Consider the following 121,896-nt stretch of genomic DNA (forward strand, 5'->3'; position numbering starts at 1 on the left):
GAGTTGCAAAGTAGATATTTTATATTCTTTTTTTTCATACTGAAACTTTAAATTTTATACTTACGGTACATCTCAGTTCAGACTAGCCACATATGGCCATTGGCTAACATACTGGACAGAGAAGCTCTGTATCCTGCCTTTTCTAGATTCCACAGAAACGCTATGATCAGGATTCTAAGAAGTTGGAGCTCAGACCTCAGACATTTCCTATTGAAGTATAACATGCATGCAGAGAAGAGCATACATCATGAGTGTGCAACTTGAATTTTCACAAACACATCTGTGTAATCAGCACTACGATGAAGAAAATTACTCACAGCCCAGAAGAGTCCCTCATGTTCACTAGTGGTCACTTCTCAGGTCACTTCACGCACCGCCGCTGGGATAACCACCACTCTGAGTTCCAACACTATACATTTGTTTAGACTGTTTTTTTCAATTCATGTGTAATAGAAACTGAACATTGTTTTGTTTGTGGCTTTTTTGTGCTAAGCATTATGCTTGTTGTTGTATATGTTCTATTGCTGTGTCACATTTCATTGCATGACTCTACCTCCATGTTTTCACCCATTGTATAAAGAGCATTTGGGTTATTTCTGATACTGCCATGAACTTGTTAGATGTAACTTTTGGGGAAGAGAGGTCCTGGCTGCTTTCCTCTTACAAGAAGTGGAGCCTTACCTTCTCTTAGGGTTTAAAACTGCAATTAGTCTTTATTAAGGTAATGGCTGCAATACTTGTTTTTGTAGAAAGTGACTATATCTCTCATGTTGTATATATTTTCTTTTTTTAGGTGGTAAATTTTTTGGAATTTATTAATTTGTATTTAAAAAGAACTGCTGACGGAGTCAGAATAAATTTTAGTATATTTTTTAGGTAATTTTCAGAAAAATAAATAAAAGGAACTGCTGGAAGAGGTTCACAGTAATAATCTGAACAAGTAGGAAAATACAATTGACTCTACTGAAACACTACCAAAATAATTCCAGGGCATACATTTACTCCACAGAACAAAGCCTCTTAGATGCTGTCATTAATGTGAACACTTACTGCTTCTTACTTTTCTAAACACATAGTGATATAATTAACAGTATTTAATCAATTCTGTTCCTTCCTGAATACACATAAAAATATAACAAAAACTAGTGTATCTTCTCTTTAAATGTTTCTTACAGATATAGTTTTAATATTTTCATTCAATAGTAGTGTAGTTCAAGAGATTTTTTTAAATTCATGACTTAAATGTTGATCCAGCCAAAGGAAATGATGGACTCATAGTGCAAGTAAAGAGTTCAGGAATGAAGCAGTGGACATTTCTAAAATACAAAATAGATAAAATTCTCAGGTGGTACAACAAAAGCTTTACTAAGCAAAACTAGAATATTTCATCATTTTACTGGTGATATCAGTGGGGCTCCAGATGTTTTCAAACTGAGCTTGAATTCTCATTTTAGGCTTTGTATTCTGCTTTTTCAGTTTCATTAATGACACAAACATAATTCAAATCCCTGAAATACTCATTACAGTGATAACCTACAATTCACATTTAAAAGACTGCCACATTTACTGCTAGGGAAGGTCTTACGATTCATGGCTTCCATCCTGTCCCCATGTAAAAAAAAAATCTTATAATTTTCTCAAACTGTTGATGTACTGATTAATACATAACATACTGACATGGAAAAGGACACATTTCTTTTTTAAAAATTTATATATATTATATATATATATATATATTTATTCTACTTTAAGTACTGGGGTACATGTGAGGATTGTGCAGTATCATTACATAGGTATACACATGCCATGGTGGTTTGCTGCCTCCATCCCCCTGTTACCTACATTAGGTATTTCTCCCAATGTTATCCCTCCCCAATCTCCCCACCCCCTGCTATCCGTCCCATAGACACCCACCCCCCAACAGACCTCAGTGTGTGATGTTCCCCTCCCTCTGAAGGACACTTGTTTCTTTCTAAATCATGAAGCTTTACTGTGTGTAAACTTCATGATTCTATGTGCATGTCCTCCATTGCGCATAGAACATTTTAGCCTATATGTTGTCATCTGTAACCAATGAATGTAACCTCTGAATTCTACCTTCCAATGATAAAAGACAGCTCTGATATGAGGAGCTCCCATCCCTTCTCCTAAACTTTCTCATTAAAACATTCCAAGTTGTTGGGCTGGGAGCTGTGGTTCATGCCTGTAATCCCAGTACTTTGGGAGGCTGAGGTAGGTGGATTGCTTGAGGTCAGGAGTTCAAAAGCAGCCTGGCCAACATGGTGAAACCATGTCACTACTAAATACAAAAGTTGGCTGGGCATTAGCTAGGTGTGGTGGTGTGCACCTGCAATTCCAGCTACTCAGGAGGCTGAGGCATGAGAATCGCTTGAACCCAGAAGGTGGAGCTTGCAGTGAGCCAAGATTGTACCACTGCACTCCAGCCTGGGTGACAGAGCAAGACTCTGTTTAAAAAAAAAAAAAGCGAAGTCGTAACAGACTTCAGAGCATGCCTAACTTTGTTGGTGTGTCTTCCTGGGTTGATCTTCACATTTGGCTTCCAATAAACCTTAATCAAATTATTTCTGCCTTAAGCACCTTAATTTTCATCAACAAAATGGTGTCATGGGCAGGATTTTGGAATGACCTCCCTGAACTACCCAGCCAATTTTCAACCTTTGTACAGGTAACAGAAATGAACTAATTGCATTTCCAGACTTGAATTCCCTTGCTGGATGCTACAGATGAATTCTTCCCAAAATTAATGAACTTCTTGTCTTAGCCAAAGCTCTGGTTTATTGAAACTAGTTTCCTGTTTGGCTAGGAGGTACAATGACTCTCCTGGAATGAGAGTTACTGCTACGAATTCAACCTAAGTGTTTTTGTTAAATTCTAAATCAGACTAAAATAGTCTGTGAATTGTTTTCCTGGAGGCTTGGGGCAAGACAGCCTTTCCTTAGTGGTCACATGAGGACAACTTTTGCTCCACTATCTAGCTTGTCTCACTCAAAACAACCAAAATGGAAAATGAGTCCTCTAAGACTGAGGATGCACCAGCTGGGTTTACGTAAAATATTTTGGGTCCTTCTGCTTAAATAAGCGGACTCACCTAACCCAGGATGGTTATAAGCAGTCATAGCCAGAGTGGGGATCCTTTAGACATGCCTAAAACAACTTCTTTTCATACGAAATTGAAAAAAACTTGTTTTAGAATAACACAAATAAAATGTGAGAGTTACTTCCAATAGCACCTAAAAGCTTCTAAACTTCCACTGTTCCCCCTCCTTCTACCTATTATCTAAACTCATTCCTTTCTGCTTGTTCCCTTGGCTCTTATACATATCTTAGGGAGAAACTTTGAAATTTCACAATGCACACAATTTCTTCTCTGAAAATGGCAAAGCACATTTAAATTTAAAACAAAATGAACAAAGAGAAAAAAAATCTCATGTTGAATTGTAATCTCCAGCGTTGGAAAAGTGGCTGGTGGAAGATTATTGGATCATGGGGTGGGCTTCCTCTTTGCCAGTCTCATGACAATGAATGAGTTCTCACAAGATCTGGCTGTTTAAAAGTGTATAGCACCTCTTCCTTCTTTTTCTTCCCCCCTGCTCCAGCTACGTAAGATGTGCCTCCTTTCTTTTTTCCCTTTCGCCACGATTGTAAGTTTCCTGAGGCCTTCCCACCAAGCTTCCTGCGAAGACTGTGAAACTGTAAGTCAATTAAGCCTCTTTTCTTTATAAATTACCCAATCTCAGGTGGTTCTTTATAGCAATGCAAGAACGGACTAATACAACATGCATTATGTTATATGTCATGTCTACATGGTACCAGGTTGACTAGGTTCTTGCTATAATCCCAGCACTTTGGGAGGCCAAGATAGGAGAATCACTTGAGCCCAAGAGTTTGACCCCAGCCTAGGCAAGATGATGAGACTCTGTCTCTACAAAATATTTAAAAATTAGCTGGGGGTGGTAGCGTGCACCTGTAGTCTCAGCTACTTAGGAGGCTAAGGCAGGTAGGTCTCTTGAGTCCAGGAGTTCTAGACTGCAGTGAGCTATGATCACATTCCAGCCTGAGTACCAAAGCAAGATCCTGCCTCTAAAAACAATAATACTAATTAAATGAATGAATACATAAATAAATGATCATAAACTAGTAAGCCCAAATATTTTCCAAGTTCACATGACTTAAATCTTTACTAAATAAACTGGTTCTAAAACTTTTGGTAAAATAAAAATATCTTTAAAATTATTAACCTGTATGTTTGCCTGGATTTACTAGTCAGACAGTTTTATATTTGTCTCTGTTAGATATTTTAAGGTGTCAGGTTTGACATAAAAGTTACAAAAAAAAAAAAGTGTCAAAACCATAAACCCAGAAAAAAAAGAAAATAATCTTTCTGTAATTTTTTGGTAGGTAAGACTTATTTACTATTGTTGGTTTAATAAAAACAACTGTATTTTCTAAGTCATTGACAATATGCCTGCACACTTAAAGTTCTTACTTAAGTAAACGCCTGATATTTACAGGCTATAAAATTGGTTAACAGAAAAATAAAATAATGACTAACATTGTCTAATACCTCAGTTCTTATAAGTAATCTAGGTAAACTATTAAATGAATTAGGTAAATATAAATAGAGTAAATATTTATAAACTTTTAATGTAATTTTAAATCTTAGAGTTATGTTAAATAAGAAACTCATTAATTGTCTGGGTCATTTCCTATTAAAAATTATGTTATAAGGAAATATGTTTCTAAAAATTAGAAAATTGTTCTCATCTATAAATATCAGTATGTGATAGATAAGTCAAGATTTCTTGCTTCTCAGGTTTTCACTGAAAATTTAAATTCTAATTTATATATATTTTACATAAAGTGTACCAAAAATGTGGTGTGTTTTTAGTAAAAAAGTATGCAAAAGACATAGAAATGTATTTTTTATTAAAAATAATTGTATCTACTTCAGGAGTTATGTGGGTTATTTATAAAACCAGATAGAAATAAACCAGTCAGTAGGAGAGAGAGAGATGTAGAAAAGTTATGGATATATAGATGTATTTTTGATAAAAAATGTTTTAAAAAATAATATTGTGTGAAAAATATTATATCATAAATTTTTGTTCTAAAATAAAATCACTGTTTATTTTTTAAAGTATAGGACAAAATCAAAAGTCCAAAAATTTTGCAAATAGTCTGTGTAAGCCATGTTATGGTTTATAAAAGAGGAATTTATAAAAGAAATTTCGTACATAATTAAGTTGGCTATATAAAAGAAATTACTTAACAATCTTTCTAAAGACTGAACTTTGATATTAAAAATACACTAATACAAAACTGAAAATCTTAGTCTCCTATGTTAGAACAACAAGATTTTCTTAAAGTTTTCATTTACTCCTAGTAAAATTACAAGAGGTTTTGATTTTTTTTTTAAGACAGAGTCTCGCTCTGTTATCCAGTCTGGAGTGGAGTGGTGCGATCTCATCTCACTGCAACCTCCACTTCCTATGCCCAAGCTATCCTCCCAACTCAACCTCCTAAGTAGTTGAGACCACATGTGTGAGCCACTACACCAGGCTAATTTTTAAAATTTTTGTAGAGATGGAGTTTTACCACGTCACCAAGGCTGGTCTCAAGCTCCTGGCTCAAGTGATCTGCCCCCGTCAGTCTCCCAAAGTGCTGGGATTACAGGTGTGAGCCATCGTGCCTGGCCATTTACTTTTTAATTCTACATACATTATTGCCTTCTCTTTCTTTTTCCCTTAAAAAGGTATATCTTTTTCTTGGCTGAAATGATAACTCTCTTCTTCAAACTTTTTACAAACTCCTGTAATGTTTTTTTTCAGGTTCTAACTTAGTATCGTGGCCAGACACTAAATGTTTTATCTTAAAGCTCTAAAAATCAATGTTTTCCTCCAGTATACCTTGATTCTGTACTCTTGGCTCTCCTTGATATGTCTGAATAGTTCAATGCAATAAGGAAATCTCCTATGTTGTTACTGAGCCATGCGTTTTCCTGTTCAAGGTACCAGGTTTGTTATTTACATTCCTTTATAATGCAGTGTTCATGCATATCCCTAGACACTCTTTTTCTGTGTCTGATTAAATTCAAGTACCCCTTTCATCAGATTCGACTTCCAGATTATCTGAATGGACTTCTCAGAAGGAAAAACAATCACAGTACAGGAAGTTTTTCTTTACTTTATGGTAACTGGCCTAGAAAATAAAGATTTGATGTCTTCTCAAGATAATTCCTAGGTTGTTTTTTTAAAAAGATCTTTGAGTCCTTAAGAAAACTGAGTTTTAAAAGGATGAAAGTTTTTGCATACATGTAACTTTTTACATAGCTTTTAAAGTCTTCTGTTACTCTCATTAAATAAATAATAATTATTTTACAATGACCTGTGTTTCTGTTTTAAACAAATGGTTTAAACATTTGAACATCCTGACAGTTCTCCCCAGGATCCAAATCCTAAATTAAATTTTCTTGTCCTAAAATTAACTTTGCAATTTTCTAGTTCAGCCCCTGGAAAGTCTAAAAAATATGTCTCTCTCATCTTGTAAAAATATTAAATAGTTAGATTTGATTAAATTGTATGGGAGACATTGTCAAATGCTAAATGACACTAGATCTTTCAATTACATTTTTAGGTATAATATAAATGTTCCAAAAATTATATAAATTTATAAAAATATAACGTATCAGTCATAATTTAAATTGTTATGTTACTTTTTTCTAAAGTTATATTTATATGAATATGTTATTAATGTGAGTAGTTTAAAGATAACATAAAATTTATAAAAGTCTGATGATTCTGATGTGACAGTATCAGTAACAATTCTGGTTATTATCTTAAAATGCTGCATGTAATAAAAATAAATTTTCTTGTCAGTTGGAAACTTTTAGCACGTTTTATCATAACTCTTCCAAGTTTTTGTCATTTAGTTATTGTTATGAATTCTTCTCTGAAAATTTATAATTAGTTATAATCTAAAACTGCTTTCCATGGAAAAAAATCTAGTAAATACTCTTAAACACAGATTTCTAATAACTTTAAGGTAAATGGACTAAATAAAAACTTCCATAACACTAATAAAAACTGATACACAAAGATTACCAACACAGGCCAGGTGCAGTGTCTCGTGCTTGTAATCCTAGCACTTTGGGAGGCCGAGGCGGGTAGATCACTTAAGGTCAGGAGTTTGAGACCATCCTGGCCACCATGGGAAAACCATGTTTCTACTAAAAATACAAAAATTAGGTGGGTATGGTAGCACATGCCTGTAAAACTCCCAGCTACTTAGAAGGCTAAGGCATGAGAATTGCTTGAACCCGGAAGGCAGAGGTTGCAGAGAGCCGAGATCATGCCACTGAACTCCAGCCTGGGCAGCAGAGTGAGACTCTGCCAAAAAAAAAAAATATTAACAACACAGCATTAAACAGAGCAAAAATTACACGGGACTGTATTAATGGAGAACTAAAATGATTTTTATTATTTTTTGTTGAAAACATGCTAATTATTTTATATTCTGTTTTCAAAAGTAAAAAAATTCTTCTCCCTTTAACTATTTATAACTTACAACAATTGGGTGAAGTATGCATTTGTAAACAAAATTAATGTTTACTTTTCTCTTAACCTAACTGTAACAGAATTTTAAAACTTTTCTTCAATGGCTAAGGCCAAAATAATGGTCACGCAGCCAATTTTCCCATTGCTATAAAGATACCACCCAAGACTGGATAATTTATAAACAAAGGAGGTTTAATTGATTCATAGTTCTGCTTAGCTGGCAAGAACTCAGGAAACTTACAGTCATGGCAGAAAGGAAAGCAGGTCCATCTTACGTGGCAGCAGGTGCAAGAGAGCATGTGACCAAAGCAAAGTGGGAAGACCCCCTGATAAAAAACATCCAATCTTGTGGGAGCTCACTCAGTATCACAAGAACAGCATGGGGGAAACAACCCTCATGATTCAGTCACCTTCCATCAGGTCTCTTCCTTGACACCTAAGGACTGCAATTCAAGATGAGATTTGGGTGGGGACAGGAACCGACCCTTATCACCCAGTAACTGGAGATGATTCATTATTCAGAAAAACAACATGTTTTTCTCATATGATGACCTACCACATGTTGCTAACAATCTGGTCCACCTATAATAACAAGTTTTCTTCCCCCACTGACAGACATGGCTTCCTGGAAATGAGCCTTTTCAGCACCAAGGGATAAAGAATGTCTAATCTAAAGAGACTTCCATGTTTTCATGGAAAGATTTTTGATCAAAAGGGGGAAATGATAACTTACAGATCACAGGTTAACTGCCTGGGGAAGGTCTCATTCTTCATGGGTTACATCCTATCCCTAAGTAAGAAAGTCTTACTGTGAGTCGCTCAAATCTTATCATGAGTTCCTCAAACTGTGAACGTATTGATTAATATGTACGGGAGTGCTGACACTAAGAGGACATTTATTTGTTTCAAAATCATGAGGTTTTATTGGTTGACTTACATATAGAACATTTTTGCCTTTATGTTGTAGCATGTAGCCAATGATTGAAACCTCTGTATTGTATCCTCCAATAAAAAAGGACAATTGTAATATGAGGAGTCTCCCTCCCTTCTTCTAAACTTTCTTATAAAAGCATTCTAAATTGCAAACAGACTTTGGAATATGCCCAACTTTTTTGGTGTGTCTTCCTGGGTCGATTCTCAGATTTGGCTTCCAACAAACCTTAATCAAATGATTTCTGCCTCAACAGCCTTAATTTTGGTTGACAATAGTAAAGGGCACATTTTGCAACAAGTCTGTCTGGAATTCAAATCCAACAAAGTCTGGCCCATTTCCAACATTCTGCGGGTTCCTTTTTCACTAGCAAGCTTGCCAATCTTGGCCATTTTTAGATTATACTACTTGACCCAGAAGGCAAGGTCTTCATTGTTTGGCCAGTATCAAATTTATCTTCAAAAATCAAGGCATTCTTTCTGGTTAAAGTTGAGAGATCATCGCCACCACTTACCTTTACGTCCCCTGTTGACTGGTCATGACAGCAGCTCTTCAGTCTTTATTGGCTGTGTCATATGAATGGCTCTGTCACTGTTTCTGTTCAGGTACTTTGATGTAACCTAGTAGGTCAGCAAAGAATTTACAGCCCGCCTTGGGCAAACAGAAGGCTGCAATGAGAGGCCCCCATCTCCTTCATCACATCTCAAGCAAGCCATTTGGTCCTGTTCACAATGAATCCATGAAGAATAAACACCTTTTACAAATCCTCAGTATAATGATGAGGTTTACAATATAAATGTATGTCGTAACTTGGTTCATCATCACTAACCATGATGCTGGGTCTGTGGGTCACCATGATGGACTTTATTTCTTATTTTTGTCGAATGTCTATTGACAGTTTTTATAATGCTTCATTTAATAGGATTGCTAATAATAGGTTAGTTCAATTTAGTATATTATAAATCTTAAAAATGTTTTCTTCATTAAGAAACACTTCTCTATATATGTATCATTTATTTAACCTAAAACATTTTAGCAGCATTGCCTCAGGTTATGAGGTAAACCCTGGCTTCTTGGGCATCATTTAAAATAGATACAGATGGATAGAGCTTAGCTTAATATTTCTTGATAATTCTAATGACCTGCCTCTACTTACAATTTAGAAAGCAGAGCATTTTTACAACTTAGATCCTCATCTGATAATGAGTTCTTCTATCTATCTGAACAGGAGACATGACTACTGGAGCCAGGAGGACTAAATAGAGGTGAATATAGGGTGAGCGGGCATTATTTAATTAGTGTCTTTGTTAATTAAGGCAAAGTTAAAGCAGAAACCATGTTATCGTGAGTGCTGTCATGGCTAGCAATTCAGTAGGTTCTGTAACAGACTCTTGACCAATGACAAGGGACTGGTCACAGGAATCTGGGCAGGTTTTTGAGGTATGGTGACCTGGAATGTGGGCCCTTTTAAAGTGTGACTTGAGGTCCTTATATGTACAGCTTGGCCCCTGGGCACTTGACATGCATATATCCATATTCTTTTTTATTGTTTTGCTTTTTTTATGTTGTGGGGTACATGTGCAGAATATGTAGGTTTGTTGCATAGGTAGGTACACATGTGCCATGATGGTTTGTTGCATCCATCACCCTGTCACCTACAGTAGGTATTTATCCTAATGCTATACCTCTCCTATTCTCCTACTCCCTGATATCCTTCCCTTAGCCCCCAACTCTCAACAGGCCCCAGTGTGTGATATTCCCCTCCCTGTGTCCATGTGTTCTCATTACTCAACACCCACTTATGAGTGAGAACATGCAGTGTTTGGTTTCTAATCCTGAGTTTGCTGAGAATGATGGTTTCCAGCTTCATCAGTGTCCCTGCAAAGAACATGCACTCATCCTTTTTTTTAATGGCTGTATAGCATTCCATGGTGGATATGTGCCACATTTTCTTTATCCAATCTATCACTGATGGGCATTTGGGTTGGTCCCAGATCTTTGCTATTGTCAAGAGTGCCACAATAAACATACGTGTGCATGTGTCTTTATAACAGAATGATTTATAATCCTTTGGGTATATATCCAGTAATGGGATTTCTGGGTCAAGTGATATTTCTATTTCTAGATGCTTGAGGAATCGCCACACTGTCTTCCACAATGGTTGAACTAATTTACACTCCCACCAACAGTGTAAAAGCATTCCTATTTCTCCACATCCTCTCCAGCATCTGTTGTCTCCAGATTTTTTAATCATCACCATTGAGATGGTATCTCAATGTGGTTTTGATTTGCATTTCTCTAATGACCAGTGATAATGATTTTTTAAAATATGTTTGTTGGGTGCATAAAGGTCTTGAGAAGTGTCTGTTCATATCCTTCACCTACTTTTTGATGAGGTTTTTTTTTTTTTTCCTTGTAAATTTGTTTAAGTTCTTTGTAGATTCTGAATATTAGCCCTTTGTCAGATGGGTAGATTGCAAAGATTTGTTTCCATTCTGTTGGTTACCAGTTCACTCTAATGATAGTTTCTTTTGCTTTGCAGAAGCTCTTTAGTTTAATTAAATCCCATTTGTCTGTTTTGGCTTTTGTTGCCATTGCTTTTGGTGTTTTAGTTGTGAAGTCCTTGCCCATGCCTGTGTCCTGAATGGTATTGCCTACGTTTTCTTCTAGGGTTTTTATGGTGTTAGGTCTTATATTTAAATCTTTAATCCATCTGAGTAATTTTTTGTATAAGATATAAGGAAGGGATCCAGTTTCAGCTTTCTGTGTATGGCTAGCCAGTTTTCCCAACACCATTTATTAAATAGGGAATCCTTTACCCATTGCTTGTTTTTGTCAGGTTTGTGAAAGATCAGATGGTTGTAGATATGTGGCATTATTTCTGAGGCCTCTGTTCTGTTCCATTGGTCTATATCTCTGTTTTGGTACCAGTACCATGCTGTTTTGGTTACTGTAGCCTTGTAGTATAGTTTGAAGTCAGGTAGTGTGATACCTCCAGCTTTGTTTTTTTTTTTGTTTTTTGCTTAGGGCATATATACATATGCTTAACATTCTATTTTCTACAAAGAATGTTTTTGAAAGCAGAGATAATGCTACTGGCAATAGTTATTTCAACAGACTTTTGCCAATATTTAGTGAGCCCCTGCTATGTACCAGACACTGTGCAATGGGGTGAGAGTGAAAATATCACCACGATCTGGTCACTTTGTTCTCCAAGTTATTATTGTTCTATAGGGGCGAGTAGAGAAAGATAAGAAATTTGTTGAAGTAAAACATTTCTCCTAGTGGGCAATGGTTCTGGCTTAGCTCATATAATCCTTTCAACAACCTGATTAGATACAATATTATTCCAATTTTACAACTAAGGAAGCATGAAGGCACACTATGCCAGGGGTTGGAGGCTCAAATATATCCAGGTATCAGGCAGGTAACCAAATTGAGATAAGCAGGCCAAGTGTAAGATCATAGAAATTGGTGGGGATTGTAGAAAGCTGCAGCAGGCCTGTTTTACCCAAAGACATTTTCAAAGTCAAAGCACAGCAAAGTAAAAGCAGCTGTGTAGGACAACCAAAACAAGATTGTAAGCCAGATCAGGCAGCCAGCTTCTGCTGTCTACCCCATACCATCACAGCATTCCTAATACTTAGGATGGGAAGGAACATCAGGTTCCCTAATTCCTCCAGCTCTCAGTTCTTACTTCTTCACACTCAAAGGATGAAGTGGGAGAAATAAACATCGAAACTAAAACCATTTTAGATTAGTAGTAATGCCCCTCTCACTGAAACAGACTGTAAAGCATGATGCAAAGTAACTGTGGTCAAAAATCATATTAATTGGAATTTAAAAGATTTGTGAATGCACCAGAACAGAAATTATGGAAATTCCAAATTGTGTAAGAATTTTATAACATTCTAGAAACAGCATCACAATAGGGAAAAGAATCAGTATTCAATCAGCATTCAATCAGCATTTTGAAGAAATTGGATATCACTGGGGAAGAGAATAAACTTGGAGCTGTACGCTAGAATAGATTCATGATGAGTCAAGGAATAAACTATTTTAAAAAATCTCTCAAAAATAAGCTTGAAATACACAAATTAGCATAATTGAATACTACTGATGACCATCATATGGCAGCTTGAATGTCTGGGTCTCTGTAATGCATGACTCTAAGGGTACCATTCATGTACAGAAGTCAATGGGAGTAGAAAATGCTATAAGATACATAATAAAGAGAAAAGGTAAAGACTGGGGAAATTTATAGCTAAAGAAGTGTAAAGGCTTGATGAAAATCTATAATATTAATATTTGGGTTCCACTTTGAATGTAGTAAAAATGAATAGGCTCGTTGCTGATGGAAAAAAAAAGTACCTCATTACATGATAAAATGTCCATCCTTGCTACTAATTTAAAAAGGCAAATAAAAACTGCTCAGAAATACCATTATATCTCCGTTAAAGTAACCAAATAGTGATAATATCCAATGATGACAAATCTGGGAAGAAATGGGTTCATTAGAAATCATGTATCAGCCCAGTCTCTTTGGAGGTCAGTGTAATGGTCTCTTTCAAGGTGTTTATATGTTTTGACCAAACTATTCCTGCTGCTGTAAGGAAACATTTTATGTATGTATGTATGTATGTATGTATGTATGTATGTATGTATGTATGTATTTGAGAAAGAGTCTCACTCTGTAGCCCAGGCTGGAGTGCAGTGGTGTAATCTTGGGTCACTGCAACCTCCATCTCCCAGGTTCAAGCGATTCTCCTGCCTCTGCCTCCTGAATAGCTGGGACTACAGGCATGTGACACCATGCCCGGCTAATTTTTTGTATTTTTTAGTAGAGATGGGGTTTCACCATGTTGGCCAGGCTCATCTTTAAGTCCTGACCTCAAATGATCCACCCTCCTCAGCCTCCCAAAGGAAACATTTATTTATTAACACTAAATATGTTTACAATAAAATCAATTGTAAAAATATAAAGAAAAAATAAACATGTATATCACTGCTAAAAATAACAAGTATGGTTAATGTAAAGTAAACTTAAAATGTGGAATAGTGCTCACTGCTGAATACGATGATATAAATCTATGTATGTATGCTAATAGATAATAGAATTCTGAATGATGTAAAGCATTAGTTTAGTTTACAGAGCTCTTGCTAGTAACCAGGAGATCTAGAAGTTTCTTAGAAAAAGAAAAATGATATAGTCATATACTGTGATAAGAGCACAGGTATTTTCAATGTGGTAAGGGCTACCAAAATAAATATAAGAGCTAGAAATGTAGGGGGTGATTAACAGATAACAAAACACCATCATAAGCACTTTACAGATATCTTGTGTAATTATCCTGATAACCTTGTGTAGTTGAAACTATTATTATTCCATTTCACAGATGAAGAAACGAAGATGTGCAAGGTCAGGTTCTGTGCAGGGTCAAGTGGCTGTGATAGAGACAAGCCTAAGGTCCTGTGGGAGCTTTAAGGTGGAGCAGCTGACTCAAGATGGGAAGAACTGGAGGTGTTTCCAGAGACGGTGACACCTGCTCTGAGTCAGGCAGGACACAAAAGAGTTAGATGAGCCAAGAGCATTCCCGGCAGAGGAATCAGATGAATAAAGACAAAGAAATGAGAAACAGCATAATGCCATGATCCGAGAACTACTGGCAGATTATGTTACTGCAATGCCAAGTTTCACAGAGAGAGATGCAGATTTCAGATGTGGGCAGGATCAGATCTGCAGGGACTTACCTGCCACGCTGAAAGCTCTAGGCTTAGTCTTGTTTAATTTGGTTTTAATGGTAGAGGAGAGAAAGGACAGCATTTATCGTTCACTACCATGAGACACATTCTGATTTAGGTGCTTGACAGGGTTTATTTCAATATATTTTCTTCTTTCTGTAAAGTTTCCTCTATTAATAAAAAAAGGATCACAGTCTATTTTAATCAGGCAAAGACTCTATGGACAACCTATTCTATTTTATATTGACACTACAAAGAAGAAGTTACCAAAATTAATGTTATGAAGAAGTACTATTTTTAATGAGAAAGTGATGAGAATAATATTCATGCATTATTTATGCCAGATAAAAGCTTTATAAGTATTGTATTGTTAATCTTCAAATGAAAGAACCAATGAACCAAATATGAATTTATTAAAACCACTAATTATGTCAATCCTGCCCTATAATTTCATTTTTAGGAAAAATAAAAAGATAAGAAAACAGTTGATAGTAGAGATATAGTAGGAGAGAAATAACTTCAGGTCAAGAACTGAGCTTAGCAAACATTCATCCTAGTCCTCGTCTCTACCCTACAGTGCATACTAAACCATTGGTCCTTTGGGATGGCCACTATCGGTTAAGTTCATTATGGTAGACTCGTAAGGTGGGGGCATTTAACAGATACCACAGAATGATGTTTTTGTTCAAATAAGGGGTTCATTTATTTACTTAAAAAATATTTATTGTATGCTTAACTCTGTACCTGGCCTTTCTAGGAGCTGTGGTTTCCTTCAGAAGAAGAAAGTTTTTGTTCTGAGGCAAAATATGGAGTTTATCAGGTAGAGAAGTGGAAGGAAATACATTCCAGGCTGGGGGAACTTCAGCCCCCATGTTGAAAAGCCCCTAAGCCCCTTTGTGCGTGGTGGGTTTGGAAATGTGCAAAGAGCTCTTTGTGGTCGAGGATAAAGTAGGAGAGCTGTGAGGGTGGATAGTTCCTCAGGGGCTGGATTAGGAAGGGTCATTTATGCCACAAAGAAGGTTGAGACAGGTGGATCATGACCAGATTTGTGTAAGAGAATGATTGCTCAGGAACGGCATAGAGCCATGATGGAGAGGACTGGAAGGGCCATGAGACAAGGGAAGACGTGGGGGCCATTTCCACACATGAGATAATGGCTGTCTTGATCAGTGGCTGTTGCAGTGAAGAGGAAAGGAGCCAGAGCTGTCAAAGGAGCTGGCAACGGTGAATGTGGCAGAAACTAAGGGGAGGGCATGTAAGAGGAAGCTAGGTTTCCAGCCTAGGCTCCTGGCAGTGGTACCCGTCACTAAGATGGACACAGGAGGAGCAGATTTGGGGACTGAGATACTAATTTAGGTAACATGAGTCCCAGTGTCACTGTTTGATAACCCCAGAGCTAGAGTTACTCATGCCAGTCTTTGGTGGTGGAACAACTCAAGTCAGACCAGTCCTTGATGCAGTGTGAAGGAGTCACAGTGCCACATCTCAAGGCCCCACTTTCTGATTTTTTTCTAAGGAGCAAAAATGGTGCCCATTCACTTTTTTCTTTTTAATTACACAACTTATACATGACTATATGCTTGCTGGAAAAATTCAAGTAATATAATTTACCTTTGCTTAGTTTGTTAAATTAGCAATTCTTAAGCTTTTGAACTCAGGACCTCTTTATACTCTTAAAAATTACTGGAGACTCCAAAGAACTTTATATACAGCTATTGATACTTACCATATTAGAAGTTAAAATTGAGAAGTTTAAAAATACTCATTAATTCATTTTAAAAGAAGAATAATAAATGTTAACATAAAACCTGTTAAATGTTAACATAACTACCATTTTAAAATTAAAATATGTTTTCCAAAAAAATTTAGTGAAAAGACTGGTACTGCAATACAATGGTGCAAACCTGTCTTACGGCAAGCTTAATACTCTCAGATCCGCTTCTGTCTTCAGCTTCTTGTGATGTCACGTGTCATGTGCCTCTGGAAAACTTCAGTGTACATTTGTGAGAGAATGAGAGTAACAAAATAAGCAAACCATAGCTCTGTATTGTTATGAAACTTTTTCTGCAGGGGACAGGGTCTTGTTTTGTCAGCCAGGCTGGAATATGTTGGTGTGATCTTGACTCACTGCAGCCTCAACCTCCTGGGCTCAAGCAATCCTCCCATCTCAGCCTACCGAGTAGCTGGGACTGCAGGCCACCATGCTCGGCTAGTTTTTTTTTTTTTTTTTTTGTAGAAACTGTGTCTTGCTATGTTGCCCAGGCTGATCTTGAGCTCTTGAGCTCAAGTGATCCTCCTGCCTCAGGCTCGGAAAGTGTTGGGATTACAGGTGTGAGCCCCTCTGTTGGGTCATGAAACAGTTTTGACTTCACAGATCCCTTGAAAGGATCTTGGGGACCCCAGGGGCCCCTGGACTACACTTTCAGAATCATTAAACTGTTTCATTAGGAGAGTGCTGTGGTCAGTCTTTGGTAATTGGATTTCCATGAAATGCTGTGCAGCCTCCTGAGACAGTCAAGCCTGGCTACCTGGTTCCTCATGAAACGCAGTTCTGGCTTGGAGCAGCTTTGTGGTGAGCAAATCAGGCAGCTCTCTGGACCTCAGTTACATCACCTGGGAAATGAAGCAGTCAGACTAGAACATCTTCAAGCTCTCTTCCTACTCTAAAATTCTATGCATTTATGAGCCTGCCTGTAGTGTGTGTTTGGCACATATGTTTTGAATGAACATAAGAATAAATAACACATATTGTTGTCGAAAGGCTTTTGCATGAATGCAAAACTGGACTAGAATGCAGGGGTTAAAAACTCACATACATGCAGGCCTGTGCCCTGAACAAATGAAGCAGACTGACGTGAGGCAGTGTGGACTGCTGGGGTCTGTGATGAACTGGAGGGATCATAGCCTTACTAAGGACCTCCAATTCAGGTTTTTTATTAGATACTACTTTAGACCAGCGCAACAGGCTAGAGTTGGCCTGTGGGCTGTAAGTTGGAACTTATAAACTAAGTAGTTGCTTGGGTTCCGTTTGACTTGTAGCAGAGTCTTACAGGTACCTCCTGAAAAACCCAGTGCCTCATTCTCCCTCTGTTCCTCCTTCCAGTCTATATCTATTCATGGGAAAGCACCTAATCAACTCATCCATTGAAGGCGGCTGCAACTGGTGAGACCAATGCCATGAGATATTTGCATTTTTACAGGGTTAGTCTTAAGCCAAAATTAGGAAGTTCTGACAGTGGAATTCAGGCATCTGGTATCAGGCCAGAGCAAGAAGCCTTGGCCATTCTCCAAAATCCACACTACACGTGTATGTGCCCAAACCTGGGAGTTGAAGCCCTACCTATAAAGCTCTTCTCTGTGGCATGGATGCATGCTTTGATCTTCAGAAGCACTGATTCTGGGGATCCATGTCTCAGGAAAGTCTCAGCTAAAGCAGCTCCCACCTGGAGGCAGAGACCTCATTTCTAACAGGAATTCACCTCCTGCAGCTACCCACACTCAGAAAGTGGCTGCAGTTAATCAGCATCATTGATACAATTTTAAAAGGTTTCCCAAAGAGCTCTGCTCCTTAGGGTGGGATTTTTTAATAGTGCTGGGAAGCACCCTGGCACCTTCCCGGAAAACAGGTTTGGGAGTCTATAAACTCCTTCCTGGGTGCCCCGTCCAGCTCCTCTGCATTCTGCCAGCCTAGGTGACTGAGGTATACTAAGGACAGCCTTGTTGAGCCATTAGTAGAAGAACCATGGAAGGGTGGGAGAAAGAAGAGGGCTCTTTGATCTTCAAAGAAGGGGTGATCTAGAGTTTGGATTGACCTTTAACCGACCAAATCAGCGCCCTGACTTGCCGAATGCCTCCACACAGGCATCATGCTGAAACCTGGAGGCCTCAAACAAGAGAACTCACTTGTCATTAAGACTTTTTCTCTTGTCTTTTTCTCTTATCATCATTAGTGAATGATAAACGGAGATGGAGAAGTCTCCACGAGTAAAATGAATGTGATTACGACCAAGGTTACATACAAATACAAAACGAGCGTCAAGGGTCGGGGAAGACCTACCTGTTATAAGAAAGTATTGGATAAACATAAAGAATTCTAGGTTCAACAAAAGAATTCTGAGAGTTCTAACCCAGTGGAATTTGACTTATACTGGTCACCCACGTAGCTGTCAGCCCACTGCCATTGCCTTCTTTGTTTCTGAACTGTGAACACATAGGAAGTCTCGGAAGCATTTTTTTTTAAGAGAAAGGGGTCTCCAACTCCTGGCATCAAGTGATCCTCCTGGCTCAGCATCCCAAAGTGCTGGGATGCCACCACTCCTGGTCATCTTGAAAACTTTTGGTAACAGGATTTAGGAGAAGTTACGACCATAGTCATGTACCCAAGTAACAACACAGCTGGTTGTAAGGTTTGAGCGAGGAGGGTAGCAGGGCATGTTTAGGGTGTGAGGGGGATTGTGAAGGGGGTCCTTGTCCTATGGAGGAGTGAATGAATGCCTGACCCTTTAGTCAGGAAAGAGGCAGGTGCAGGTCTCCAGGATCTTTCCTGCCCTTTGCTCTGGTTTCTCTCTGAATGAGAAACACAGAGTATCACCCTAAAGGGTCCAGAGGTGTCACCCACCAGATGCTATAGGAAAACCCTATGTCTAGACCACAATGGCTAGATTGTGCCCACGTCTCTCATCTCTCCCCCGACAAAATCCCCAAACACTGGATCCGAGAGGAGAGCTAGATGCCTGCACCCAGTATTGTCCTTAGACCTGGGCAATAGGGTCCCTGTGCCAAGCCACAGCCCTCAGAGGTTCCTTTCTTTAAAGTGCTACCCTCAAAGATGGTTTCCCTCTGGGCTCTGGGACTGTGTGGGCCCCTCTGGGCAGGTTACCCTGAGCCCAGGCAGCAACTTTCCTAGGCCTTTGAAGGTCTCCAGTCCCATTTTCTCCCTTTGGGGTGTTCTCTATCCCTCTAGCTTGTGCATGGAGAGGTGGTCATCCAGATGTCCCGGGGCCTCCAGGACTTGTGTTATGGGGTTGTCCCAGGACCCTCTAGCCAGCTCCAGTTCCAGGAGGGTGGCCTTGTTGGTGGACTGTTCCTGCTGGCAGGCGTGATGTTTCTTTTGTGAGACTGGGCTACCAGAACTGTGCTCAGGTTGTTTATATTCACCACCCCCTTTCAGAGGTGGCCCTGCCAAGATCAAGATCCACAGATCAAAGAGCACTGGGGGCTTGAATCACCTCCTGGGCTGGGGAGGGAGGGGAAGACAGATGGGCTTGAGGGGAGAGTGGAGGGAAGCCAATTTCCTCTGTTTTTCTTTTCACTGTATCCACGATTGAAGGCTAGCTCTTTTGAGTCGCTGACACCAGATTTGCCTCAGGCTTGTGGGAGGTGAGGCATCATCAGGTACTTTCCCAGTGGAGTGCCTAAGAGTGGATGTTCCCACTGGGTAGGGACGTGGCTTCTTAATTTTCCTCAGAGAACTCAACCAAAGTATCTTTCAGGACCGCCCTGAGTTGTCCTGTGTTGCTGTTGACGATGGTGGGTGAGGTTTCTAGGAGTGGGACTTCTATACACTCTATTTCACCCTGAAGCACGCTGAAGAACAGGCTGCTGGGCCACCTCCCCAGACACCTCCTGGGTACGGTCTTGAGGTTCTCCCCACATCATTCACCTTGGGTTTAACTTGAACTTTGCTGTACTCATCACAATATTTAATTAATCTAGAAAACTTATTTGTGGTTTACAATTTATGTTCTTCGCTAGATTATAAACTCTTCAAGGACAGGGACTGTCTGTCTCATTCCCAGTTGACAAGAACTGTGTTTGGCACAAGGCCGATGCTTGGTAAATATTCTCAAGCAGTTGAATGGGTTATTTCATCACAGCACCCATTTGTTGGGGTGTTTGCCCATGTGTGGTCTCTGTGCTATGCCTTTAAAATTCTAAGGTCCTGGTTATGTTGGAGGAAACCTCTCATATGATGCTAATGTTTCCTTCCTTGAAAGGGTCTCCTGACCCAGCATTGGTTTTCAGGTTAGCCCAGTTCCACTAATACCCACCAAGTGTGGAGCTCTGGTGTGTAGGCTTTGGAGTCAGACCTGGGTTTGAATCCTGGCGTGGCCATTTTCTAGCTGTGTTATTTTAGGCAAGTTATTAACCTTCCTGAATCTTAGTTTCCTCATCTGTAAAACAAAGACAATAACATCTACCTCATAGGGCGTTCTGGTTGCACAGAGTAAAAGTGATATTATGTGTATAACAGCATACCGGCTGCCATACTGTAAATGGTACAGTTGTTAATACTATTTCCTCAGGGCCTCCTGAGCATTTGGTTCTATAATAACCGCTTCACAAAGAGGAACAAGATAATCTCCTAATCCAAATAAAAAATGGCTTCAGCACCAAATCTGGGCGTGAGGGTGAGGCAGCCTGGCCCTCAGACTCAAAGCTTGGAGCAGAGGTTCTTGGTAAGAGCAAGAGTTTAAAAACTGGGGATCCAGGCAGTGGAGGCTGGAGCTGTCCCTGAGTGGCAGATTCTTGTAATAAATTCTTGAGACCGATGTAGTGGGAGGGCGGAGTGGAGAGCTGGTCAGATGCTCTTCTCAAGGAGTTTAGAATCTTTTAAAGGAGATTAACATGTAAGCAAACAATAACATAAACAGGGATAGGCGTGTCGGCCGAGTACAGAGGAAGCACAGAGAAGGGGGTGATTAATTGCCAGGGCTGGAAGGAGAGTGTGATAGGTGTGGCAGGAACAGAGAAGGGCTTCAGAGAGGAAGAGCCCAGGATGATTTGGGAGAATGAGAAGGAATTTGGTGAGGGGGAAGACTGAGGGACAGGTGAGGTGGGGGTGGAGGGTCGGGACATAAAATGGAGGAATGGAACAGAAGGGTATGTTTGGGTATTTTTAAGGTTCTGGAATGATTAGGGTTTTATCTGGACTGTCTGGGTGGATGGGCTAAGCTGGAGGGGCATTTCAGGATCCTCCTCCTGTAGACTGGCCCTTCAACAGCTCTGGCCCATATTTCTTCAGAATATGGGTCCCACTCTGCAGCATGAAGCGGGCGACCGTGGTCTCTGTGCCCCCCACCATCCCCCATTCTCCTCATCTCGATGGGCTCTGTAGGGATGCTGGCTTTGGAGTCTTACAGACCTCCACTATTTACCAGTTGTGGGGCACTGAGAAAATAATCTGAATTTTGTAAATCTCAGCTTTTTCCTGATTTGTAAAATAGGAGTAAAACTTGTGCACACCTTGAAAGGGCTGTTGTAATGAGGAAATAAAATAATGCATATAAAAAACCTAGTGCAGAGACTGCTACATAACATGGAGTTAGTGTACATTTGCAAGCATCTCATACTCATTTGTTCATTCAGTCATTCATTTGCACATGCCTTGGTGTGTCATTTCTCCAGTGCCTGTGATGTGTCAGACCCTGCGGACACAGGAGTGAACGAGGCCCAGCGCCTGCCCGTGAGAAACCTGTGTTGAGTGTACAGGAGAGAGCAGATGGAGAGGTGGTCACTGTGCTGTGTGAAGGGCTATGGCATGTGCCATGACTATGGCTATGTGATGACTAAATGTTGAGGAGTGGCCCCAGTTCCCTGAAGTCAAATCATAACAGCTCTACAAGTCAAATCAACACCATCAGTCCTTACCCTAAAGGCCATGGAGAACCACTGAAAAATTCTCAAACAGTGGGGAGACCTGGTCCTGTATGCAATCAGTAAGGTCACTCTGGCACCAGTCAGAGCAGTAGAGAAGCCACAGGGCTCCAGGTAAGAAATAACAAGTTACCATCAAGGGACTAGGGGTCCTAATGAGGTTTGAGAGCCCTGACTTACTGTAGCAGGGCAGGGAGAGTGCTGGGCTGATGGAAGCTTGCAGTCACAGTTTGGGATATCAGAAGTCTTTTAAGGATAATTCAATGTATCTCTCAAAAAAGCAAAAAGTCTAAAGAGTAGGGCAACCAGTTTTGTCACTCCCGTCTTACTTATTTTTAAAAATGACACTACAGCTAAGGCTAGGTAGAATATTATTCGTCCGAATTGGTTTTTTCCAGATCTAGCTAAGACGAAGTTTTATTTAAGTAGCCAGCTCATAAATTGGGGGAAAGAACACACTATCCAATAAATAGTGCTGGGAAAACTGGTAAGCCACGTGGAGAAAATGAAACTGGATCTTCCTCACTCGCCTTATATGAAAATCAACTCAAAATGGATCAAAGACTTAAATCTAAGACCTGAAACCATAAAAATTCTAGAAGATAACACTGGAAAAACTCTTCTAAACATTGGCTTAGGCAAAGAGTTCATGAATAAGACCCCAAAAGCAAAAGCAAAAAAAACCAAAAACCAAAAAAATAAATAAATAAATGGAACTAATGAAACTAAAAAACTTCTGCACAGAAAAGAAATAAACAGACAACCCACAGAATGGGAGAAAATATTTGCAATCTATGCCTTTGACAAAGGACTAATGTCTAGAATCTATAAGGAACTCAGATCACCAAGGTAACGCTGAATAATCCTATCTAAAAGTGGGCGAAGGATATGAACAGATAATTCTCAAGAGAAGATATACAGACAGCCAACAAGCATATGAAAAAGTGCTCTACCTCATTATTATCAGGGAACTGCAAATTAAAACCACAATGAGATACCACCTTACTCCTGCAAGAATGGCCATAATTAAAAAGTTAAAAAAAAAAGATGTTGGTGTGAATGTGGTAAAAGGACATTTATACACTGCTGATGGGAATGTAAATTAGTACAGCCTCTATGGAAAACAGAAAAGAGGTTCCTTAAAGAATTAAAAGTAGAACTGCCATTTGATCCAGCAATCCCACTACTGAGTACCCAGAGAAAAAGAAATTATTATGTGAAAAAGACACAAGCATATGCATATTTATAGCAGTGCAATTCACAACTGCAAAGATATGAAGCCAACCTATGTGTGCATCAACTGAGTGGGTAAAGGAAGTGTGGTACGTATGCACCATGGAATACTACTCAGCCATAAAAAGGAATGAACTATTGTCTTTTGCAGCAACTTGGATGGAGCCGAAGGCCAATGTTCTAAGTGAAGTAACTTAGGAATGGAAAACCAAATACCGTATGTTCTCACTTACAAGTGGGAGCTCGGCTATGAGGATGCAAAAACATAAGAATGATATAATGGACTTTGGAAATTTGGGTAGGAAGGTTGGGAGGGAGGTGAGGAATAAAAGACTACATATTCAGTATGGTGTACACTGCTTGGGTGATGGGTGCACTGAAATCTCAGAAATCACCCCTAAAAACTTATCCATGTAACCAAAAAACACCTGTACCCCCAAAACTATTGAAATAAAAATAAAAGTTAGTTAAAAAATATAGGCCGGGAGCAGTGGCTCAGGCCTGTAATCCCAGCACTTTGGGAGGCTGAGGTGGGCGGATCACCTGAGGTCAGGAGTTCGAGACCAACCTGGCCACCATAGTGAAACCCTGCCTCTACTAAAAATACAAAAAAAAAAAAAAAAAAAAAAAAAAAAAAAAAAAAACTAGCTGGAGGTCGTGGCATCTGCCTGTAATTTCAGCTACTTGGGAGGCTAAGGCAGGAGAATCACTTGAACCCAGGAGGCAGAGGTTGCAGTGAGCCAAGATCACACCATTGCACTCCAGCCTGGGCAATAAGAGCGAAACTCCGTAAGAAAAAAATGTGTATCTATATAGCCCGTGCAGCCCCAACTCGTCCTATTGCCCTTCATATCATTGCGCTTCACAGATATTGTGCCTTTTGCAAATTGAAGGCTTTTGGCAGCCCTGCATTGAGCATGAGCTGACAGAAGCTTGCAGTCAGAATTGGGCATCTCCCAAAATGTGTTTCTCGGTCTGCTTGTGCCATATTTCCAACAGCAGGTGTTTACTTCATATCTCTGTGTCACATTTTGGTAATTCTCATAATATTTTAAACTTTTCATTATTATTATATCTGTTATGGTGATCTGTGATCAGTAATCTTTGGGGACACCATTGTAATTGTTTTGGGGCACCATGAAACATGCCCATATACGACGGCAAATTTAATTGATAAATGCGTATGTGATGACGGCTCCCCTGAGTGCCATTCTCCCATTGCTGCCTCTTGTCGGGCCTCTATGTTCGCTGAGACACAACAATGTCGAAATTTAATAACCCTACAAAGTCCTCTGTGTGTTCGATTGAAAGAGTCATACATCTCTCACTTTAATTCAAAAGCTAGAAATGATTAAGCTTAGTGAGAAAGTCATGGTGAAAGTTGAGACAGGCTGAAAGGGAGGCCTCTTGTGCCCAACAGTTAGCAAAGTTGCGAATGCAAGAAACATTCTTGAAGGAAATTAAAAGTGCGACTTCAGACTGGGGGCAGTGGCTCTGTAATCCCACCATTTCGGGAGGCCAAGGCGGGTGGATCACCTGAGGTCAGGATTTCGAGACCAGCTTGGTCAACGTGGCAAAACCCCATCTCTACTAAAAAAAAAAACCCACAAAAATCAGCTGGGTGTGGTGGTGCACGCCTGCAGTCCCAGCTACTTGGGAGACTGAGGTGGGAAAATCACTTGAATCCAGGAGGCGGAGGTTGCAGTGAGCCGAGATCACGCCATTGCACTCCAGCCTCGGTAATGAGGGCAAAACTCGGTCTCAAAAAAAAAAGAAAAAAAAAAAAAAGTGGTACTTCAGTGAACACATGAATGCTAAGAAAGTGAAACAGCCTTATTGATGATATTGATGATATGGAGAAAGTTTTAGCAATCTGGGTAGAAGACCAAATCAGCAACAATATTACCTGAAGCCAAAGCCCAGTTCAGAGTGAGGCCCTAACTCTTTTCAATTCTATGGAGACTGAGGGTGATGAAGAAGTGGCAGAAGAACAGTCTGAAGCGAGCAGAGCTGATTCATGAGGGTCAAGGAAAGACGCCGTCTTCATAACAGAGAGGTGAAGATGAAGCAGCGAGTGCTGATGGAGAGGCTGCTCCAGGTTTTCCAGAAGGTCCAGCTAAGACAACTGATGACGGTGGCTGTGCTAAACAATACATTTTTTCTTTCTTTTTCTTCTTTGTTGAGACAGGGTCTCACTCTGTCTTCTGGGCTGGGGTGCAGTGGTGGGATCTTGCCTTACTGCAGTCTTCAACTCCTGGGTCTAAGTGATTCTTCCAGCTCAGCCTCTCGAGTAGCTGAGATTATAGGCGTGTGTCACTACATTTGGCTAATTTTTGTATTTTTTGTTAGACATGGAATTTTACCATGTTGGCCAGGCTTGTCTCGACCTCCTGACCTCAAGCTATCTGCCTACCTCAGCCTCCCAAAATTCTGGGATTACAGGCATAAACCACCACACTAGGCCAATAAATTTTCAATGTAGACCAAACATCCTTATAGTGGAAGAAGATGTCATCTAGGACCTTCATAACTAAAGAGGAAAAGTTGATGCCCGGCTTTAAAACTTCAAAGGACAGGCTAACTCTTGTTTTCGTTTGTTTGTTTTTACAAGATGGAGTCTCACCATCTTGTCCAGGCTGGTCTCAAACTCCTGCACTCAAGTGATCCTCCCACCTCAGCCTCCCAAAGTGCTGGAATTACAGGGATAAGCCACCATGCCTGGCGCAAGGATAGGCGAACTCTTCTCGTTGGTGACAATGGAGCTGGTGACTCTAAGCTGAGGCCAGTGCTCATTTCCCATTCCAAGTGTCCCAGGAACCCGTAAGAATTAATACAAAGTCTACTCTATTTATACTCCCTAGGTGAAATAATAATGCCTGGACGAGAGTACATCTGTTTGCAGCATGGTTTACTGAATATGTTAAGTCCATGGTTGCGACTTACTGCTAAGAAAATAAATTTCTTTCAAATTATTACTGCTCATTAACAATGTACATAGTCACCCGAGAGCTCTGATGGAAACGTATAATGAGATGAATGTTGTTTTCATGTCTGCTAACACGACATCCATTCTGTATCCCATGGATCAAGGAGTAATTTTGAATTTCAAGTCTTATTATTTAAGAAATACCTTTCTTAAGCCGATAGCTGCCATAGATAGTGATTCCTCTGATGAATATGGACAAAGTAACTTGAAAACCTTCTGGAAAGAATTCAACATTCTAAATTTTATTAAGAATATTTGTGATTCATGAGAGAAGCTCAAAACATTAACATTAACAGGCATTTGGAAGAAGTTGATTCAAACCCTCATGGATGACTTTAAGAGGTTCAAGACTTCAGTGGAGGAAGTAACTGCAGATGTGGTGGAAATAGCAAGTGAACTACAATTAGAAGTGGAGCCTGAAGATGTTACTGAATTGCTGAAATCTCATAATAAAACTTGAGTGAATTAGGTGTTGCTTCTTATGGATGAGCAAAGCAAGTGGTTTCTTGAGATGGAATCTACTGGTGAAGATGCTGTGACCATTGTAGAAATGACAGCAAATGATTTAGCATATTACGTAAACTTAGTTGATAAAGCCAGCAGCAGGGTTGACAGAATTCATTCCAATTTTGAGAAAAGTTTTTTGTTGGCAAAATACTATTAAACAGCATCATGGGTTATAGAGAAATCTTTCATGAGAGGAAACCAATTGATGTGTCGAAGTTTATTGTTGTTATTTTAAGGAATTGCTGTAGCCACCTCAATGGTCACCTTCAGTGACCACCACTCTCATCAGTCAGCAGTCGTCCACGTTGAGGCAAGACCCTTCACAGCAAAAACACTGATTCACTGAAGACTCAGATGATTGTTGGCATTTTTTAACAATAGAGCATTTTAAAATTAAGATTTGTATATTTTTTAGACATAATGCTATTGCACATACACTAGACTATAGTATGGTGTAAACATAACTTTTTAATTTTTTTTAAGATAGGGTCTCACTCTGTCACTCAGGCTGGAGTGCAGTGGCGTGATATTGGCTTACTACATCTTTGACCTCCTGGGGTCAAGTGATCCTCCCACCTCAGCCTCCTGCGTAGCTGAGACCATAGGTGCACCCCACCACGCTTGGCTAATTTTTTTGTATTTTTTATAGCGACAAGGTTTTGCAGTGTTGCCCAGGCTGGTCTGAAACTTCTGGCCCCAAGTGATCCTCCCACCTTGGCATCCCCAAGTGCTGGGATTACAGGTGTATGCCACTGTGCATGACCTAAGCATAACTTTTATATGCACTAGAAAACCAAAAAATCCCCGTGATTCACTTTATTTTGATATTTGCTTTATCGTGGTAGTCTGGAACCACACCTGCGGCATCTCCGAGGTATGCCTGTACCATAATTTCAAATAAACATGGTTTAACCCAGGATTATCTTTCTCTGCTATTGATGCGTGATATCAAATTTACCATATCTGATACATGGTGAATGTTTTGAGGAATGGAGTGAATATCTAGAACTGACCATCTCACATAATAAATGCTTATTAAATGAATTTTTTGACTTAAAAAAAAAAAGTCTGAATAGTGTTCAATGGAGTTGAAAGTATTTGTTAACATTATTACTTACAGGTTTCTTAATCAAATTTTAGACATTGTCAAACATATCTTGTATGTAACTGTGGGTTTTCAGAAATGAATGTTGACATTATTATTCACAGGTTTTGCAACAAAACTTAGGCACTGTTGAACACATCGGGCATGGAAATGTGGGTTTTCCCAAATGAGTGTTGTAGGAACACTGCGTTGTCTCATACCAGTTTCTTTTCTTTAGCTCCTACGGAATTCAAATGCTCTTGGAGTAACACCTTTATTGTCCTCAGATAAGAAAGAATTTAAGAGAGCTTTCCAGAACCCTATTTCATTGTTTTTAGCAAACGCTTTCCATCTTTTGGCCCTCAGTAAGCAAGTTCTTTGCTACAGATTAAATGCATTGACTTCATCTGCTACAGTGACTCGGGTTTCTTGACCTGATCTATTCTGCAGATCTAGTTTTTGGATCAGGAGTTAGGTAATGCTGTCTCCTGGATTTTCATTATATGGATTCAGTATCTTGGATAGGAAGTTAACTCTTTTGTCTTTTTGATCTGTATCACTTACACCTGTTTTTCTCCTGTCCAAAAGGGGGGAATATGTTCTAATAAACGTTTTGATAGGCCCAAAATAGCCAGCTTCTCTGGGATGTAAGCAACAAGATATTTGGTTTGGGACATTTCCAAATTCTCCAAACTTTTTGTTTTATCTTTCTTTCTTTTGTGAGATGGAGTCTCACTCTGTCGTCCAGGCTGGAGTGCAGTGGTACGATCTCAGCTTACTGCAACCTCTGCCTCCGGGGTTCAAGAGATTCTCCTGCCTCAGCCTCCCAAGTAGCTGGGACTACAGGTGTGCACTACCATGCCCAGCTAATTTTTGTATTTTTAATACAGACAGGGTTTCACCATGTTGGCCAGGTTGGTCTTGAACTCCTGATCCACCCACCTCAGCCTTTTAAAGTGCTGGAATTACAGGTGTGAGCCACCGCACCCAGACAGATTCCCCAAACTTGTAACTCACTATTCTTCTGAGGCCAAGCTCAGGCCCACCAAAGGCCTCCTTTATAGTGGCTGTTGAAGTGCCAAACTTATACAAAGCCCCCAAACTCATGTTGAAGAGGAGATTTGAGTTAAATGGAAATGTGCTATGGCAATTATTCTACGAGTGTCCTTGATACAACGAACAAATCAGTAAGTCAAAGATGTTAAGAGCCTGGATATGAAACAGGATACTCAGTATGTATTTTATTATTTATTTATTTATTTTTGAGAAGGAATCTCACTTCTGTCACTTAGGCTGAAATGCAGTGGTGTGATCTCGGCTCACTGCAACCTCCACCTCCCAGGTTTAAGCGATTCTCCTGCCTCAGCCTCCCGAGTAACTGGGATTACAGGCCTGAGCCACTGTGTGTGGCCTATTATTAAGACACATGTTAATACAAACTGTGCTATGGGACATTTATAGGGCAGCTACAGTTTAAAGAAAAAGAATTCTCTTACTTGAGACTGGTGGAAGGCATGGTAGATAGGACTTTGGAAAAGAATAGCGGAAAGAAAGCAGAAGACTGCCAGGAAATGCAAGTCTGTGGATACACAGGTTGATACAGTCTCTCTCAGAGGGCATGAATGGGGAAGAAGGACTTTAACACTTACTGAATACTTACCCTATGCTGTGGCTGGGGTAGGCACTTTACAGACATCATCTTTTAAAAAGTTCCTCAAGAATCCCTCAATCCTTCTTCTATGGTCTCTAGCTCAATGAGGTTAAGTGATTCCTCCATAACACTAAATTAGAAAGTGGTGGGAACTCACATTCAAACCCAGGTCTGACCAACCTCGAAAGCCAGGAGGCTGTTTCCCTCATTCCGTGGCTACTCCCTCAAGAGTAACTCTGCATGGGGATGAGAGTAACTCTCTTCCAAAGTTGATCAAGATTTCTTTCAATACCGGTATTTCTGGGACACAGATTAGAAGACACAGAAGAGTGGCCCTGCCTTTTCCACCCAAAGACCTGTTACTGAATTTTGTCTCCATGTGTCTGAAGGGTACTCCCCCTCATCATTTTCATCCAGAAAAGAGAAAGGCAGCTCCCTGTGTGGAAACGGTGGCCTCTAACATTTTGACTAAACTGAGCAGTCAAGCTTCTCATTTTTGCTGGTGGGATTTGAGAGAATATGGGAAGATGGTACCTGACCCAATGGAGGATTAGTGGGGTGTCACGTTGTTGTGATGAACTTTACGATGTGAGTTTGTGGTTTCATGTAGCTTCATAAAAGAAGCTAGATGGTGATTATGTCACTTCCTCTGCCCTCCTGACAGAGATGAAGCCTTCTTTAGTGCCTGGAGTATTTCCTGATGCTTCACTCAGACCAGCTCACTTTTCAGATTTTAATGTGTTCCTGTAAGAGATATGGAGAAGAAAGGAAGAAGAAAGGGTGGAGGAAAGCCATCAGCCCCAGTTGTCACACCGTCATCCTGGCTGACAAATGACTATGTCAGAGCACGGTACCGAAACTGACAGAAACAGGCCTGTTGGCTTGGGAAGTAAATAAATAAGCCAGTTACACATTTCTTGGATGGCTGGCAAAAGTTTTGTTGTCAAAGCAACGCCCCTATCGAGCATGCTTTGCTTAAACAAGCCCTCAGCCTCTGCCCCAACCCCAAGCTACCTAAGGAGGAGGAGCTGAGTGAGAAGGAGGGACCAACAGGTTGTCCCCTGTGCAGGCTGCCTGCCTGCTCGAGTTACATCCACAAATGCCTCGGAAGCAGCCAACGGGCTGCATCTGTCTTCTCACGTTCCTGGGTCTGTCTGGGCTGGTTGGCGCAGTTACCAGAACATACTACATTGGGATTGTGGAAGAATACTGGAACTATGTACCCCAAGGGAAGAATGTTATTACTGGGACAAGTTTCACAGAAGACAAGTGAGTGAGCTTGGGGTCCTCGTTGACTCCCAGGTTTGGCTGCTTTTTGACTTTGTATAGGGAAGGTTGTATTTCTTGGGTACTTGTAATGGGGGTAAGTTGATCTAGACCAAGAGAAGGTGTTTTGTTTTTTGCTTGAAGAGCCCTAGTATGGATGGGTGTGTAATTTGGAAGAGATATTCATAGCTCCATTTATTTGTCGATCCACCTATTAACAGCCTTGCCTGTAAAGAGACATATACACAGCCAGGTATTTGACAGTTTTCACTGGGCACTACTAGTAACTTCTGGAGGATTCTGTCTGTTTTGTTTTTGATGGACAACACTTGGGATGAAGTTTTGATAAATTTCAAGAATTCCTTATTGTTAAAACACAGTGTTTTCTTAGTTTGTATTTTTGGAATGAAACATCATAATTGAAGGTAAGTACGCTAAGTCGTGTTTTTCAATGTTTAAAAGAGGGGGAAGTCACAGGAGATTTCTCTGCTATTTTCAGAGTTTCCTTGAGTCTACTTAGAAACAGCTCTCTCACTGGTGAGAAGTTTGTTCCAGCTCCAAGTCATTCATGCTGAGGGCAGTGTCTTATCCTAGAACCCATAGCGTAGCTAGGTGAGACGGTGCCACAGTGTTCTGTGTTCCTGATTTTTAATTTTGGGCAGAAAATAAACCTTGTTCCCTGCCCCATCCAGGTCCTAGTATCTTAACTATCTTGTTTCATGACTCTCCCTCTGAAGTCACCTCCTGAGTCCAGAAGCTGTCATGCCAGTTTCAACTTTGTGGTTATTAGAACATCTTTTGAGATGTTTTGGCGACCTCTGTTAGATATTTGAATGCTTGCTTCTTTTCTGATAGGCAGAACCCATTGCATTCAACATCCATGTTCCATTTCCTAAAGATGAGTTTAATTATTAATATTCAGGAACAGCACATGTCCTACCAACAAGTTTTTAAAAGCCAGGGCCCCTTGTCTTGGAGGAAAGACTAAAGATCCAGTTGGCTTGGAAATACAGCTTCCAAGTTTTCTAACAACACAAAGGTGGCATAGTCTGTTTTGTTTACCAAAGACGCTGCCCGTGCCAGAAAAGCTGCCAAGGAAGAGTTTTCCTTAAGTTTTGTAGCAGGAAATGTAATGTCTGTAGGGTTATTTCCAAAGGAAACCCTTGATTGCTTTCAATCCCACATCTGCCGACCATTGGTGTGTCTTCACTGTGATGAATAGCTATGGAGTGCTGTTCTCAGAGAAGGGTCAGTAGGAAATTGTCAATGTGAGCAGCTACTGGAGATAAGAATGTTGAAAGTGTGTACACTGAGTGTAATGAATATAGTGTTTAAGCTAAACGTGATGCTGGATTGCCTTTCTATAAGATTAACATGCACAGAGATTCTGTGTTTTTCCTAAAATGCCCACGTCATTATAGCTGTGTATGGGCATTATTCTGACTCAAACATTCTATGAGATATTTATCAATTCACGACTGCTTGCAGATATTATTATTCTCATTTTATGAACCAGGAACCAAGGTTCTGAGGTTAAATACTTGCCAGAATTTATAGAGTAAATGGTAGCACCAAACTCACATTGCTTTGGTTCCACAGCCCGTATTTCTTTTCGCCACACAACCTGTTTCTCAGTAACGGTGATCATTCCCCAGTGAATTAAAGCAACTTTGAGGGAAGCCAGGGTCACAGTAATAAACACTTTCTAGAAAGTCCTAATTTCTACCAAAGGCACGTTTAGTCTCTTTTGTCACTCTCCCAAGAAGCATGTTGAAAGGGATCACTGGTGCTCAGTGACCAAACAGGTTACCTGGGTTCATTCAAATCACCAAAGAATCTTAAATATTCAGTTACTACCATGCTGTTTTCACCAAGCTGGGTGCTGGAAGAAGCTGGGACCTCAGTGTTGATCATTTGAATCAGAAGATGATGCTTTGATAAAAGTACAATAAAACATATAAAAAAATGGCTGTGGTGAAAAAGAAAATAGACATGATGAAAACAGTTGGTTGGCATCAGATTTGAGTGAGATGATTTCAAAATGCGTGGCCCCATATGAGAGTCTGCTTGCTCCTTAGGAGCAGCTGGCATGCTGAGGTGTCATACCTGGAAGCCAAGGTCCCAAGCACTTCTTTTTGGCATGAAAAGGGACAGAGTTTGTGTCAGGCTGACTGCTAACTCTTGGAAGGGAAACTCAGGTGAACATGCAGTGGATATTGGCTTTTATCAGCAATCCTATCAGTGCTAGTGGTTGTGTTGGTGACTCAGGCAAGTTCCTAAGAAGGTAGGGCTGTTGTAGGTGGCTGACATGGCTTATAGACCACAAGATACACACCTTGGGTGCATGTGAAGGTGCTGTGAGTGGGACATAAGTGGAGTTCAGTATGTGTACTTTGTGTTATGCCATTTCCCAGGAGCAGGAAGGAGCTATCGTAGATGATGTAATCATGCCCCTCAGCCTCCTGGAGGGTGAATAGGCTGACTTTCTGAGGACAGTCTGCTGTTTTGGATATTCACACTTGGACAAATGTCTGATATTTAAAGGACCGGGAGAGCCAGGTGCTCAGAATTCCACCATGAGTGGAAAGAATCTGAAATAGAAATCCAGAGATCTGACTTCTAGCTCTTGCTCTGCCCCACTTGCTGTGTAATCTTGAACATGTCACATAATCTCTCTGAAAATCACTTTCCTTAATTTGTGTAACAAGGGAGTTGAAATGTAATCCGTACAGTCACTTGAGAAGTGTAATGCCAAAGCATTAGAAATAATTTTGAAACTGAATGAAAAATATCTTACCTCACTTGCCAGTTCTAGAAAGATTTTCGCTATGGTGAATGAAAGGAGAGAGATGATTTGCAGACGTTCAGTCCTAGAAATTAGAGTTGGAGAAAACCTGGGACTGGTTGTGGACCTATGTCACAATTTTTGAAGTAGTCCGTATTTTTCTTTATCCATATTTCCCCTGTCTGTAAGAACTATCTCCAATTCCTCACTTCACACATGAAACCTCCCCCCATGACCCTGGCTTGTTCTGATCTGTTTCCTTCCTAACCACCCATGGAGCTTGGAGTCTTTATCATGAACTTGGACACTGCATTTTCTTCCCTCTGCATTTCCCTCTAATTGCTTAATGTCCATCAGTCACGTCTGCAGCTGCAGTAAAAGCACCATGATGATAGATAAGAAGTTTTGGCATATGTGTGATAATCCCCCTTCCCTACACAGAGCTTTGTCACTGACAGTACCCCATGGAGGATCCACCACAGAGCAGGCATTCAAAATCATTGAAGTAAAAACAAATCACCTTATCAATTGAGCTGTTCTGGTTGCTTTATCTTTGAACAAGGGAAATGGGCAGAAATCTGGGGAACAAGAAGGTGGGTACCAAAGTTAGGCAGTGCCATGCGCCTAATAAGTCCTGATGCACAAGGATGAGATACGAAATGAATTGAAATCATTTCACGGAGATGCTATAGCTGTCAGACGGTGCAATTTAACTTTCTTACTTGGTACCTTTGCTTGATTATAGGGTTCAAAAGTATAATTGAGTCTATAATCACTAATGTTTCCTAGAAAGTTTAGGATTTTGGAGTTAGATTCTATTTAGAAATATTTTCTCCAGATAAATATACTTCTCCTCCTCCCTGGACTAAATTAGGACACTGGGCTCCTTTGAGTTGCCTGGGGATGGTGTCAGTATTTTGATCTATTTATACCAGTCCTGCTCAGGCTCATAAAGTGCTTAATTAAAGTGTACATTGGTGGTAAAGCCTGGTCTTTAATGAGACTGGAGTGGGGTCATCTTATTTAAAGCCACAGTTCTCATTATAGACCTTGTTAGGCAATCAACACACATCCAGGCTTTTTCTTCCCAGTGAAATGCAGGGTTTTCATCGATACTAACTCATGGGTGGAACTGTGCTTAACGTAAGAAGATCAACCTCCTCTGACAGACCCTACAAACTTGGGGTTTGAGCAGCATCACTGCATCAGCCCAGTGGATGGCAAGGGGCTTTGATTATTCTAAGAAGCAGGCCCTAGGATGGGTGTGAGAGAGAACTCACACATCCATCTGAAAGAAGGCCCAACAGAGGGGAAGCAGGGAGGAGAAAGAGGTTTTCGTGAGCTTTGAAATAAAGAAAAGAATATCATCTGGTTAGTGCGTGGTCTAAATAAATGGTAACTTTCAAACCTCAACTTCTATCGTATCAGTACCAAAAATATTTTGTTTGGACTGATGCCATATGAATCTCTGGGAGCTGCTGTTATACCCTGAATCAGTAAGTGATTGTTTTTAGCTGCCAGTAGAGACTGGAGTATATTGTTTTTAATAAATTAGGATTTTGTATTCATCTGTAAGAGAATCCAGAAGTGGGCAGTCCAAGGCTGGTGGGGTAGATGGTATCATAGGGTCTCAGGGCTTTCTGTATTTCTAATCCACCATCCTTAACCTATGTGCTTTAAACTCTATGTGGTTTCCCTCCTCAAGCACATTCATGGTCACAGGATTGCTGCTGGAACTCCAGCCATCATGTCTATATTCCAGGAAGAAAGAGAGGCAGGGAAAAGGTAGAAGCAGAACAATTTTTGCTGCATCTGCCTTTTAAAGGGTTCTCACGGAAACCCTACCCAACTGACTTTACTTACATCTCATTGGATACTCATAGCCACAAAGAGGACTTGAAAAAATGTAATCTTTCAGCTGTGTGCTTTTCTGCCTGAATAAAGACAAAATTTGCCTCTGACACTAAGAAAGAAGGGGAGCATGAATATTGCAAGGCAGTCGGCAGTCCCTGGTACCCTCCCCTACCTCAGTTCTCTCCTGTTTTCCATGATTTGCAGGCATCCCCCTAGTCAGCCTCTTCCTTTCCCACCTCCATATGATGGGGCCCCAAGACCTGGTTAGCAGTATCTGAAAGATAATTCATTGACAGTATGATGAGTTAGCCAAGTGTCACCAGGTGTTTACTGTGCTCCAGACATTGCTTTAAAAGGTTAGCACATCGTGAAGTGGGGTGACCAATCTTCCGTCCCTGGGAGGGAGACCGGGAGCGTTGGGAGGATTTCTCCAGCCAAGTGTAGCCCAGCCTTGGTCCGAGGGAGATGCCAAGGCAGCCCAGTGTGCTGGTAAAGTGTGGGGCTCTGGCATCAACTGTCACATTTGGAATTATTGCCCCACTTTATGAGCAACTAATTGAATCTCTCTTTGCCTCAGTTTTCTCATCAGTAAAATGGGGATATGATAGTACTTGCTTTGAGGGTCTATTAGTTTCTTGTGGCTGCTGTCACAAATTTCCACAAACTATGTGGCTTCAAACAACAGGAATTTATTCCTCACTCCCGTGTTGGAGGCCGGAAGTGTGAACTGAATATATTGTCAGGGCCACACTACCTCTGGAGGCCCTAAGGGAGGGGCCATTCCTTGACTCTTCCAGGTTCTGGTGTCTGCCAGCATTCCTTGGCCGTGGCTGCATCACTCTGATCTCTGCCTCCATTTTCATCTTGTCTTCTCCTCTGTGTGTGTCTAGCCTCTTATAAGGACACTTTTGATGGCATTTCGGGCCTACCCAGCTAATCCAGGATGATCTCCCCATCTCAAGATCCTTAACTTAATCACACCTGCAATTTTCCAATAAGTTTCTGTGCATAACAACTTCGGAATTATCTTTGGGACTTAGGATCTGCAAGTACTCAGACACAGTGCCTTGGTATTAATAAATGTTAGCTCTCGTGGTAGCTCTGCTGTCTCATGGGGTTCTCTGGAGAGCAGGAGCCCTGTGGGAAAGACCCTGGCTGATCACATTTTCCTCTTTTCTAACAAAGCTTTGAGCTTCACCAGAAATAATCATAACTGTGATTGATTCAACACCACTGGCCCGGTTGCTGCGTGTGGGGCTCCACACCTCTTCTCACTGAATTCTTATGGTAGCTCCATCGTGGTCACCAGTTTACAGCAGAGGAATCTGGGTTCAGAGAGATTAAGTCACTTCCCCAGGATTTCACAACCAGCAAGTGAGAGAATTGACATTCACGCTCGTTCTCCTTCCCCCTCACCATGCCATTTGTCTTCAACATGCCTTGTGTATGCTCTGAAGGGCTTCTGTGAAAATGGAGAGTGGACCCAAGAATTAGGTGGTGCCAGGGGACCCGGAGAAAAAGAATGTGTGTAGAAGCACAACACCCGGATGGTGTTAAAAATTATTCATCTAATAGGGAGCGTGCAGCCTCATCAAAACGAATATGTAATCTCCATCTCCACCCTCCCTTTTGCCAGGTGGCACATGTCTCCATCTCATCCTGTTTTTTCCTTGGTGAGGAACATTCCTTCTCAGGCTCAGACGATATTTCTTGTCCTTATTGTGACTCTTGTGATCTCACATGTTGGCTCTGACCACAGTCTCTGTTAATGTTATTTTGCAGTTGATTGTCAGCCTGTATTTTCCTGCCCTCCCCACAGACATGTGGGCTCTGGACGGTAGAGTTGGTAATTAACATTGTAAAACTGTGTGTTTATTGTCAAATGCATATGTTTTGTTTCCCAAGCAGAGGGTAAAACTCTTGCACACAGGGCCTGAGATTAACACATCTTGCCCCCAGTTTCTAGTTTTATGTCCCAGACATAGTGGATGATTAGCATTTGCTCCGAAGAAGAGATGGAAAACCATCAAAAGATGCAGGGGTCGTAGGATTGCTGGTATGGTTTACACCCCTGCGAGCTACGAACTCTTGAGAATCCAACCTGGAAGTCCAACTTTGCACTGTGTAGGGGATTCCCAAGGGCAGGTTTGTTCTGGTAATGATTAACCTCCCCCACTTTTGGAAGCTATCTCCCTCCACAGTATTGGCCCCAGGTGTTGGCAATGTCATGTTCCAAGTCCCCATCTTGTCTTTAAGGCAGTTGCTACTGTTGACCTTCCTGGCCCCACTGGATTCCTTTGTAGGAGGAAGTAGACACCTCCTTAGCTTGAGTCAAGATGTTAGAATGCAGATTGGAAATGTTCTTAAGGGACAGTGGTTGCTCAGCCCCTCACCGTGGCTATGCAGTGAACAACAGACAGCTCACCAATGTGACATTCTAATAAATATACTCCATTTAAATCGAAGGCTACTTCATGGGGATGGCTCCCCTGAAGTTACTTCCTTACTTTGTTTCTTGGGAAAATTTGCATATTATGGAATTCAAAGGAGCTGGAGTTTCTGTTCTACCATTACAAATGCATAATATGTTCTCAACAGGTGGTTTGCTGTGTAGACACTAAAACAAACTGCTTTCTCTTTCTCTTATTTCTATCCCTTCTCACTTCTTTTTTCACTTTCAAGTTTTTTTTTCCTATTATCTAAAAAAGAATAGAGACAGGATCTCACTATAGTGCCCAGGCTCATCTTAAACTCCTAGCCTCAAGTGACCCTCCCACCTTGGCCTACCGAGGTGCTGGAATTAGGCATGAGCCACCACACCCAGCCTCAACACATTTTCCTCATATAGTTACTATAGTTTTTGTTTTAAGTATCTTCCTAGGGCACCTTCCTGGGTCGACCCTGTCCTACTCTTGATGTGGAGTCAGTGCAGGGGAAGAAGTCCTAGGACAGGGAGGAAGGTATGGGTTCCCTTCACTGTCTAAGCAGGAGGCACCTCCTGCTGCAGAGGAGAAGAGGGTCTTAGAATAATCATTAAACGCCCTGACCCAGAAGTTACACATGGTATTTCCACTCACATCCCATTTGCCAGAACCCTTTGGCCCATCTCACTTGCAGAAGCAGAATCGTTGTACTGTTCTTCGGTTAGGAGGAAAGAAGAATTAGAGTAGGCAAGCCCTAAAAAGCTCTACTACAGGAAGCATTTGGTGATCTCAGGAAAAATACAGATGCCATGGTCTTGCCAGTAGAAAGTCTGATTCGATCGCCCTGAAGTGGGGCCTGGGAATAAACAACTGGCAAATGTTCCAAATGATTCTGATGCAGGTGGTATCTGGACGGACACTGGGAACCACCGCTTTAGAAAACCCAGTCGCTCCTCTGGTGGCTATTGGCCGTATAGGTAATAAGACTGATATGTGTCCAGGAATGTGAAAAACAGTCAATGTATAGCTCAGTGCCAAATATGAAGCATATGTAATAAGTGCTGCAGTCCCTGCAGGAGCAGTGAACAAATTATTAAATTATTTTCTTTTTAATTTTGCCATGCTATAAGCTTCGGTTTATAAATTAGAAAATGTCGAGGTGGCTGTAAACCCCATTTGTCTTGCCCTGTGATTCCTGGGGCGCTTCTCCGGTCAGGCACATCTCTGGCTCCTCCGTGGGGCATCTAAACCCATGGCTTCCCTCTTGTACCAGGACTTCCTCCCATCAAGGGTGGGACAGGGTTAACCCTGGGAAGGTTAACAATCTGGGGCTCTGGGCAGATAAATCGCACAGGTCTCCTTCAACTGGAGGAGAGGCTGAGTGCTGAGGAGGGGAGAGAGTGGCTTGGTGGTGGCTGTTCTTACCTCCCTCTGGATGCAAGCAAAAAGGAGCCTACTCTATAGTTCGCTGGACCAATTCTCCCTGGTATAGATTTTTGTGGCCATTTGTTAGAATTTGACCATAACCCTTGGGGTCTCTCCACCTACCTCCCAAACCTGTAATCTCAAACAGCTAATCAAAGCCTCCTTTCCAATGACATACAATGCTTACCCCACAGAAATTCCAGAGGTTGCAGTTTTCTCTACCTTAGATGTTATTTCCAGTGAATTTTATCCACCCTGTAATGCTTCCAGCTCCCCAGTGATGTTCCAGTGCCCTTTAGATCTGAGACCCAGCTACTCCACTCCTTAATCTGGCTCAGCTGAGGACCCTGGGGGATTCTCCAGCCTCTGAGGCCAAGGCATGCTTCATTAAAAGAGGCCTTGTTAGCTGGGTGCTGTGGCTCACACCTGTAATCCCAGTGCTTTGGGAGGCCAAGGTGGGCAGATCACGAGGTCAGGAGTTCAAGACCAACTTGACCAACATGGTGAAACTCCGTCTCTACTAAAAATTCAAAAATTAGCTGGGCATGGTGGCATGTTCCTGTAATCCCAGCTACTTGAGAGGCTGAGGCAAGAGAATCTCTTGAACTCGGGAGGCAAAGGTTGCAGTGAGCTGAGATCATGCCACTGCACTCCAGCCTGGGTGATAAAGTGAAACTCCATATCAAAAAAAAAAAAAAAAAAAGAAAAAGAGACTTTGTTGCTGGTGAGTTTGACCTGGCTTATGACTTTATCAGGTGGTCTGGGGCAGGCTGGTTACCTCAGCTGGTTAGAGAGAGGGAGTGATAATCACTTCTTAGCTTGACTTTAAATAAGTCACTCATAATTTCTCCACAGTTTCACTCTCATGAGATTTTCTTACCATATAAAGCTGCCTGTGATTTCCTGAACCGACCTTTAATTCTCTTATCTCGACACGTTTCTCAAGCTGTTTCTTCTACTAGAGCAAGGTATTTAGGCGTCTCTCCCTGTCTCTTAAATTCCCACGTTCTGTTCCTCCAATTCTTAGCAGTTTCCTTTATGCAGGTAACAATAGCTTTGTTCTTCCTCTTGACCACAAACACACTTATTTAGAGATTGTATCTTTTTTATTATTGTGCTCAAAACAACATCTAGCCCAGTACTTTGCATGCTATAAATCCTCAATCTGTGCTTGTTGAAGGTCAGCAGAATGGTTTTCAAGCTTTTCAACAGAATGGAAGCAGAGGTGATGCCCATGGGATCTTCTCGGAGAGTTCTTAAAGGGGTCATGTGGGGTGATGGGGGCAGCTGGAGCCTGTGATAAAGGCAGGCAGAGCCTTCCTATTGGTCCCTATCCAGAGTGATCTACAAGTCTCTTTTAAATTTAATTTTATTTATTACTTTTATAGCACCACTGAAATGCCTGAAGTTCATGGAAGCCCTTAAGGGTTTATTTCATTAGGGTGATACAGTCATACTTAAGTATAAACTTTATATATTTTGGTCCAGGAAATACGTCTACCTCAGAAGGAGCACTGTCCCTGGGTCTATCTCCAGACAGAATAGGAATGCAGCTGAGTTGCAGTTCAAGGCTGAACCCCAAGGGTCTATGGGTTTATAGCTCCACCTGCTGATGTCTGAGGCTGGGGCTTGGGACTAGACAAGGGTGCCTGACCAAAGGGTCTGTCTAGGATTCTGACTTGGAGAAGGGAGAGAAGAATCAAAGAGGATCATTGTGCCTGAAGCTGAGAGGGGCAAGGGATGGGAAGAGTTGGTGCAGGACACTCTAGAGCAATATGGGAGACCTGAGTCATCTCATAACCTTTCAGGCTCCAATGCCATAGAGCAGAGCTTCTAGAGTCTTCCAGATCCAACTGGTCTACCCATCTTAGAATTACCCTGACACTCATTATGGACCTGGAATGAACAGAACTGTATGAATTACTCATTCTGGCCCAGAGTGGGTAGCTTGGACACTCTGTTAGACATTAGTTCACATTCTTTGGGAAAGGCTGGGATAGGTTTCCTTTGGAAAGAATTAGGAAAGAGAAAAGAAAAACAGAAAAAATATTAGGGGACCAGAAAAGTAGAAAAGAGAAGTACTCCATGATACCTAATAGGTGCTTAACATGTTTTTTTGAATAAATTATATGAATGATTGAATTCTTGGGACTGAATAAAAGAATAGAAAGTACAATAAAATAAAAACAGAAAAATGAAAAGAAATAGTCATATGATGATGAAAACAAGTAGGAGTTGATTAGAGGGGGAAAAGTCAATAGTAAAATTTAAGAGATTAGAGGAACAAGTAACTCTCAGACAGACTTCCTCCTTGGGTTAGCCATATAGTTACCTGGAGCTCCAGACTCATGTCCCGGGTCCAAGTACACAAGAAAGAGATCCTTTACAAGTCCCTAGATTTTCTCAGATTTAAACAGCAAGACATTCTGTGACTGTCCCTGAACTAATCATGGTGACCCAGGGTGGGCTGGCTGGGGGATGAATGATACCAACTGGTCAGGTCTGGAAAACAAGTCCTGCCCTAACAACAGCTTATTAGAGGAATTTGACGTGCTCACAGGCTAGGCTGATGCACTTGCTCCATTAGTAGGGCTGGGGGCTGGAGCCCCACCCGAAGCACAGAGAATAAGAATAGGAAGGGTGTGCTCTTAGATCAAAGAGTGGAGTGTGGATATGGAGTTGCCAAAACTTTAAAACGGCTTCTACATCAATCTTTTCCATTATTGTTATTATTATTATTATTATTATTTTGCCTGAGTAACTCTTCTTTGTTCTTTGGGAGTATTTCAAGCATTACTTCCTTAAGGAAAGCTCCCCTGACCTATCTTTGACTTCAGATTAGATGCCCCAGAACATAATCTGTGTTCTCATCACTCTCCCTTCCAGAATAGGGGCTCCTTCAAGGCAGGAGGTTTGTCTTTTTTCCTCTGTATCCCTAGTACTGAGGGCAGGGCTTGGTACAGTTGGTTGTTGGATAACTGAGAGAGAATGAATGCACATACACTTGCAGGAGTGTGTCTCAGAGTAAGATGTGGCCTCTTGCTCCCTAGAGGGACACAGCCACATTGGGATGGCTGCATCCAGGAGTGGTGGAGCTTTTGCTCAAGCAGAAGCCAGTATTTCTGGAGCTGGAGCTAGGATGGGAGCTCTATGCTAAGCACATAGACAAAGAGTGGAGAAGGGGTGTCACCTCTCTGGGAGATTGTCTGGCCACTCCAAAGTGGTGCTATTGTTTTAGGCTCCCAGACACCAGGAACTGAGTCTGCCCTTCATTAGGGCCCCAGAAGGGCATCTGGTCATCTCAAGTGTTAGAATTCTGTTTTTCTCATGTCCACCCCTTTTCTTCTATTACACCACCCTCTTCTGGTCTCATAACAGTCTCTCTGCCCCTAATCTTTGCTCTGCGTTTCACCCAACTCCTCTAAAACTTGCACACCACTGCCAAAGAATGGTCCTTAAACACATGATTATGATGTCACCCACTTTATGAAAACCTCAGTGAGTCCTCAGTGCTTCCAAGATAAATTTTAAACTCTCCAACCTGGAATTAAAGTTGTCAATCTATCTCTGAACTCACATGTATCCTTATCTCTCAGTCCTCACCTCCCAGATTTGTGCACCAGCCTATAACCTGCTCTCTCCCATCGCATCTGCACTGCTTCCTCCTCACTGTACGTCCGTTGTTGCTTAGTGTCCTCATTTTTCACTTTTGTTATCCAATCCTACTTCTCCTTAGTTATCACGATTGTCCGACCTCTTCTACCCACAGCAATCTTTTCCTTCTCCAAACCATTTAGTTTTTGAGACAGGATCTTGCTCTATCATCCAGGCTAGAGTGCAGTGATGCGATCTCGGCTCACTGCAGACTTAACTTCCTGGGCTCAAGTGATCCTCCCATCGTGGCCTCCCAAAGTGTTGGGGGTTGCAGGCATAAGTCACTACACCTGGATTTTTTTCTCTTTTTTTAATGTGGAGTCTTGCTTTGTCGCCTAGTCACTGCAACCTTGACTTCCCAGGCTCGAGAGATTCTCCTGCCTCAGCATCTCAGGTAGCTGGGACTACAGGCGGCCCACCACCATGCCCAGCTGATTGCTTTTGTAGACGCAGGGCCCGACTGTGTTTCCCAGGCTGGTCTCAAACTCCTGGGCTCAAGAGATCTGCCTGCCGTGACCTCCCAAAGTGCTGGGATTACAGGTGTGGGCCACTAGCTTGGCCTCCCTGAACTATTATATTCCTAGAAATGCTGAGTTTGTATCTGTTGTATCAATCATTCACTTGACGCTTAATTATCTAAGCCCGTTATTTGATTATAAAGCTTTTCCTACACCATCTAGCCACATGCTCCGAATGCAGTAAATGTACAATAAGTGTTTGTTAAATGGAAAAGCAAAGGGGAAATGCGTTGAGTGGAAGGGGGCGAATGTGTATGGTGACTTTGGAGTTCTTTGGATTTGTTTCAGTTTGGTTGTGAATGCAACTTGTGCCCTTTGGCTTGCCACTTAATTGCTGAATCTCATTTCCACATTAGTAAACTGAGGCTAATCTTCCCAGCCCTACAGAGGTTACAGGTTATGGTGAATGCCAAATGACAGGTCATACATGCAACACTTTATAAACCCCTAATGATAAGCTATTAGGGCTTCTCTTTTCATTTCAATTACAAAATATTTTTCTTTTTACTTTTAGACTTGCAACTTTATTTCTCGAAAGAGGGCCCAACAGGATAGGCAGCATTTACAAAAAGGCTGTTTACAGACACTTCACGGATGAAACCTACTCGATAGAGATCCCTAAACCTCCCTGGCTTGGATTCCTGGGCCCCATCTTGAGGGCTGAAGTGGGTGATGTGATTGTCATTCATTTAAAGAACTTTGCTTCTCGACCTTACTCTCTGCATCCACATGGCGTTTTCTACAACAAAGATTCAGAAGGTAAATATCAATCCTCTATTATTGGGGTCTTGTTTCTGTTTCATAAGTAAGGTAACTGTCAGAGTTAAAGAGACTTTAGGAGCACAATAATTACATGGATATATTTGTCTTCTATCTGTCTCCTTCTCCATCCATCTCCATCTATCTATTCTGTTTCTCTCTTCCCCTTCTTGCTTTTTTTTTTTTTTTTTTCTGAGATACAGTCTTACTCTGTCGCTCAGGCTGGAGTGCAGTGGCATAATCTCAGCTCACTGCAACCTCCATCTCCCTGGTTCAAGATATTCTTCTGCTTCAGCCTCCCCAGTAACTGCGACTACAGACATGTACTACCACGCCCAGCTAATTTTTTGTGTGTATTTAATAGAGACAGGGTTTCATCATTTTGACCAGGCTGGTCTGGAACTCCTGACCTCAAATGATCCGCCCGCCTTGGCGTCCCAAAGTGCTGGGCGTGAACCACCGTGCCTTGCTCCCGTTCTTGGGTTTTATTTTCCTTATTTCCCCCCCTCCCATTTCTTGCTTTTCTTCACGTTTACGAAGAACCCCTCGGTACCTGCTCCACCATGCCCCAGAAGCACACTAGCTTTCTTCCTTGTCACTTAGTCATGCCTGGTTTGCCAATTGGATAAAGGGCAATACGTTCCTATCACCGGTAGCAGCCTTGGCTGTGGGTACGGTTGTAGCAATAGAGGCTGAATCTTGCTTCAGGCTGCTGTTTTTGGTGCTGCGTTTGTGAAGCAGCCCTGTCTTCCTTCTTGTGTGTACTTCAGGAGTTTCATTAGGGAAGTTTCTGGATTCCTCTCTAATTGAAAAATATTAAACAACTTTCTTAGACTTTTGAGACAGAAGTATTTTTACAACATCATAAATATTTTTTTGCATCCTGTATTGCATTCTTGCTCATGACCAGGTGGAATGGGTCAAAAGGTGCTGCACCTGCTAGGTGACTGCTTCTGGGAAATGTGCCAGGCACAGTGCCATTAACTATGATGCAACTTGCGTTATCATTAAGGAGGAGTTGCTGGGCACTAACAAATATCCCAAGGCAGCCAAACTTGTATGGCAGCTACCCCAGCCACGTGTCTGTAAGCAGCCAGAGGAGAGAACTCCGATGGCGAACACGCAACTGGGATTGCCCTTCCTTCTGGGCTCTTTTCCTCCAACTGGACTGCAGCAAAGATTTGGTAGTTCTTAGTTGTTGAGGATGAGCACAAAAATGGTGCCAGGTGAACTTTAAGGTGTAACTATGAATGCATTTTCTTTAATATAGTTTTTTTTTTTTTTTTTTTTTTAATTTTTCTTTTTTTTTTTTTTTTAATTGCATTTTTTTTTTTTTAATTGCATTTTAGGTTTTGGGGTACATGTGAAAAACATGCAAGGTTGTTGCATAGGTGCATACGTGGCAGTGTGATCTGCTGCCCTCCTCCCCTTCACCCATATCTGGCATTTCTCCCCATGCTATCCCTCCCCAATTCCCACCCCCCCGCTGTCCCCCCCAACTCCCCTCTAACAGACCCCAGTGTATAATGCTCCCCTCCCTGTGTCCATGTGTTCTCCTTGTTCAACACCCGCCTATGAGTGAGAACATGTGGTGTTTGATTTTGTGTTCTTGTGTCAATTTGCTGAGAATGATGTTTTCCAGGTTCATCCATGTCCCTACAAAGGACGCGAACTCCTCGTTTTTAATGGCTGCATAATATTCCATGGTGTATATGTGCCACATTTTTCCTGTCCAGTCTATCATCGATGGGCATTTGGGTTGGTTCCAGGTCTTTGCTATTGTAAACTGTGCTGCTATGAACATTCGTGTGCATGTGTCCTTATAGTAGAACGATTTATAATCCTTTGGATATATGCCCAGTAATGGGATTGCTGGGTCAAATGGAATTTCTATTTCTAGGTCCTTGAGGAATCGCCACACTGTTTTCCACAATGGTTGAACTAGTTTACACTCCCACCAACAGTGTAAAAGTGTTCCTATTTCTCCACATCCTCTCCAGCATCTGTTGTCTCCAGATTTTTTAATGATTGCCATTCTGACTGGTGTGAGATGGTATCTCAATGTAGTTTTGATTTGCATTTCTCTAATGGCCAGTGATGATGAGCATTTTTTCATATGCTTGTTGGCCTCATGTATGTCTTCTTTTGTAAAGTATCTGTTCATATCCTTCGCCCACTTTTGAATGGGCTTGTTTGTTTTTTTCTTGTAAATCTTTTTTAGCTCGTTGTAAATTCTGGATATCAGCCCTTTGTCAGATGGGTAGGCTGCAAAAATTTTTTCCCATTCTGTTGGTTGCCGATTCACTCTATTGACTGTTTCTTTTGCTGTGCAGAAGCTGTGGAGTTTGATTAGGTCCCATTTGTCTGTTTTGGCTTTTGTTGCCAATGCTTTTGGTGTTTTGGTCATAAAGTCCTTGCCTACACCTATGTCCTGAATGGTTTTGCCTAGGTTTCCTTCTAGTGATTTTATGGTGTTAGGTCTTATGTTTAAGTCTTTAATCCATCTGGAGTCAATTTTAGTGTAAGGTGTCAGGAAGGGGTCCAGTTTCTGCTTTCTGCATATGGCTAGCCAGTTTTCCCAACACCACTTATTGAACAGGGAATCCTTTCCCCATTGCTTGTTTTTATCAGGTTTGTCAAAGATCGGGTGGTTGTAGATATGTTGTGTTGCCTCCGACGCCTCTGTTCTGTTCCATTGGTCTATATCTCTGTTTTGGTACCAGTACCATGCTGTTTTGATTACTGTAGCCTTGTAGTAGAGTTTGATGTCTGGTAGTGTGATGCCTCCCGCTTTGTTCTTTTTGCTTAGAACTGACTTGGCTATGCGGGCTCTCTTTTGGTTCCATATGAAGTTTAAGGTGGTTTTTTCCAGTTCTGTGAAGAAGGTCATTGGTAGCTTGATGGGGATAGCATTGAATCTGTATATTACTTTGGGCAGTATGGCCATTTTCACGATATTAATTCTTCCTAACCATGAACATGGAATGTTTCTCCATCTGTTTGTGTCCTCTCTTATTTCGTTGAGCAGTGATTTGTAGTTCTCCTTGAAGAGGTCCTTTACATTCCTTGTTAGTTGTATTCCTAGGTATTTTATTCTCTTTGTAGCGATTGTGAATGGCAGTTTGTTCTTGATTTGGCTCTCTTTAAGTCTGTTATTGGTGTATAGGAATGCTTGTGATTTTTGCACATTGATTTTGTATCCTGAGACTTTGCTGAAGTTGCTTATCAGTTTCAGGAGATTTTGGGCTGAGATGAGGGGGTCTTCTAGATATACAATCATGTCATCTGCAAATAGAGACAATTTGACTTCCTCCTTTCCTAATTGAATACCCTTTATTTCTTTTTCTTGCCTGATTGCTCTGGCTAGAACTTCCAGTACTATATTGAATAGGAGTGGTGAGAGAGGGCATCCTTGTCTAGTGCCAGATTTCAAAGGGAATGCTTCCAGTTTTTGCCCGTTCAGTATGATATTGGCTGTCGGTTTGTCGTAAATAGCTTTTATTATTTTGAGATACGTTCCATCGATACCTAGTTTATTGAGGGTTTTTAGCATAAAGGGCTGTTGAATTTTGTCGAAGGCCTTCTCTGCATCGATTGAGATAATCATGTGGTTTTTGTCTTTGGTTCTGTTTATGTGGTGAATTACATTTATAGACTTGCGTATATTGAACCAGCCTTGCATCCCCGGGATGAATCCTACTTGATCATGGTGGATAAGCTTTTTGATGTGCTGTTGTAATCGGCTTGCCATTATTTTATTGAAGATTTTTGCATCTATGTTCATCATGGATATTGGCCTGTAGTTTTCTTTTCTTGTTGAGTCTCTGCCAGGTTTTGGTATTAGGATGATGTTGGTCTCATAAAATGATTTGGGAAGGATTCCCTCTTTTTGGATTGTTTGGAATAGTTTCAGTAGGAATGGTATCAGTTCCTCTTTGTATGTCTGGTAGAATTCTGCTGTGAACCCATCTGGACCTGGGCTTTTTTTGGGTGGTAGGCTCTTAATTGCTGCCTTGACTTCAGACCTTGTTATTGGTCTATTCAGGGTTTCGACTTCTTCCTGGTTTAGGCATGGGAGGAGGCTACTGTCCAGGAATTTATCCATTTCCTCCAGGTTTTCTAATTTATGTGCATAGAGTTGTTTGTAATAATCTCTGATGATGGTTTGAATTTCTGTGGAATCTGTGGTGATATCCCCTTTGTCATTTTTTATTGCATCTATTTGATTATTCTCTCTTTTCTTTTTTATTAGTCTGGCTAGTGGTCTGTCTATTTTGTTGATCTTTTCAAAAAACCAGCTCCTGGATTTATTGATTTTTTGAAGGGTTTTTCGTGTCTCCATCTCCTTCAATTCTGCTTTGATCTTAGTTATTTCTTGTCTTCTGCTAGGTTTTGAGTTTTTTTGATCTTGCTCCTCTAGCTCTTTCAATTTTGACGATAGGGTGTCAATTTTAGATCTCTCCTTTCTTCTCATGTGGGCACTTATTGCTATATATTTTCCTCTAGAGACTGCTTTAAATGTGTCCCAGAGATTTTGGTATGTGGTGTCTTCATTCTCGTTGGTTTCGAAGAACGTCTTTATTTCTGCCTTCATTTCATTGTTTATCCAGTCAACATTCAGGAGAAAGTTGTTCATTTTCCATGAGACTGTGCGGTTCTGGGTTGGTTTCTGAATTCTGAGTTCTAACTTGATTGCACTGTGGTCTGAGAGACTGTTTGTTATGGTTTCCCTTCTTTTGCATTTGCTGAGGAGTGATTTACTTCCAATTATGTGGTCAATTTTAGAGTAGGTGTGATGTGGTGCTGAGAAGAATGTATATTCTGTGGATTTGGGCTGGAGAGTTCTGTAAATGTCTATTAGGTTTGCTTGTTCCAGGTCTGAGTTCAAGTCCTGGATATCCTTGTTAATTTTCTGTCTCGTTGATCTGTCTAATATTGACAATGGTGTGTTGAAGTCTCCCACTATTATTGTGTGGGAGTCTAAGTCTCTTTGTAAGTCTTTAAGAACTTGCCTTATGTATCTGGGTGCTCCTGTATTAGGTGCATATATATTTAGGATCGTTAGCTCTTCTTGCTGCATTGATCCTTTTACCATTATGTAATGTCCTTCTTTGTCTCTTTTGATCTTTGTTGCTTTAAAGTCTATTTTATCAGAGATGAGAATTGCAACTCCTGCTTTTTTTTGCTCTCCATTTGCTTGGTAAATCTTCCTCCATCCCTTTATTTTGAGCCTTTGTGTATCCTTGCATGTGAGGTGGGTTTCCTGGATACAGCACACTGATGGTTTTTGGCTTTTTATCCAATTTGCCAGTCTGTGTCTTTTGATTGGGGCATTTAGTCCGTTTACATTTAGGGTTAATATTGTTATGTGTGAATTCGATCCTGTCATTTTGGTGCTAGGTGGCTGTTTTGCCCTTTGGTTGATGCAGATTCTTCATTGTGTTGATGCTCTTTACCTTTTCGTGTGTTTTTGGAGTGGCTGGTACTGGTTGTTCTTTTCTATGTGTAGTGCCTCCTTCAGGAGCTCTTGTAGAGCTGGTCTGGTGGTGATGAACTCTCTGAGTTCTTGCTTGTTCACAAAGGATTTTATTTTTCCTTCACTTATGAAGCTTAGTTTGGCTGGATACGAAATTCTGGGTTGAAAGTTCTTTTCCTTAAGGATGTTGAATATCGGCCCCCACTCTCTTCTGGCCTGTAGGGTTTCTGCTGAGAGATCTGCAGTGAGTCTGATGGGCTTCCCTTTGTGGGTAACCTGACCTTTCTCTCTGGCTGCCCTTAGTATTTTCTCCTTCATTTCAACCCTGGTGAATCTGATGATTATGTGTCTTGGGGTTGCTCTTCTAGAGGAATATCTTTGTGGTGTTCTCTGTATTTCCTGGACTTGAATCTTGGCCTGCCTTGCTAGGTTGGGGAAGTTTTCCTGGATAATATCCTGAAGAGTATTTTCCAGCTTGTATGCATTCTCTTCGTCACATTCAGGTACACCTATCAAACGTAGATTAGGTCTTTTCACATAGTCCCATATTTCTTGTTGACTTTGTTCATTCCTTCTTACCCTGTTTTCTCTAATCTTGCCTTCTCGTTTTATTTCATTGAGTTGATCTTCGACCTCTGATATCCTTTCTTCTGCTTGGTCAATTCGGCTGTTGAAACTTGTGCATGCTTCACGAAGTTCTCGTGTTGTGTTTTTCAGCTCCATCAATTCGCTCATATTCCTCTCTAAGTTGTCCATTCTTGTTAGCATTTCGTCAAGTCTTTTTTCAAGGTTCTTAGTTTCTTTGCATTGGGTTAGAACATGTTCTTTTAGCTCACGGAAGTTTCTTATTATCCACTTTCTGAAAGCTGATTCTGTCATTTCCTCACACTCATTCTCCATCCAGTCTTGTTCCCTTGCTGGTGAGGAGTTGTGATCCCTTGTAGGAGGAGAAGTGTTCTGGTTTTGGGTGTTTTCATCCTTTTTGCGCTGGTTTCTTCCCATCTTTGTGGATTTATCCACCTGTTGACTTTGTAGTTGTTGTCTTTCTGATTTTGGTAATTTTAAGTCTGCTGTGGCAGAACTCATAAACCCCCTGCTCTTCCCCCCAGGTGTTCTGTCCCAGGGAGTTACGGTTTTATGATGTTCCCCTGTGCGGTTGCTGTTTTCCCTGCCCACAAGGTGGCAGCCTAGTCACGCTCAGGCTGCAGAGGCTTCGCTAAGCTGCTGTGGGCTCCACCCAGCTTCCGTGTGAACTTCTGGGTGTAGTTAGAACTGCTTCCGCGATGTTGGCCCGCCCCTGTAGTGACGGAGTCTCTGTAGTGGCGGATTGCCTTGTTAGATTGCCCTGGGAACAGCAGGGTGCCTATGGAGAACGCCCCTCCTCCACAGAGCTGGACCGTCCCGGTTTCAGTTGTGTTTCAGGTCTTCTTGCTGGGTAAGAGGGGACACCGTCTCATCTGATCTGCCTCCGGAGCCGCTGCGTTGGCTAAAGCCGCGGCTCTGAGATTCGTGGCGCTGGCCTGGCTCCCCGTTTCAGCTCCCCTTGCTGGCTTATAGGGGACTCAGACTCTCTCACTCTGTACAGTGAGCCGTTGCCTCAGGGTGCCGGCCCAGCGGCTGCGCCGTTCAAGCCAGCGGCGCTGGCGACCCGTGTGGCTTCTCTGCGTGTGAATCTCCTGGTCTGTGGGCAGTAAAAATGAGTCTGGAAATACGGCGTCCACTCACCCTCTGTGCTTTCTCTCGGAGCTGCATTCCCGAGGTCCTCCTAAGCAGCCATCTTGGATCTCCCAATATAGTTTTTTTTTTAACTTTTCTTTTAAGTTCAGAGGTACATGTGCAGGTTTGTTACATAGGGAAACTTTTATTATGGGGGTTTGTTGTACAGATTGTTTTATCACCCAGGAATTCAGCCTAGTACCCATTAGTTATTTTTCATGACACATAGAAGGGAACAACTCACACCAGGGCCTAGCAGAGGGTGGAGGGTTGGAGGAGAGAAAAGATCGAAACTCCATAGCCATTAATCAATACCTCTCCCTTCATCCCTTTTGCTGGCCACTGGTAACTTCTACTTTCTACGTCTATGAATTTGCCTGTTCTAGGTACCTCATTTAGGTGGGATCATACAATATTTGTCCTTTTGTGTCTGGCTTATTTCACTTAGCATAATATTTTCCAGGCTCATTCATATTGTAGTATGCATCATAATGTCATACCTTTTAAGGCTGAATAATATTCAATTGCTTGTATATACCAGACTTTATCTGTTCATCTGTTGATGGATGCTTTGGTTGTTTCCACGTCTTGGCTATTGTGAAGAATACTGCTATAAACATTGGTGCACCACGGACCTTTCTGAGCATCTGTGAGAGCCATGAGCCCTTGCACCAGAAAAATATGTATGTGCACATCTTTTTCTTTTTCTGAGATGGGGTCTCACTCTGTCACTCAAGCTGGTGGCTAATTTTTAAAACTTTTTGTAGAGACGAGGTCTTGCTATGTTGTCCAGGTTGGTACAAACATATTGGTAGATAGAAGGAATCAGTTCTAATGTTCAGCAGTGCTGTACAGTGACTATGGTTAACAACAATGTATTGTATATTTCAAAATAGCTAGGATCAAGGACTTGAAATGTTCCTAACACATAGAAATGATCATCAGTCAGGGTGATGGATACCCTAAATACTCTGACTTGATCATTCTACCTTCTATGCATGTAACAGAATATCACATGTACCTCATACATATATACACACATTATATATCAGTTTTTAAGAACTGGTACAGTAACGGGGACCTTTTCTGTTTGCTTCTTTGTGTGTGTCTGTCTCTACATTAGATTGTAGGTTTCCCAGGAGCAGGGACCATCCTGAATCTTGCTGGGCACTGCTTCCCAGTACCCGGCCCTATGCTTGGCATGTGGTAAGTGCTCTCTAAACACTTTCTGTGTGCTTCCCAGATCTAGCCCAAGATCATCAATACTCAGAGAGGAAATGCGCCTGGACCAAAATCTTACAGTTGATTAGGAGCTAAGTTGGGATAGACGCAGGCTGTCCATTACCATTCTGCCTCCCATTCTAGGGCTCTCTACACTATCCCACATCGTGCCTTTGCCTGTGCAGGCAGTTAAGCAGCACTGCCCATCCCTGTGTGCAAATCTCAGCAGGCCAGTGGGAGGCCTTGATTTTCAACCGTCCTGTGTCTGCCAGAGGCCTTCTTGTGAAAGTTCAGAGCAATAGCCAGGTCTTTACTTACGGGCATGAGCGGCTCTTAATTTGCTTTTCCTCACCACCATATATAGTTTTCAAAAGGTCTGTATTCATTCATAAACCTTTCATTGAGCACCCACCAGGTGCCAGACACTGACTCTGGGTCCTGAGAATAAAAGATGAATGAATCATAGGCTGTAGTAAAAAAAAAAAAAAAAAAAAGAATGACTCTAAGTGTAAGGAGTTAATTTCAGTGCTCTTAATTCTACTCCATTGATCTATACTCTTTCCCTTGGACCAATGCCGCAGTGTCTTGATTACTGTGAACTTCTGGTAAGTTTTGAAATGGAGTAGCATGAATCCTCCACCTTTGCAATTCTTTTCAAGGCTTTTTGGCTATTTAGGTGCTTTGCCTCCATATGTATATTTGATGAGCTTATTAATTTTTACCTTTTTCTCAATCTTGGAAAGAAGCATTCTGTCTTCCCCCATTAAGCATGAGGGTAGCTGTAAATTTTTTCTAGACAGCTTTTATCAGATTGAGGATGTTTCTTTCTTTTTTTTAACTTTGAATGTTTGTGGGAACATAGTAGATGTATATATTTATCGGTCACATGAGATATTTTGATACAAGCATGCAATGCATAACAGTAACATTGAAGTACATAGAATATCCATCACCTCAAGCATTTATCCTTGTGTTCCAGACAATCCAATTATACTCTTTTTGTTATTCTAATGCCCACATAAATTATTTTGAACTATTGTCACCCTATTGTGCTAGCAAAAATAGGTCTTATTAATTCTTTCTAACTATTTTTTCTATCCATAAACCATCCCCACTTTCCCCCACCTTTCCACTACCCTTCCTAGCCTCTGGTATCCCTCTTTCTATTCTCTACCTATATGAGTTCAATTGTTTTAATTTTCAGTTCCCACAAATAAGTGAGAACATGTGGAGTTTGTCTTTCTGTGCCTGATTTATTTCACTTAACATTATGACCTCCAGTTACACCCACATTGTTGCAAATGACAGGACCTCATTCTTTCTTATGGCTGAATAGTACTCCATTGTGTATATATACTACACCTTCTGTATCCATTTGTCTGCTGATAGATACAGTTTGCTTCCAAATCTTGGCTACTGTGAATAGTGCTGCAATAAACATGGGAGTACAGATAAATCTGATTTCTTTTCTTTTGGGTACATTAAAATAGGGTACGTATCCATACCAGTGGGATTGCTGGATCGTATGATAGCTCTATTTTTAGTTTTCTGAGGAAATTTCAAACTGTTCTCTGTAGTGGTTGTACTAATTTACATTCCCACCAACAAGGTACAAGGGTTCCCTTTATTCCATATCCTCACTAGCGTTTGTTATTGCCTGTCTTTTGGATAAAAGTCATTTTAACTGGACTGGGAGAATATCTCATTCTAGTTTTGATTTATATTTCTCTGATGACCTATAATATTGAGCACCTTTTCATACACCTGTTTGCCATTTGAATGTCTTCTTTTGAGGAATAACGATTCAGATCTTTTGCCCATTTTTAAATCTGATAATTAGATTTTTTTCCTAGAGTTGTTTGAGCTTCTTGTATATTCTGGTTATTATTCCCAGATAGGTAGTTTGCAAATATTTTCTCCCACTCTGTGGATTGTCTCTTCACTTTGTTGATTGTTTCCTTTGCTCTGCAGAAACTTTTTAACTGAATGTGATCCCATTTGTCCACTTTCGCCTTGGTTGCCTGTGCTTGTGGGGTATTACTCAAGAAATTTTTGCCCAGACTAATGTCCTGGAGAGTTATCTCAATGTTTTCTTGTAATAGTTTTATAGTTTAAGGTCTTACATTTAAGTTTTTAATCCATTTTTGTTTGATTTAATTTTTGTGCATGGTGAGAGACAGGAGTCTAGTTTTATTCTTCTGCGTATGGATATCCAGTTTTCCCAGTACCATTTATTGAAGAGACTATCTTTTCCCCAATGTATGTTCTTGGCACCTTTGTCAAAAGTGAGTTCACTGTAGATGCGTGAATTTATTTCCAGGTTCTCTATTCTATTCCATTTGTCTGTGTGTCTGTTTTTATGCCAGTACCATGCCATTTGGGTTACTATATCTCTGTAGTATAATTTGAAGTCAGGTAGTATAATTCCTCCAGTTTTGTTCTTTTTGCTTAGGATAGCTTTGGCTATTCTAGTTTTTTTGTGGTTCCATATAAATTTTAAAAATGTTTTTTCAATTTCTGTGAAGACTGTCATTGGTATTTTGATAGGAACTGCTTTGGGAAGTATGGAAATTTTAATAATATCGATTCTTCCAATCCATGAACATGGAATGTTTTTCCATTTTTCTGTCCTCTTCAGTTTCTTTCATCAATGTTTTTAGTTTTCATTGTAGAGATCCTTCACTTCCTTAGTTAATTTAATTTCCAGGTATTTAATTTTATTTGTAGCTACTGTAAGTAGGATTGCTTTCTTGATTTCTTTTTCAGATTATTCACTGTTGGCATATTAAAATGCTACTGATTTTGTATATTGATTTTTCATCCTGCATCTTTATTAACTTTGCCAGTTATAATAGTTTTTGGTGGAGTCTTCATGGTTTTCCAAATATAAGATTATATCATCTGCAAATAAAAATAATTTGACATTTTCCATTTTAATTTGGATGCCCTTTATTTCTTCCTCTTGTCTGACTGCTCTAGCTAGGACTGGAGAAAATTCCTTTCTATTCCTAGTTTGTTGAGAGTTCTTCACTAAGTAAGTACTGGATTTTATTCAATACTTTTCTATATCTATTGAGATGGTCATGTGGCTTTTCTAGATCTATTGAGGTCTATTGATATATTATTATATTAATTAATTTTTGGATTTCAAGCCAACCTGGCATCATGGGATAAACCCCATTTGGTCACGGTGTACGACCATTTTTATATGTTGATGGATGCAATTTGCTAATATTTTGTTAAGAATTTTTGTGTCTAAGTCATGAGGCATATTGGTCACTAGTTTTGTTGTGATGTCTGTATCTGATTTTGTTGTCAAGGTAATACTTGCCTCATAGAACGAATTGGAAAGCCTCTACTCTATTTTCTGAAATATTTTGGAGAGGATTGGCATGAATTTTTCTTAGTATTTGATAGAATTTATATATAAAATCATTTGAACCTGAATTTCAGGGAGGGTTTTTAGTTATTAATTCCATTTCTTATTACAGGTGTATTCCAAATTTTATTTTTATAGTTTAGTCAGTTTTGCTCACTTGTGTCTTTCTAGAAATTTGTCTGTTTCGTCTCAGTTGTCTAATATTTTGGCAGAAAGTAGCCTATAATATTTACTTATAATCCTTTTAGTTTCTGTATGGTTAGTGATGTCCCCTCTTTCACTCCTGATTTTGGCAATAAGTGTTCTCTTTCTTTCTTGGCCAGTCTAAATAAAGTTTTCTCAATTTCATTGATCTTTTCGAAGTACCTTTTGGTTTCATCTATTTCGTGTATATTTTTTCTGTTTTCTCTTTCACTGATTTCTATTCCAATCTTTCTTTCTTCTTTCTGCTTGCTTTGGGTTTGTTTTCCTCTTCTTTGTCTACTTTCTTAAGATGAAAGCTTAGATTATTGATTTGAGATTTTTTTAACTTCTATGATAGATGATTTAAAATTTAAATTTCCTTTTTAAGCATGGCTTTACCTGTATCTCATAAATTTTAATATTTTTGTCTTCATCTTAATTCAGTTCAAAATATTTTGCAATTTCCTTTGTGATTTCTTCTTTGACCTATGGATTACTTAGAAGTGTATCATTTTATTTCTGAATATGTAGAGGATTTCAAAGATTTCTTTCTGTAGATACTTAATTTAATTCCATTGTGATTGAAAAATGTCCTTTTCAGTGTACTGAAACTTATTTTATGTCTAGCATATGCTCTATTCTGAAGAATCATCCACGTACTCTGTAAAAAAGGTATTATTCTACAGTCATTGGGGGCAATGCTCCCGAGGCATCATTTAGGATCATCGGTTCATAGTGTTGTTCACGTCTCCTAGATCCTTTTGCTGGTTTTCTGTTTAGGTGTTCTAACAGTTATGAGAGTTGGGTATTGAAATATTCAACAATTATTGTTGTCTATTTGTCCTTTTTTTCTTTTTTGAAGGTCTGAGTGTCATTTATTAACAGCACTTTATACCGATCTGTTTTCAAAGCACAGACACAGAGCTCTGGAGAAGGGCAGTCTCTGAACAAGAAAGCCAGGAACATAGGGTGCACACATCTTTGGCAGGCATGCTCAGCCCCAGGAGGATTCAATACTTCAAGCTGGAATTCCACTGGATATTTGAGAGGGACCAAAGTGGAGGGTACAAAGCAGTCTTCAACAGGACTCACATCTCGGTCTAGGCCTCCTCTTGCACTGTCCAAGTCTATCCAAGTTTTAGGACCCTGGGGGCAACAATCAGGCCCACCCACCTCAACAGGAGCAGATTCTTCAATATGTGCTCAGTTCACACTTGTTTCCATTGGTCACACAGTTAAAGAGAATCAGCCTTATGGTAAGAGACAGACCGCGTCCTGTCTGACCCTCTCCAGCATCTCTCTTCAGCTGCATCTGTGCAGGAACTTCTGGGAACACTGAGGTTTTCAATTCAGCTGCATGTGCCTTTACCCTCAAACCTTCATTCAATGACTGGATAGAGGCTACACGTATGCTCAGGCTGACAGCTGTTCTCCCCAGTCCATCACACATATTGTCCAGTATCTAGGCTGGAGCTACAGTGGGCCCCAGATTGGGACCTAAAGCCAGTCTGCATAGGCACTTAGCAATTTTTGGTAGGGAGGTGGATAAAAACGTAGATGAATGTGAGAAGAGTGAAGGAGCTTCATTTGATAATTAGACATCTGAAGTGATTTTACTTTTATTTTGTTCACTTTAAGCCAATCATGAAATTTCACAGGGATTTCTTGGGTAGGAGCAGAAGGAAGACAGAGTTAAGACTCACTGGGACTGTGGCCCAGTTGTCCTGAGGAGGTGCAGGCAGGGTGGGTCTTCACTGGGGCAGGTGGAGGAGCAGAGACTGCCCTGCCAGAAGGTAGGAGACGTTATGAGAGCTGGTATGCAGTGTCATCCACAGCCTCCAGCTTGTGCAGCTCAATCTGGCTGTCACTTGTGGTGGCCAGTGAGTTGACAATCAGCTCAGCTACCTTGGAGACGCCCTTGGCAGAGATGATGGCCACGTTTTTCTACTGCTCAGCCTTTTCCACCACAAATCTGGCCCTCTCTACTTCCTGCTGAGCCACCTGTTTCGCTTCTACCACTTCTGTGAACTCCTTCCCAAAGGTCAGATGTGTCATGGACACATCATCCAAGATGAGCTCAAAGGTGGCTGCTTGTTTCCCAAGGTCATCGCCAACCTGCCTGGAGACCAGCTCTCTCTGGGTGATCAGTTCTCCAGTATCAAAGTAAGCCATCAGTAACACAAGGATCTTTTCACATCATCCAGGATGAGCTCAAAGGTGGCTGCTTGCTCCATAGGTTGTTATTAACCTGCTTGGAGTTCAGCTCTCTTTGGGTGATCGGTTCTGCAGCATCAAAGTAAGCCATCAGTAATATGAGGATTTCTTAGCGACATATAGCAGCACACACTCATCATAGTCCTCTCTAATGCTAGTGAAGAGGTGAGGAAGCTGGCTAGTGACAGGCTGGAAGGCAATGCACAACGCGAAGCTGACGTTTTGTAAATCTTTGCTACTAGTGATGACTGGCGTGTTATGTGATCAAGAGTAGCAGTCAAAGATACTTGGTTTCTCTACCCACGGGATGAGAAAGTGAGTTTCTTTCCCTACTGCAATGTCCTGTACTCCATGGAAGCTGCCAAAGATTTAGCTCTGTGCCCAGCATCCACATAATATAAGGGAGAGCTCCCCATGCCTCCTGCAACAGCTAAGGCCAGGCCAAACCTGCCAATGGACTCTAATACTTCCTTTGGCAGCCGTGTTTCCTTCTGCTGGACTCTTTCACAGCCAGCTTCCATTCTCCGTTCTTTCAGTTACGTCAGTTTTTGCTTCATGTATTTCGATGCATTTTTGTTAGATAGACATACATTTATAATTGTTATACTTTCCTGATATATTGACCCTTTTATCGCAGCAAACTATCTTCATCTCTAACAATATTTCTTGTCTTAAAATCTATTTTGTCTGTTACTGATATGGCCTCTTACTTTTGCTATTTGAATTGTTTTACTTTCAACCTATTTGGGTCTTTGAATGTAAGAACAATACAAACAGCACATGGTTGAATCTTGCTTTTTTCCCTCAGTTTGACAATCACTGCATTTTGATTGTGGTGTTAGACCTTTCACACTTAATGTAATTATTGATTAGTATGATTTATATTTGTCATTTTGCTAATTATTTTCTATATGTCTTCTGTCTCTTTTGTTCCTCCGGTCCTCTTTCAATGCCTTCTTTTGTGTTAAATATTTTTTAGAAATAATATTTTAATTTCTGTTTATTTTTTAGCCTATATATATTTGAGTTATTTTCTTATTGGTTTGCCTCAGAATTGTAATATGCACCTCAGTTTATCACATTTATCAACTAAATTCTGGTAAAATGTAGAAGCTTTGCCCCATAAAGCTCTATTCTCTCCTCCTTCTTTGTACCATTATTGATTATCTATCTATCTATCTATCTATCTATCTATCTATCTATAATACCCCTCTCTAAATAAACCCAGCAATACATTGTTATATACTTGGTGCTTTATATTACTTTATGACTTTTTTAAAAAATAAAGAAAATAAAGGAAAAATATATTTATAGAGCCTTTTCTATTAAGTCATGTATTTCCCAGTTCTGGTGCCTTTCATTTCTTCCTGTGAATTCAAGTTAGCGACTCCTTGGTGTCATTTCCTTTTATTATGAAAGACTTCTTTCAGTATTCCTCCTAAGGCAGTTCTGCTGGCAACAAACTCACTCAGTCTTTATTTATCTAGAATGTCTTGCCTTTAGCTTTGACGGATACATTTCCTTGATAGAGTATTTTTGGCTAACATTTCTTCCCTGGCACTTTGGGTATATAATCTCATTGTCTTCTGGTTTTCAATGTTCAGATGAGAAGTCAACCATTAATCATGTTGATACTCCCTTGCATGTGATGGCTCATTTTTGTCTATCTGGTTTCAATGTTATATTTTTGTCTTCCTTTCCTCCTTTCACAGCTTAACAATGATGTGTCTATTTGTGGACCCTTTTGTACTTATCAAATTTTGGCTCATTAGGCTTCTTTGATGTGTAGGTTAACGTTTTTCATCAAATTTGGGAAATCTTTGGTCATTATTTCTTCAAATCTTTCTCCCATCCTTTTTTTTGTTGTTGTTCTCCCCTCACTGCAGACAGCTGTTATACACATGTTAGTAAATACATTGTCCCACTGGTCTCTGAGGTTCTATCCATTTTCTTCTATTTTTTCCCCTTCTTTTTCAGATAGGATAATTTCTATTGATCTATCTTCCCGTTCACTGATAATTTCTTTTATCTTCTTGAATCTATTGTTGAGCTCTCTAGTAAGTATTTTATTTAATTTATTGTACTTTTCTCTTTTTTAAATATTGTACTTTAAGTTCTGGGGTACATGTGCAGATTGTGCAGGATTGTTGCGTAGGTACACACATGCCATGCTGGTGAGCTATCTCCATCCCCCCATCACCTACATCAGGCATTTCTCCCAATGTTATCCCTCCCCAACCTCCCCATCGCCCGCTGTTCCTCTCCTAGCTCCCTACCCCCCAACAGACCCCAGAGTGTGATGTTCCTTTCCCTGTACGCATATGTCCTCATTGTTCAACACCCACCTATGAGTGAGAACATGCAGTGTTTGGTTTTCTGTTCTTGTGTCAGTTTTCTGAGAATGATGGTTTCCAGATTCATCCATGTCCCTACAAAGAACATGAACTCATCCTTTTTTATGGCTACATAGTATTCCATGGTGTATATGTGCCACATTTTCTTTGTCCAGTCTATCATCGATAGGCATTTGGGTTGGTTCCAGGTCATTGCTATTGTAAACATTGCCACAATGAACATAAGTGTACATGTGTCTTTATAGTAGAATGATTTATATTCCTTTGGGTATATACCCAGTAATGGGATTGCTGGGTCAAGTGATATTTCTATTTCTACATCCTTGGGGAATTGCCACACTGTCTTCTACAATGGTTGAATTAATTTACACTCCCACCAACGTGTAAAAGTGTTCCTATTTCTCCACATCCTCTCCAGCAACTGTAGTCTCCAGATTTTTTAATGATCACCATTCTAACTGGCTTGAGATGGTACCTCAGTGTGGTTTTGATTTGCATTTCTCTAATGACCAGTGATAATGAGCACTTTTTCATATGTTTGTTGGCCTCATAAATGTCTTCTTTTGAAAAGCGTATGTTTATATCTTTTGCCCACTTTTGAATGGGTTTGTTTGTTTTTTTCTTGTAAATCTGCTTTAGTTCTTTGTAGATTCTGGATATTAGCCCTTTGTCAGATGGGTAGATTGCAAAACTTTTTTCCCATTCTGTTGGTTGCTGGTTCACTCTAATATAATTTCTTTTGCTTTACAGAAGTTCTTAAGTTTAATTAGATCCCATCTGTCTGTTTTGGCTTTTGTTGCCATTGCTTTTGGTGTTTTAGTCATAAAGTCTTTGCCTATGCCTATGTCCTGAATGGTATTGTCTAGGTTTTCTTCTAGGGTTTTTATGGTGTTAGGTCTTATGTTTAAGTTTTTAATCCGTCTAGAGTTAATTTTAGTGTAAAGTGTAAGGGAGGGGTCCAGTTTCTGCTTTCTGCACATTGGTAGCCAGTTCTCCCAATACCATTTATTAAATAGGGAATCCTTTCCGCATTGCTTGTTTTTGCCAAGTTTTTCAAAGATCAGATGGTTGTAGATGCATGTCATTACTTCTGAGGCGTATGTTCTGTTCCATTGGTCTATGTCTCTGTTTTGGTACCAGTACCATGCTGTTTTGATTACTTAGCCTTATAGTATAGTTTGAAGTCAGGTAGCATGATGCCTCCAGCTTTGTTCTTTTTGCTTAAGATTGTCTTGGCTATGCAGGCTCTCTTTTGTTTCCATATGAAGTTTAAAGTGTTTTTTTCCAGTTCTGTGAAGAAGGTCAATGGTAGCTTGATGGGGATACCTTTGAATCTATAAATTACTTCGGGTAGTATGGTCATTTTCACAATATTGATTCTTCCTAACCATGAGTGTGGAATGTTTTTCATCTGTTTGTGTCCTCTTTTATTTCCTTGAGCAGTGGTTTGTAGTTCTTCTTGAAGAGGTCCTTTACATCCTTTGTTAGTTGCATTCCTAGGTATTTTATTCTCTTTGTAGCAATTGTGAATGGCAGGTCACTCATGATTTGGCTCTCTGTTAGTCTGTTATTGGTGTATAGGAATGCTTGTGATTTCTGCACATTGATTTTGTATCCTGAGACTTTGCTGAAGTTGCTTATCAGTTTAAGGAGATTTTGGGCTGAGATGATGGAGTCTTCTAAATATACAATCATGTCGTCTGAAAGTAGAGACATTTTGACTTCCTCTTTTCCTAATTGAATACCCTTTATTTTTTTCTTCCCTGATTGCTCTGGCTAGAACTTTCAATACTATATTGAATAGGAGTGGTGAGAGAGGGCATCCTTGTCTCATGCCAGTTTTCAAAGGGAAAGCTTCCAGTTTTTACCCATTCAGTATAATATTGGCTGTGAGTTTGTCATAAGTAGCTCTTATTTTGAGATACATTCCCTCGATATATAGTTTATTGAGTTTTTAGCATAAAGGGCTGTTGAATTTTGTTGAAGGCCTTCTCTGCGTCTATTGAGATAATCATGTGATTTTTTTCTTTGGTTCTGTTTATGTGATGGATTACGTTTACAGATTTGTGTATGTTGAACCTTATTGTACTTTTCAATGTCAATATTCCAATTTGATTCTTTTTAATATTTCTATTTGCTTATTAAGATTCTCTATTTGTTGAATTTTTTCCTACCTTTCTTTAACCCTTTACACATAAATCATTAGAATTGTTTGAATATATTTGCTATAGCTGCTTTGAAGTCTTTCTCTGCTAAATTAAACCTCTGAGGACACATAGAGAGATAGTTTCCACTGCCTGCCGTTTTTTCTCTATGAATCACACTTTCCTGTTTCTTTGTATTTCTCATATTTTTGGTGTTCTTAAAACTGGATTTTTAAGCATATATTGTAGCAACTCTGGGTTCTCATTCCTTCATGTAGGAAGGTTATTTGTTGTTGTTTGCTTGCTTGCTTCTTTGTCTAGTAACCTGTGGGCTACATCTGTGGATTATCTTTCCTATGGTGTGTGGTCACTGAGATTTCTGCTTTTTTTTTTTTTTTTTTAAATCGTTTTTATTTTTAAGCCTGGCTTCTGAGAGGTCATTCCTATGTCTGCTTAGCTCAGTGGTCAGCAAATGATTGGACAGAAATTGTGCCTCAGCATCTTGAGCCAGTAAGTCTTCTCTTCTCTGCTAGTGGATCTGTGAGTGGTGAGGGAAACAATGCTGTAGAATCCTACTCCTCTTAGCTGATGTTCAGCAGTTTCAAGAGTAAACTTTGCTAAATGTTTTTATTCAGTTTCTAGAATACCAAAATGGTTTGTTATTTTTTTTAAAATCAGTTCCGTTTTTGGGAAGAGAATTTGCTGACTTCTTTGCTCTTCTTTAATAAAGTTTTGTCTTTGCTATAGCTGTAAGCTTAAAAGTCTTAAAGTCTCTGCTTAATTCAACTTAGTGTTTGCTGTGAGCCACACACAATGCTGGGCTTCAAAGATGAGTAAATATACAGTTGTGGTTTCAAGATACCATCAGGCGAGGGGTAGAGAATGGAACTTAGAAGTGGGTTGAGCAGGTGGGGCTAACGTTAACTGAGCAGCTACTTTATGGTAATGCCTGTGCCAGAGCTCTTGTATACACTCCTTTGTTTAATGATAGAATGAACTAGTGCTTTCTCGATCTACATCTGAAATATGCTTAAATATTAGGACTATTTAAAAAATAAATTTTATTGGTTTTTAAATTTTATTTTTTATTTTATTTGTTTTATTTTTATAGCAATGGAGTCTCGCCGTGTTGCCTAGACTAGTCTCAAACTCCTGGCCTGAAGGAATCCTCACACGTTGGCCTCTTAAAGCATTCAGATTACAAGTGTGAGCTACTGCACCTGGCCTGGTTTTTGTTTTAATATAAAAAAGTATAAAGAAGGTGAAAATTGCACACAATCTGATTCTCTACATATTCACTCACTAAAAGTAGTTCAAAATAGAAAATTTAAGAGGAAGTACTGTACGAACATGGTTAGAAGTCCTTAAGCGTATGGAGATAGAAGAAGAAAGTAAAAGCCCTTCCCACTTGTCTTTCACTCCAAAGGCAATCATCTTAAACCATTTCTGTAAAACTTCCTCAGAGTTTTTTCTACATATATATTACCATGTATGTATGTGTATATCCCAACTCATTTATATACAAAGGGATTATGCCTAATGCTTTCTGTTTTTCACTTTTTACTTTGTCTTGGAAATTTTCTCATATTAGTACCTACAGCAAGACTTCCATTTAACAGTTGTGCAGCATCCCATCATATAAACATATCTGTTCAGTATTGATAATTATTTAGGTTGCTTCCAGTTCATGAGATTTGAAAAATGTTTTCAAGTATGTTTCTACAATACATTATTACAAATAAAATTGCTGGTTGTATTCATATACTTTCTTTGAATAGGAATTGGCAAGCTGTCTTCTGAAAAATTGCATATTTTACTCTTCTACCATTTGTTTATGAATGAGCTTAATTCTCCCATAACCCCATCAATCCTCAAAATTCTCAAATATAATGGGTAAAAAAAATGTATAAATTTTTAAAAGCTCACACAGCCTAGAACATACATAAGCAAATAAATAGTGTTTTATACTTTTATATGGTTAATATTACTGTTGCTCAAAATCCTTAATAAACTCTTTTGAAAATGACTTGCAGAACAACTTAATGAGCTACCTATCTCCAAGTCACTTCTTACTTTATATTTATAATTTATTTTGGATCCCCAGTGATATTCTTCAACTTGGGTGGTGGCACAAAGGCTCTGTTTGGGGATTCTCTTTCCTTATTTCAATAATAGCCTTCAATAACTCCTAATAAAAAAATAATAACAAGGCCCATTAGGTAAATTGTGAACATAAGAATTTCTGGAACAATTGTTATTTGTATTGATTTGTATCATATAATCAATTCAAAATAAGTAATCTCAATCGAAGCTTCAAGACAAGTCCACTGCTTACCTACTCTTCCTCAACTCCTGACCCTCTGTATATAAATCTCTTTATATAGAAAAGAAGCTTCCAAGCCATGCATTTAATCATAGGGCTTTGGACAAAGGCAGTGTAAGGTAATGCCACTCAGTCATATTTTACTCAATATATATATATTGAGGCACTGGAGTAGATCTTGCAGATATAATCATGAGCAAAAAGAAGCCTGGTATTTGCTTTAATGCAACTTACAGTCTAACATGAGAGAGAGAGAGAGACATTAATATATGTGTTCATATGTATGTATATACACATACATACTATACATGTGTAAATATACATATAGTGTGTTTATATATACACATACATATGTATACACACATATAATTTAAAACTTAGGTAAATGCTATAAATAAATAAAATGGTTTACTGAATGGCTATAATATACCAGGCACTGTGATAAGTGCTTTATAGATATTACATCCTACAAGTCTCAACCACTCTTAAGAGGTAGGCATTTATGATTGTCACCACCTAACAGATAAAAACCTAAGAGTCATAGAAGAGAAGGAAATTGCCCCAAGCTGCATACTTAACAAGTGATGGAGATAGAGCGTCTTTCCAGGCAGTCTAATTTCAGTGGCTGTGAACTTAACCGCTCGCTCTACTGCCCTTCTTTCAGTGTGAATGCGTTTTAGAAAACTGACCCAGTCCAGGGAGTTCAGGGTTGCCTGAGCCAGACCATGCTGGACCTTGTGATCTATGTTAAACACATTTGACCTTTGTCCCAATACCGATGGGAAGCCATGAAATTATTTTAAACAGGAAACAATAGAATTCTATTTAAGATTTGAAAAGATCACTCTTGTGGTAGCTTGGAAAATGGATAGGAAAGGCAAGAGATTCGGGGAAGCCAACTAAGAGGTTACTACAAAGTCCAGGTGAGAGATCATGGTAGTTCAGACTATGATTGTGATGATGGAGATCAACGGATGGAGATCATCAAACGGATGAATTTGAGAAGAAGCAGAGATAGGAAGCGGTGGCACTTTGGAAATGGAAAAAGAGGACGATGAAGAAGAATGCTTCCTTTGTTTCTGGCTTGTGGCTGAATATTGCTTGTGCCTTTCTTTTCACTGGGAGTAGTGTCAGTGGCTGAGGACCAAGCCTGGGAGAGGAGAGCTAACACTCCCGGGGAAAGGTTGCATTTGCAATCTTCTTGAGATTCACAAGTAGAGATAGGAAGCGACAGTTGAATATCAATGTAAAGTACAGAGGTGAGGTCCTGGCTGGAGATAAACATGGGGGTCACTGGTGTGTGGCTGATTGATGGCACTGTGGGGATGGGCGCTATCAGCTAGGGAGAAAGCACAAGGCATGAAGGAAGAAGCCAGCATTAGACTTTGAGGATTTCTGGCAAAAAAAATGGCAGATACAAGAAAGGGAACTGGAAAAGTGGACCGAAAAAGAGTGGTCAGAGAGGATGGTGCGATGTCACGTGAGTCAGGGAGGGAGGGAGCTGACAATGGTATCAAATGCTGCTGAGATAACACAAGTAATATTTTAAAATGTCATTTGGATTTAATGGATGGGGGAAGCTCTCTGGATTTTTTCCTATGTCCTGTTCCTGTATCATGTTAGATAGTACCAAGTTAGAAAGCAGCAAACTGCATTAATTTGAGTAAAAATTGTTTTGTCAAAATGCTATTCAGTATTATATTCTCACCTCGTATTGAGAGAAAATGTAAGAAATTGTTTTAAGAAGAATGTTTCTGCATCTTTTGGAAACCATTCTTGAAAACATTGAAAACATAATTCATTATATTACTGAGTAATTTATATATAATAATTTTCTTAAAAATACTCTCTTATAATCTAGTACTAGCAAAAAGTTCCTTTCTCTTAAGGAACTAATAAGTTTCCATTTACTGGACAAAGAAACAATATAAGCTAATTATATTGACCTAATATATATTAATTCTATATCTAACGATATGACCTAAATATAATCAGGAAAGTCAAAGCTACAGCTAATATGAAAGGGCTGTAATTAATTACGTAGCTTATGGGCTTAATTTGTAAAATGACTTAATTTGTAGAAGTGTTCTTTATTTCTTCTTATGCTCCTCCCTCCCTTCTTGAGTTGATGTCAACTAAGAGGAATTGAAATCTTCCTGGTTGGTACACTAGGCTCATCAGAAAGAGTCCTTCATATGAACATTTATTAAGTTCCTGGTTCCACTCAAAGCACTCTGTATACATTGCCTCACTTAGTTCTTATATCCCTGTAGGATAGATATCAACATTCCGGTTTTACTGATAGAGAACAGAGACATTGAGAATTTAAGTAACTTGCCTCAAGTCCCGTGGCAAATAAATTTTAATTTAGTTATATTTGATTCCAAAGCTCTGGCTTCTCTACTCCGGATGTGATCTCTGTGTTTTAACTATGTTTTATCTCTCTTTTGTTGAAAGGAGCCCTATACCCAGATGGAACATCTGGAAGGAACAAAAATGATGACATGGTTCCTCCTGGGAAAAACTACACCTATGTCTGGCCAGTGAGAGAAGAATATGCACCTACTCCAGCCGATGCCAACTGCCTGACCTGGGTGTACCATTCGCACATTGATGCCCCTAAGGACATCTGCTCTGGGCTGATTGGCCCCCTGCTGGTCTGCAAGGAAGGTAAGACGGCTTGTTTCCAGGTAACGAGGAAGTTGAAATGTGAATAAGATTCAGGTCTTATTTTGCCTGTCTTCTTTGCTCCACACAGAATGTGCCTCTTCTTCCAAATTTCTTTAAGAAATTCTAACATGGAAGATCATTCTGACACCATAGCAGAGGGTAATAATTCAGATTTCGTGTAAGAATCATCACAGCATTTTAAGACTTTATTCTTATTAAAAAATGATATTTCATAGCACCACATATAGAAAAGGGAGAAATTTAGTCAAATGACCAGGGATGCCTTTGGCTTCATTATTTCACCCAAATAATCATTTGCTGTTTTATTCCTTATTAATGGACTTACCATGTCTGTACTTTGTCGATAAAGTGAACTCCTTTTAGAGATAGCCAGGCTTCCAAGTCTGTCATTATGAAGATTTGTGTTTTATGACTTTTCTCTTCTATGGCTCTGACATTTCCATTAAAACCTTTTGCTGATTTTATATTGTGGGTTATCCTTGCAGATACAGTTTTCACTGAACTCCAAACTTACCTGACATTATTGGAAGGAAGCAAAGCTCATCTTGATTCAGTTCTTTTTTTCTACCCTTCTGAATGTGCCTAATAGGTACCCTGAATAGATATTCAGGGACACGGAGTGATGTGGATCGAGAGTTCGTTATAATGTTTACTCTTGTGGATGAGAATCAAAGCTGGTACCTTGATGAAAATATCAGACATTTCTGCACGAACCCAGATTCAGTTGACAAGAAAGATGCTGTTTTCCAGAGGAGTAACAAAATGCATGGTGAGTACTTCCACGTTCCCAAACATATAACAGGCTTTTTATACTATAAGATACTACAAGGGATACAAAAGACACAGAAATATTGATCTGAGTTTGGCAAGATTTATAACTCAGTGATGTCCATAGTTAGAAAGTGATGGCTTATGCCATCATGGTGGCTTATGCTTAGAATCCCAGCACTTTGGGAGGCTGAGGTGGGCAGATCACGAGGTCAGGAGTTCGAGACAAGCCTGACCAACATGGAGAAACCCTGTCTCTACTAAACCCAAAATTAGCCAGCCGTGGTGGCACATGCCTGTGATCCCAGCTATTCAGGAGGCTGAGGCAGGAGAGTTGCTTGAATCCGGGAGGCAGAGGTTGCAATGAGCTGAGATTGTGCCACTGCACTCCAGCCTGGGCAGCAGAGTAAGACTTCATCTCAAAAAAGAAAGAAAAAAAAAAGAAAAGAAAGTGACACAGGACATGACACATGTTTCAACCTGAAACCATCTGAGGGGGACGAAGCAGTGGATACGTGCTAAACGGGGCATGCAGTGTGGACGAAGCCACAGAGCTTTGGGACAATTGAGGGATCAGTGTTATATGGTAACTGGAAAAGAATTGGTTCCTGAGGTGAGCCCCGAGCATGGGTGGGCTTAGATTGACTGGAAGGAGAAAGGAGAATGAAACTATCATCCTGTATTAATTCTGTGTTTTGCAACCTTTTGCTTCATTCAGTAACTAACCATTTTCTGAGCAGCTGCTAAATTTTAAGAACTAAGTTATGCCTGGGGTTTAAAAAAGCACTTGTGAATTCATTACGTTTCCCAGGCATTCTTTGCATCAACAAGATTATTGAGCGTGCACCACACATCAGACTCCGTATTTGTTCAAAATAGTGAATATCTATAGTTACTTCATTAGTTGAGACAGGGCACTTATTCATGCCTGTTTTGCAAAGCAGCAGCTTAATGTAGCATTTTAGGATGTGAGCGTCAAGTGGTGTCTTCCCACTCTTTTTTTAGAGTTCTAGTGAACATAAACAGTCAACCTACGTAGCCCACCTTGTTCATTGACATATCTTCTCCTTCTATTGCTTGTCTGTCTCTCAGAATTGTTCTAACTAAGGTATCTTCCATGTAGTAGTAAAATTATAAGAGAAATTGAAGGAGCTGAAGATCATCTGACCTTTCCATTTTACAGAAGAGAAACTGAGGTCAACAGACTATCAATAACTTGCCTAAGGTCAAAGCGGTAATTAGCGCCAGAGAGTTTCCTTAGAAAAGTTCCATAGCAAATAAATATAAATTTGGCCATGTCTTATTCCGAAGCGCATTAATTCATGACTGTCAGTACCCTGACTATTTCCATTGTATTGCACGCCTTCCCTTTTCCTTCTAGTGGTATTCGGCAACCTTGTGTGTAGTGATTCTTGGAAAACATTTTAGGAGGAAAGGAAGTAAGGGAGGGAAGAAAGGGGAAGGCAGGGAGGCAGAGAAAACAATGAAGGATGGCGTCAGTGAAGATGTAAATTCAGATCATTGCTGTGACCAGTTGTAATTCATATCCTTTACATAATGGGAGTGATGCTCTCAAATACTGCAGAAGACTAGTATTTGTGATTATTTAAGACTCACCCACCCAAATAATTCCTCTTACTCTGTATTTATTCTTTTGAAGTGAAAATGTCCAACACAATGAAATGAATTACGTAAGCAAACAGATCACATGTAGCATAAAAAGAAGCCTGTCCAGGCACAATGGCTCCTGCCTATAATCCCAGCACTTTAAAAAGCAGATGTGGGAGGATTGCTTGAGGTCAGGAGTTCAAAACCAGCCTGGACAACATACGGAGACCCTTTCTCTACAAAAAAATTCAAACAAATAACAATAACAAAATCAGCTGAGCATAGGGGCACAGGCTTGTGGTCCCAGCTACTTGGGACGCTGAGGTCAGAGGATTGCATTAGCCAGGGAGTTTGAGGCTGCAGTGAACTAAGTGCCACTGCACCCCAGCCTGGGTGACAGAGCAAGACCCTGTCTCAAAAAACAAAAACAAAAAACCCTAGCCTATATGCTGAAGTAGATGTGTGTTTGCAAACTATCCTTCAAGACTAGAAAAGGTCCTGGTATGGTGACTCACGCCTGTAATCCCAGTACTTTGGGAGGTCAAGGTGGGCGGATCACTTGAGGCCACGAGTTCAAGACCAGACTGGCCAACATGGCAAAACCTTTCTCTACTAAAAATACAAAAATTAGCTGGGCATGGTGGTGGGCACCTGTAATCTCAGCTACTGGGGAGGCTAACACATGAGAATGTCTTGAACCCAGGAGGCAGACATTGCAGTGAGCTGAGATTGTGCCACTGAACTTCAGCCTGGGTGTGACAGAGTGAGACTCCGTCTCAAAAGAAAAAAAAAGAGAGAGAGAGAGACTGGAAAAGGAGACCTAGTCAAGTATAGAAAAAGAATTAATTAAAAAAATGTAGCCTATGGAAGATAATACGTCCAAGATTTATTGATCAATTTGTTTAAATTTACTAAAGCAATTTAGAATCAACTGTGCTGCCTAAGTCATTAGGCATTTCGGCAATAATTGCTTTTCAATTCAGTTTGAACTTAAGAAGTGATGTTGTGACTTTATAGAGCCCTGAATCAAGTTCTTTTCTGAACCTGGTCAAGTCCCAGCTGCCATTTAGATGGTTTTAAAGTATTTGGTCCTGGACTTATGCCATAAACTTAATAATATTCTGCCCTAGCAACATGTAGTAAAAACGGTTTTTCTCTTGCTTTTTAAAGTAAAAAAACAAACAAATCATGTCGCATAAATCCCTTTTAATCAGTTCCTTTTCTTTCCATCTTGTCACGTGCTTCTTAATTAAGTAGATACTATGTGCCAGTTTTTCTGCTAGGCCCTGATAATTGTTAAGATGAACAAGACAGGGTTTCTAGTTGCAAGGAGCACAGAATCTGATGGAGATGGCAGAAATGCCAGGGAAGGATTAGGACAGAAGGTGCCTGAGCCTCCTGTAAGTATGAGCAGCACTCTGTTTCCTCCTGACCTCATCACTGTGTTCCCACAGCAGCTGCAAGGCTGTTTTCAGTGTATGCTGATCTTCACTTTTATTGAGTGTTTTTCTCTGGAAAAAAGGCCAATAAAAAAGTTTCATTTCTTTTTTGGACAATATGTATTTCTAAAAGCCAGGTTTTTCTGCACCAAAACCTTACAACCAATGGTTTGCGGTGGTTTTCCAGCCATGCTCAAGTACGTATTCCCAGCGGTTTTGGTCCTGGTCGCCTCTGCAGGGGAGTCTCTTACTAGTCTCACTAGTGTGTTTCTGTTTCCAGCCCTCAATGGATACCTCTTTGGAAACCTCCCTGAGCCTGACATGTGCGCTGGTGAGTCTGTGTCCTGGCACCTATTTGGAATGGGAAATGAGATAGACATTCATTCCATCTACTTCTATGGTAACACCTTCATCAGCAGAGGGCATCGGACTGACACCATCAACCTGTTCCCAGCCACCTTCCTTACAACAGAAATGATAGTCGAGAATCCTGGGAAGTGGATGATAACCTGCCAGGTCAGCGACCACCTACAAGGTAATAAGGACAGAAAGAAGAGTGGGTATGTTTAGAATGGTGCAATCAAACCACACAGTCACCAGTGCTCATCCAGTGCCTACTGTTGGATAGAGTCTTGTATGTACTATATTTAATTAGGTAATAAATATACAGAATATACAGGAAAATACAATGCTTATCTCTTTAATAGCCTATCAACAGACGTGTGTCGACCACTTCTATATATAAAAGGTAGGAAAGTATAGGTGACAGGGGGATGGAGGCAGCAAAACACATTGTCATGTACATACCTGTGCAACAATCCTGCATGTTTTGCACATGTACCCCAGAACCTAAAGTGCAATAAAATATATATTAAAAAATAAAATCAAAATGTTGCCACAAAAGCGTAATGTACTTCAAATTAGCAATACCTATATAATTTCCAAAAAATAGTTGCCTACTTAAAAAAAAAGGTAGGAAAGTGATTAAACATTGATGAGACCTTCAAGGAACCTATAATCTAGTAGTTAGACATAGTTAGACATTCACAAAATGAATAAAATTCAAAGCAGAATGAGATAAATGCTCTCTGGATATTATAGTCACTACTATGGAACAATCAGAAGGACTGGCTCCCAATCTGAGCCTAGAAATATGGGTAGGAACTGAATAGATGAAAAAGAAAAGAAAGACTTTCCAGGTAGAGGAAGCAACATGAACTGGGAAAAACACATGCTCTTTTTGAGCAACTGTAAATAGAATAATAAAGTTTTAGCATTTGAAAGGACTTTCTGGATAATAAGGACAATCTCCCCTTCAATTCTTTAATTTCCTTTGAACATCTCTTGTGAGTAATTTTAGCAGCTCATCTCATCTCTGAACTGATCTGTTGGAATGTTCTTCCTCAAATTGAGAGGAAATCCATTGACCTTCCTGGCCTATGATTGGTGCATGATAAACAGTTGTTGGTTTAAATGCCTATTGAATGACATGGTTCTGGTTCCTTGGGACATCATACACTATGTCCTTTCTTATCTGGACTATAATATTCCTGGCAGAGAAGTGATGACAGAAGAGCCAGGAGAGGTACGTCAGGCCCCTTAGCAAAGCTAAGGAGGTGGGGCTGTGTCTGGGAAGGTAACTTTGATCCTTAGCTCTTCAGGCACACCAGTGACATCATCAGTGCAGTTATTTAGGAAGATAAATACATGCATGCAAGAAAGATTTGATGGAGAAATTCTGGCCACTGGATGCTAATTAAGAAGCCACTGATGGCGTTAGAGTTCTAACATATAAAGGGGTCTGGCCTAAGATGGTGAAACCAAGACAGAAAAAAATATGTTAATAGGATAGACACAGAAGAAATAATGTCTGGTTAAATCTGGATACGAACTTCACACAGTAACTAGTGAGTGCAAAGATCCAGCTGCTCAGGACTGCTTTGATAACACATTCTTGTTCCTGTCCATCTTCCACAGCTAATCGTAGGATTAGTCAACGTCAGTGTCTCAATTACATTCAACCGAAGAATTCATCAATTAATAGGTACTAGATTCTGGAAAAACAAAGATAAACAAGACGAGGTTTCTATTATCAAAGAGTCTCATGCTGTTAAATCGTGGAAGAAACTGTAGATTTAAAATCAAAATATTAGCAACCATTTGAGAATAGTGAGATTGCTAAATGAGCCCAGTGGTTGTGGACATAAGCTGGTATTTATACATTCACTGAAATACAACATTGCTAAATTGTCCATGCCTTCAGAAAAAAGTTATTGTAAAAAAATTAGAAAATACATATAATTGGATGTTTTTTAACAAATAGGGATGGGGTCTTGCTGTGTTGGCCAGGATGGTCTCAAACTCCTGGGCTGAAGTGATCCTCCTACCTTATCCTTTCAAAGTGCTGGGATTATAGGCATGAGCCACTGAATCTGGCTGCTGTAAATTGATTTTAAGATCAGTATTCCCATAATAGAAATATTTCATTTTCATACTTTGGTAAATATCTTCCCTCACTATTTTCTATTTCTTAATATGTAAATATATATCTGTTTTATAAAATGAAATCAGCCTATTAATGCTGCACTGTAGCTAACTTTTCTCATTTACAAACATATCAGAAACGCATTTTTGTGTCGGTGAATATAGAGCTTACTTTATCATTGTTAACACTTTCAGTGTCTATTATAAGGAGATCACAACTTACCTAATCAACACTATATTGCTTAATGCTTATGTCTTCCACCAACTTTTTTTCGCTATTTATAAACAGTTCTGATCACTATTTTTTATACATGTTTGCACTTTTGTCTGAATATTTTCTTAGAAAAACTCCTAGATTTAGAATTCTTGTGTCAAAGAGTTTGATTTTGAAAAAAGTTATGGACATACATTGCTACATTCTGTTTTGGAAATTATTATTCTTCTACCCGAAGTATATGAGCGTGGCTCTTTCCCCATTCATCTACCAACATTGAGAATTATTAGTCTTTCTAGTCTTTACTAATCTGATCAATGGACAGTCGTGTCGTTTGAATACTATTACGGTTTGAGTACTGTTCAAGTACTATTAAGGTTGAACATTTTTCCCATTTGTTTATTGGCCACTATTATTTCTTTTGCGAATAAACTATTTCTGCTCCCTGCTCATTTTCTATTGAAGATTTACTTGTTTTCATCTTCATTTGTAAAAGTGATTTACAGGTTAAACGTTTGTCATCTGCGTCACAAATATCCCTCCTGTTGCCATTTATCCTTTTATAAAAAAGTTCTTTATGGTCAAATTTTCTGTTCAAAAGTCTAAACGTCCATGGAGTCAAATCTATCGGTCTCTTCCTATATGATTCCTTTTGTGAGCATTTATGCCTCAGTTTGTGACTTTCCTCTATTCTGCAGCTGGTATGCTGGGGCAATACAATGTTGGCAACTGCAGAAGTGATATTTTCTACCCCAAGATGAACGGTCAACAGAGACGCTACTTTATAGCGGCTGAAAAAATTCTTTGGGATTATGCTCCTCAAGGCTATAACAAATTCAGTGGTCTTCCTCTAAATGTCTCTGGCAGGTGAGCACTCTTTGTTGGTGTTTCCAAGCCTCTCATCAGAGAAGCATGAGTTAGGTTTTCTCTGTGATCTCATTTGTATTCCAACCACTGCTCTGATGAGCTCATACTGCATAGATGGCATAATGTTGCCGCTTAAGGTGTTCTTAATACTGCAAAAGCACTGGTGAGAACTGCTAGAATATTTCTTGTTTCGTGACTTGATATTTTTTGTTTTGTGACTTGCTGGCTAAATCAAAATACTATATCATTCCTTCATTCATCAAACATTTCTTGAGTAGGTACTATGTGCAAACTATAGAACAAAGTGCCATTAGAAATACTAAGCTGACAAAGAATAGAGCAAGGTCTTAGCACATATGGAGCAGGCGGTCTTAAGAGGGAACGACAGGAGATGGAGATGACCTGGCCTAGAAAGGTTATCACTTTTGGTTCAAGGACATCCTGATTTGAGTTATGTACCCTTTATGTCCTACAAATATTCTTTTCCTTTCTATTCAGTAAAATGCCATTTTTCCTTCAGAGCATTACTCTAATGTCACCTCCGAAGTAAAAGCTTTGACTCCTGATTTATCTGAATCATGTTCTCTCTGCACTCCCATAGAATATCCTACTTTAAAAATTGAATCTAGCAATTTATTAGATGGATCTGAATTCCTGTGACTTGGGATTATATAACCATATGCAAAGATGTCTGTGAAACATTAAAAAATGTACAGTGCGATATCAAGAATCCTTTTTTATATTTAAGGGAATGTTTTAAACATTCTCTTTGTGATCAATGATAAAACACCGTTTGTTCCTTTAAGTGTACATTTTATTCATTCATTTGTTCATTCACACAATCACTCATTCTTCCACCAAACTGATACACTTGAACCCTGCCTAAAGAATTTGTGCGAACCATGTGTGAAAAACTGTGATATCAGCATTCTCTATTGACAAGTATTTCCCCATGAACAAAATAATGAGAATTAGTATTCAAAATTGTCTTAGGGGCATTCTAGAATTCTGAAGTGCCTTCTGAAATCTGAAAGATTAAACTATATTCAATCAATATTTAATGTAATATGTGAAAGCTCAACACGCAAGTCGATATAAGGGTTGCAAGGACATCTAAAGCGATTAAACAGCAGAGGAAGAAGCTGTGTTCACAAGAGCAGAGAAGTAACTGCAAGTTACACATGAGAGTGAGTGAGTTATCTGGGTGTTCGGAGAGAGCTGAGCTAGCCAGGGAGCATGTCACAGAGGAAGTGAGAATTAAGCAAGATCTCAGGAGAGTTAGAATTTATCTAAGTGAATAGTGAAGAGGGGAATTTTAGACGCAGGGGCTGAGGCAAAGCATGCATGGCATGGGGAGAATGGACAGAGGAGACTGCGGTAACAACTTGCATAGAAGAATGGGCATTTGCATAGAGAGACAGGGAGAGAATTGGGGCAAACGGGACATCAATTGTAGAGGTTCTTTCACCTTTTGAACAGTATTTGATTGGCAATTGGGAGCAATTGAAGATTTCGGAGCAGGTATGTAACAATAAAAATTACCATTTTGGAGATTAATGTTGTGTTAAGTAAAAAAGTATGCACGGTCTTGGCAATTAAAAGTACTTTTTAATCACAGTGTTGACCATTATGGCCATTATGGTTTACTTTGGCACCAGTCTAATAGTTGTGTGTATGCTGAGAAGAAAAGCGAATGAGCTGTTATCAGAGAGAGGATGCTGTTCGGAGGGTCATATAATGGGCCACACCCAGTGTGATTCGGGCATGAACTGGGATCATGGCAGTGGGAAGAAAGGAAAAGAAAAGGTGCACAAAGAGAGTAGAAAAGGAAGAGTGCCAAAAAATTTTACAAGGTAAGGATGAATGAGTTAAGGAAAGGAAGCAGAAAAAGAAAATCCACACGGCTGTGAGAGTGATGGTGCCGTTGGTGGAAACAAGGCGGTATAGTGACAGTCAAAAGTTATGTGATCATATTCACGACTTGGGAATTTGGTATTTCATGTATGTAGTTTATACGGTAGCACTCCATTAATTACACAGTTTGATTAACTAGACACCCCGTCCCTCAATCCTGCCACATATCAGAGAGCTTACCAGATGCAGAGAGTATTCATATTAGCATCAGCAAGAGAGAGGGGGATGTTTATTCTGCAGAGAAACCAGGGAGCTCTCTGTTACTTTGTAGAACACCATTCTGGGACTCCAATGTTGGTAAGTAAGGACTTTACTTGTGCCTGCTTCGGTTGCTGGACCTCTGGAGAAGAAAGCACAATGGCTAGGAAAGAAATGAGCTTGAGTATCATCCAGCCTCTGAAGACTTTTAGGGCTGGTTGGCTACTCCTGGGAACTCTGTCAAAGCCTGTGCTGTCTTTTCTGGGTACATGGGTGGGTGAGTGGACTAAAGGTGATAGAATGAAGCTCCATAATTAAAACATTTGGTGGCCGTGTTGAGAGGTGTCCTCGATCAGGTTCCTTTGTCTTTTCAGTGACTCTGATCTCTACTTCACACAAGGGGACAACAGAATAGGAGGAAAATACTGGAAGGTTCGGTATACTGAGTTTGTTGATGCTACTTTTACAAAAAGAAAGAGACTCTCTGCTGCAGAAGCCCATCTTGGAATTTTTGGTACAGTAAAACCGTCCCCCATGCATTGGACCCAGGGAGATGTTTTAGCTGGGCATATACATCCGCACAGAATGACTCTTCTGCTCTACTTCTTTCTGTCTCTTTTCATTCTCTTCTCTCTCTTCTTCTTGATATTTTTCAGGCCCCGTTATCAAGGCAGAGGTGGGTGATACCCTGTTAGTGACCTTTGCCAACAAAGCTGACAAGGTCTACAGCATTTTGCCCCATGGTGTGATCTATGACAAGGCATCTGATGCAGCCCCAAACCTAGATGGTAAGTCTCACTCTGGGCTTAGAGAGGAAACAGGACGGGTGAGCAAAACTTAGAACTAAACAGACCTGGTTCAAACCCTAGTCCCTTCTGTTACCTGTCCTGAGAGCTTGGGCAATCACTTAAACTTTCTGAACCTGATTCTCTCCTGTCAAATGTGGTTAGCAACACTTGCCTCACAGGGCTTTGGAAAGGGAGGGAAAGAATTTAGGACAAGGTCTGGCACATGGTAGGTTCTTAGGAAACGTTCACTTCTTTCTTTTTTTCTCAGTAATATAGTAAATCTCAAAAGTGGGCTACTTTCACAATCACTTCTTTTTCTCTAAGATGGAGAGCTTTTCAGTTGCAGGTTGCATAGGATTCTGCAGGTGAAGGCTGAAGGGAAAATCTGATTTCTAATGGGTTGTTGACATCAAAATCTTTTGTGTGGTCTTTGCTCTGTATCAAATCAACACATATATTTATAAAAAACAGCAACTGTGCTTATCATCTGTTAATGGCCTTTCCCCATCACAGAGTATATAGCACAGGCTCTCTAAATGTGAAAAAGGTGATTGTTGCCCAGTGGCTGTGGGAACTCTAATTCATCATCATACTGTTCTTGGGAAACTTCTAGTTCCTTGGTACTGATTCCTATTACTGCAACAGACACTCTGGCTTCCTGGGATACTGCTTCACACTGGAGTGTGATGCCAGGCCCGGTTGAGAAAAGGTTTTGTGGTGATGGTGAGGGGACAGAGGAGAAGGGAATGGAAGATAATTCCCTCTCCCTGGACCCATCCTCACCCTCTTTTGCTGTGGTAATTCCTATACCCGTCCTCTTTTCCTTGGTCAAAATACTCACAATGGCCGGATACAGTGGGTCATGCCTGTAAACCCAGCACTTTGGAAGGCTGAGGCAAGAGGATCTCTTGAGCCTGAGAATTCAAGGTTACAGTTATAGTCACGCCACTGTACTCCACCCTGGGTGACAGAGCAAGGCCGTCTCTCTTAAAAAAAAAAAAAAGAAAAAAAATGCTCAGAATAACTGTGTGTGTGAGCAGAAAGAACACCAGAACAGACAAAATGTTTAACTCAGCAAACATATTGGGCACCTTTTTGCAAAGCACTGGATAAAATGCAGAGTGAGCCTCTGGCCTTGTCTAGTAGGAAAGATCCAATGTGTTTTTTGGCAGTATGATGTAAGGGTTAGTGCACACTCTTTGGAATCAGACAAAAACTGAGTTTGAATCCCAGATTTGCTATTTATCAGCTCTGTAACCTTGGGTATTCACTAACATCCTCTATCTTGTAGTTACTTAGATTATTTCTGAGTTCAGTTTCCTATATTTCAAACTCTTTAAAGATAAGTTTCTTGGTTAATTCTTTTGGATATCTTCTGGAAGATCAGATATAATATGTTCTACATAGAAGTTATTCCAATGATATTTTATGAATTTTCATTTAATTGTTGAATGGGCCTCTGTCAGTCTTTTAATATTTGCTAAGGCTGGCGTTTGAGTAAGAAATTGTATGCAATTTATGAAGAAGATAATACTTTGATTTAAACTTCTATCTCATAAGCCAGCTGATTGTGGCAGTGGCCTCCTCTGGTAGGATACATGAGAGAAAACCACTCTCCTGGTACAAAATTATTCGTCATCAGAAGAAGACACCCAGGGCTGGAAGACCCTGTCTTACCAATATAATGTTCTTGGCTGTTGCTTTGAATAATTATTTTATTTATATCCTCAGGATTTGTGAAACCAGGGGCGCATGTTAAACCAGGTGAAACTTTCACATACAAGTGGATGGTACCTGAGAGTGTGAGCCCAGCTGCTGGTGATCCTCCCTGTTTGACCTATGTTTACTTCTCAGCAGTTGATCCAATTAAGGACACCAGCTCTGGCCTCGTAGGGCCTTTGCTAGTCTGTAAAAAGGGCGTCCTCAATGCTGATGGGACACAGGTAGGCCATCAAGTGTTACAAGTTCTTCTCAGAGTTATATGTGGGAGAGATCCGCAATAGGGCCAGAGGTGAGACAGGAATAATCAGTTACAAAAAGTGATTTATCTTTCTTCCCCTTGAAGTAGACTTCTACGTAATGGAGATTTTATATTTTGGTGAAAATTTAAGGTCTAAATTTATAGTTACAAATGCCTGGCTGGGCGCAGTGGCTCACACTTGTAATCCCAGCACTTTGGGAGGCTGAGGCAGGTGGATCATGAGGTCAGGAGTTCGAGACCAGCCTGACAAACACAGTGAAACCCCATCTCTACTAAAAATACAAAAATTAGCTGGGCATGGTGGGAGGCACCTGTAATCCCAGCTACTCAAAAGGTTGAGGCAGGAGAATCGCTTGAACCCGGAAAGGGGAGGTTGCAGTGAGCCAAGATTGCACCACTGCATTCCAGCCTGGGTGACAAAGCTACACTCTGTCTCAAAACAACAACAACAACTGTCCATTTAGTAACCTAGAATCTCTGCTTGTTGTGGTTAGGATTTGGCGGGCCTCTTTTTCTGTGTGTTGCTTTTATTATGGAATCTTTAGAGATCCACATGGAATGCTAATTGGAATTATTCTTCTTGGACAAGGTTCCTCAAACTTAGCCACCATCAGAATCACCTGGGGACCATTTAAACATCCATTACTGAGATACTACAGACGAATTGCATCAGAATCTCCAGATGATTCCAGTGTGCAGTCAAGGTTGAGCACCCCGTGACCCCGAACTGTAAACTGGAATTAATCACTATGCCTGAAAGAACAAGAAAGCATTTAGATAACATCTTGCAAGTCCCAACTTAGGGATTTGAATGGTTCAACTCAGTGTAGCGAAGCATAGCCTTTCAAGCTATGTCTACATGATATTAAACATACTGATAAAAAGTGAAAAATCCAGTCATTTAACCATCTGTTTTACCAATCAGAAATAGCGAGGACATTTATTTTAATGGTATATTTTATAACTTTTGGCATCGTGTGGCTCCGCTTCTGCACTCAAAGGAATTTCCAGATTTAAAAAACACAAAATATCTTGATCCTATTTGGATTTTCCTTTCCTTCCTTTATCTACATGAAGGAACAATCCCAGAAATGTCTATTGCATGTGTTGTAAGACTGAATGTTTACGCTGTGCCTCGACAAGCATATAAGGCAAAGCGGAATGATTATCCGTATTTTAAAGCTGAAGAAACTAAGGCTCAGAGACATTGAGTGGAATCCAGGAAGTAACACCTACTAAGTAGTGAGAGTTGGCAGTAAAACCCAGGACCTTAAACGCCCAACTCTGTCCTTCTTCCAATGCATCATTTTGCTTCCTCACAGCTAAATACCTAAGCCAAGGAGATTAAGTGCCAGAAAAGGTTTGAAAGGTAGTTCTGATTTTGCCCCATTGTATCCGTTTAATGGTACCTTTGAGGTTTGCTAGAAGCACCTCATAGTATGTGGAAGTTGTTGCTAAGCCAAATACTCTTCATGGTCAGTCCACTTACACAAAATTCATGAAAAAAAAAAGTAGCCCAAAAACATCCTATATCTGTAATTGGCTGAGAGAGAAATACATTTGGCTAGATGGAAAGGTATGTTCAATTCAAGAATTATTACTTATGAAATACCTACTGTGCCAGTCCCTCTCCAAGCAAAATGGCCAGTCCCCTTCTAGGCAGGTGGAGAGATGAAAATGGAAAGAAGTGTTTGCATCTCTTTCCAGTAAATTGTCGCGAATTCTTCCAGTGGTGAATGGTCAGGTGACAGAAGGTCATTTTCTAACACCCCGGTGCTGCGCAGTAACCATTCAATCTGACTCCCTATTCCCTTGCTATTTCTTTCTCTGCATCCACCTATATATATCTCATACTTTTTAAAAAAATAATTTGACTTGTGAAAAAGTAGCAAAAATTTACCAAGAATCCTCATATACGCTTCACCCAGATCCATCAACATTTTAAAATCTCGCTTGCTTTAGTATTATCTCTCTTTGTTTTTATGGATTTTTTTCTGAACTGTTTGAGAGTCGGCTGCAGACACAATGTCTGTCAGCGTGTGTTTCCTAAAAACAAGAACCCTTTTTGACATAAAGTAAAATTATCAGAGTCATAAAATTAACCTTGATGTTATCAAATCTACTAAAATTTTGCTGATTGTCTCATTGATGTCCTTTATAGCAAAAGAAAAACATGTTTTTCCTGGTCCAGGGTCTGATCTAGGATCAGGCGTTGCATTGAGCTGTCTCCTCTTTTCCCCATGATTAATTTCTTAAAAAAAAATTTTTTTTTTTGGCTGGGTGCAGTGCCTCAGGCCTGTAATTCCAGCACTTTGGGAGGCTGAGGCGGGTGGATCACAAGGTTGGGAGTTCGAGACCAGCTTGACCAACATGGTGAAACCCTGTCTCTACTCAAAATACCACAAAATTAGCCAGGCATGGTGGCGCGTGCCTGTAATCCCAGCTACTCAGGAGGCTGAGGCAGGAGAATTGCTTGAACTCAGGAGGCAGAGGTTGCAGTGAGCTGAAATCATGCCACTGCACTCCAGCCTGGGTGACGGAGTGAGACTCCATCTCAAAAAAATTATTTTTAATTTTTGTGGCTACATAGTACATGCATATATTTGTGGAGTGCATGAGATGTTTTGGTACAAGCATGCAATGCATAATAATCACATCATGGAGGAGGGGGTATTCGCCCCCTCAAGCATTTATCCTTTGTGTTACAAACAATCCAGTTATGTTCTTTTAGTTATTTTCAAATGTACACTTAAGGTGACTATAGTCACCCTCCCCAGGATTAATTTTATCACAGGGCACCAAGCATGATTTCTCTAAAGTGCAAATAAGATCAAGTCACTTTCCTGTTCAACATCTCCAGTGGTTTCCTATCACACTCAGAATAAAAACTTACACTATTCAGACATGCCCCAGCCTCTTGTTCCCTTACTCCATCCATATTCTGTTCCTCTTACAGGCCAAGCTTGTCTTTGGCTTTGGGCCTCTGTGCTAGGCTCCTTATGCCTGGAATGTCTTCCCCTGACCTTTGCATGACTAGCTCTTCTTGTCACTCCTCAGAGAAGCCTTCCCTGATCACCAGGCCAAAGTCACTCTCTTTAATATCACCCGATTTTACTGTCATTTACCACCATAAGACAGTTTCCTTGTTTATTTATTTGCTTATGTGTATAGTACGTTTCCTCCTACAAGAAATTAAGTGCAATGAAGCAAGGGCCTTGTCTATCTTATCTTCCTTTCCTTGAACAATGCGTGGCACATTGTTGACATTCAACAATTATTTATGGTTGAATAAATGAAATACATCATAAGTATTCTTTTCCCCAAAGTTAAGAAGTTTAGTTAGCAGGAAATCCCATACTATACACATCTTAAACATTGTGTGGCCTACAAACAAACACGGGAAATTCCAGTACGACCTTATTAACAAAACTCATTTTCCTTATGCACATTTCAATTCTTAAAGTTGTGTGATGGGTTATGGTTCAGACCTTCCACTTTCCTTACCTGCTGTGGGAGCCTACTATGTACTAACTTAAATGCTTTTCACAAAATAGTTGTGTGCTGCAGACACCAGCCACTACTCAGATGTTCCATATACATATGGAGAAAGAGACAGAGACAGATTTATAATGAGGAATTGGCTCATATGATTATGGAGATTAATAAGTCTCAACACCTGCAGACTGAGTCAACAAGCAGGAGACCCAGGAGAGCCAATGGGGTAGCTCCAGTCAGAAAGCTGACAGGCTCAAGAACCAGGAAGAGCCAACATTGTAGTTTAAACATAAAGGCAAAAAGAAGCCAATGTCCTAGTTCTAGGGCAGTCGGGCAAAAGAAATTCTCTCTCACTTAGAGGAAGGTGAGCCTTTTGGTTCTTTCTATTCAGGCCTTCAACCAATTGGGTGAGGTACACTCATGTCAGGAAGTGCAATCAGTTTTATTCAGTCTCCTGATTCAAGTATTAATCTCATCCAAAAACATCCCTCCAGAAACACCCAGGATAATATGTTAGCAAAAATCTGGGCATACTGTGGCACAGTTAAATTATAAATTAAACATCACACAGGGTTCTGTCACCTTTCTCCTAATGTTTTCCTGGGCTAATTTAGCACTGAGGACTTAATATTTATGAGGCCTTGTGTTGAGTGTGTTAGCTAAGTCATCTCATTTAATCATGATGTGGGGAGTACTATAACCCTCATTCGCAAGTGAAGGAATTAGGGCTTTGAGAGGATGAATCACTTGTTCCAGGCTTCACAGTGGTGAACAGAAGAATAACATTAGAACCTAGGTTTTTCTGTTCACATAGCCCATGAGCATTTAAAATATATATATTTTTTCTTTCTTTCTTTTTTCTTTTTAAATGATACTGTAAGTTCTGGGGTACATGTGCAGAATGTGCAGGATTGTTACATAGGTATACATGTGCCATGGTGGTGGTTTGCTGCATCCATCACCCCGTCATCTACATTAGGTATTTCTTCTAATGCTATCCCTCCCCAATCCCCCCACCCCCTGCAACTCCTCCCCTAGCCCCCCACCCCACAAACCCGGTGTGTGATGTTCCCCTCCCTGTGTCCATGTGTTCTCATTGTTCAACCCCCACTTATGAGTGAGAACATGCAGTGTTTGGTTTTCCGTTCTTGTGTCAGTTTGCTGAGAATAATGGTTTCCAGCTTCATCCATGTCCCTGCAAAGGACATGAACTTATCCTTTTTTATGGCTGCATAGCATTCCATGGTGTATATGTGCCACATTTTCTTTATCCAGTCTATCATTGATGGGCATTTGGGTTGGTTTCAAGTCTTTGCTATTGTGAACAGTGCTGCTATAAACATATGTGTGCATGTGTCTTTATAATAGAATGATTTACAATCCTTTGTGTATATACCCAGTAATGGGATGGCTGGGTCAAATGGTATTTCTATTTCTAGATCCTTGAAGAATTGCCACACTGTCTTCCACAATGGTTGAACTAATGTATACTCCCACCAACAGTGTAAAAGTGTTCCTATTTCTCCACATCCTCTCCAGCATCTGTTGTCTCCTGATTTTTTAACGATCGCCATTCTACTGGCATGAGGTGGAATCTCAATGTGGTTTTGATTTGCATTTCTCTAATGACCAGTGATGATGAACATTTTTTCATATGTTTGTTGACGACATAAATATCTCTTTTTGAAGTGTCTGTTCATATCCTTTGCCCACTTTTTGATGGGGTTGTTTTTTTCTTGTAAATTAGTTTAAGTTCTCCTTAGGTTCTGGATATTAGCCCTTTGTCATATGGGTAGATTGCAAAAATTTTTGCCCATTCTATTGGTTGCCAGTTCACTCTATTGATAGTTTCTTTTGCTGTGCAGATGCTCTTAAGTTTAATTAGATCCCATTTGTCTATTTTGGCTTTTTTTTGCCATCGCCTTTGGTGTTTTAGTCATGAAGTCTTTGCCCATACCTTTGTCCTGAATGATATTCCCTAGGTTTTCTTCTAGAGTTTTTATGGTGTTAGGCCTAATGTTTAAATCTTTAATCCATCTAGAGTTAATTTTTGTATAAGATGTAAGGAAGGGATCCAGTTTCAGCTTTCTGCATCTGGCTAGCCATTCCACCAACACCATTTATTAAATAGAGAATCCTTTCCCCATTGCTTATTTTTGTTGAGTTTGTCAGAGATCAGATGGTTGTAGATGTGTGGCATTCTTTCTGAGGCCTCGGTTCTGTTCCATTGGTCTATATCTCTGTTTTGGTACCAGTACCATGCTGTTTTGATTACTTAGCCTTGTAATATAGTTTGAAGGCAGGTAGCTCGATGCCTCCAGCTTTGTTTACTTTTCTTCTTAGGATTGTCTTGGCTATGTGGGCTCTTTTTTGGTTCCATGTGAAGTTTAAGGTTTTTTTTTTTTTTTTCCAATTCTATGAAGAAAGCCATTGGTAGCTTGATGGGGATAGCATCAATATCCATGATGAACATCTTTTTTTTTGTACTTTTACTAGAGATGGGGTTTCACTATGTTGGCTAGGCTGGTCTAACGTATTAACACTTTGTGTGAACTTTGAAAGGAAAGCAATTCCGTGAATTCCTCCAAGCTGCACTTTTTGTGTATTCATTTCTTTCTTCTCCATAGAAAGGAATAGACAAGGAGTTTTACCTACTGTTCACAGTCTTTGATGAGAATCTGAGCAGATATTTTGATGAAAACATTCAGAAGTTTACCTGGCGCCCCTTCAGCATCGACAAAGAAGATAAAGAGTTTGTGAAATCCAACCGAATGCATGGTATGACAAGTGACTTCCCTCCTGGAAATGAAAGGCTTACTTGCATTCGAAGTGGAAAATGATTGGTGTGTTTGAATTACCTTAATTTTGGCTTCTTGGATATTGTTCTTGGTCATGAGTAAGTTATTTCATGCCTTCAGCTTAGATGGTATGGTGAAAGCTCCCAATCTCTCAGAGATGTGAAATTTAATACTTCTAGAACACTTTATCAGCCTTAGATGAAGGAACACAAAATTTAAACTAGCAGCCAGGCGTGGTGGCTCATGCATGTAATCCCAGCACTTTGAGTGGGGCTGAGGCGGATGGATCTCGAGGTCAGAAGTTTGAGACTAGCTTGGCCAATATGATAAAACCCCATTTCTACTAAAAATATGAAAATTAGCTGGGTATGGTGACATGCCTATAGTCCTAGCTACTCAGGAGGCTGTCATGAGAATCCCTTGAACCCGGGAGGTGGAGGTTGTAGTGAGCTGAGATTATGCCACTGACTCCAGCCTGGATGACGGAGTGAAACCCCATCTCAAAATACAAAAACAAAACAAAATTTAACCCCGTTTCAAAAAACAAAAACAAAACAAAATTTAAACTAGCCAAGTTCACAGTACATCATAAATGTTAAAATTACTGACAAACTACTCTCCCTTGGGTTCACAATAACATGAAATCTGATAACCAGTGAAAATAGGAGATAATCATTACATAGCAAAGTGTCTATAATTAAGTAGTATGAGTGACTGGTGAGTGTTAATTTGTGAAATACTACTTGTTCCTATCCCATATCTTCATTTGGGAGGAATTATTTAATTCTCCTTCCCTGTCTGTTTGTGTTAAATGTTACAATAGCAAACCACCTGCTAATTGCTTGTGAGTAACACAGGATGCTCATTACTCTTAAGCATATTACCTAAGGTGGCAGAGTAATGAGAGTCCAAACTCAGAGCCTACAAGACGGTGTAGTAATAAAAATTGCAATGAAAGTGCCTGAAGCAAGTAACATAAGACAATGGGTGCTAACCATCTTGTTTTAGGACCCAACATAAAATCTTTTTTTTTTTTTTTTGAGATGATGTCTCACTCTGTAGCCCAGGCTGGAGTGCAGTGGAGTTATCATGGCTCACTGCAACCTCTGCCTCCCGAGTTCAAGTGATTCTCTTACCTCAGCCTCCAGAGTAGCTGGGATTACAGGCACATGCCACTGCACCCAGATAATTTTCTGTATTTTTAGTAGAGACAGGGTTTCACCATGTTGGTCAAGCTGGCCTTGAACTCCCAACCTCAGGTAATCTACCCACCTTGGCCTCCCAAAGTGCTAGGATTACAGGCCTGAGCCATCATGCCTAGCCCATAAAATCTATTTATTGCCTTTTAAAACATTGTGGAAGAATAACAAAATAGCCCTTAACCTTCCTTTCTTGCATGGAAGTCAAAAGTATTCCAAACTTACAAGTGTCCCACAGCAACCAGGTCACAGACCCTATGGTCCCAGGTGCTCATTTCCAACAGAATCCCCTGTTGTGCTAATGGAAAGCACAGAGTAGTACATTTTCAGTGTCATCTTCTACAAAAAGTTTTGCTATAATTGAATATGAATATTGTTTCCAAACTTCTCAGTAGACAATAAAAAAGGAAAATTAAGGTAGAAATAAGGAAATGAAGCAGTTTCCTGGTGGAGAAGCTAATTGCAAAATAAATTTATCATCAGAAAGGTCTTTATATAGAAAATAATAGGCCAGGTGCAGTGGCTCATGCCTGTAATCCCAGTACTTTGAGACGCCAAAGCAGATGGATGACTTGAGGTCAGGAGTTTGAGACCAGCCTGGTCAACATGGTAAAACTCTGTCTCTACTAAAAATACAAAAAATAATCAGGTGTGGTGGCATGCACCTGTAATCCTAGCTGTGTGAGAGGCCGAGGCAGGAGAGTCGCTTGAACCCACAAGGCAGTGGTTACAGTGAACTGAGATCACGCCACTGCAGGCCAGCCTGTGCGGCAAAGCGAGACTCCATCTCAAAAAAAAAAAAAAAAAAGAAAAAAGGGAAAAAAAAAAGAAAGTAATAAACAACTAAATGAACTACATCAAATCCAGCCCCACCCTGTTTTGGAAATGTGAAACTACTTTCATATTTAGAAATATGATATATAGTCCAGGCACAGAGGCTCATGCCTGTAATCCCAGCACTTTGGGAGGTCAAGGTGGGAGGATCACTTGTGTCCAGGAGTTCAAGACCAGCCTGGGCAATATAGTGAGACCCCATCTATACAGAAAATACAAAATTAGCCAGGTGTGGTGGTGTGCACCTGTAGTCCTGGCCGCTACTTGGGAGACTGAGGCAGGAGGATCTCTGGAGCCTGGGAGGTTGAGGCTGCAGTAAAAGCATAATTGCTCCACTGTAGTCCAGCCTGGGCAACAGAGAGTCTCAGAGTGAGACCCTCTCTCTCTTTCAAAAAAAAAAAAAAAATACAGGATACATCATTATTAAAACAAAGTTCAAGAGAAATAATGCATCTTAAATTCAAATGTCACATTAATTATAAATTAAGTTCTAGCCTCAGTCTTGCTTGCATGGGGTGGAAGGAATACAGCAACAAAGCCAGAAAGAAAGGGTCTGACATGGTACACAATGCTCTGTGTTGTGTTATTACATGGCCTGTATTCAACATATGTTTGTTGACAGAAAGAATGGATGAGTGAATGAGGTAGAAAGAGAAGCTTTAAACAAGCATTCCAAGGCAAGAGAAGATTCTCTGCCAGCCAGCCAAGGACTGAATTTATTAGCAGCTTAATTTATACTCAGACCTCATTAATATTTGATGGACAAGATTTAGATCATAGATTTGCAAAGGTATTATCAAAGATTTTTTTTTCCTAAAAATATGATGTCCTTCTCAGAAGCACCAGAATTTCTTGGAATTTCTAGTAATAATCCCAGATCTAAGTACAATTACCAAGTACCACCGGTTCTGCAGACACAGAAGTATTAGGATAGTGGAAAAGTAATTGCATTTTTTGCAATTACTTTCAATAGCAAAAACTGCAATCAGTTTTGCACCAACCTAATAGAAAGTAATTTTATTTGATAACAGGATTATAGTCATGTGCATGATAGTAGTTCCTTCCTGCTGTAGGCTTAGTAGACAGTAGGAGATGGGTAGAATATTTATTTCTCCAAGGGACCGCAATCACGAGACACAATTATGTGCATTCACCAACCAGACATTGCTGTTGTATCATGGCATTCATCACCATACGGTGAGAGAGTGATTTCTAAATTCTTCTCAAGGCACGGCTTCAGATAGCCACTGTCAATGGATCGGGGTTGACGTAAAAGATAAAAACAATCTGCCACTTTGGAAGCACAGAGGGTCTTCATATCTAACTAATGGCTATTTATTAATAAAGTCCCTCCAGTAATTTTACTGGGAAAAGGAAGTACAAGTTATCAGAAAGCAAATTTATTTACTCAAGGACTAACCTGTTATAAACGTTAAGGACCCCCTAAAAAAATCCTTCTCCACTGACCACACATGCAAATATTATGTCAATTGGTTAAAAAATCTTTCAAATAATGCAGATTCCATGTAATCAGTAAAAGCATGTCTGACAACTTCTAGAATTAAATGCAAAGCCCACTGGCAAATGAGGATCTGGTAGAATTCAATCAATTAACAACTGAGGAAGAGACTTTTAGCAAGGGAGGTCATAGGGAAGGAACCTCAAAAGACGGTGATTTTCATATCAAGAGCCTTAAGAGAAGGGTATGGGGCATCAGTGAAAATAAAATGTTTACAAGATGCTCTTTATGATCTGCAAAAGTGAAATGTAGAATGAAGGATATCATGTGCCGTGACACAATTTTGTCAGAAAAATTATTTCATAAAGCAATTTGATTTATTCCTTAGTAAATATTAGAATTAGTGTCCTTGCATATGTGTTGTTAAAGATAACATTTTAATAATTTCAGTAATATTTTGGTCACCATTTTAAGTGGATTCGCCATGTGTCTTTTCTCTGCTACTGTTTATTCTCTGACAACAAGGATCTTTTGAAAACAGTTTACATATTTGAAGCTCCCTTGCCCCATACACACTGATAATTTTTCACTAAGATGGTGTGTGTTCAATATGTCTACATAATTATAATGGGCTCTATCTTTCTTCCTCCATTTAGCTGTTAATGGCTACATGTATGGCAACCAGCCAGGCCTAAACATGTGTAAAAAGGATAGAGTTTCCTGGCATCTGATTGGATTGGGCACTGACACTGACATGCATGGAATTGTTTTTCAAGGGAATACCATCCACCTACGAGGGACTCACCGAGACTCCCTGGCCTTGTTTCCCCATGTGGCCACAACAGCATTCATGCAGCCGGACCGTGCAGGTAAACTTGCCGGGACCATTTCAGGGGCCCAGATTTCTACCTTCAGGCTCATCCTCTTGGAGTCCTCCCACAGAAGAAATTGTTAGACTTTGTGTACTTCAAGTGGTATAGAAATAGATATAGTCTTGATTAGAATCAGAGAATCCCTACTATATTAGTCCCAACGCATAGTATAAGGGACAGAGGGGAAATATCTAAAATAACATCCACAAAGCAGAAGCGGGAGCCCTCTAAAAGTCTTTGCTGCATAAATCCTAGGAGAATGTTCTTGAATTACAGTTCATAAAAATTCAGCCCCATAGAGTGGATATGTTTTGCTCTCTCTGAGCATAAACATAATTTCAGTTGCTTCTCTGAAGTATCTACCAGTCACGGACATCGCAGTGGATGCTTCCAGATTACCGATGTAGCCATAACTGCAGCCTGGTCTCTCTTCCACAGGTACTGATAACAGCCTCTTGATTTGGGGACTTCTCTATTTTCATTCTGTTGAGCACCCTTGGTTTCCCCACAGGGCAAGCTGCGTCAGATCTGGAATTTATGGAGACCCCTGTAAAATGCTAGTGCCTGGAACTTTTTCTCTTAGATTCCAAGCTAATGAGATAATTGGGGCATTCTCATAAACTATCTAGAGCAACGCATGGTAGCATCTGCTAATTACTGAATGAAAAATGAGGAGAGCAAGCCCTGTAGACATTGGACATGCTTTTCCAAGCCAACTTTTCCATCAGTCTTAAGAAGGAACCAATATGCTATCTAAGATTAGTACTTAATGTTCACTAATAGATGTTCTACTTCTTTGCTTTCCACTGGAACTGCAGTTTAGGTGTCTCTGTGTCATCAGTTAAGAACTCCAGGCTTGGGCTTCAAAATCTTTCCCCGAGGACTGCCTGAAACTAGGAGCTGCATAATCTTCGCTGTGGAAACTTCTCCTAGTGTCCAATCTCTGTACATTAGTATAGTTGATCAATTATGAGTTACACTAATCAAGGGATACCTTAGACACAATGTTTTGTTTTGTTTTGTTTTAAAAAAAATACACTTTTGAAGACCAAAGAGGGGAGAGGATTTGAAAATAGCCAAATCATTTTAATCCATAGGAATAGGCACTCAAAGTTTGAGATGCCCAGAATAATTTTAGAGATGTAGCTACTTATTCTAGTGCTTTGATGATTACTCATGTGTCCTACAGGCTTCTAAAGAACTTTACAACAGTGTTTTCCAGTTTATGTTTGGTGACAAGCATAAATCTGTGATTGCTTAAAAGCTTAGTCATTTCACCAATTCCTGTCCTTTATCTATAGGCTGAGAAGGAGGGTGCTCAAAAGTGGGTAGGCTGTAGGCTGCAACTCAGACATTTCCATGTTCTTCTGTTATTATCATCATCATCGTTATTACGAATTTTCTTTTCCTCTTCATGCTACGTCGTCTAAGATCCTCTTTGTTCTTAGGGACAATTCCTCAACTATTGAAGAACCATGATCAACACATAAACAATAGGCTGCCTGGAAAAAAACAAATGCCGAGGACAGTCTTTCCAAGTCTATCTTCACAGGTGTCCTCTCTGTAGTTTTGTATAAAGACCCTTCCTCATGTGTCCGCGTCAGTGCCTGAGTGTGCTTGGGCACCATTGAATCCACCCATTGAGCTTTTGCTCATCTCAAAGGAGTAACGTGGAGATATTTAGACAACAGAGTTACACGCATAGCAAGATAGAGGACGCCTCTGTACGTTGTATAAGGTTAATAATGAAAGGCACACTCATCCCTCACCTCTAAGATCAGAGGCTGCTAGAGACAGGGAAGGAAGATTTATTGATCCAATATTTTCATTGAGAGTTAATATTTTCAATAATTTCATTTCTTTTCTGTGATTTTATGGTGAGTTCAGTTAAGAAATATCTTTCTGATGCCAACGCATCTAGAAAATTCATTCTAAAAATTATATAATTTTTGGTCAGACATGATTGTTGGTAATATGTAGAAAAACCTAGTTGATTGTTTTTCTCTTTTCTTTTTCCTTTTCATTTAGCATAATGTAGACCTACCATTGGAAATGAGAAACTTCTTTGCTCAAGGACTTAATGAAGTAGTACATTTGGCTTTATTAATAACAACACCTTAGATATTTATTGCACCTTATAATTTATGAAATCCTTTAGGGCAAAATACTCCTCAGAAATGTGGCTTAATTTGAACCTTGTCTAGGATAATCATCTTATAGGTAATTAGCTCTTTTTAAACTGGGCTGGGCTAAGATAGTCATGTTTATTCATATTTTTCCAGGACAGACTGTCTTCTAACAAGTGTGTGTTACAGGGAAGACCCAGAGAAGTCATTTCTTGGTAGCAATGTTGTTAAGTTTTTTTTTTCTTATTATTACAAATGAATTTTAGACAGTGCCGTTCTCTCCACAGAAGTAAACATATTTAAAGTAATTTATTCCCCTTGGGGTCTGATTTTAAACTACTAGACAACTGGTATTTAAAAAAATCTCCCTAATTGGTTATCTTGGAATAAAATACGTAGGTTTGCTAAAAATCAGACCATCACCAACAAAAATACCGAGCACCACACACAACGCCGAGCCATTTTTCTTGCAGGTATTTTCAGGGTGTTTTGTGCCACCCTGCACCACCTCTCGAGAGGCATGGGTCAGATCTATGAGGTCAACAGCTGTGGCAACAGGGACCCTTCTGAGCAGTCGCACGGGATGATAAGAACCTTTTACATCGCCGCTGAAGAGGTAGAATGGGATTATGCCCCTAACAAAAACTGGGAGTTCGAAAAGCAGCACTTGGACGCAAGAGGGGAAAGGTACCACAGGCGCCGCCGCCCCGGCTCTTCGGTGGGATCGCGCGCGCTCCGGACGCCCCTAGCGAGGGTGGCCTGCGGGTGCCCTGCTTGTGTCTGCGCGGTTCGGGCAGGCGGTGACTTCTGAGGCCGTTGCCTTGCAGGAGGCCCGGGGTCGGGGTGGGAAGAACAGGTCTCTCCACTACGCCCCGTGCCCAGCAGGTCTGCAGGGCTGGTCCTCCCTTCGCGGTGCTTTTGGCCGCTGGTGCGTGCGCCCCAGGCTGAGCAGGAGTCAGGCCGCCAGCGGGCTTGTGGGCGTCGCTCCTCCGGGGCGCTGAGCCCGGAGTCCTGGAACCGGGTTCCTCAGGGTGCCCTGGGGCGGAGTTGAGGGAGAAGGCAGGCGCAGGCCACAGACCTCCTCCCCCGGGGGTGATCCCCTCCCTCCGCAGCAGCCCATTGCCTGGGGTTACTGTTCTGAGACGCACATGGGGAAACTTGGGTGCAAAGAGTCAAGGCGCCCGGCCAGCCATTGGCAGAGCAGAACTGAACACGGATTTTCTGAAAGACAAATCTGCGTTCTCTCCAGCACACTGCACTGTCCCGCCTGCCCCAGTTCCTCTTCGTTCCTTATTGCCACCTACTCCCAACCCTGCCGCCATCCTCCCCTCCGCACACCTCACGGAAACCCTCCGTGGCGGCGATACGAACGCTACGTGCTGCCGTTCCGATCTTAACACATTTGTTTATTTCCTTATTTATGGGCCTTTGTTTTCAGAGGCCATACTTACGGAAAAGAGAGTATAATGGTTCTACCTTCTGGATATATTAAAAGTCATTTATTTTTTATTTCTTTTTTTAAAGATTTCCCTCAAGAACAGGAGAATTTTAAATCCATTCAATTACTCACTAACATATTCGTTAAACCAAACACCTCTATTCTGCAAAACTGGTGCGGCCAATATAAGCTGAAGACTGGTGCTGGTACAGCGGAAAATGAAATGAGTTCCAATTTGGCTTTTTCTAAAATGATTATTCCACTAAAAGGCTACTATAATTAAAGAAATAATTATATAATAACTTTGTCATGTGTACGATCTTAGCCCATGAGTATATAAAATATAGCCTTTATGATTTTCTTACAACTAATATTAACTCCTACTCTAAGTCTGTATCCCAGGGGACTAGCAGGAAGGTCTCACTTCAGTCTTCTGGGGCTCCCTTCCTAGTGACATAGAGAGATGAAAGGTGCTGGTGGGCAAAGGGGTGCAATGGCATAATGACACCTTCCCCTGTCACTCTGATTCTTGCCCAGAGATAGATGAAAGCAAAGTGAGATAAGGACATGTTCTCATATTCAAAGTACAAGAAATGCCATAGGTAACAACTCAATACAGAATTGAAATGGCAGTTCTCCCAGGGCACTTCTGAGGCATGTCTGTAGATATGAGCCCAGCGACACGTACCCCTTCTGCACCCCAGTTCCTATGCCTCTGCCCTTTGTCCTATGGTTATGGTAGGAGCCCATCTGGTTTTTGAACCACTTGTGGGTCCAGGCTCTCCCTGAGACATTTATTGTCTTGGTTAGCACAGGCCTTCTGCCCCACCTTGGGACCTAGAAGTCTTTCTTGGGGGCTTCCTAAAAACATGCTGGGAAGGCCTCAGCGTCTCAGAAAGTCAACAGATGGGCCCATCAGTGCAATGTCTGGGGGAAGTTTGTGCAGTGGGAAGAAATCCGAAAACAGAAATTAAGTTGCTATGAAAAAATACAGTTGTATTCCTAGTACTCCTGAGCTGGTAGACCGATATGTGTGTGATTTAACCATCCTGAGATTCCCCACAATAAACCACTGCCTACTGAGCAGCCGCTGTGGACCAGGCGTTCTGCTAGGGTTTTTACAATCCTTATCTGACATAACCCTTACAACACACGTGACCTACTCCATCGGCTTTTCTCAGCATCTCTTGCACCATTCTCACAAGATGATGAAAAAGCAAGTGCTTACATAGTGCTACACACAGTCCTGACATGGGCTTTACAGAGATTAACCCACATGACCCTCACCTCAACTCCATGAGGTAGAAGAATTATTATCAGCCTGTTTTGCAGTGGAGAAAGCTGGGAAACAGTGGAATGTGGCTCCAGGTACTGCACTGGCCACTACCGCATGTAACTGGTGCTCCTGAAAAATGAAAGTAGAAGAAAAGTTCTCTTCCCTTGGAAATCATACAGTCTAGGGTAGAAGTGTACGTGCATTTATTAAATACCTACTATGTGCTAGGCATTGTGCAGTGTGCTGGTGACAAGGCCCTTTCCCACACAGAATTCCCGGTCCACGGTAAGACTTTGGAACAAGTATATGGAGTGAGGCAGCCACTATAAGAGGGGAAGGGTAGAGTGCGGCAGGAGATATGGCAGAAGCACACAGCCCTGTCTTGGGGAAAGGTGGGGAGAAGGTCGGTAGTCAGGGAGGGCTTCTGGGAGGAAGTAGTCTTTGAGTTGGGACATGAAGAGTAGTTCATCTGAAGAGGAAGGAAGCATGTTTGTAGCAGAGGGAACAACCTGTGTAAAGGTCTGGAGGTGAGGGAGAGCACATCACATTCAAGAGAGTGAGTGTTTAGAATGACCAGAGCATAGAGTATAGGAGGCAAGTGATGGGAAATGAGGCTTGGGAGGTGGCAAAGGCAGATAGTGAGGGAGCTTGAGAGCCAAATTGAGGTGTTTGGCAGGGGGAGGTCATAAAACGGCTTAAAATCAGTGTGGTTGAATACATAGCTTAGGGTCCCTCTGCCTGCATGTGGAGGATAGAGGCTAAGGAGGAGTACACGTGGCAGGGAGAATGGTTAGGGACAATTCCAGCCAACACAGGTAAGTCATGCAAGTGGCTGAGATGAGAATGCAAGCTCCCTCAATGGAAGGAGACGGAAGGGGGTGAGTTTCACTGTATTTTAGAGATAAATTAATAGATTTTAAAAATCTGTCTTTTACGATGCTCTGCCTTGGTAATAGATGACATGTACTATACATGTACACTACATATACAGTCTATCATTATTTGTAGATTCTGCTTTTGCAAATTTGTCTACTTGTTAAAATTTATTTTTAACCCCGAAATCAATTCCTGTGACATTTTTGTGGTCGTTTGCAGGTACATGTAGAGTGGCAACAAATCTACATTGCCCGCTACACACGTTTTTAGCTGAGGTCAAACAAGGAGTCTCTCTGCCTTCTTGTTTCAGCTCTCATACTGTAAAGAAATGTCATTGTTTTCACACCATTCAGTGCCATAGTTTTTGCACTTGTGTGCTTTATGTTGGTGCTTTCACTGTTTAAAATGCCCCCTAAGCGGATTGCTGAAGCTGTGTCCTGAGTGCAGGAAGCCTCTGGTGTGCCTTATACATGTGAGAGGGGCTTTGTTCATGTATAAGTTACAGTGTCAATGCTATTGAGCTCAGCAATATATATTAAATAAGTGTCTCTAAAAAGGAACAGAAATAAAACAAGGTTATATATTGATCTGCTGATGAAAATATCGTAACCAGAGATTTGCTGGGACCTAGCCCTGTATTTCCCCTAGGAACAATGGTTCAGTCTTTATTAATTCGGTTATCACAATGACTTTCTAGAACATAACTATGGTGAATAACAAAGTAGCAACTGTATCTGTCTATATTTGTATATGGATGTGTGCACAATATATGACTGCAGTCCTTCTTGACATCTTTCAAAGTGGGAACAGAAAGATGCATATGAAATCTGGAGTAACTCAGGGTGGTGGGGTGTGTGTGTGTGTGTGTGTGTGTGTGTGTGTGTCTGTCATGACACACCCGTGCAGATGCATGTGTGTGAGGTTAGTTGGTCCCAGAAAAGAGACACAACCTCAAAGGTCCTTAGGCGTCTCTAAGGTTGACCCTACTCAGCACCTAGCAGAAGACTGCAACAGTGATTTCCAAGGGCAGGCCATGGGCTGGTGCTGGGCTGCCCATATCAGAGCTCAAGGAGCTTTAAAGCGCAGATTTCTGGCCTCATTTTCAGAAAATCTGGTGCGAAAGGCCAGCTCCCCAGGGAGCACTTGATTACAGCCAGGTTTGGGAGCACTTCTCCAGAGTACTCCTGAATCACTTAGAATCACTCAAAGCTTTTCTGCTTTCTGACAACTTTAATTTCTGATGCTTCTGATTTGCAGACATGGAGATATATTTATGAACCGCACTGAAAATTGGATTGGCTCTCAGTACAAGAAGGTGGTTTACAGGGAATACACGGATGGAGAATTTGTGGAGATCAAAGCCCGACCACCACGAGAGGAGCACTTAGAACTCCTGGGTATGGCACACATTTCAGGCATACACTGTCAGCCCCAGGCATGTGCATGCACACGCACTTCCATCCCGTCTCAGGCACAAGTCTGACATGTGTTCTGCTACACTTGTAAAGAAACAGAGTAGCTTGATTGCATTCATCCAAGTGCTATATCTTCCTGCTCTACCATGATCAGGGAGAGTGCTGAGTGCTCAACTCATAAGAAAAATAGTCATATTAAGACTACTAGGCCGGGCGCGGTGGCTCAAGCCTGTAATCCCAGCACTTTGGGAGGCCGAGGCGGGTGGATCACGAGGTCGAGAGATCGAGACCATCCTGGTCAACATGGTGAAACCCCGTCTCTATTAATACAAAAAAATTAGCTGGGCACGGTGGCGCGTGCCTGTAATCCCAGCTACTCAGGAGGCTGAGGCAGGAGAATTGCCTGAACCCAGGAGGCGGAGGTTGCGGTGAGCCGAGATCGCGCCATTGCACTCCAGCCTGGGTAACAAGAGCGAGACTCCGTCTCAAAAAAAAAAAGACTACTAGATAACATACAAATAGGAATCCATGACATCAAGGCAGTCTAACTGGTGTCTGATACCCTAAAGCTTCTTTCCAACCCCTCTACTGAGCCAGGAAATTTTAATTTGAAATAGTTTGCTTTCTCAGAACAGCAGGCAGAGTGTTTGCATCACTTTTTAAAGTCCTCAGTTATCCATGCACAGTGCTATTGCAACACACCATAAAAGTATTTATGACAAAGAGAAGCCCCTATGTGAGATGGGGCCACGGGAGAAAGATCTGGCTTTCTGCCTTGAAAGGTCCCTCCCAGAGTTCAGGAGGCCCTGATTCGTGGCCTTCTCAGAACCTGAGCTTCCAGACCTGGTGATCAGATAAGCTCTTCCTGCTTTCCTTCTCCACTTTTCTTCATGGCAAGTCACGAGCTCTGACCTCATCTTGGGGATAAGACCTTAAAGCAGAGGGCAAATCCAAGGGACTTTTGGAAATCCTGTTCCACTTTTGAATGCACAAGGTAGCTTATATAAACAGTACGGCCTTACATAGTGCTTTCCAGTATTAGAACAAGGCCCTACAACTCTTAGCTTGATAAATTATTAAATTAAATGCTCCATCCATTTAATGGATGTGGAGGTGTAGCAGACCTCACACCTCCACAGTCTACTAACATTCACAGATAAGCTTGTCTCATCAAATGAGTGAGTCAGCCCTGATGGGCTGTGATGTTGACAGAGCTTTAAAGACAAGGTGCTGGTCCTGCTGAGGTGCTGGTCGTGCTGAGGTGCTGGTCCTGCTGAGGTGCTGGTCCTGCTGAGGGGTTTGAAGTGTGCCTCTAAGGCTCTTTGGCTTGGTTCTTCACAACACAAATGAGTTGACTTTTTGAGAGGCAACCCCATCAGCACTTAAGCCACTATCTACTCATTTTCTGCAGCTCAGGGAGAGGCTTGGGCTCCTCAAACTGGGCACATGGAAGGTACACCTCAGTTCATTACTGTTCCCTGACAGCAACTCGCACTTTAAATCAGTAGCCACTTGCTCTTACTCACCAGTACAGCAAGGCATGTGCAATTTAGGTGGTAATAACTACACAAATAATGATTTTAGCATAGGCATACATAGGCACTTGTTTGTAACTGTACCCAAATGTACGATTTAAGAACAAGCAAAGCATTTTCTTCTTCCTTTTTTTTTTTTAGCCCAGTCCACTTGCCTTCAGATTTTCTTTTCTAGCTTTGTCATAAAGGGAAAAATATGAGTGCTTTTTAGAATTTCCTGATCCATGTTAAATAATTTAAGAAAATTTTATTTATTTATTTTAATTTAATGTATTTATATTTGAAGAATATATCAAGGAATTGAAAGGAAATTGAAAATAATAACAGTCCAACAAATGTTAGATGTATATATCTCTTTCTCAGAAAAGCAATTAAAACCATGGTGTGAATCAGCAGGGAACGCATAGGTGTGAGCAGGCCCCCACTGTGACTGTAGAATGCACCAAATATTCAAGAGAGACCCACAGGGATCAGGCACTTCTGGAATGGGAGTCTACTCACCACGAAGCAGTACACAAGTCATGCTGCCACAGGCCCTCTCACCTGGGTGTCGGCTCATCTCCACTGGCACACAGCCTGGTTGCTTCCGACAGAAATGCACACACCAGAGGAGCTGGAGAGTGCTTGTCTTCTTGGGATCCTTGTAGTGATCCCAGAGTCAGCTACTTAAGAGTCTTGATCAGTTCCACCTGCCTGAAGACTGCTTTCCTTTTTCTTCTTTGCTGTGTGCAAATAAATCTGCTTTACATTATTAAAATATACATATATATTTGTTTACCTTGGGTAAATAATTGTTTACTCTGTAAACATTGTAAATTGTTAAACTCTGTTGAGAGTTAGATGTGTATTCGTGAAGTCACTATATTAATCATAAATTAATACATAATGATTTTATTTCACTCTGATCTTTCACATTCTTTATACACATTACTTCATTGGATCTTCATTATTACTGTCATCCATTTACCAGATAATGAACAATTTCAGACTTATCAAAGGTTATACACAGGGGGATCACAACTGAAAGCCACCATATCATGCGGATATGGCTTTTCCTGGAGACGATTTCTCAGTAGTAAAAAGTTAAGCATTTTCTGAGTACTTATGGTGTTTCAGTGCACGAAGTAAGTGCTTTACATACATTATCTTATTCAATCCTTACTATAATCCTATGTGAAAGTTCTTATTAAACCAACGTTACAGATGAGGAAACTGAAACTTAGACAGATCACATCACTTACCCAAGGCCTCTCTACTAAATGAAGGAGGCAGAATTTAAACCCATTGCTAAAGACTACCTGATATTTAATACTATACAATGTTGCTCTCTAAAGTGAAGTAGATTTATATATACCTTTCTCAGAAAAGCAACTAAAGCCAAACTATTTTATTTAGCTAATTACTGCCTGTACTTAAATTACATCAATGTTGAAAGAGCAACAATAATGCGCACAGGCCTGTGTTCTGCCTTTAGGCCCAATGATTCATGCTGAGGTGGGTGACACCGTCCTGATCGTTTTTAAGAACAAAGCCAGCAGGCCCTACTCCATCTCAGCCCAGGGTGTGGAGGAGATGGACAGTGGAAAGCAATTGCAAGTGCCCATGACAAAACCAGGTAAGTTGCGTCAGAGGTCTGCTCCATCTTGAAGAGGAACACTGGAGTCAACTCTTTTCTGATTTCAGAGGGGTCTTAAAGAGCTCAACTTCACGTCAATGTGTTTTAGCCATCATGTAGTCACTCTGGTATAAGGTCATCATTCATCCAATGGCCAAATGTTTATAGAATTTCTAGGGCTCCATTAGGGACCCCGTTATCAACATCCTCCACCAACGTGGTACATTTGTTGTAATTAATGAACCTACATTGACACATCACTATCCCCTAAAGCCCATAATTTACATCAGGGTTCACTCTTGGTGTGTACATTCTAAGGGTTCTGAAAAATGCACAGCAGCAAGTATGCACCGTTGTGGTCCTATAAAGAGTAGTTTCACTGCCCTAAAAATTCTCTGTGCTCTGGTGTTTACTCCTTCTTCTCCCTTAACCCCTGGCAACCACTGATCTTTTTACTGTCTTCATAGTTTTCCCTTTTCCAGAATATCATATAGTTGGAATTTTATAACATGTAGCATTTTCAGGTTGGCTTCTTTCACTCAGTAATATACGTTTCTTTCATGTTATTTCATGGCTTGATAGCTCATTTCATTCTAGTATTGAATAATATTCCATTGTATAAATTTACCAAAGTGTATCCACCTGCTTATCAAAAGACATATTGTTTGCTTCCAAGTTTTGGCAATTATGAATAAAGCTGCTATACATATCTGTCTGTAGGTTTTTGCATGGACATAAGTTTTCAACTCCTTTGGGTAAACAATGAGGGCATAATTGCTGGATCATATGCAAAAGTATGTGTAGTTTTGTCAAAATCCACCAAACTATCTTCCAAAGTAGCTGTACCATTTTGTGTTAAATGAGAGTTCCTTTGATTATGCTCAGGGAGAGAATGATAAATAAATAAATATGTTCCTATTGCTCCATATCCTTGCCAGTACTTGGTGTTTTGGATTTCGGCCATTTTAACAGGTATGACATCTTTGTTCTAATTTGCAATACCTCAATGACATGTAAGGTTGAACATCTCACATGCTTACTTGCCATCTGTATATCTTCCCATCTGTATGTCTTTCATAGGACAGAATTTTTTAGTTTTAATGAAGTCCAGCTTATCTTTTTTTTCATGGATCATGCCTTTGGTGTTGTATCCAAGAAGTCATTGCCATATTCAAAGTCATTTGGGTTTTCTCTTCTGTTATCTTCTAGGACTTTTACAGTTTTGCGTTTTCATTTAGGTCTGTGATCCATTTTGAGTTAATTTCTAGATTCATTTTTTTCCATGTGGATGTCCAATTGTTTCAGCATCATTTGTTGAAAAGACTGTCTTTTCTCCACTGGATTGCCTTTGTTCTTTTGTCAAAGATCAGTTGATGATATTTACGTGGTTCTGTTTCTAGGCTCATAATTCTGCTCCATTGATCTGTTTGTGTATTCTCTCACCAATACCACACTGTCTGGATTACTGTAGCTTTACAGAAAGTCTTGAAGTTTGGTAGTCTCAGGCCTTCCACTTTGTTCTTCTTCAATATTCAGTTGGCTATTCTGTCATTTGCTTCACCATATAAACTTTAGAATCAGTTTGTTGATATTCACAAAACACTGGGATTTTGACTGGGGTTGAATGGGATCTATAGATCAAGTTGAAAAGAACTGACATCTTGGTAATACTGACTCTTCTGATTCATGATCACAGAACATCTCTCCATTTGTTTAGTTCTTCTTTTACATCTTTTATTATAATTTGGTAGTTTTCCTCATATTACTTTAGATTTGTACCTAAGTATTTCACTTTTTGAGATGCTTATATAAGTGGCAACGTGTTTTTAATTTCAAATTTTGCTTGATTATTGTTGGTATATAGGAAAGCAATTGAGTTTGGATATTAACCTTGTACTCTGCAATCTTGATATAATTGTTTATTAATTCCAGGAGGGGTTTTTTGGTCACTTCTTTCAGATTTTCTACATAGACAATCATGTCATCTGCAAAAAAGGATGATTGACTTCTTCCTTCTCAATATGCATACATTTTATTTCCTATTCTTGTCTCATTGCATCAGCTAGGACTTCCAGTAAGATGTTGAAATGCAGTGGCGAGAGGAGATCTTTGCCTTGTTCCTTTCCTGATCTTAGCAGGAAAGCTACAGGTTTCTCATCATTCAGTGTGATGTTAGCTACAGGATTTTTGTAGGTGTTCTTCATTAAGTTAAAAAAATTTTTCTTCCTAGTTTGCTGAGAGTTTTTTTTAAATCATGAATAGGTGTTATATTTTGTCAAATATGTTTCCTGCATCTATAGATAGCATTATGCAATTTTTTTATCCTGTTGATGTGATATATGACACCAATTGATTTTCAAATATTGTCTTACTCTTATATAGCTGGGATAAATCCTGTTTGGTTGCAGTGTATAATTATTTTTGTACATGGTTGGATTCAATTTACTAACATTTTGTTGAGGATTTTTGCATCTATGTTTGCAGGTGATATTGGTCTATACTCTTCTTTTCTTCTAATGTTTTTGTCTGGTTTTAGTATTAGGGTAATGGCCTCATAGAACGACTTAGAAGTATTCTGCTTCTATCTTCTGAAAAAGCTCATGAAGCACTGGTATAATTTCTTTTGTAAAGTTTTGGTACAATTCACCAGTGAACTTGTCTGGGGCTGGTGCTTTCTGTTTTAGAAGGTTATTATTTATTTATTTAATTGCTTTAATAGATATAGGCGTATTTAGATTGTCTCTTTTCTCTTGTGTGTGTTTTGGCAGATTATATCTTCAAGAAATCAGCCCATTTCATTGAGGTTATCAAATTTGTGGCCATAGAGCTGTTCATAATGTTCTTTTATTATCTTTTTTTGTCCATGGGATCTGTAGTGATGTCCTCTCTTTCATTTATGATATTCGTAATTTCTATCCTCTCTCCTCCTCCTTCTTTTTCTTCTCTTACTCCTTCCCTTCTCCTCCTCTTCTTCTCCTTTTCTTCTTCCTTCTCCTCTTCCTCTTCTCCTCCTTTTCCCCCTTTTCCTCCTCTTCTCCTCCTTTTCCCCCTTTTCCTCCTCTTCTCCTCCTTCTCCTCCTCCTTTGCCACTACTACTACTTCTTCTTCCTCTTCCTCTTCTTCTTTCTCTCTTTCTCCTTCTTCTTCTCTCTCTCTTTTTTCTTTTGAAACAGAGTCTTGCTCTGTTGTCCAGGTTGAAGTGCAGTGGTGCGATCATGGCTCACCGCAGCCTCAACCTCCTACTCAAGCAATTCTCCCACCTCAGCCTCCCAAGTAGCTGGGATTGCAAGTGTACGGCAGCACCCCTGGCTAATTTTTGTAGATGTGTAGAGATGGGGGGGTCTCCCTATGCTGCCCAGTCTGGTACTGTACCTTTTCTACGTTTAGATACGTGAATACTTACCTTCATATTACAGTGGTATATAGCATTTAGTAGAGTAATATGCTGAACAGGTTTGTAGGATAGGAGCAATAGGCTGTACCATATATTCTAGGTGTGTAGTAGACGATACCATCTAGGTCTAAGTACACACTATGATGTGTACAAGACCTGAAATCACCTAACTATGCATTTCTCGGAAGGTATCCCCATCCTTAGGCAACTCATGAGTATCACCCCTGCTTTTCTTTTCATTACTGTTAGTATAATATGTTTTTGTTTTTCTCCATGCCTTTATTTTTAATATACATGTGTTTTTATATTTAAAGTGAGTTTCTTGTCAACAATATATAGTTGGGTCTTGGTTTTTAATCCACTCTGATGGTCTTTTTCTTTTAACTGGTGTCTTAAGATCGTGGAAGTTTAAGGTGACTATTGATATAGTTGGATTAAAATCTAATGTATTTGTTATTATTTTCTATTTCTTGTCCTTGTTCTTTGTTCCTGTTTTTGTCTTCCACAGTTCTCCTGCCCTCTGTGGTTTTACTTGAGCATTTTGATTCTATTTTCTCTCTTTCCTTAGCATAGTAATTATAGTTCTTTTAAAAATTTTTAAAATTAGTTCCCCTAGAGTTTGAATTATATAGTTATAATGAATCCATGTTCATTTAAAAATAACACAATACCTCCTCTCAGGTAGCACAAGTTACTTATATTGAAATTTTCCTGCTATCTGCCTCTGATCTTTTGTGTATGTGTATATGTGTTTATATATATAAATATATGAACATATCATTTGTATTATTAGTTTGAATAAAGGTTTTCTGTTAGATCAATTAAGAATAAGAAAAAAATAATGTATTGTAAACTTCAAAATTTCTAAGAGCAGATTTTTAATGGTCTTACCACAAAAGATGAGAAATATGTGAGGTGATGGATATATTAACTTGATTTAATCATCCCACAGTGTATATATCAATATATTACATTGCATACCCCAAATATATACAATTTTTTTTTATAGACAGCCACAGGAGATGCATAGATATTGTGCCTGCTTCTGAAAGCTCATACATTTTTATTTTATTGTTCTTACAGTAGCTTCCCCTTATCATGGTTTTGATTTTCTTGGTTTCAGTTACTTGAATCAACCCTGGCTTGAAAATACTAAGAAATTTTGAGATAACTTCAATTAGAGACTATAAAAAGATATTTTGAGAGTGAGAAAGAAAGAGACTACATTCACGTAGCTTTTATTATCGTATGCTGTTGTACTTGTCATATTTTATTATTCGTAATTGTTGTCAATTTCTTTCTGTGCCTAATTTATAAATTAACTATAGGTATGCATGTATACGAAAACACACAGTATATATAGGTATGGCACTGTCTGTGATTTAAAGCATCTACTGGGGGTCTTGGAATGTATCCCTCCTGGATAAAGGGGGACTACTGCAGTAAACACAAAATTACACATAGAAATTAACACATTAACTGCCTTCAAAATGAAGCATTATCCTGTGTATTTGATTTCATTATTTCATTTAATCCTCACAACAATTAGCAAACTATAATGACCAACTCACTTTACAGATAAGGATACTAAAGGTCAGTGAAGTTAAGTAGCTTGTCAAATGTAGGAGAAATAGGAAGTCATAGTGTTGAGGTTTGGAACTAGGTCTCTCTGATTCTGGTTCTCACCAGATCTCACCTGCCCACTCGAGAAGATTTTAGAAAACACTGGCACCAGAGTCCTAGACCCCAGACTCTCTGATTTCACTGGTCTGGGGTGAGGCCTGAGCAACAAGAGCTTACAAAGCTCCCTGGTGACTCTCCTAAGAGGCCAAGGCAGAGGTCCTTGATGACTAAGATGTGCTCAAGGGCAGCTCTTGGGAGGGAGATAAACATTTAAGGAGAAAAGCAGTGAGGTACAAAATGTTTTTATTTCCTGAATACACACCAGTTGGCAATAGAAACAGGAAAACTAGGGAAGGCTAGAGCTTGAGATGACAAATCTCCTTTTTCATTTTGAAATAGTAGAAATCAAGAGGAGAGTTTAATAAGGACATGTGTAATGAATGGGTAATTCTCTCCGGCAATAAACATTAATGGAAATATATGAAGGCCTGCTTGTATTTCTTCAGATAAATCATCTGACTCACAGGTAATTCTAATAATTTTTTTCCATTTCATTTGTTTCAGGAGAAGTAAAAACTTATAGATGGAATATCCCTAAAAGATCTGGTCCAGGGCCTTCTGATCCCAATTGTATTCCATGGGTCTACTATTCAACAGTAAACTTTGTGAAGGTAAGGGGGACGGAGCAACCAAAAGGCTTAAAATAGTCCGGATGAAAGTTGATTACTCAGGTCATCACGACTTGGGTTGGTATATGTGAAAGTGTGTCATGATTCAGAGCAAGGGTCTCCTACTATGGCCATTTACCAAATGTAGCCATGCCGAGTTTATGTTTCCATTGTCAATGGTTGACTTGAGTAGCTGCAACAGAGACTGTATGACCCACAAAGTCAAAGATATTTACCATCTGGCGCTTTCCAAAAGTTAAAAAAAAAAAAAAAAGGTTTGCTGACCCTTAATTTAAAGTATGTGGGCTAAAAACAAACAAAATCTCAACATTTCAATTACCAAATTTAGAACTGAAAAAGATAAAAGGTTTCAAGCAAAAGAGGATTTGTAAATATATAACAATAAAATAACTTAGAATACAAGTTATTTGATTTATGGTTTTGGATGTGTGAAACCTGTTCATTTTAAATGCATTACCAGGGCTACTAGGGCTCAGGAAAAGAAAGTTCACTCTAAACATAGTAACTGAAACTATAAAACTATTTGAATGATAAATGATCTAACTTTGAAATAAAAGACAAAGTTTCAATATTGAATTTGAGCCAGTTATGTGTATGTAAAACAAGCACAGTCTTAATTACATCCCATAAACCAAAGTCCAACCTAAAGTCGTTATCTGATGTAAGATGTAAGCATTGCCTATTAGAGAAAAAATGGGAGGGATTATCTTAACCTTCGTCTTAGACATTAGATGGCTTGTATTCATGTCCTTGACTTGTACTAGACAGTTCTAGAGTTCAGGAGATAGGTATACGAGGCACTTGAATAAACTTACATATGAGAATTATGGGAAAATCCATATTTATTATTTTACGCATCACAACAAATATTTATTGAGCATTTGTGATGTGCAAATGACCCCACCAAATACCATGAGAGATGCAGATACTCTTGTCTTGAAGAAACGTATAACTTTGTGGGGAAAGTAATACATGTCCACACTTGTAACTGTACAAGTCTGAATCTGGTGAATTCTATAGGAGTGGCAGGCTAACTAAAGTACTACAGAAGGCTTTGGAAGGAGAGTCTAGGAAGAAAGAGCATGATGAGCAAAGATGAAAATAGGAAAGTAGGGGGAATGTTTGGGACATGTTGAGAGTTCCATTTTGCTATCATATGGGGTTCAATAGGAAACCAAGGGGTAGCCTAAGCCAGAAAAGTTCATTAGGAGGGCACAGAGAGGGGCTCACGGACCTGCAAGGATTTGTATTTAATTCTGCAGACCATGTAGAATCACTGAAGACTTCTAGATATGGGAGTATAAAGATTAATGTGTTAGTAGTCAACAGGAGGGACTGGAGGTGGGGTGAATCAGAGCCGAGAGAGGAATCAGTTTCTAGTCCAGGGTGAGGTATTACGACCCTACACTAGAGTGGTGGCAGGTGGAATGAAATGTTATTAAATTACTTAATGGCTTTTTAAATTCAGTTTATTTATCTTCCAGGATACGTATAGTGGTTTGATGGGTCCTCTGATTACATGCCGAGAAGGAGTGTTGAATGAAAAGGGAAGAAGAAGTGATGTTTATTATGAATTTGCTCTTTTGTTTTTGGTGTTTAATGAGAATGAATCCTGGTATCTGGATGACAATATTAAGAAGTATCTCAACAAAGATCCACGAAATTTTAAGCACACTGATGATTTTGAGGAAAGCAACAGAATGCATGGTATACCTGAAGTTTAAAAAGAAGCCTATGTTGAGATAAGGTCACAGGAATTCCTGTAAATGTAGGAGGCTCCCAGCATCCTTCTCTGAGCCTTTTCTCCTTCCCAGGGGCACCTGGACTGAAGGAAGTCCTCTAACGCTTTCCTTCAGACTGAACTAGCCTAGCCACTGGTTGGCCGGCAACAAAGTCACTGAGGCTTTGAACCAACTTGTAGGGGCATGTATTTCTGAATGCTGGGATCTCTAAACTCTAAGACTGTGAAGTAATACTTTAAAAACAAATCATTGCTTATTGTCATATTTTTGTAAGAATATGTGATAACTTCTATTTGATCAAATTTAAGGTCCAGATTTAATTGTTTCTGGGATATGAAACAAAATCTCAAATTTCTATTTTAATGTATCTATGCTACTTAATTCTATATAATTTAAGGTAGTTTTTTGGTGGGAGTAATGTGTTCGAATTGACACATCCACAGTTTCTCACCAGCAGCTATTTTGGACCAAAAGTGAACAAAAAGGCCTTGCCCAAGGTCACAAAGCTAGTTGTTAATATAGATTAGAATATAGAAGCCTGATTTCCTATTCAGCTACTCTTTCCACTACCAATTCTGCTTTCTTCTCTTAGAGATTTCTTAGTATACGCTCCATTTTTAATGAATGCAGGTCATTTGGTTGTGCCGTGATGCACAAAATAAAAAGTCAGTAGACCCCGGAGGAGTGGGAGTCACCATCCTGTAAACTCAGATTGCTCTGGTCATTGTTAGGTTACGGGCTCAGCCCTTGTGAAGCTCTCTTTTATTTTTGGAGATTCTCAACAAGTGAAATATTAAGAAAATAGCTTCTAATTCACTCCATTTTGATTTATATAAACTTGTTTATGCCTTAGTTTACTCTCTGTAGAGTGGTATAAATCTGGCTACCTTTCCAATGAGCCCATAATTCCCTTCATAAAGCTATTCTGCTGAATAAACAAAACACTGCCATCAAGATGTGGCTTTAAAACTGCTATTTCTTTATTCTCATTCTCTTTATAGAAAGATTTCTCAGTAATCTGAATTTTGGGTCTAGAATGGTGGGACATTGCTAGGGCTGAGAGATTGTTACATGTTTACCAGAAAGATGAAAATATCAGTGACCTAAAGATCCTCTGGAAACATTTCAAAAATCAGCTTATCTTTTAACTAACCAAAGGTTATTTTCTTATCACCTTTTTAAAGCTATTAATGGAAAGATTTTTGGGAATCTCCACGGCCTCATAATGAACGAAGACACAATGACAAACTGGTATTTGTTAGGGATAGGAAGTGAAGTAGACATACATACCATCCATTATCACGCCGAGAGCTTTCTTTTCAAAGTAAGTATAAGGAAAGTGCTTTGGGAAAGACTTTTTTGAACTAACAAATTCAATGTATCTCCATGGAAAATAAAAGTTACTTGGTAATAATGCTTTGAGGGGAGGAGAGAATGAAACAGAATAATGCGATTGCACCCTTTCCCTGGTAGATATTTCTTAATATGTATATGTATGTCGTTGTGCTTATAAAAATCTCTCCAAGCCTCAGATGAGAGTTTTCTCATCAATTACCTGTGGATAACTCCGACCATTCTGGAATATGCTGTTAATATTGTATATGAAAGTACTGACAGCATTTGTCCCTTTTCCTCACCCTCCCTTTTCTCTTTCCCTTTCCTTCTCCCCACTTTTTTCTTTTTCTGTGTGATTAGCTAACAGAATAACTCTATCCAGTAAAGGAGTTATTTTAAGTTCTGGCCTGAGCCATCAAACTTTGTCTTGACTTTTGCCCTAGTGAGCTGTGCTGGACCATGTGTGACCTTCAACCCTCTAGCATCAAGCTATACCATATGGGTGGTGCTCACTGTACAGCAGAACCACCTGGAGAACTATGTAAAAATCCAATTGCCAGGCCCCGCCCCAGACCTGCTGAATCAGAATCTCCATGGATAAGATCCAAATAATCCGTCATCTCAAGTTCTCAGTGCTTTCTACAAGGAAGTGGAATAGAAAAGAACAATCACATTCAATGTGTGGGGAAAACTGGAATTGATCTTTTCTAGTTAGACATGAATAAATGGTAACTTTAATAAGACACTTCATATCCTTTCTCCTCTCTGTATTTCAGCATTGTTTAGGACACCAAGTATTAGTCTGCTGTGATTAGAGTTTCACATATTAAATGGCTATGCTGCTTTTCAGAATTTGGCTTTTTTTAACTCACATTTTAAAAATTATATTAAAAATTTATAAAATTTAATAAAATACATAAAATTATGAAAGTTATAATATACTTAAAAAATATAATTTACATGAAATACAATTCACCCTAGTGTACAGTTCTCCATTGATAAGGACATACAGTAGTGTAACCAATGGTAGTCAAAATATAGAATACTTTTATTTCCCCTACAGATTTCCCCATTGCACCCTCTAGTGTCAACTACTTCCCCATACTTAACACCTGGCAACCACTGTGTCTATAGTTTTGCCTTTTTTTTTTTTTAAATCATCATTTCTATTTCTTTATAGACAAGGAAACAGACACGAAGAGACTTAACTAGATTGATTTGTAAAATGTTCTGTTCCTACGTATGAGGAGGAGGGGCTGTTGAAAAGAAACCCCCTCCCAGGCCAAATTATCCACCCAACTTGTCATGCCACATACCTCAAATTCCCTACACCAGAGATTTATTTACTTAGATGAAGGCACTGGTAATTTTACCAGGAATCTCCTAGTAAAATAAAAATAGCTCCGAGGGAAAGCCATTGTTGACCCACAACCCTTTGTCTTGCAAGACTGGTTTTCCAAGAAACAATTTAAGCTTAGAGTGGGGCTTGTAGGGAATACAGCCTGCATGGGGGAACTCAAAGAGGAAGGGGAGTCTCCAGGAACTGTCAGCATAGACATGCCACAAGGAAACAATCGCCTCTTGAAAAGCTCCAGGCACCCAGGGGCAGTCAATCCCCAGTGTTCAGATACGAAAGACCCAGAAAAGTCAAGCTAGAAAAGGCCAAAGACCAACCCAGGCAGCTCTTCACGGTATGCTGTGCTTCATGTCAAAATATAGGACTTTGCCATCAATGGTTTGGGGCCAGGAGTCAGTCCTGGACGTCTGTGGCGTCTTTCACTGGGCTTTCTCAGTCACATGAGCAAAGACTCTCTTTTTCATTAGCAAGAATGCAAAATGCCCAAATGCATCATCAACTGAGGAAATCATTTTGTTTCAACAGATTTCAATCTCTCCAGCACCCAAATGTGTTTCATGATAGAGCTGAAGGAATTCTGTCAGCAAAATGCAGTGTTCTAAGACCAAGAGCACTCCACTATGACAGGGCTAACTAGCACGAGCACCTGGACAGTCCTCGGGTCAGAGACTGCTTTCCATAGACGCAGCAACCGAGGAAATCGTAGATTGTAGCATCTTGCATCTGGCTTGTTTCATGTAGCGTAGGCACCCGAATTGCATCCATCTTGTTACGTGTATCGCTGGTTTGTTTCATCTGATTGTTGAGTAGGGTTCCGTTGTAAGGATATGATGCAGTTCGTTCATCCATTCTGCTGTTTATTACAAATCCAGTCCTTACAAACATTCGTGCACATGTGTTTGTGTGAACATAAGTTTTCATTTTCCTTGAGAAAATACCTAGAAGTAAGATTGCTAAGCCATGGGATAAGTGTGTTTGATTTCATAAGAAACTGCCAAACTGTTTTCCAAAGAGGCAGTACCATTTTGCATTTCCAAAGAAATATATCAGCACTCGATGTGTTGCACATCCACAACGTGCAGTTGGTATTTTTAGTTTTTATTTCATTTCTTTTCCCCTTAGGCATTCCCCCCTTGCAAGGCTAATGATATTGAGCATCTTTTCATGTGTTTATTTATAATCTGTCATCTGTAAATCTTTGGTGAAGTGTCCACATTTTAGCCCATTTAAAAAAATTAGATTACTTGTTTCCTTATCATAGGGTTTGAGGGCTTTATATATTCTGGATAGAAATCCTTTTTCAGTGATGTGACTCACAAATATTTGCTTCCAGTTTGTGGCTTATCTTTTCATTCTCTTAACAGCTTTGAAATAGAAGTTCTTAATTTTTGATGAAGTACAGTTTTTCTTTTGTTTTCTTTTATAGATCATACTTTTGGTGTCATAGATAAGAAATTTTGGCCTTACTCAAGGTCACAAAAAGGTCTTTGTTTTCTTTTGCAAGTGGTATAGTTTCAGGTTTTATATTTAGGGCTCTGAGACATTTTAATTTTTGTATGTGGTTCAAGATATGAAATAAGGTTCATTTTTCTGCATATGTATGTCCAAATATTTCATCACCACTCATTGAAAAGATTATATTTCTATCGAATTGGCTCTTCACTTTTGTCAAAATCATATTGACCACATATATGTGGGTCTATGTCTGGGCTCTCTATTCTGTTACACTGGTTTATAGCCTGCCCTTTCTTGAATGTCACAATGTCTTGATTACTTTAGTGTTATAATAAGTCTCAAAATCAGATGGTGATTGTTTTAGCCATTCTAGATGTTTGACTTCCCATATAAATTTTACAAATAACTTGCTGATTTTGATTTTTAAAATCCTGTTGGGATTTTGATTGGTATTGCACTGAGTCTATACAATGGATTGGACAGAACTAACATAACAATATTGAGGCTTTCAATCCATGAACATGGGTTATCTATTTAGCTCTTCTTTGATTTCTTTCATCAGCATTTTGTAGTTTTCAGTATACAGATCTTGCATATATTTTCTTAGATTTACACCTAAATGTATAAGAGGCTTTGCTAATAGTGTAAATAGTAGTGTTTTTATTAAAATTTCTAGTTGTTTTTTGCCAGTATTTAGAAATATAATTGATTTTTTGCATATTGACCTTGCATCCTGCATCTTTGCTAAACTCACTTTAGTTCCAATAGTTTTCCTGTAGATTGTAGGGGGATTTTCTATGCAGATAATCATGTCTGTGAATAGACATGTCTTTATTTATTTTCAATCTGTATATCTTTTATTTCTTTTGTCTTATTGCACTGGCTAGGACCTGTAGTGCAATTTTGAATATGAGTGGTGAAAGTGGACATCCTCACTTTGTTCTTAATCTTACAAGGGGAGCATTTAGTCTTTCACTTTTTAACATAAAGTTAGCTGTAGCTTTTTTTGTGGATCCCATTATCAGGTCGAGGAAGTTTCCTTCTAAATTTGCTCAGAGTTTTGATCATCAACAAATGTTACATTATATCAAATGGTTTTTCCGCATCTATTAAGATTATCAGACGCTTTTTCTTCTTCAATCCATTGCTGAATTACATTTATTGATTTTGGAGTTTTTAAACACTTTTTCAGTCCCAGGATAAACCTTACTTGGTCATGATGTATTTATTATTCCTTTTTGTGGAATTGATTTGCTAGTATTTTGTTACGGGCTTTTCATCGCTTGTAGCTTTTTTTTTTCTTCTAATGCATTTGTTTGGTTTTGGTATCACAGTAATTCTGGTCTCATGAGTTGGAAGTGTTCTTTCCTATTCTATTTTCTAGAACAATTTGTTAACCATTGGCATTATTTCTCCTTTAAATGTTTGGTAGAATTCGCCAGTAAAGCCATCTGGAGTTTAATTTGTTAGAATATCCTGAAGCAATTTCAGTTTCTTTAATAGATAAGTGCTATTCCAGTTACTGATTTATTCTTGAGTGATCTTCAGCAGTTTGTGTCTTTTAAGGAATTTGTTCATACCATCTACATTGTAGAATTTATGGATCAGAGGTGTTTCTCCAGTATTTCCTTTTTAATATTTGTAAGATATTAGTGATGCCTTCACTTTCATTCTTGGCATTTCTAATGTGTCTTTTTCCCTTTTCCCTTGGTTAGTCTGCCCAGAGCTCTGTATTAGTTATCTATTGGTACATAACAAATTACTCTAAAACTTAGTGGCCTAAAACACTTATCTCACAGTTTCTTTGGATCAAGAAGCTGGGAGTAGTTTAGCTAGTTGGTTGGTTCAGAATCTTTCATGAGGAGGCAATCAGGATATCTACCAGAGCTGAAGTTTTCAAAGGTTTCACTGTAGCTGGAGTTTCCACTTCCAAACTTACTCATATGGTTGTTGACCAGCAGCTTCCGCTCCTGATCATGTGGGTAAGATGTGAAAACTGGTTTCCTCCAGTGAGTAATCCAAGAGAAAAGGATGAGAGAGCATCTAAGACAGAAGTCTCGATAACCTTATGTTGGAACTGGAATGCCAATGCTTCTTCCACATGCTATAGGTCACATATACTGACCCTTATACAATTTAGGTAGGAACTGCAAAGGTTATGAACACCAGGAGAGTGGGGATCCTTGTGGGTCATCATGGAAGCTGGCTACTACAGAATTTATTGATTTTATGGATCTGTTCAAAGAATCAGCTTTAGATAACTCTGCTGTACTTCTATTCTTGATTTCTGCTCTTTCTTATGTCCTTCCTTTTGCTTACTGTGGGTTTTGTTTTTGTTCTTCTTTCTCTTCTTGCTGTTCTGAGCAAAGAAGGCTACTAGCTGTTGTTTTTAAAAACATTTTTGCAGGTAGATAAATCTTACCGAGAAGATGTGTATGATCTCTTTCCTGGGACATTCCAAACCATTGAACTGTTTGCAGATCACCCAGGGACATGGCTGCTTCACTGTCATGTGTCTGACCACATTCATGCTGGCATGGAGACAACCTACACGGTCCTTCGTAACATAGGTACTGTTGTCCGTCGGTGATGCCAGATGATGGCACCAAGCTTCCTGTAGACCTTGAAAACAGAAGGCATGACAAAAACCCAGATATAGCCCTCAACAAGCTCACTGTCAAGTAAAAGAGATATAATGTAATATGTAACTGTAATCAAGTATGCTATACGCCATAGCAGAATGCAGAGTACAGGGTTTAGTGGCAGCAGTAGGAGGGAATGGGTAACAGGTGGAGGATCTTAGCCAAAGTTTCACAGAGGCCATGATGCTCCAGATAGAGTCAATGGGTGAGCAGAAGTGGGAAAGGCAGATGGGGCAGGAAAGTATGTACATGGGAATGAAGTAGCACGGTGAGAATCCAGAAATGATTGGCAGATTCTGATGGGATAAGTCCTCACTGGTGAAATGAAATTCTCATGTCATGAAAAGAATCCCCTTCTGCTGTTAATGAAACAATCAACTTGTCTTCTTTGTGCAGACAACAGGATTCCTTACTCCACCACATCTCCTGGAGGGGCATCTCACCCAGCCACAGTGCCATCTAACGGTAATGATACCCTCTCCCCGTGTAAATGAGTCAACATTTCACTCCTCAAAAATGGTAGGGGACTGACACTTTTTGTTTTTCACAGAACAACCTGGCAAGGAGCAGCTCTATTTCTTTGGGAAGAATCTGGGTCCAACGGGAGCCAAGGCAGCCTTGGTCATCCTTTTCATCATTGGACTCCTCCTTCTGATCGCCACAGTGATTCTTTCCCTCAGACTCCGCTCTTCAATGAAGCAGACAGATTACCAGGAAGTCCAGTCCTGTGCTCTCCCTACAGATGCCCTGTGAATCATCTGGTCCCCCTCAACAGGAAGGGGTGATGTCCCACAGCTGACCAGATGCCAACCAACAGGGAAACTGGACCAAGCCATCACTCACCAAGGAAGGTTGACACTGTATCCTGGATCAGGTTTCTGATCCTCTAAAACATCATCAAAAGCGATTTGCTTTTATTTATTTATTTTTAAACGGGCTGTGAATAATCCTCAGATACAAAACACAGAAAAAGGAGAATGGGCATGGCTGAGAATGTCAACTCTTAATCTATTCTCTGGATGGATTCAGTGTGAATGGGAGACCCTCTGAAAGATATCTTTATATTCCATCTTTTATAATTCTTAAACATTGCTTTCTTAGCTAACCACCAGTTTCTAGATGAACAGCTTCTAGAAAAAGTTAGAGTACCTCAGACATTTCACCAGAAGGGCACTAATTTTTCAACATTGTTGTATAACATGTGTCCGTTGGTTGTTCAACAGAAAATATCTTTCTTAGGAGTTCTTGGAAATGTCTAAGTCAGTGTCTGCTGATAGAATGAGACAAAATAAATTTTTTGGAGGCTTTAACCAGCTCTCCTTGCCTTTTCCTCTTTGATATAAATAACCCATGCACTGCTTGTTATAAAAAGCAAAGTTATAAGCTTTTTTCTTAATCACTGCTGTTTTTATTAAAACCTGTAGAAATACTTGAATGTTTACAATTCACTTCATGTTATACATTTTTACAATGTTTCTGTGGCAATGTTTGTACTTTCAAAAATCAACTAGGGAAATTGAATTTCTATTTCAGACTGTGGAAGGGCTGAAATCTGTAAAAGAGCAGGTTAGGCTCTCCCTTTATGAATCAGGGACTCCCCGAGAGCTTAGAGTAAGCTCTCCGTAGGGGAGGGAAGCTTTGCAGGAGGCAAGTCCCGGCTTGAATTTGAAGTCCGATTTTTCATTCAGTTAGGGGGCATCTTTACGAGTCTCCATCTTCTGTGAAATAATAACATTCCTATTGTATGAGAAATACCAGGAGGAATTTATCAATGTAGGTGACTGGATGGGAGAAGGGATCTCTCAGGATACTCGATTCCATGCCTTTTAAAGACATAGCCCTTTACGGGAGGAGAGAAAAAGGAAAAGGAAAGGCGAGAAAAAGATAATCTTGGTGGCCAATTCTCTTAAACCATTAAATCAGCTTTTAAAATTAATATGTAATTTCAAAGGTTCAAATGCAAAAATAAAATATTAAAGAACGAAACTCAACCCGTTATGAGGCAATCTATCCTGCCTGTACCTATCCGTAGACATTAGGTGTAAGATTGATAACAGCAACTTTGTTTATTACAAGACTGAGAAATTGCTTTTAGCTCTGGGCAAGATGCCCTGGGATGCCAATGCCAACACGAGATGAGTGATACTTGTATGCCTGCCTTAGCAGCGGATCATCTGAATGTCACCGTGAATGACAAGGACCTAAGAAATATTCTGGTGAAGGGACCTTACGTACTGTCTCATCTTCATCTTGGTGAGGGGAAGGAAATGGGTAACTGGATAGAAGCTATAGTCTTTACATAGAAGGGAATGCAAATGCTAATAGTTCTGTTCATAGTTTGCCTGAATGTCATATCAAACAGCATACACAAAAGATTTTGAATTTCAGCCTGCTAACCATTGACAATGTGATTTCATAGTACAAGCTCTACAGTTTTCATACATGTGGAGGCTGCACAATTTCATAATAATTATTGTAAATGCCTTATTTATTACACATCTTAGTAAGACGAGTTGTTCAGCTGTCTTTTCTCCCTTCTAAATTTATTTTTTTAATGAAAACAAAACCACAAAGTAGTTTTATTGCATTCTTTCTCATTTTAATAAAGTTTCACGTAAGGTGGTTATTTGCATGGTTATTTTCATTTAAAATTATCACTAAACTAGGTTAGGTAAAGGGGAATTAATTTTTAGATATTAAGGGGTTCTGACTATGCCAATGATACTTGTTGGAAGAAATGAAACAAAATAATGTATCTCCACAAATAATATGACTTCTCAAACATTGTTTCGTCAAAAAAACTTTGCTCCTTGTTCTCAGCCTCACTCTTGAGAAAATCAGCTCTGCCTTCACTTACACACACCTTTCCCTCCTGTTACAATACAAGTGTCCCTGCTCCTAGGAGGACAGGCTCTCCGTTTGACTTTGGGCCTCATTGCTTCTTGCTTTCTCAAGGACTTCATTTCCTTGAGTATCCGTTTTTCTTTCTGCATCTTTCTGTGAAATTATCAGCAATGTCTACCATTAAAAACAGAAAGCAATGAGCTGTCTTCTTTAACTCTATAATCTCCTCCATCCTAGTTTCTCTCTTCCTTTGATAGCAGAACACAGAAGTATTCATACTTGGTGCCTGTACCACCTCACCCCATGCATTCCTCACCCCATTCCAATGGCTTTCAATCCAGTGTGACCAACCCCTACGCCCCAGTCTGCTAGGGTAGAGATCACCAGCCATGATGCCATTTCCAGTGGCTTCTTCTCCCTTTTTATCTTACTCAACGTCTCAGCAACAAGTAACAGCTCCTTCCTTCTGAACACTCGGTAGTCTCTAGTCCCTTGGCTCTGCAACATGACTCTCTGCCAGCCTTCTTCTTCCTCAATGACTATTCCTTCTCAATCTCTTTTGCTAGTTCCTTCTCTGCCTGACCTAAATGTTAGCATGCCTCAGAACTTGACACTGGGCCCTTTTTTCTCTTTTTACCCTCTGTGGTAGGCTGAATAATCCCCCAAAGATGTCATGTCCCTATCCCTGAATCTGTGAATGTTACTTTATGAGGCAAAAGGGACTTTGTAGGTATGACTACTTTAAGGATATTGAAGATAGAGACTTTGTACTGGATTATCCATATTGACCCTAAATGTAATCACAAGTGTCCTCATGAAAGAGAGACAGTGGGAGATCTTATGACAGAAGAAGGAGGCAATGTGAAAACTCAGGCAAGATGCTGTGCTGCTGGCTTTGCAGATGGAGGAAGGGAACATGGGCCAGGGAATGCAATGAACGCAGCTCCAGAAGATGGGCAAGGTAAGGGAATGGATTTCCTCTAGAGCCTCCAGAGGGAGGCTGGCCCTGCAGATATCTTGAAACTGATTTTGGACTTCAGAGGTCCAGAACCGTAAGAGAATAAATGTGTGCCACCAAGCTTTTGGTAATGGGTTACCAGCCACTCCATAGTTAATTTTATCCATCCTTATGTCGGGAAACCATTTTTATGCTAATAAATTCAAAATGTGTTTCTCTAATCCTGACCTTGGGCTGCAGATTCACACACAAATCCTGCTTGAGCAGGGTTACTGCTACGGTCCTCAAACCAGCCTCTCTCTCATCACTACTGCTCCTTCCAACCATTGTCCACACACTGCCTCATGTTCTTACAAATCTCATCACTTCCCTGGTTACTACCTGCTCCTGTCTTCCCATTGCACTTTTAATAACATCCAAACTCTTTACCTGGGTCTTTAAGACCCAGCTTGACTTGGCCCATGCCCACTCCTCCAACTTCTTAAACTCTGCTCCAGCTTTCATCTGCTCCTATACCCTGCTGGTTCTTTCTTGCCTCAGGGCCTTTGCACATGCTGCTTTCTATGGCTGGACTGGTCTTCCTCTCTAGCTTCTTCATTCCCTCTCTGTATTTATACACACACACACACACACACACACACACACACACACACACACACACACACACAAACAGGCTGTTTGCAAGCTGAGGAGAAAAGACAGCCAGTCTGAGTCCCTAATCTGAAGAACTTGGAGTCTGATATCGAGGACAAGAAGCATCCAGCAAAGGATTAAGATGTAGGCTGGGAGGCTAGGCCCGTCTCTTCCTCTCTTATTTTTCTGCCTGCTTTATATTTGCTGGAAGCTGATTAGATTGTGCCTACCGGATTAAGGGTGGATCTGCCTTCCCCAGTCCACTGACTCAAATGTTCATCTCTCTTGGCAACACCCTCACAGAGACATCCACGATTAATACTTTGTATCCCTCAATCCAATCAAGTTGACACTCTGTGTTCACCATCACACTCTCCTCACTTTCCCAGTTCACATGTGGTTTCCCCTGACTTCCCTTTCTAAAGTGGGTCCTTCTCTCTGTTATTTCCTATCTTCACTGTTTTCCTTTGCAGCACTTACTACAGGACGAAATCATTTTATGCCTGTTGGCTTAAGTTTTGTCTGCCTCTTTGGCTAGAATGTAGCTCTGTGGAAACAAAGACCCCTGACCTATTTGGCTCACTGTTGCATCCCCAACAGAGATTACAGTACAAATACAGAATAGTTTATCAGCAAATTTTTATTGAATGAATGAATGAATGAATATATAAAGAGATCAGGCAGCCTACTGAACTTGACTATTTTGAGTTAGACTATTTTGGTTGCAAAATCTCTCATTCAAATGCCAAGTGTCTCAAACGAGTAAAACAGAGTTCTGGGAGACTGGTTATAAGGTCTACAATCTACCTTGGCTTCTTTTTTGTTTCTTTGAGACAGAGTCTTGCTCTATTGCCCAGGCTGGAGTGCAATGTTGCGATCTTGGCTCACTGCAATCTCCATCTCCTGGTTTCAACCAATTCTCTTGCCTCGGCGTCCCGAGGAGCTGGGATTACAGGCATGTGCCACTGCACCTGGCTAACGCCCAGCTAACTTTTGTGTTTTTAGTAGAGATGTGGTTGGCCAGGCTGGTTGTGTTGGCCAGGCTGGTCTCGAACTCCTGGCCACAAGTCATCCACGGGTCTTGGCCTCTCAAAGTTTTGAGATTAGAGGTGTGAGCCACTGCACCTGGCCTCCACCTTGGCTCCCTTCTAACAAAGGACACTGGGGCAAGAGGTAGAGGAAGGGTGGAACTTGGGAGGAAGATGTGTGATTTAATCCCTAAATGTACATTATAATTATAAAAGAGTGATGTCATCAAAAACAAAGCATGAGAAACAGCCAGGAGGAACTAAGAAGACATGCTGATGAAAGAAATATACTATGGTATCCTAGATGGGCTCCTGGAACAAAAGGGTATTAGGGGGAAACTAAGGAAATCCGAATCAACTATGAGCCTTAATTAATGTACTGATATAGTCTCATTTGTTGTAAGAAATATGCTGTACTAATGTAGATGATGATAATAGGGGTCTTGTGATTTAAGATGATTAATCTGCCAGTCATGTGTAGAATGGATGCAGGAATAGGGTATATGGTGTGTGCGTGTGTGTGTGTGTGTGTGTGTGTGTGTGTGAAGAGGCAGAGTCTGGCTCTGTCACCCAGGCTGGAGTACAGTGGTACAATCATAGCTCACTGTGGCCTCAGACTCAGGCTCAAGCAGTCTTCCTGCCTTAGCCTCCACAGTGGCTAGGATTACAGGCACATAACACTACACCTGGCTATTTGTTAATAAATCTTTTTGTAGAGATGGAGTCTTGCTATGTTGCCTAGGCTTGTCTTGAACTTCTGGCCTCACGTGATAAAGTCTATTTTTTAAAAAAGCAATGTTATCTACACTCTAATTTGATGCGTTCAGGTCCTACATTTGGTAATGACAGTTATCAAATGCTAAATGACACTGAGTGGCAGGCACTGTTACACATATTATCACATTTAATTCTCAGAACAACCCATGAGGTAGGAAGCATTATCCCTATTTGGAGAATAGGGAAATTGAAGCTTAGAGACTTCCAGGGACACAGGCTTAGAATCATATAGCAAGTAAGCGACAAACCAGGAATTGAACCCAGGGTCTTACCTTCTCATTACCCCCAAAGAATGTTGGCACATGTCAGATTGATTGATTTTTGCAGTAGGAAAAATGGCTCCCTGGCTACCACACCCTTCTGTGCTACTCATTTCTATCCTCCAGACCACCACACCCGTTTGGGCCCTTGTTACTTCTCCTTTGCAAAACTTTGACAGCCTCTTACCGAGCCTCTCCATGTCCACTGTCT

At 40.1% G+C, this 121,896-nt stretch overlaps 1 protein-coding gene and 1 pseudogene across 1 annotated transcript; one reads left to right on the top strand and one right to left on the bottom strand.

Annotated features, from left to right (window-relative positions):
* The first annotated feature begins 30,463 nt into the window (after window positions 1–30,463).
* On the top strand, window positions 30,464–117,798 carry HEPHL1 (hephaestin like 1). The gene is made up of 20 exons (XM_021665637.2): window positions 30,464–30,633; window positions 43,804–44,048; window positions 67,516–67,728; window positions 68,339–68,518; window positions 71,845–72,099; window positions 74,961–75,129; window positions 77,616–77,755; window positions 77,898–78,029; window positions 79,761–79,972; window positions 86,133–86,283; window positions 90,452–90,664; window positions 93,267–93,480; window positions 97,641–97,780; window positions 100,808–100,948; window positions 106,530–106,636; window positions 108,139–108,361; window positions 109,581–109,720; window positions 114,951–115,113; window positions 115,582–115,650; window positions 115,736–117,798. Exons 1-20 carry the CDS (start codon window positions 30,464–30,466, stop codon window positions 115,936–115,938), a joined length of 3,480 nt encoding a protein of 1,159 aa, XP_021521312.2. The 3' UTR covers window positions 115,939–117,798.
* Window positions 57,827–58,758, bottom strand: LOC135270140 (prohibitin 1-like; annotated as a pseudogene).
* Window positions 117,799–121,896: the final 4,098 nt, after the last annotated feature.

The sequence above is a fragment of the Aotus nancymaae genome, unplaced genomic scaffold (assembly GCF_030222135.1).
Source record: "Aotus nancymaae isolate 86718 unplaced genomic scaffold, 86718_ANA_hifiasm-v0.15.2.pri h1tg000059l, whole genome shotgun sequence".
NCBI classification, from domain to species: domain Eukaryota; kingdom Metazoa; phylum Chordata; class Mammalia; order Primates; family Aotidae; genus Aotus; species Aotus nancymaae.

What these genes read in the sequence shown, in the direction of transcription:
- HEPHL1 (XM_021665637.2), top strand. Translation starts at nt 30,464, where the DNA reads ATGCCTCGGAAGCAGCCAACGGGCTGCATCTGTCTTCTCACGTTCCTG. An exon ending in CTACAACAAAGATTCAGAAG is followed by an intron (nt 44,049 to 67,515) that starts GTAAATATCAAT and finishes TTTTGTTGAAAG; the next exon opens with GAGCCCTATACCCAGATGGA. An exon ending in CCTGCTGGTCTGCAAGGAAG is followed by an intron (nt 67,729 to 68,338) that starts GTAAGACGGCTT and finishes TGTGCCTAATAG; the next exon opens with GTACCCTGAATAGATATTCA.